This window comes from Ixodes scapularis, unplaced genomic scaffold (genome assembly GCF_016920785.2).
Source record: "Ixodes scapularis isolate PalLabHiFi unplaced genomic scaffold, ASM1692078v2 PGA_scaffold11__112_contigs__length_91849675, whole genome shotgun sequence".
Lineage (NCBI taxonomy): Eukaryota > Metazoa > Arthropoda > Arachnida > Ixodida > Ixodidae > Ixodes > Ixodes scapularis.
The window spans coordinates 61,281,331-61,425,509 of record NW_024609837.1 but is presented as its reverse complement, the minus strand read 5'-3'; the positions used below and the strand labels follow the sequence as shown (position 1 = coordinate 61,425,509).

At 46.9% G+C, this 144,179-nt stretch overlaps 2 protein-coding genes, 1 long non-coding RNA gene and 1 pseudogene across 5 annotated transcripts in view; 2 read left to right on the top strand and 2 right to left on the bottom strand.

The window, feature by feature from the left end:
• The window catches only part of LOC121048068, a 7,500-nt gene extending 917 nt beyond the window's left edge, over nucleotides 1–6,583 (top strand). Inside the window, exons 2-3 of the long non-coding RNA XR_005798781.2 lie at nucleotides 4,496–4,566; nucleotides 5,715–6,583. This is a non-coding gene — a long non-coding RNA (uncharacterized LOC121048068). The remainder of the gene's footprint in view (nucleotides 1–4,495; nucleotides 4,567–5,714) is intronic.
• Nucleotides 6,584–33,769: 27,186 nt separating this feature from the next.
• On the top strand, nucleotides 33,770–36,547 carry LOC120846783 (annotated as a pseudogene).
• Nucleotides 36,548–39,168: 2,621 nt separating this feature from the next.
• On the bottom strand, nucleotides 39,169–130,096 carry LOC120846800 (endothelial lipase). 3 transcript variants are annotated; one of them, XM_040218678.1, is made up of 6 exons: nucleotides 130,052–130,096; nucleotides 95,329–95,397; nucleotides 94,787–95,268; nucleotides 82,997–83,243; nucleotides 42,749–42,925; nucleotides 39,169–39,471 (listed from the first exon to the last, which is right to left on the bottom strand). In XM_040218678.1, exons 2-6 carry the CDS (start codon nucleotides 95,363–95,365, stop codon nucleotides 39,251–39,253), a joined length of 1,164 nt encoding a protein of 387 aa, XP_040074612.1. In that variant the 5' UTR covers nucleotides 95,366–95,397; nucleotides 130,052–130,096; the 3' UTR covers nucleotides 39,169–39,250. The 3 variants fall into 3 exon arrangements, with proteins under 3 accessions (XP_040074612.1, XP_040074611.1, XP_040074613.1); XM_040218677.1 differs by having other exon boundaries at nucleotides 94,787–95,397; XM_040218679.1 differs by lacking the exons at nucleotides 39,169–39,471; nucleotides 42,749–42,925 and adding an exon at nucleotides 82,133–82,241.
• Nucleotides 130,097–137,078: 6,982 nt separating this feature from the next.
• On the bottom strand, nucleotides 137,079–138,227 carry LOC120846782. The gene has a single exon (XM_040218658.2). The coding sequence runs from the start codon at nucleotides 138,084–138,086 to the stop codon at nucleotides 137,115–137,117; it is 972 nt and encodes a 323-aa protein (XP_040074592.2). The 5' UTR covers nucleotides 138,087–138,227; the 3' UTR covers nucleotides 137,079–137,114.
• Nucleotides 138,228–144,179: the final 5,952 nt, after the last annotated feature.

The window sequence follows — 144,179 nt, the reverse complement described above, 5'->3', positions numbered from 1 at the left end:
TACATCACCGCCACCAGCATTCCTTATGCATGCCACCATTTTTAAATTACCGTTTTGAGGCTAAACATATTGCAAAGGCGCAAAACACTTTTTTTTTTCTTTTCTGGACTTCTACCTAGTAATGCAAAACTATCAATAGTACTATCGATAGTCGCCAGAAATCTGACTATCGAAAGTAAAAAAACTATCGATAGTAGACTATCGATAGTGGACTATCGAAAAACTATCGATAGTACTACCAATAGTCGACTATCGATGGTACTGTCGACGACTTACTATCAATAGTTTTGCGACACTAGTAGTTTGCGTCGCTCCCTCTTTTTATCGCTTTATTTATTTATTTATTTATTTATTTATTTTCAAATGGGACACCCACTAGCCCAGGCACTTACCATCCCAACTTTCGTTCAGCTTTCAGTGATGCGGAAGACGGGAGTTTGGGCGTTTGGGCGAGGACAGGAGAAGGGGAGGCGAGCGGTAGGGCGAGGGTAAGACGGGCCGGGGAGGATGAAGCGGACGGAACGCTGGAGAAGAGATGGGGAAATCTCCTTCTCTCTTTAGCGTTCCGTCTGCTTCTCCTCCCTGGCCCGTCTAACCCTCGCCCTACCTTCTTGAGTTGTAACGGACTATAGTGATGCAAAACTGTTGATAGTCGACTATCGGAAAACTATCGTTAATCGTCTATCGGAAAACTATCGATAGTCGACTATCATAAACCTATCGATGTTACTGTCGACGATTTACTATCAATAGCTTTGCGACACCAGTAGTATGCGTCGCTCCCTCTTCTCTTTTTATTGCTTTATTTATTTTTATTTTTTTTCAAGTGGGACACCAACTAGCCCAGGCACTTACCATCCCAGCTTTCGTTCAGCTTTCAGTGATGAGAAAGACGTGAGTTTGGGGGTTTGGGCGAGGGCAGGAGAAGTGGAGGCGAGCGGTAGAGGGGCCGGGGAGGAGGAAGCAGACGGAACGCTGGAGAAGAGATGGGGAAACCTCCCTCTCTCTTTGGCGTTCCGTCTGCTTTCCCCTCCCCAGCCCATCTTACCCTCGCCCTACCTTCTTGAGTTGTAACGGACTATAGTGGTGAAAAACTGTCGATAGTATTGTTAGTCGCCAATATAGTAAAAAAACTATCGATAGTATGATCGATAGTCGACTATTGGAAAACTATCTATCGATGGTCGACTATCAATAGTTCTCAGACACTCGATAGTTTTGGAAACACTATCGATAGTCAATTTATCGATAGTTTTGCATCACTACTTCTACCGCCTCCTTGTGTTAAAAATAGAAACCGAAACCAATTTTTCACTGTAACTTGTCTTTGGCACAGAGAGCGGCACAGCATGAGGGTGGACAAGTGTGACTTGTCATTGGTGATATTTGTGCAAACTCTATCGACGAGCACAGCTCGGACCTGGGGGTTAAATGGTTAAAGTACACCGATGTAATTTAGCACACAGGTGGAATAAAAATGAGACGTTGCCTGTCCCTTTTTTTCTATCTCCTAATTTTTTTTTTCTTTTTTGAATACAGTCCCAGGTTTCAACCACCAGCTCGCCTGCACTTTAACCATTTCTTTTCAATAACATGGGCCATTTTTAGTTATATTATTGAGCAGAGCTCACCTTAGTAAAAAAAAAAAGAAGAAAAAAAAATTACATTTTAGGCCACTGTCTATCTTGGCAAAGGGAAGCAGATAATACATAAACCAAGTTTACTTGCATCCTGTTCCGTTCGTTTTTCAGTCGTAATAAACGCCACGGTGGCCCAAAATGCCGTTGATGATATGGCGCAAAAAAAGGAGCGGGAATTTACCCATAAAAAGTGTTGTTTCCTTAAAGGGGCACTGAAGCGATCTTTGGAAACGGCCGTTTTTGATCTTACATTGTTTAAAAGGTGTTCAATTCCTCATACACAAAGTCCCATATTACAAAACTGCCTATTCATCTCAGGACAATAGAAAAACATGTGGGCTCTTTTTTCTTGCAGACTACATTGTGTGGCCCAACGATGGCCCAATGATAGCCCAAGAATACGCGCAGATTCCAAATGATTTCATTCTAACTCGTTTCGAAGAGAGTCTGATGGGTACACATTCAGATAAGACTCCTCTTGTTCAGTGTGGGCGAAGTCATTGCTTGCAGCTCGCCGGCAAGCGCCCTTTGTCGACCACTTCACTCGGAAGAAAATTCTTCTCAAAAAGGGCGTGTCGCAATCTTTGAACATCCTTTTGACGAGTAAATAAGCTACGCATGATTGCGATTTCGGGTTTGTTGAGATGCTTAGAGCGTCTAGATTGAATTGTCGCCACAAAAGGACAATCTCAGAATCGACTTCAGTGCCCCTATAATTGAGGGGGCTCGTACTTCTAAATAATTAATGCGCCATCTAGATCACTTCTGTTGTAAATCGTAGCACGATAGGTCAAGATAGCAATTTATGCAGTTCCTTCAAAGGGTTATTCCGCATTCATACTCGTGCTGCAGTTTTACACATCAAGAGACTTGTATGACTGAATCATGCCAGCCGTAAACTAGCTCGTTGAAATCGCCACATAAAAGGTGACATGAGCCATCGACTTTAGTGGCACCAACTTTCTGTTGGAGCACCAATTAGGATTGTCGAAAGCAACGCAGTCTGCTTGTACAACGCCGTCAACGCAGTTTGTCTGTACCGCTGACGTTCAAGGTCTGGTAGCTGGCCCAAATTGTCAAGCATCACATACGAGGTTCATTGGCACCAAATGTCACAACAAAAGTTCACGCACGTTATGCAGCCTCACCAACAAGCGTACACCACATACTGCAACGGCAAAAACACAGAGCTCGGCCGCTTCTGCCCACATACCCTCTGCGTATGTGTGGGTAAAGCGCCGTGTTGGTAAACTGCACGTTGGTGTATACACTCCACCAATTTGTAATTTATGTGCTGAAGATTTCTACAGAACTTAAGGGGGGGACACTGGCTAGAGATTGAACTTCTGAACTATTCAAGTGATCAGAATGAAATTCGCAGAGGAGATTCAACATCAGGTGTAGGTGTACTGTGCAAACGTTCAGCTCTCTAGGACAAATTTACATACCTGCATGAGGTGATGTGTCATTCTTCATTAAGAAATCTATGATATGTAGGGTTGTTCGTTTTCGGGTTTTGTATTTTTTAAAATTCGTTGTGGTGACAATCGGGTGCTAATTTTCAAGCTGATAATCGGGGAGAAATCGGGTTTTTTGGGGACACATTTCGAAATTCTGGTTTTTTCGGGTTAAATTTACAAATGTAATCAAATTTTTTTTTTTTTTTTTGTGGAGAGTTTTACAAGCTTTTTAACGCCAACGCGTTAAAATTAGGGGTCTGTTTCAAGCTTGTAATCGGGGGGACATTAAGGTTTTCCAGCTCCGATTGCCGTCGGTCGCTTCAATGGAAGCATTGCCCATGGAATCCTCCTTTCCCTCAGGTGTCAACAAAACCTCGACCGTTGTGAGGCGGAACACAAGGATTCCTACTTGAAAATGCTCACTTTTTTCATTAAAACGGCTTCACGCATGAAGGCCGACTGTCCCTGCCACCATTTCCGCACCGCCGCTGTCCCCACTCCTCGGGTGCTCTGTTCGTACGTGAGAGGGCGAGCGGCAGGCTGCAGTTGCAAATAAATGAACCCACAATTACGTTTCTGCAGAGAAGAAATGGGGGTCACAAAAAATCATTTACGTAGAGGCGGAGAGGCGCATTCACGCACTCTATCGAAGCAGGCACATTTGAAATTAAAGAACTAAAACAAGAACATCTGGAGCAGACTTAATTTTTAGAAACAATCTAAGGGTACATGTTACTTGGAAAGTTTAAGAATGTTAATTTGTCACAAGACACTTTTTGTTCCAAAAAATGCTAAACAGGCCTGCTCGATTGATTGGCTGCGAAATTTGGGAGCTGTGCCTTAAGAAATAATTTTCTTTGTTTCTAAAAAGTATTAGTCTTCTCCTAATGTTATTGTTTTAGTTATTTAATTTCAACGATGCCTGCTGCAATAGTGCGCATGAATGCAACTGTCCACCGTTATGTAAGTACAATTTTTTATGCGTCCAGATTTTTTTTTCTGGTGAAAAATATGCACTTTTATTTATACCGAACATTAGGCAAGCAGATCTAAAAATGTCAGTTGACTTTAAAATGTTGACAGCCACCTTTTCGTCAGTCCTATCTGAAATCATCCAAAATTGCCCCAAACTGCACCAAAATATCCCCAGAATTTTTTTTTAATTTCTTTTTTCTATATAGCAGTTTCTGCAGCGACACATGCTCTGCTAATTTTCACAGATCCAATATTTTTTTTTTTGTCCCCATAGGTTGTTTTAAAATGTAGAGTTTTCTGCTCTTAAGCTGCTCCAAAATGTACATGTTCTGCTCCTGAGCAGCTCCAAAAAATGTTACAGAATTTGTTTTAACTGTCCCACCCAGTCTTGGCCAGTAGCTATACTCCGTTTACCTTCAGGTGGACCGCAGCGGACGCTACGAGCCAGCACAACCGATTCTCCCGCTGAGAGAGTGTTGGGTGACCTTCGGGTGTGGTACGGCAATGCGCAATGTCACGTGACACTCTGGCCGGGCGCGATCAGCTGGGATGGCTTCTTGCGTCAGCCGCGGTCCATCTTATTGCGAAATAGAGTAAAGTTACTATTAATGCATTACCGGACAGTTGTTACTTTTCCCAATAGCTTTGAACTGTAGCGCGTTACTCTTTATTAGCGGTAATTTGTAACTGTAACACTTACTTTTCTATTTGGTAACTGTAACTTTTAAAGCAATGAATGTTCTTTAAAGGCGAGTTCCATGTTCTTCAAATCCGAAAGGGGGGGTTTGCTGTTCACTTATTTTTCTCACAAATTTTATGTTATTCATTGTCTATTTTTGCTGTTGGTCGGAATGCGTGTAGGGTTTCTCAGGGCTTTATGTCGAAGGAGTGACTGCATATCTATGGCGTTTCTAGAAGACCCATTTAGTGCTAAATAGCACATGTAGAAACACTTTCTAAACGAGGAAGCAGCATTGCAAAGTTAGTGTTCAAGGGAACACAACATAAAGATGTCAAAACAGGTCCTTTGCCGTAAAACCAGTGTTTTTCTTGTTCAAAGAAAATCTCGATTTCTTCTTTATTTAACCGATTTTGAGAAACACTTTTTAAGGGTTACTTCTCAGTGTTTATCGTCGTACTGAAAACATGGAACTCTACCTATAGTACATTGCTTTGAAAGAACCTTTTCACCCACTCAAGGGTATTGCTGTTTTGGTGCCTGCCACCTGAGCCTTTTTTCTTCCTTAACATTCATCATAAGTTAATTCTCCTAACTCTCAAAGAGGTAAGCACCTTCAATCAGTCGAAAATACCAAAGTATGACAGTTGAGCAGCAGGTAAAGAGTGATGAACATTGCTCAGTTTTCAGGGGCAAAATCTAAACATTTTTATTAGGTTTTCATTTGGCTGCCTTTGCAACTAAAAGCTTTTCAACCTTACCGTGATCTTGTGTTAAACAATGAAGCTATTTGTGCTGGACTGGACCCAGTGAAGTATACGTGATTGAATAGAGCTGGAACCGTTGGAACGGTAAGGTCAAAGTTCTGCGTAATTCACCTCACTGGCCATTGTAAGAAAATGTAGCACCCGCTGGTAGATTCTGTGACCTTTTACTTCAGCAATTATTGATTACGTGCAGATACCTGGACCTCGAGACTGGTGACCTTAAAGATGTCAGCAAGGATACACGGTGATTTCTTCACCACGGGGCTGTGCAATTTACTGGCATGGATCTAGTGTCTCACCTCGGAGATCTCCATGGCGTGTGAAAAGTGCCAAGGCTGGTGGGGCAAGAAGTTTATTGGAAGGCTTTGTCATGCCACGGTGATGAACATTCATGACAGGCCCTTCTGCCGAACCAGCTACGCAATAGAGGCAAGCCTGCTATGCCACTGGGACATGGATGCAGTGCACTAGTCTACGTGTGGCACTGTGGACTCCTGGGGACCAGGCCAGGAGATGGACGTGCAATATTTATATTCCGCGTATATTTAGTCAACCAATTTTACTGTTGACATTGACTGTTGACAAGTGGGACATTCTGTTCGTGTGGCAAAAGATATGCCGGGTGTGTGGTGGGGTCCCACAAAAAATAGCTATGTTCTGTCTGGAGCAATGTTCATAGAGACATGGCAAGTTGTGTCAGTGATGGTCGCAGTTTGGGACATGTTTTGGGTGGCTGCGTGATGGGGTGCTGTGATCGTTGCTGGACAACTGTTTCATTGAGTCACTGTGGCAGTGTTTTCACTAGCTTGGGAGGCAGCATGGTAATGCATAAACACAGTGACAGATTTTACTTCGAACTAAAAATGGTGTACAAGAATAAAACAACTTGCTGCCTCATCGAGGCATGTCTTCAAATGTGAACTAATATGTTGTCTTTTCAGTACCACCTTTTCCATTTTGTTTCATTGAAACCTCGCAGTGAGAGTGACTGAGATAATACAGTCATGTCTTGGCATTATGAATGCCTCCGAGTTTTCTATAATGAATCAAGATCAGAGACAATTCTTGGTTATGAAGTGCAAAAGAAAACAAAAAAACACCCGTTTGTTTAGCCCAAAAAATTGGGATGAAAGTTTGAATTAACACTTTTGAGCCTCTTTGTGTCCAGAAGGCAGAACACGTCAGGCTGGCTTTTGCATTGCTCATCCATATGTCAGATTCTTTTAAAATTTCGTGCATCGTCGGTTTACCGACATCAATGCCAAGGTTCTGGCTCTGCACTCCCGTATATTGCAAAAGTTCTGAGGATGTCTCGCTCTTGAATTTGCAGCCCCCCCCCCCTTTTTTTTCAGCAGGGCTCGTTTCCCCAGTATCTTGTCCATCAGCAAACAAATGATGACAGCTGCCACCATCTATGAGCGACGGCGGCAACCAGCCAACTGGTTTGCCAACTGTCTGGTTGCCACCATCCTTCATAGATGGCGCAGCCTTTCCACCTTGCCGACTTGCAGCCGGCCATTACTTCATTCCCACCATAGTACAGCTTCACTGGTCTTCCTTCCTCACCAAAATGGAAAGGCGGAAAGTTTTTCTTTCTTTTTTTAGAACGCAGGCCTCGGGCGCCCGTTTCCGAATTGGTCGACGTCGCCATTACCGCGCGTTGCATTATGGGACGTTTCCCTCCATAACGTTGCGAGGGTAAAATTTTCCCGCTAAATTTACCGGGGAAATTTTCGGTTAATTGAGCCGGAAATCTAGCAAAAATTTACCGCTAATTAGGAGGGAAAAATGCTTTCCTCCACCTCCTCGAGAGCTGCGCTCGAATTCAGCATTACAGAAAATTGTAAACATTTTCTTTTTTTGTAGTAGCACAAAACGTTTTATTTACTTTTCTTTTCACAATTGCGGGATCTCCAACCGCTTCAGTCTCTCGCCTGCTGTTGTCTTGTTTGTGTTGTAACCGACTAGGGAAACATCTGGCCTTGCCTTTTCTGCAGTCAGGGCACAAAGGATAGGTAAATGTAATTCCTCACGCATGTACTTCATGACCTAAGGCAACAGACACAAAGGTGCAAGCACCTATTTGGCATAAAGTCTGCAATAACCCCACCACCTTTAAGGGCACAGGTCTCATCTCAAGACTGGCAACCAATAACCAGGCTTGGACCGCGACGGTTTGGTTTCAATTGTACCCTTTCTTGCATTACGGGACTTATTTTTGAGAATGTATAGAAAATAACAAGACAAAAACATGTATTTTCCCCGTTTGTCTCCAAAGCAGCTGTCCATAGTCCAGACTGTGGGGAGGCAGAATAGCATAGCGACCGATCCCCAAAAATTTCGTCCATATTCTGGGGTATCCACATTAACCAGACATGACTCTAAAAACATATTGTCGTAAATGTGTGCAACAATTGTTGCATTTTCCTAGCTTTGTCCACATTGCTCTGTATGTATTTGCATTCCTCTTAAATCGGAATCCCTTTTAGTCGATTTGATACATTGCTCATACTTATGAATATATTGGCAGCAATTTGAACGCTGCACTGTTAGTACCACACCCGAGCAAAGGCCTCGCCCTGCTACATTTCAACAGAATCTGAGGAATTTGTGCCAACGCTGTGCCAAAAGTCCTTTCCCAAAGGTTCTGCCCTGCTACAGTGACGGATCATCCTTGTAGACTTGTGCAAAGTTAGGAAAGCATTGATTATCATTTTGAGTGACATACTACTCACTTCTATGTTTGTATCAAACACTGGCACTGCTTCAAAGCTTTGCAATATTTTTAATTGTTTGATATATTTCTCAGGGGCTAGTTAGCTTAGTGGAGTGTACTTCTCACCGAGCACTGTGTACAAGTGCCACTCACACAGGGGACATGCATGGCTGTGAGTTGAGCTTTGCCCTCCTTCAGAGCAGGGTAGTGCGGGCAGGCAAACTACCAAAATAGTTATCTTCTTCAAATGCTTGGCTTGCAGAGGTAGCCGATGCGAGTTGAGAATGAGCTAAAAGGTTGCGAGGGAATACTTTGTAGGATGGCGGCTTCCGTGATATACAGAGCCACTCCACATACGACGGCGTAACATACAATCGTCACACCCACCATATGTGCCTTCACGCTGTAGCGTTTGCGCATTGCTGGATGCATCCAGCTTCACCGCTTTGCATTGGTACGCTTAAGAGAAGCTTCGCTGGTTTGCCTACTACCATAGCCTCCTCTATACTCGCAAAGCCTGGCAGTTCGACAACGGAGCCATAGAGTGTATGGTCACAGATTTAGAGCACGAGGATCTGGTAGCAGAGAAAATTTGTCGGGGAATCTGGTATTCAGCGCACAGTTTCTGCAGCGGCAAGGACCCGAAACATGGTTTTCAAACCGGACGAGAAAAGAAGCGGTAATGCGAGGAGTACGAGCGGACATTCCTTGTAATCTTGATAGTAAGCGATTCCATAGGCTTCGTATAATTCCCGCTCAAACTTCAGGTAAGTACCATTCGTCAGAACTGGTAATTTCATCGCTCGGGAGGTGCGGTTCGACATCTCCCCGCAGCGGGGAGATGTCGAATCAGGGCGCAGCGACCGCAGCAACGCTTGTGTTCGCTCTCGGGGTTAATAGAGGTTGAAGTCGTTTCGCATCACTGGTCAGACAGACAGGATGCCAGGGAAGGGACTGCGGTTAATCCTTGATGGAACATTTTTTGAACCCATTGAAGACTCTTCGTCCGGAACCACTACCTTCAGGGCTAAGTGCAAAGCCTGCGGGAAAGTAATTTCGGAACAAAAGAGCCTCTACTTCAAACTTAAAGCCTGATCTCAGTTGGTAACTCAAAGAAATTTTAAATAATGTACTGCATCATAAGTCTTTATATTTCATGTCCTCCCTAAAATGTATTCCTGTAATTGTATTTCCAGACTTTCTGCCCCTTTTTAAAATGTATTTCCGATAGGTATCGCGATACACTTTCACAGATATGTTTCAGTGTCAGTATTTTAGCAACTATTTTCATATATCCGCATTATCTGTATTTCCTAATACATTTTTGAATATGTCTGCCCAAACCTGCAACGCAATGCAGCTGTAAGGCGACATATTTTTACGTTTAGAAATTAGAGGAATGGAATGGAACAATTCAGCCATTCCAGGAGCGGGAATGGGCCCAGTGTCGGGTCCATATCACATGAGCGAATGACATTTTAGCGAACAGCGACAGTTGAGCGAATGGACGTTTTAGCGAATAACGGGGGCGCGCGTTAACCCGTTCGCCGCGCTGCGCTTTACGCCGCTTCGCGGCGACAGCCTGCGGCGGCTCATTAGAAAAATGTGAACCCATTTGGCCCACCCGAAAACGCCGCTTCGCGGCGTCCGACTATTCGCTAAAGTGTCATTCGGTGAAACGTGGGCGTTCGCTAAAACGTCATTCGATCAAATGAGTGCCTCCCGAATGGGGGTCACCCACTCCGCAACACTGGTACGCACCGGGAATCTAGCACCGGTATTTACGTGTCGGGACGCTTAGACGCCTGTCACCCGTCGTACCTGAGTAACTGAAAAAGAACAGTGATCATATTCAATTCGTCTGCGTCCTAATAGGCGCCTGACTCGGTAATAACGTATCAGCCTAGTAGCGATAAGCGAAATCCGAGCACTCACCAATGGCCGCACTTTCACTAGCCATATCGAGGTAAGAAATCTTCGCTATCTTCAGTTTCAATTTAACATTTTGAATAACGATGTTCCTCGCACACGATGCAGAAGCTGTCTCGAGCTCCGAGGCCTGTACGCGTGGAACGCCCAACCATTCGGCATCTTGTGACTGTGGTTCCATACCACGGCGTAGATTTTAGTTTATAACGCCGACACACATGTATGTGTTGCATGCTTACTGCATTCGCGGGACACCGGTCTACTTACCCATCTCTCAGTGTTATAGGCGCGACGACGAAGATCACAACAGGGAAAGGCATCACCAAAACTTAGAACGCAAGAATAAAAGCCACGCGGAACCGTTACAACATGGCGCCGGGATATTTGTAAACATACTCTCGTTACCGTGCGCTGGCTCCCCGCTTCAAAACAAAAATGTGTTTAGCATATTTCAAATCATTTTCGCCACGAAAATAGCTTGATCACTTAAATGTATATATTCACATTTTTCTTTAAATGAAATTGAGAGCTTAATGACTTCGCAATGAAGCACACACTTTCTCGCACAACAGCAAAGCTTTGCTTCACCGAAAAACACCGCTGTCTTGCAGGGAAAGGTGCTTGCCGGCATTTGCACCGGTAAAATGTCCTGTCCAAACGCCCCTTACGAAATTGCAGTACATATGCACTGTTAAGGTACTGGCTGTGGGGATGACTTGTCTGTGGCCAGGAAAGCACGCAGGGTCAGTAGAAAATGATTATTATGGGATAAACATAATGGACACAAGGATGAAGCACAGGACAACAGATGACCTGCAAGTGTAGTTTATTTTATGAAAAGGAAGCATTTTAATTTTATTGCATAAACACAAACACGCATGCCAACCAGGCAGCTGGCAATCACAGGGATAGAGCCTTACAATGTGGCAGTGCTAAACTCCAATGTATGCATTTTTTTCTCGCTTTGTTTTGTAACGGAGGCTCTCTTCTATCATCATTACTTTTACTCTTACCAACTAGCCCAATCTACCACCCTACTTCAGCTCATTTTGGGGGGCTAGTCATACTTGAACAAACTGCAATGGCAAGATGAATGCTAGCGAGTCCATTTCATTGCCACAAAATTGACGGTGTTGTCTCATATGGTAACAACAATGCACGCTCATATATGGACTGCGTGAGACCATCAAAGTGTGGGCGGTGACTCTACTTGATATCTGGGGACTGAACACAACTGCCTCAGGCTACTCTTAGAGAGAACCATAGCGGTGGTCAAGGAACCAATACAGCAACACCAGCCGCGATTACCTATGATATATAGGTCTTCCATTCCCTTTGTAACAATATAGAAGATACCAGATTTTGGGTCAGTACTTGTATTTCAGCATCGAAATACACATAAGAATATATTCCTGGTCTCACAATACATTCAAGGGAATAATGTATCCCGTTACATTTTCAACTGGGCATGCCATGTCATCGTCCCAACTACCGAAATAGTTATCTTCTCCAAATGCTTTATCAGCTTGCACAAGCAGCTCATACCAGTTGAGAACAACAAGCTAAAAGGTCGTGAAGAGATACTTCGTAAAATGGCAGGATGGCGGCTTCTGTGAAACTACAAAGCCAGTTTCCTTTAGGCACTATAACATAGGATTATCATGTCAATCAAGTATGCCTCGACGGTGTAGTGCTCGAGCTCGGTCGGGGACGCAAAGCTTCCATTTCCACTGGCACGCTCGCGCAAAGCTTCGCCCGACATGCTTGCATGAAGCTTTACACTTTACACGACAGCGCTATGGTAAAGCATCTTAATTTTCTTGGGGGGGGGGGGGGGGGGGGGGAGGGGGCTTAAGGTTTCGCGTACCTATTTTCTAACTTCGAAAATATTCAAAATTACTGAATAATCCTATTCGAATCAAAGTATGAATGGAATATAGAATTATTCGCTTCAATATTTAAAAGTTACGAATATATGCACAACCATAGTCTTCAGCATTATTTACAATTTACAATGAAGCTGGCATCATGTCTACATTTCACGGGATCTTCCAGATCTTTTGTTCAAATCGTGATTATAAACTTTTCGACCTCGACCCAACGGAGACTATCCGTCTGCACACTCCGCGAGGACAATTCGCTGAGGCGGTCATTGGCCATCATTGATTGAAGTGTTTGCTATGTCAATTTGGGTCTACTGAGAGATTGTTTACCCCTGCAGTTTGCAACCATAAAAAAATAAAAATCTAGAATGGGTACATGAACACCTAGAAATGAGCCTTGAAGCTTTTCTCAGACTACAGTTTTGGAAGGTTTCTTACGGAAGCCTTCCTTTTTGGCAAATAAAAGAAACTGTTCTAGTTCATTGGGGAAATCATCCGACAGACCAGATTCATCCATGTTTTGTTAATGTTTTCAATGAATCAATAAACAGCAAACAAAAAATAAAGCTATTTCTTTTTGCTCGAGATGAGTGGAGACTGTTGCGAAGGGGCCACTAAGGCTTTGTTACCTTGCAGATTCGGATCTGATCAGAACATTTTGTCTCTGTCCATAAGGACCCTCAGGGCATAATTAATTGATTACGGAACCTCTTAACGGCTTATAATAAGCTGAGCTTGTCATGAGTTAACTGCCCTTTTGTGGTTTATGACGAGTGCACCTCATCACATACTGCTTTGTGCCTTTTGCATGGTTCGCAACAAGGTCAGTGAATAGGACAACAGCGTCAATTCTTTTTATGATAAAATAATAAATAAAAGAAACTGTTTCCTATAAGGTGTGCTTCAAAAATGTAAAGCATTATAAGGTTAATCAACAGGTGATGCTATTTTCTGTTTTATAAGACATGGAGCAACGTGCTGCAATTAGAAAAACCCGTGATGGCGAGTCCGATAAGACTGAAGATAATATTGCTGTAACACAGCTTTCTTCTAACATTGCCACGCACGTCGGTGAGCGAGCGCGTACATGGTCGAATAGTTACCGTGCTTGATTGTTGCACGGAAAATTTGGGTTTGATTTCAAGTAGCAAAATGTTCTTCCATTTATTCTTTCTACTTGGCGTTCTCACAAATTCGACAACTTTTTTTCTTGTGTGATTGAGTTATGAATGTTCTATGCGCCGATATTTCTTGGCTGAATGTTCCAGAAATTTACGCGGCTACAAAAGGGACTCCGCATGGCGAGCGGAGTTAGTCTCTTCCCAGCGCTTCATCCTGCTGTTTCGCCGACACCGACCCCTGCGACGCTAGCCTTTCTCTATTTTGTTTTGGGCATAAGTTCGCCCCATTAAATGTTTACTTTCTTCAGTTATTAACCGCCTCATCATTTGTCATTCGTGACAATATAGCCATGCAAGCAAACATGAAAGCCACAACAGAAAGACGCAATAGGGGTCGAGGCACCCTCCCGTAGATCCGTTGCTCTACAGTGCGGTCTACTTTCCGTGACGTGCTGTGCCACCTCTCAACATGAGAACCAAACACAACCCTCGGCCGTCAACATCAGGCCCTGTAACTGAAAATCTTGCATACATTCTTCTGATTTTTCGCACAAACAAATCTGTGCCTTCAACTTTCACACGGTTACATCGAGCACTGCAATACAGCTGTGACAAAATATAGAGCTCGCTACACCCAGACTACAACTTTTCGCTTCATTTGACAGCAAACCCCGCTACTGTGGCAGCATACATTTTGGGATCTATTTTGTTTCAATGACAAGCATCTCATCGACAACTTTTAATGAAACGACATATTATTGATACATATTTCATTGACACTGACGTTCCATCGACAATTGTTACGCTAACCGTGCGGTGTTGTGATGTTTCGTTGTGAGTGTCACTGGGGCACGCGTTAACTCACCCGGCCCGCCCATCCACATTGTTTCGCAGCAACAGTCTGTGGCGGCTCGCTACAGAAATATTAACACACCTGGCCCACTCACTCAAGCTGTTTCGCGGCAACATTCTGCGAGGAGTCACCACAGAAAAAAAAAGCTTATCTCAGCTGGTGATGTAACAAACTGTCAATGAAACGTCGTTCGATGAACTGATTGCCCCCCATACTTCGGTGTCAGGATTTCTCCTTCAAGTAAAACATATTCCAACATACTTTGACACCTATTTTTTAGTCATATGTACTTTAGTTGTTTTGCAATGCTCCTTTTATAAATGTATTTTAGTATCAGTACTTTAGCCGTCACTGCTGTGTACTCCAGTATTTGTCATTTCAAATGCTTTTTAGGTTATATCTGCAAAACCCTGTCACTCAATAAACAGCATTCCAGAGGTATCATGAATACCTGGCTACCAAAAACATGGAAGATAACATCTCGTCCCAAGGGGCATGTCACATGTAACTCAAAAGGACAGTGCACCAGGAGTGCAAGTTCCATGTACTTACGTCAACATTCACGATGGTAACGCCGAGGACAACCAACTTCCGTACTAGGAGGCTGTTCAAAGACAGCCTCTCGCCCTCCTTTGCATGCCCTAAGGGCCCACCCCGAGGCACCAACTTCAAGACGACCACATGGCTTGTCAGGCCTTTCAGGGTGGTCACAAGCTCCTGGAAAGTGGAAAGGACATTGACTTATGCATAGGACAAAGCAAAACTATGCTATTGCTAATGAAGTTAATTGCAGTACACAAAATGGTGCACTTAGCTGTGACAAAATTTGAAGCACGTGGACCAGAGGAGAGCAAAGTAGGGGTTGTGGGGCCCTGGGAGGTCCCGGGGCCTCACAGAGGTCCTGCATAAAAAAAGGGTACATGCGCAAGACTAGCACTGAAATGACCACCCTCAAAACAAGCGGCCGGTAAAGTCAAGCTTGAATACAATGAGACCAGAATCTGCCTATTATTAAGTATGTTTGTTTCAAGTTGGGCGTGAGGAAGGGAGAAACGTTTCAAGGTGGTGCTCGATCACTTTTGAGTGGCAGGCCCAAAACTTTGGCACACATCTCCCGAATATGTGAAGATAGCAAGGCCACTCCAGGCAAATGATAAGGCCACTCATCTGTAATCACAAACTCTCATCAAATGAAAAGAGCCTACCAACTTACTTTGAGCATTAGGACATAACTGTTAATTAGAAAAACCTTCTTTCATTGGTTAGAATGTTACTCTGATGCCCCAAATTTAAGATAAGCCTACCGTAAAATCCCGAGAGATAGCCCACCTAACATGAAGAACAAATCGGGTGAAAATACGGAGTGGGCTAACTTTCAACGTGCAATCAAGAAAAGTTTAAAAATTTGATCGTTTAAGGTCGTGTCCCTTCCGGCAACGAAGCAAAGATATCTGTACTTCCCAGTCAGCAATGTCCGCGTATATCCTACCATAGCTAACTAGCAGCATTTACGCCAAGGCCATCACTGATCCCAGTACTACGATTAACAGGCCTGGGCTATCTTTCGGTGTTTAAAAATATAGCAAACCAAGCCAACAATAGGGTTGGGCTATCTTTCAGGGGTGGGGCATCTCTCGCGATCTTACGGTATATTGTGGAGCAAGAACTAGTGCTGCGAAACTATCTATAGTATCGATAGTTGCCAGAAATCTCATTATCGATAGTAAAAAAAAACTATCGATAGCAATATCGATAGTCGACTATAGAAAAACTATTGATAGTACTATAGATAGTCGACTACTGAAAAGCTATGGATACTACTATCGATAGTCGACTATCGGAAAATTATTGTTAATCGACTATCAGAAAACTATCGTAGTCGACTACTGAAAAGCTATGGATAGTACTATCGGTAGTCGACCATCGGAAAATTATTGTTAATCGACTATCAGAAAACTATCGTAAACCTATCAATAGTACTGTCAACGGTTTACTATCAATAGTTTTGCGACACTAGTGGTTTACGTTGCTCCCTCTTCTCTTTTTCGCGCTTTATTTTTTCAGATGGGACACCAACTATCCCAAGCACTTACCATCCCAACTTTGGTTCAGCATTCAGTGATGACGAAGACGGGAGTTTGGGCGAAGAGAGGAGGAAGGGAGGCGAGCAGCGGTGCGGCAACTGTGTTCACTCCGCATGCGAATACTACAAACGCACGCGAAACTTTGCGTCGCACACACAGACTGTGGAGCATACGGCGCCAGCCTCGGCAGCATTAGCTGCTGCCTTCTGTAAGAGTCATCGCCCTTTCTACTGCGGAACAAACAGGAAAAGAAAAACAAAAGTCTCCCACTGTTGCAAACCTAAACTATAGGTACGGTGTGTATTTTCCGGTTTTAACCGAAAAACACCAATAAACATCCGTCGGTGACCAAAATATAAGATCGGTTAAAACCGAAAAACACCGGTGGTTGGATATTTTCGCCCTGGTTAAAACCGAAAAACACCGGTCGTGGCATGATTCCGACCTAGCAAAACCCTTTCCCCGTAGATGTTCGTCAAACGTGTTATCGTGGATCCTGCATCCTTCCAGTGTTTATACATGGCTCGCACGTGGCGTCAGTCCGCCCCCCTTTCTGGGGGTCAAAAGCGTCTAGTGAACGCAGTGAAAGCTAAGCTGTCACAGGCCTTTCCCCTATTGTGTCTCTCACGGCCCCCTTTTGTGGAAAAACTATCCCAGTGGAGGGTAGGCTCTCACGTGCCCTTTCCCCATTGTGTCTGGCCAAGTGATGTCGGTTCAAGCCATGTACTCAGAGATTGCTGTGGTTCCTGGAAGACACTGCCAACGTCCGTGTCGTACAGGAGCGTGCGCTTTCATAATTGCGGGTTGTGAACCGCAAGGAACGTGCTGCCAGGACGGATGCAAGCCTCTCGAAGTATGCTTGCACCTACTATAACAACCAAGTGTGAGAAATAGATGCTTCCTAAAGAAGTGTATGAAATACGTGAATAAAATTGTAACTCTGTCTGTGATCAATCACATTTTTTCCACCGATAATCACAGATTTTAGCCTCGTCGTGAGACGTTCCACCGAAATACACCGGTGTTTTGAAAATAAATAAACACCGAAAAACATCCGCTGATTTTTCTCAGAAATAGACACCGGAAAGTACACCCTAACTATAGGTAGCCCGCTGAATCTGGCTGAACCTCGAAGACAAGCAGGCAAAGTTTTGTACCGCTGCTAGTGGTGCAAAACTATCGATAGCATTGATAGTCGCCAGAAACCTGACTATCGATAGTACTATCGATAGTCGACTATTGAAAAACTATCAATAGTCGGACTATCAATAGTTCTGCGACACTATCGATAGTTTTGGAAAAACTATCAATAGTATCGATAGTCAATTTATCAATAGTTTTGCATCACTACCAAGAACACAGCTCCAAAATACTACTAATACAGTCTTTTCAACCTCACTTCCACACTGCCCTGAAAATCTTTAAAGATTGGATTGGAACTGTCCTGATGTTACTTTGCTAAAAATATACCAAAGACTGTGCATGAGATGCTTTTGCACTCCTGAAACCAATGCAGCAACACAAAATCAAGTATAGGAGTGCTCTAGTCCTGTGAAAAGACTTTTATTTCATTTATATACGAAGGACAATAAAAAATTCAAACAAAATAATGTTAGGAGCACACACAGCAAAAATAAGCATCAACCCTAACAGCCCACATGGTCCTCCAGATATCCTCAGGATGTCATAACATCTGATGGATGTCCTTTGGACATCCATAGGACATCTATGCTGCTAGTGAGGTTTTACATATCAAGGAAAGCTGGAAGTATGATTTAAAATCTATTTGGGTCTTCGTTTATAAAAATAATGTCAGGGAAGGAAATCCCCTTGAACACTAAAAAATGTAGAGGAGATAATTTAGAGATGTGAGTTCTGGAAGTGGTAGGGAAGAGCCTGCACAAATTGTCCCTGTCCCTGCGTGAGGAAATATAAGAAGCAGGTCGCCCATATAAAGGGTGACCCAAGTCACCAGGCTCGATCTAAAATGGACCGTAAAAATCGACGCCTACACATAGCAATCTAAACTTTTCATGAAAGGTGTATTTCACAGGTCGGTTTTTTCTTGCAAAATTACAAAGCGTGGCTCTCTTTTTGTAAAAAAAATAGGGCCAAGAAACTTTCCAGGGTTTACGGCAGGCGGCATCGCAGACGACCAAGTCGAGTAGTGGGGTGCGTTTGGCATTTGTATTATAGACGGCGCTACCTCCTTATCACGATGGCTCATAACCACCGTGGTTACGAGCCATCGTAAATGTAAATGTTTGATTAAAAAATAAATATAGACAATAAAAGCAAAACATAAAGTAAAAAAAAAAAGTGTCTGCATAGCAACGGGGCTTTCGCTGCCAATGGATTACGTCAGCATGTCATCTGCTTTCTTTCACTGGACTACACCTTTGGATGCTGCAACCCGACGCCATCCATATACGAACGCCAAACACACCCCACTACTCGACCTGATCGTCTGCGTCGCTGCCTGCCATAGACTCTGGCAAGTTTCTTAGCCATATTTTTTACAGAAAAAGAGTTACCCATTGTAATTTTACAAGAAAAAACCGACCTGTGAAATACACCTTTGACGAAAAGTTTAGGTTGCTACGTGCAGGCGTCAATTTTTACGGTCCATTTTAGATTGAGCCTGGTGACTTGGGTCACCCTATATAAAGAGTGGACAGTCTACAGATATTACAGTGGTGTGGGAAGGCTAACCTGCTTTTAGCGTTGAAATATTTGCACGAGTATAGCTATGTAAAAATGAACAAGCGGCTTTGTTTTGTACACCTTCTAACTTATCTATTAAATATGACTGCATTGAAGAAAAATGGTATGTAAACAATTGTTGTACTCACCACTCTGCAGAGTACATTCAGTACTCTGTGCTGCACATACCGTATATGCCTGAAAGTTGCCATACCTACTGCCATATAAGTATTGAAATCTGGTCTACTTAAATTTCTCCAGTGACTGGATCTTAGGCATTGTTCTACAAGCTTAGTGATGTGAGGAGTCCAAACAAAAGGTGAATTCTGAAGCAAAAAAAAAAACGAGTATGAGGAGTTTTCAAACATGTGTCTGTACCTTTTTCTTATTTATTGTTATGAAAGTGAGCTGAAGATCCCTGCTGTGCTATCCAGCACGCTTATGCAAGCGGTGCAATTAGAATGTCGAGCAGCTTAATTCACTAATTACAAAACTGTTGCATAAAAAACTACTTCGAGTTTTGTGCTATTGTCAATAGCACAAAACTCTTGTAGCTATTTAGAATCAGCATTTGTTCAGATGGTGTCGAGTATATATGATTGGTATATTCAAAAATTGTTTAGCACGCAAATTGAAAATTTTTGAAGAGCCATTTTGGAGTTGTGCTTTTGTGCAAATTGTAAAGACTGAAATTAAATTTTCAACTTCTTATCTATTTCTATTAAAAAAAAAACCTGCCATCATCCAATAGTGCCCTGAAATCACATTTTCCTGCAAAATATATTTGAATGGTAATACTACAGTACTGTAGTCGTACATTCAGTACGTATACATGGGTTGCACTGCCGTCACATCGCATACTTTTGACCACCATGTGAGAGGAGGAGAGGGAAGCTGCTTTTGTAAGAATTTTGAGTGACGGGTTAACCTTCTATAATCTTCTGGGAGGAGAATAGCGACGTCTGTGCAAATCCGACAGGCACAAAAGAGGATCCTGATAAGAGGGGAGCTCCCTTTAACCCCCTTTTCTGGTGTTCATCGGAGCGCTCTTTGAATGACGTCACGTGCAACCCATAGCAAGTACTTACATGAAGAATTTTACTTGCAAGGTCCACCCACAGCAAATCAAAGACACAGAGAAACCACTCTGACATAGCCGCTCGATTACAATACCAGCAGGCAACCACAGCGGAGCATTAATTTTTGGATGCAATTATATGGACAGAGTGCAGGAAGAGGGGACACAAAGTGAAACGCACCTCGATCCGTGAAGAAATTGCTTCCGCGGAATCCCCGCCATATAGGTCGTTGCCGCCCACGTAGACGGCGACGAAGTCCGGTGCGTGCAGGTGTAAACGTTCAACTTCGCCGGGCAGCGTCCGTGTGGACGCACCAGGAAAGCTGAACGTGCACACCTGCACGCTCGGGACGAGGCGAAGACTGTCGCGCTGCAGGTATTTCATCTGGCTGTCGCCAATAATAACGCCTCGGATAGCAGCCATGGTTAACGAAACGGTTCAAACCTGCGGTTCAAACGCGCCACCCCGGCACACCGGACACGGCTGTGATTGGATAGGCGCTCGCGCGTGAACGTGCGTGTCATACGTGCGTATCATGATATAGAATGGTCGAGAAATAAACCAGTTAACTGAGTTTGAGACGTCCCTTTCTGTGTCTGTTCCTTCCACCAAAACGTTTCCAATTTCTTTCACCACAGTCTCAGGTGTTATATGACATGGTTATCATCATCATCACGACCACGCGAACGGACTCCCTACGAGCTTTTTTTCCCTACGCTGGCCTTGTCCCCAGATCTAGGCACGGGCAAGGTCTCTGGATAGGCGCTCGCCCTGTTCACGTTCTCGGACGAACCGAGCAGGCAGAAAACGCAAGAAAACTGACCTTCAAACCTTTCCCGACTCTTTTGGTAAGGCCCCAGTTTTTGTCAAGTTTTTGTCCAGTTTCTTCCGAAGTAACACAAGAATGCACCTGCCCAATAGCCGCTTCCGCTCACAGCCCCAGACCGGAAGTGCTCCCGACGCGCCACCACCCCGCCGTGACGTAACAGAGATGAGTTCATGTATAAACAACCTTAAACCCCCCCGCCTTCTCCCCAATTCCACCCGCCACAACGCCAGGGATCCTTAAAGCCCGTTCACACGATGCATTTTTCTCGCGCATCTACTGTCGCGAAACGTAGTTTCGCGAAATGGTTGCACCGTCTGAAGGAGTCCGAAAAGGACGCGCGCATCTAAAAAAAGTTGCGCGCACACCTCGCTTCTGGAACGAGCTTTTGCTGAAACTTTGCCGAGTCCTGTCAATCACTCTGAGGGCGCCGCCAATGGCCGCTCAGAAACGCTCTCACGTGGCCTTTGAGGGGGGAGCGAGCTGTTTAAGAAGACCATTTCACTGCCGGTGTTGTAGCCGAGCCAAATCCGAAAAAAAAAACCGAAACCACGAACGATGGATACTGCCGGCGCTTCCGCAAGCACGTCAAGCACCACTGTAGGAAAAGTGAGTAGCATATCGGAAAAAAATCCAGCGATGGACGAAGACGTAATTGGTGATGATGATAATTCGCGTCTATTTTTAGTCATAATTAAGAAATAAAACCTTGAGACAAGGAAACAAAAAGGGACGTACACAGTACCGTCTCAAAACCAGCACAGCGTACAGCTCTCATTTACTTCCTGTTTTTGACGCATATCTGTTTTGGACATCAAACAAATTTATTGGCATTTAATAACATTTATTGTTTGGAATAGATATACATTGCGATGTATTCAATTTTCACAATGATCTTGGTTTGGTTTCTTAATAGGTGTAGAGCTTAGCTAATTTTAAAAACAATTAAAAACTGTTTGGGTGTTTTGTTGCGCTACCTGGCGGATGGCAGACAAACTGTTGATTTCTAGTGTTCAAAAAATTTCCGAGGGCGGCGTTGGCGTCTGTATCATCATCAATCTCCGTGTCTTTTTACCTTCACATATAAAAAATATATTGGAAGATTTACTATCGATAAATGAATGGTTTAAGTACTGGGTCAGGCTAATAAATCTAAGACAAATAATTACACAAGCGTAGCGTGATATAATGCGTTCAATAAACAATAAAGACGAAGAGGAAAATAATACACCCGAGTTCACTTTATGCCTAGAGTCACTACATGAGCTTTAAAGGGGTCATGAAACGATTTTCCTACTTCTTCCTCCTTAGCTTTAATCCTCAACTCAAATGCGAATTGTGAAATCACGTGGTCGTGACATTCCTTCAGCACCGGTACGATGACTCCTAGGTTTCACCGTGCTCCATAGAGCTTGTCATTCCCCAGTGACAATAAGTTCCGTCAGGGCACCCATTGGCCACAAACGCGAATCCAAATATTCGTCAACGGATTGATTGTTGACAAGCGCATACGTCCGAGTGACGCAGTTCTCGTGCCCAATGCGTGAGCTGGGCTCTGCTGACGTCAGTTTGGCGCCGGTGACGCGCTTTTGGAGAGCTTTCGAAGGCAAGAAGCTATAAAATAGTCCGCTATATTTTCAAATGTTCGTACCGAAAAGCTGGCTTTTGACTTTCTAGCCTCTTTCTTTTGGCCAACTAAACGATATGCGATTAGTAAAGTCCCAATTTAAAATCATTCATCCTAACCCAAAATTCGTTTCATGGTCCCTTTAAAGTATCGGCACTCAGTTCCCCAAAATTGGTTTGGGCGCCGCCATTTTGGGTCTTGCTCAGAGCAAACGCAACTGCCGATCATCATGATCCAAAAGTACGACTTCTTCAGCATTAGATGCGGTGCTAGGAAGCTGATGCAATATTGAAATGCTCTGTCGGGGGTTGTTTAAACATTTGTGAGGGACGGAAAAGCGTTTCCTGTGATTTTAGATAAAGCTCCATATAACTGGTAACCATGATTTTAAGCCACAATTTTAAGCCAAGTGGCGTTACTCGGAACCGCAGCTAATTTACGGGCACAAGCGGGAACAATGAAGAAGAGGCAGATGTCAAAAGGTAGTGGCTTGTGGAATCCACGGGGCTTACGTCATGGCCCCTCCAGGTATTACAAGCCTCTTGAACAAGAGCATGAATAGTGTCATTAAATAAGCTACGCTTCAGAGTAGCGACACTTGGCCTTATTGTGGCTTAAAATCATGGTTGCCAGTTATTTGAAGCGTTATCTGAAATCACAAGAAACGCTTTTCCGTCCTCCACTTTAAACAGTTTTCGACAAAGCAAAGCAACATTACATGAGCTTCCTAACACCGAATCTAATGCTGAGGATGTCGCACTTTTGAATCATGACGATCGGCAGTTGCGCCCGCTCTGCACAAGCAACAAAATGGCGGCGTTCACAACACTGTCGGAGAAGAGAGTGCCGATACTCTAAGCGCAGCTCATTGATTGGCTCTAGTTCCCGCGAAACTCCTTTTCCCTATACTTCGTTTCAGCTTCGGTCCAGACGCAACCGATGCTACAAGAGCGAGCATGTGGCCCAGAACAGTGCTTGCACTTCACGAGCGTGCGTGCTTGGCAGGGATGCTGAAAGCCCGGAGCTCGCGCTTGTAGCTTTGGCTGCGTCTGGACCGAAGCTGAAACGAAGTATAACTGAAACTGAAAGTAAATATGAATAATACACCATTATTATAGCTTATTTAGTTATAACAAAATACGCATAATGAAAGGAGGAAGCGGGCGGGTAGGAGAAACGCGGGTTTTATGTGCGACTGTTCTAACCGTCTCAAAAGAAAGAACGCACGAGCTTGCGCTGGTTTAAAAAAAAAAAAGCCATCAAAAGAAAAGATGCGGCACGCTGTGTTCTTTGTTGTTATGCGTCTAATTGCAAATTGTTGTGTGTATGTTTATACAGCCGGAAGTTAGTCTGCCTTAGTGGGCGTCTGGTGTCTCAGCTGTAGATGAACAATTTAGCCAGTGCGGTACAGCCGCAAACCTGGGGTCTTTAACGTGCACCACGCAGTAGTGATACACGACCGCACACCGGTACGATGCTCTTCCAGATTGAGATGGGCAGGGACGGTGTGGGTTCTGCAGCGCGAGCTTTCGCTCCAAGTGCTCCGAGCTGTTGTGCGCTAGACCATGCACTCGGCCACCGACCCCCCCCCCCCCCCACCCCCCCCCCACCCCCCCCCCCCCCCACCCCCCTTGTCGAACCACAACGTACAGTACCAGACTTGTTTTAAGTATCGTGTACCCAAAGACTTTCTTCACCCGCAACAGTATAAGGTAGAATCAATGAGGATGCTGCTTTACAACTGTACGTTGAACAGGAAAACTGCACTGTGCAGAAGTGCGGCCTATTCGTTAATATGAGGGACGGATTTCTAGCAGCATTCCCTGATTGACTACTTGGAACAAATGGCCTCGTTGACGTAAAGTGTCCCCGTTCCAAAAAATTCTTGAAGCATACTTAAACCACAAAGGAGTATGAGGCCAAAAATAAGAAAAAGGAGCCTGGTGTGAAAGGTCCAAATCACCACCATAGCTTCTACTATCAAATACAAGGGCAGTTACACAATACACAAAGAGAGTTTTGTGATTTAGTTATATTTACACTGAAGGGCATTGATATCCAACGTATTCAAAGAGATGACACCTCCTGGTCGACAACATAGAGCCTTTTATACTCAAGCTTTACATGGAAGGCCCCACTTCCACTGAAATTCCTCACGTAGACGAGTTGTTTGACCGATTAAACTGCCATTACCCTCTATCTGGGAACCTCTGGATCTTTGTTCGTAGGCCACAGTATTATGAGATCGAGGGATGTGGCTCTTCGTCCGCCGAATATTGCTTCGGCGGGTTTTCTTTCGTGTAAGATGAGACTGTCGGCGTGCTGCCGGAACAAAAACCTGGCGATTCTTCACTGAACTGCTTCTTCCGTAAGCTTCAAAAAGGCTTTTTTTCGGTTCGCACAATATCTGTTCTGCTTGCCCGTTAGTTGCAGGATGGTATGGTGCACTAATGTGATGCCTCATGCCGGTTTTGTTTCTTCAAAAACTTGTTTATTTTATTTGAAGCAAAATTTTGCGAGTTATTAGAGAAAAGTATTTTCGGTATGGCAAAAGTAGGTAAAAGAGACCGTGGAACGTCAATGACGTGTTTGGACATCGTGGCAGGCATCGTGTAAACTTCCAGCCACTTAGAGCACGCATCGCCCATGACTCCGTAGATGCGGATTCGTTTCGCCACCCACCGACTAAATAGTGGATCGTTTTCAGTTACTGTTCATGATGGCGTTGGACTCAAGGAAGACTTCGAGTCTTTCCACAAAGTTAGCCCAGGTGCCAGGACTTTTGTCGAAAGCGGTAAGTGTTCGAAACGTCGACAACGTCGGTAGCCAAGTGTTGTGCTTGACACTGGACACTTACCATTCGCTGAGAAGAAACTTGCTTGTTCGTCTGCCATGAGTCGTCCGATATCAGGTCATCACCGCAACACCAGCTCCCGACAAAACTGGTCTTCATTGTTCGCATGTCCATAGTGAGCAATCACGTCAACTTATAAATTCCCGAACGCTCATAACCTGCCGCCGCTAGACGCCGTTCATTCATAGCGTCTTCATTGCAAATAAACGTCTTCCTATTTCTTCTGATGGTTTTCCTAAGCTGTACTTACAACATTATGTGTGACGGTACTTCCGAAAATATTGCAACGGCGTTTGTTTTTCGGGAACTATAATGTAACAACCTTTACCACATCTTCCGGACCCCGTAAAACACAATATTTCGTGACGTTATTTAGTCGTCATTAAAATGGTGAGGTAAGTACCGTAAATCGCGAAGCAGTTTACTTGACGTCCGCTTCCACTGGTTGAGTCTACTAAGCGTGCATTCCTGCAGAGGAAATTTTCATTGATAGAATATTGACACGTCAATCAACATTTGATTCCTTCTTGGTAAGATTTATTGCGAAAGCCCGTTACAACCGCCGAACCGTATGTCCCTATATCAGAGAACAATTTATACCCAGCCTGACATTATCGCATACATCCGTTTGATGGGCCACGCCACTGATCTCTACTATAGGGGGCTGGATTGCGCTTAGCTGCTTTCCGAGCCTGGCGCAAGTGAAGCCACCGGAAGTTCGATGCTTGTCCCGGAAGTCGGGCGTGCGCTGGGCTTCCTAGTGCATTCAGTCGATATTTTGGATCATGCTTTTTTGTGTCTTTGATTGGGTTATAATACTCCCGTTCTGGATTAAATCCCGAGAATGAGGCATTTGAACTTGGGACATATTCACAACTTGATCAACTAGAATTTCAAAATGTTTACATTGAATGGCTTCCCATGATACTTCTCAGGTCTGCATGCGCTCTTACTGCGCAACAAGCAGGCTCTCTTGAGGGAACAAGCGAAAATTTAGCTCCCTCGACGCTTTTCGAATTACCACTCGGAAGGATTACAAAGCCTGCCAAGCGCTCACTTCCGGGACAAGCCGCTCACTTCCGGTGGCTTCATACCTGTTTGCTCAATGCGCCATCCAGCCCCCTCTAGTGGAGATCAGCGGGCCACGCTACTGGAGCTAGCTGAGCACAGTTGGCAGCGGCGCGAGCAAGGCCACGAGGGGAACGTGATGGTGCTCGAGCCATCCCACTGTGAACCAATGTTTCGGCCACCCCACTAGGGTGCCTACATGTCTGTCTCTCTCAGGGTGAAGACATCCATTGTTGCCCTGAAAATGCCAGCGCGTGACGTTCTCGCGCACTCGGTGCGTGACTTGGACGGTAAAATGGCTTCTATGCATTAGCCAAAGCTACGCGCTCGAGCTGAGTGACACCGGATTGCGCGCAGTTCAAAATGCATAAAAAAACATTTGGGCGGAAAAATGGCTGAGATGTCACCACTCAAGCAAAAGCGCGCGTGTGTATGAAGGCACTCTACACCCCACGGGCGCGTGTCGCCATCTATTGGTTGAACTAACGCCTTGTTCAAGATGGCTGCCGTGGGACCGCAGCCTTAATAATAAAGAAATCAGTGAAAGAAAAAGAAAATAAACTGCCTTACCTACTCTTTACTTTATTTTGCCCAAATATAAGCCACAGTAACATAAAAAAAAAAGATTTAAGTGTACATGCTAACAATAGGGGAAACATAGTTCTTGATTTTTCGTGATTTACTGACGTGAGCCAATCTTTCCACAATTTTAGTGAGATCTTATACCTCCTTCGGGCACCTCTGTACTGAATCTTAGCGTGACACGTTAAGAACCTGATTTATGGCAATTAGCCCAAATTGGGATCGAAGCGTTAGTGTACGCGCTGCACTCTTACGGAAAAGGTCTTGATGGTCCTCGCTAAAGGGAAGAACGCTCTTGTAACCTATGTTACTTTAGAAAGGAAGAAACTTTAGTCCTGAAAGCAGAGTAGCAACGGTTTTCCGTCGCCTGCATCTCATTATGGCAGCCCCTTATCGAGCGAATCGAGCTCAATAAGGCTTAATGAGGACGCTACGTCTATTGTACGGGGCGAGAGGAGCAGCAAAGAAAAGTGTAACACGAGCTTTCAGCGAACCGTATTTATTTCCGAAACCACCTTCCCCCCGAAGGTAAAGAAGCTTGCGTTTCGAAAGCAGTTACTCAGTCTACTCGTCGTCAGAACCGCGTCGTTAAACGGAGACAACCAACACCCAGTTACCCAGTTACTTCACGCACTTTACGTCTTACCTTTGCTATTCCTCGAGCCCCAATTCCATCGTCAACCGCACATCACGGAGGAGTGGTAAACTATTCGCGAAAGCAGAAGCCGCTCTTAAAAGAGCAATTTCGAAGCGGCGGTTACAAGGTAACCAGAAATTATCACGACGCGTGAAAGAAGATTCAATCGCTTGCCACCAGATGGCAGGGTGAAGCAGAGTAATTGCAAGTAGCTAGGCTAGGTGGCGCTAGGTAACGCCCAACTCATGTTCTATGAAATAGTTTTATTTGCTTCCGCTACCGTTGCGCTTCGGGGCCTTCAAGAACCTTTATTATACACACATGTAGACACATTACGCATACTACAAGCACCAGCTGAAGATACAATGAGTACATGCACGGCATATACAAACATCAATACAACAGCACGCTAACCCGATCACTACTTCCGAACTCTGCGTTTCCGTCTTTCATACTGGTCGTTTTGAACGTACAGAATTTCTCGGTGACCACCTAAGCAATAAAAATATTTCCAGGATGTTGATTTTTTCGTAGCAATGTCATACCTCCGAGAGTATTTTAAAAGGCTCAGGGGATCAATCTCTTAGTAAAAATTAAACGCTGATGCTGTAATTATTTGAAAGTCAATAAACTACGCCGTGGTGAGCTGGAAAACTTCTAGCTCTCATCCTAGCGCGCCACTTCGAGGGCAGTTTCTCCTGGAACCGTAGTATATTTAAACAGCAAAATAAAGGATCGCTTCTTTCTGTCAGTTTTACCTACTATTCTACCTTAATGCTAAACTTCCAAACTGTAGATATACGTATTATCCGCCATATTTCCATATTGTTCAGTCCACTCCCCAAAGCGCAATCGCTCTCGGGGAGGAGACAACCGATAGTCACGTTTGGCCACCGTACGATAGGAGCTACGGTTCAGGCCACCGTTCCAACATGGCTATTCGCAGGTCGATCGATTTCACAGTAATCCCTCAAGCGTTCTTAAACTCTTTAATGTAAAGCGGAATGTTAACCCGCGACACCAGCCCCCTCCGATCACAGTCCGACCGGAGGCATCCATGCACGACAGCTTACGTCATCTCATCTTGTTGCACCACTGATACGCGAACACACGGTCACATCGGCGATAATTCCTGACTTCTGATCACAACCGCTGGTCTTTATGACTATTGCTCGATCGCGCTTCCCCGCTTGTTCGCTGCAGCGCGTGTGAAGCCACCGGACCGCCATCTTCCTCGCAGATGATTTGCGGTTTTGATAGCGTTGCAGAGGCTGGCGGCAGCGTGCTGAAGACACGTTTTCAACTTGTTCGTCGTCATTAGCCAAAGAAGTTTTTAAAGACCCCGTGTAACCGTTGAGACTTGCCGTTGTAAACACGTGGACAATTTTACGAAAGCACAGTGCCGCAGCAAAAGGCATAACTCTTCGAAAGCAAGTTTCGCCGGTCTCGCGGCGGGATCAAAGCTTCCTTGGCACGCCGAAGTGCTGCGTCTTTGTGCCTACGGTACGCTTGGATACACTTCGTACGCTTGGATAAGCTCTTCCGAGCGGGATTCTTTCAAATCCCTGAGGAGTAGACGTGACATAATTATTAAAGTTGAGGCTTGGGCGAGTTGGTACATACTTCGGAATTAAAAACAGCGCGGAAAGACGAGGACCAGACAAAGAAGTGACACGGATGTAGCGCGCGGAACAGCGCTACATGTGTTTCACCTCTTTGTCTGGTCCTCGTCTTTCCGCGCTGTTTTTAATTCCGAGATAATTATTAAGATAGCCGACAAGGGAACTGCTATTCTATTAATGAACACCGATGATTACTTAGATGGAGACCATCGCCAATTGCGAAACACGTCATTTTATCAGGCGCTCGAGCATGATCCTACTAAAGCAAATTGCGCCATTGTTCTGAACGCACTCACCGACCTGAAGGATAAGGGCAAAATATCAACAGCAATTTTCGATTCTCTCAAACCAAAATATCCTAACCTAGGGCGTTTCTATATGCTTCCAAAAATACATAAAGCGGGGAACTCTGGCCGCCCCATTATTTCCGGCACGGGTACATTAACTGAACCTATTTCAAGTTTCATAGACCGCCTTATTGGTCGAATTCTACCAACATTTGATTCTTTTGTAAGTGACACTAACCATTTTCTCTCACAAATATCAACGGTCGTAGTTCCAATTGGCTCTTCCCTGGTTACATTAGACGTCTCTTCACTTTACACAAATATCCCCCACGAGGACTGAATTGCATCGCTGATTGATGCGTACGAGAGCGTAAGGCTCCACGACGCGGGCAATACTTGCCCGCCTTGTATTGGAACTAAACAGCTTTGAATTTAACAACTTTTTCTTGCATGTCAGCGGAAAGGCAATGGGCACAAGAATGGCTCCCAACTACGCAAACATCTTTATGAATAGACTAGAAAAAAACATTTCTTCTGGACCGACCACTGCGACCCTCTTTTTACAGACAGATGACATTTTTTGAATATGGGAACAGAAAGAGGACCAGCTTTTTGAGTTTATCGGGGATTTCAATTCGGCGCACCCAGGTAATAAATTTACGCATACGCACTCCCGAGCCGAGGTTAACTTTCTTGGCGTCACGGTCGTGGTGGTGGGAGAAATTTTAAAAACAAAACTCTACAGGGAACCTACAGAAACCTTGAAATATTTGCATTACAAGATATGCCACCCCGCCACTGTAAAACTAGTTTTTCGTGTGGTCAGGCGCACAAATTTCGACGAATATGCTCGAACGAAGGTGCCTTCAACACCAATGCAGCCCACCTTCGGAGCGCCGTCATCGAGAGCAAAATTATCCATTACCCGTCGTTGACAACGCGATCGAGAGAGCCAGCGCACTAGATCGCGATTAACTGTTAAGTGGTACGCCGCCAGACCGAAGTGAAAATCGTAAAAATAACTTAGTCTTAACGTCTTCAAACAACAGGCCTAACATCAACAACATTCTAAAAAAAAAAAAAACATTTTAATGTTATCCTTTAAAGCGAGAGGCTGAAAAATATAATTCCTTCCCCACCACGCGTAATATTCAGGCGCCCTAGAAACCTAAAAGATGATGGTGAGGGCCAGGACCACCCCGGTGGAGAACATTGGCTGCCGACCATGCTTGAGTTCGCGATGTCAGGTTGGCCCACACGTCTCCCCCACCCAGATAGCTAAAAGCACGGGATCAAACATGACCTTCGAAATTCAGGGTGATCTACACTGCTCTAAAGCCAGCGTTGCATATTTACTGGAGTGTGGGAATGTCACATCCTGTACGTGGGCCAAACAATATCTCCATTCCGGCTGAGGTTCAATAATCATAGATCTGACACAAAAAAAAAAGCCTCCCTGCCACTGTCAAAACACCTAAAACTACCCGACCAATCATTCGAGAAGTTAACTGTCACGCCTTTAGAATCTGAATTCGGTTCGCATCGCGAGCGGGAACAGAAGAATGCATTCCTAATTCGTGAGATCACAGATTGCGAAGAGAGATTAACGAGGATCCCGGGATGCTAACACACCTTCAAGTCACTGGCATCTAAAAGCCCGTTCACACTCTTGCGACCTCTTAGAACTGACTGCATTGAAACCTCTTACAACGAGTGGACGCACTGGCGCCATCTATTAGGTAGCAGTGTAAACTTGGCGGTCCGGCATATTTTCTATTTCTCTCGCTCATTATCCTTTCTTTCTTGGCTCGAAAAACATTTTCTCAACATTATAATCGAGCCTTACTTATAGGTATTACGCTCATTTGACCTTGGAAATCCCGCAAAACCTTCGCTCTTGTGAAATGCAGTTCCAGGGTCACCGCATAGATGGCGCCAGAATGCCAGTGTGTTCCCTCGTCCTAAGAAATTTAAAGAGGTTTCGACAGGTCTCGTCTCTCTCGGCCGTACTCGGTTGCAAGAGCGTGAAAGGGCCTTGAATCTAAAAGCGAACGTAAGAATTAAACTGGAGTCACATTTGTAGTTAAGAGTCGAAGAGCAATTCCCACATTTCCACATTTCCAACAAAAATTAACCAGTTCCTTCTTTTGGCGTCGTTGTTGCGTCCGTCCGCCCCCCCCCCCCCCCCCCCCCCCCCCGTTTTCCCATTGCTTGTTGCATTGCTGGTTTGTTGGTTGCTGTTTATAGCGCCTTCAAAACCTTTTTTTTTTTTTTTTATACGGGTTGCGGGGTTTCCGTTTTGCAGGGGACTTTCCCGTGTCTTTTCCGCCGCCCCGACCACGGAGTACCCCGGGGGTTAGGGCTCAGGTCGTCTTCGTCGGAGGCGACGCTGGTTTTGCCTCTTGGCTAATTGAAAGTGAGTCAACCCTCCTACTCGCCTTCATTGCTATTTTTTTTGTGTAATGTAAGTTTTTCTTGTTACTGTTTACTTTGCGGGACTACAGAAAAATCGTGCCAAGTTCCCTCAATCGTCATTCTGATAAAGAGAGGCCTCCTGTCGAAACGTCAAATAAACCTTTCCTTGTTTTTGTTCAGTCCATAGATCTTTCTTGTATATATATATATATATATATATATACCGGATGTTTTAGCGAAGATTGGCAAAATTTCTAAAAATAGTGTATTCGAAGTAAAAAGATAATTATATATATATATATATATAGGGTGTTTCAGAGAACGCAGGCCAAATCGCTCCTGCGAAAACTACTCATCGCAACGAAAAAAAAAAGGCTTGTGGCGTTTTGGTCCTGGGCCAAGGGCCCATTTAGGATAATTATTTAAATCCGGGATAATTAAGTTGTTCATTATTTTTGCGTAATTAACTTTTTCAATATTTTGTTTAAGGGCATGGTTTAAAATAGAAAATTGCTCATCATCGTCGAAAAGCACTAAATCAACAAATTGCAAAACGATAGAAGGCACTCGAAGCTTTTTACGGCTTCCTGAAAAACCGCACAAAATCGACGGGTTTCGGTTTGCTATCGGAGTGCATCGATCCCGGCGGCACCGCGCCCCGTGGAGAAATAGTGCAACAAACCTCTGCTGCGCTGTCATCGCGCGACGCAGCAGGAACACTTCCTCCAAGACAAACCAAACCTTCTTGACATCAATGATCCCTACCTGATTAGGAGCTCTGATGAAATCAGGCAATTCCTTCATGATGTCACAGATAGAGGTCTCAACGCTTTTTCCATCGATGTCAAAGATCTTTATTATGCCCTCCCTCAAGACCGTCTTCTCAGGTGCATAAAAGAAACTGTTGACTCCTTTGGTGTCATAGCCTTTCAAAACGCGTCAGGTGTCTCAGTCATGGGTCTCCTAGATTTAATAACCACCTACCTGAATTCTACTTCTGCCACCTGGGAAGGCTTAACATACCTGCAGAAAACGGGAGTATGTATTGGCTCTTGTAGAGCTCCCGTACTTAGTGACCTTTTTCTGGCATTTCATAACAGAATATTGCAGCATAACCTTGACCAGTTCAACGTAGTGCGTGTGTTTCGGTACGTGGATGATTAGCTGATTTTACTTGACAACAACAATAGAACCGTCTCTGACTTAGTGGCCAGTGTTCTGTCCACCTTCCAGGACTGCCTTCACCCGTTAAAACTCACCCATGAACTTCCTGTTGAGCGATCTATAAGATTCTTGAACCTTCGACTCTTTTTTGAAAGAAGTCACACCTGCTGGTCCTACGAACCTCGAGCAAAGAAGCCACTCTTAAACCATAGCTCCGCCCACTTTAAGCTTGTGGAAAGAGGCATTGTAAAACTCTGCCTAAAAACCTCTCTGGAAAAATCTTGCAAGCACACGGTCCTTATGAGTTTCAACACGCGAATTTCTCGGTTGGTTTCAGCGGGCTACTCCCCGTCTTTATTAACTTCCGTTGCCGAAGTCCTACTCAAGGAGGTGAAGCAGGAAGGAGCTATTACACGCAGAACTAGAGAACGCACCACAAGGCCTGTAATAGTTCCCTACATTCACAACCTATCCCACAAGCTCAAGACAATGGCCAATAAAATCAACGTAGACGTTGTTTTCTCCGCGCCGAATAGACTTTCTAGCTTGTACAAGAAGGTGAATAGGACATCTGGGGGGCTAAGCTCGGCGCGGCGAGATCGAGGCGAGTTCTCCGCCAAACTCGCCGATCGCCGCGATTGGTCGCCGCCGTGCATGACGACACGCGCCGACACTCCCTAGATCGTGACGTTAAACGGAGGGTTTTGAGGCGGTCGGAGAGTTGCATATTCGGAACTCGCGGCGAGATGCGGTGACGTCATTGTGACGTGGCAGATGCCGCCGCGGATGGAAAAACCTTGCCGGCTCCGAACTAGGCGAGCTTGGGCGAGTTGGGCGCGAGATCAGGGAGAAGCGTCCAAAATGGCAGCGATTTTGTTCGTGTTTCGCCGCCGGCGTAGGTACTTAAACCACGCCAATGCGTTTGACATGGACGACGTTGATTTTCAACGACACTATCGCCTCTCGAAAGACGTGGTAAGGTGGCCGTGCGACGAACTGCGTGACGATCCTGGCTTGAGACGGTGGAGCCGTGCACGGACCGTCGTCACCGTCGAGCAGCAAGTTCTCGTGGCGTTGCGGTTTTTCGCGACGGGAAGCTACCAGGGGTTGGTGGGGAGCGACCGAAACCTCTCCGTCCACCAGACCAAGGTGAGCTCAGCCGTCCGTGCCGTGGCCGTGGCCATCGTTCGCCGTCTGGGCCCTGCGTGGGTCGCTTTCACCGAGACCGTGGAAGAACGTGCGGCCACACAGGAAGCCTTCCTGCGACGAGGCACCCTCCCGGGCGTCGTTGGGTGCGTCGACGGGGCGTTTGTGGCCATCAAGGCTCCGTCACGGTTCGACCGAACCGTCACCAAGGCGTTGTATTGGTGTCGCAAGCTCCACTACGCGCTAAACGTCATGGTGGTAAGTTTCCATTTTTGACTCCTACCGAGTTTGTAACATGTGGTCACGTTTGTTGTAATCTGAAATCGTTATAAATCGGGGGCTTGGGGGGGGGGGGGGGGGGGGAGGGGGCGGGCTGGGGGCTGGGGGCTGGGGTTGAGGTGACTTAGATGTCCACTACTTGGGGTGCGGAGAGGGGGATGGGGGGGTCACAATGCATGTGTATATTATAGCGTCGGCTGCATTTTTTTTTTTTTTGGGGGGGGGGAGGAGGGCGGGCTGGTTGGCTCGCTGGCTAGCTGGCTGAAGCCCCATGAGCCCTCCCCCTGGCTACGCCCCTGGGTCCGAGTAGTAATTGCTGCACAGCTCTATGGACATTGTAAGAGTGTTGGGAGACGTGCTTCTATTTATAATTTATACCTGTTGATGTGCACCGAGGGTACCGGTAGAAGCATATTGCACAATACTATTGACAGATGCTTGTTTTCTTTCTCACAGTGCGCGGGATCACTGCTAGGTTGTCTTTTTCAAAATGAAAGGAACGTAACAGATGTGAACAAGCTGTGATCATCTGTTTGTCTCTCTCTTACTGTCGCACTCTTATTTGTTGCAGGTGTGCGACGATAACATGCGAATCCTGGCAGTCGACCCTACGATGCCTGGCTGCTCACATGACGCCCTTGTGTGGAGGCAGTCTTGGGTGCAGCAGCAGTGCATCGCTGGCAGGCTCATCAGGCACGGGGAGTACCTACTCGGCGAGTGTACCTAAAGTGGCAGCACATTGTCAGTTCGCATGAAAACAAAATGCAGAGTACCCAGACGTTTCTTGACTTTCACATGAACAGATTGCTGTAGAACTATACATTAGTGTTTGGATGACTGGCGTAAAGCAAGGCATCATGCAAAGGCTCACCTTCATGTCCTTGCTCGAGGCTCCGGAGCAGAGATGAGGAATTTAACAGTTCATCTTTAGTGCATTAGGGTCGAAACTGTTGAAATCAAGAAGTGTTGTCAGTTAACCACTGAATTACACTAGGCACTGCGAGAAAAGGAAAGAGAGGAGTGGGGTTGATAGGTGCTCCGTGTCCAGCCTCCAGCTGCAAACAAGCTCCTTCAAGTGTACCATTGCGTTTTATTTCAATCTCATCAAGGTGAGACTCTCGCGGGTTACAGACATGAAAAATACTCTTGGAGATAGCCTCACGGTCCTCATTCCCAGAGCTTCCACAGCATTTTCCAAAAACTCGTTTCCAAGGCGTGTCATCATCACCATAGTCGGTGTCATCTGTAAAAACCTGTTGAGACGGCAAACACCTGATATTGGTTGACAGGTCTGCGGCGTCTCTGGCATGCAAATAAGATATAGCGCTGGTTTGAACAAGTAGTACTCGTTATCAGCACTACTCGGAAGCTACAAGGTTAACGCTGAATGCACACCACCTGCTTGTGGAAACGGCTTATGGAGGGCCGGACGGGATAAATCAAATTTGGTTAAAACGCAGCATGTGGTTCCCATATCTGAGATTATACTTGCTATTTTTCATGCAGGAGACAGTGGGTACCCGTTGGAGCTATGGCTCATGACTCCCGTGCCTGGCCGGCCAGCTGTCTCCACACCTGCCGGGCGTTACAACGCTGCCCACGCCTCAATGAGGTCGGTGGTGGAGCGCTGCATTGGGCTGCTGAAGAGTCGTTTTCGATGCGTGCAAAAACACTGGGTTCTTTACCACCATCCAAGGATCGCCGGCACGATCGTGGCAGTCTGTGCAGTGCTCCACAACATCTGCCTCAGCGCAGGGGAATCGGATCCGGGATCATCGTCGTCGGAATCTGAGTCGTGCAGCGGCTCTGACGATGACAGCGAGGCAGACGAGAGCAGTGACGCAGCTTGAGAGCGCAGCATCCTGCAGTCGAGGCGCCTCTACATTGAGGGTAAGGCCATGCGGGACCAGCTTGTGCTTGGAGCTACCACAAGTCATGCGCGTCGTGTACGTCGCCGGCTTCACCGGATCCGCCATCGTGGTCGCCACCGGTGATGGTCTTATACTTTCTGAGTGTAATGCGTGCTCAGTGCTGTGGATGTTCTGCCGGAGCCTTCTCGGACCCCGTGTGTGTGTCTGTACAGTAAGGTCTGTGTTGTGCCGGAGCCTTCTCGGACTCCGTGTGTGTGCCTGTACAGTGAGGTCTCTGTTGTGCCGGAGCCTTCTCGGACTCCGTGTGTGTGCCTGTAGAGTGAGGTCTGTGTTGTGCCGGAGCCTTCTCGGACTCCGTGTGTGTGCCTGTACAGTGAGGTCCATGTTGTGCCGGAGCCTCCTCGGACTCCGTGCGTGCTTGTACAGTGAGGTCCGTGTTGTGCCGGAGCCTTCTCGAACTCCGTGTGTGTACCTGTACAGTGAGGTGTGTTTACTGCCGGAGCTTGCTCGGACTCCGTGTGTGTGCCTGTACAGTGAAGTCTGTGTTGTGCCAGAGCCTTCTCGAACTCCGTGTGTGTGCCTGTACAGTAAGGTCTGTGTTGTGTCGGAGCCTTCTCGGACTCCGTGTGTGTGCCTGTACCGTGAGGTCTGCGTTGTGCCGGAGCCTTCTCGGACTCCGTGTGTGTGCCTGTATCGTGAGGTCTGCGTTGTGCCGGATCCTACTTGGACTTAGTGTGCTTGTGTGTTTGCCTGTGGGTGAGGTGTGTTTACTGCCGGAGCTTGCTTGGACTTTGTGTTTGTGTACAGTGTTTCCACTGTCCTTTTCGCAAGATTCACAGTTATGTGGATCCTATGCAGTGTTTTGAGCTTTTTGTTTGGTGTTCTTTTGACAAGTTTCACGTGTACGGGTGTCACGTGAGAAGAAGTAGGATGTTCTTTTTTGCGAGTTTCACACGTGCGGGTGCCTCAGGAGAACAAGTAGTCACTTTGACGTCATGTTTGATGTACATTTTTGCAAGTTTCACATGTACGGGTGTCCCGTGAGGGCAAGTAGTGACCCTGATGTCGTGTTTGATGTTCTTTTTTGCAAGTTTCACACGTACGGGTGCCTCAGGAGAACAAGTAGTGACTCTGACGTCATGTTTGATGTACATTTTTGCAAGTTTCACATGTACGGGTGCTCCGTGAGGGCAAGTAGTGACCCTGATGTCGTGTTTAATGTTCTTTTTTGCAAGTTTCACACGTACGGGTGCCTCAGGAGAACAAGTAGTTGCACAAGAATTTATGCAACGTACGGACGCCTCAAGAGTCAGCTTGGGAGCAGTCCTTCTACAGGAAGATGATAGCGTACTGCACCCTGTCGCGGACGCCAGCAGACGGTTAAGCAAGGCAAAAAAGAACTATGCCACGATTGAAAGGGAATGTCTGGCACTACTCTGGGCAGTTGAAAAGTTTGCACTATATTTATATGGCAAGCATTTCCGACTGCAAACTGACCACCAGCCGCTGGAATTCTTAAATAAGGCTAAACACACCAACAGTCGGGTCATGCGATGGAGCATGAAGATGCAAGACTATAGTATTCACGTCGAATACATTAAGGCGAAGGATAATGTAGGTGCAGCCTACTCGGATGTAAATAAGGAATTTAGACTCAGGATGCCCTCGTGCCTATTTTTTTTTTCTTGCTCGATAGTGCATGGGGTAATACGGGGATCGAGTTATTGGTTTCGAAGTGCAAAGATGTTTCTTTTTTTTTTTTGAGAGGGGGGGGGGGGGAGGGCGCAATTTAATGTGAATTGACTTTTATTCACACGCATGATTTTTTTTTCGTACTTTGTACACGAGCGTGGAATGAAGCAACTATGTTACATCGTGTGTGGTCAAGTGTTCAGACTGGTGCTGCGCGTGCGAGTGCTACGAAGACGGACGCGGTCTTTGCCAAGGCTCGAGATCGCCCAGGCCAAGAGTGGGTGCTGTGCAAGTGCCGGCAGGAATTACCGTCAGCCCGAGACTTTACCAATGGACTTCAAGATTGACGGTGTAGAAGACGTTCAACGATGAACTTCTGAAAGTTGGGGGGTGGGGGGGGGTGCATTCTCACGGGTGTGGAGCTGGGAATAAAAGAAGAAAAAGAAGAGAAAAGAGGAAGAAGCGAGTAACGACGTCAGGTGCTGCAGTCCTGACCCGTCGCTTCTTGAAACCGGCTACTGAAGCCTCACAGAAACCGGCCCCACTCCGGTTCCTGAGAACCCGGCAACGCTCCGGCTCCTAAAGCCTCACCGAAACCGGCTCCGCTCGAGTTCCTGAGAGCCCAGCAACCCTACGATCCCTGAAGCCACGACGAGCCCCGCAACGCTCCTAAAGCCCCGCCACGTCAGGCGTGAGTCGAGCTTTTGTGGGGACTTGACCACGGGGAGGGACTCTGATTCAAAGCAGACTCTGGTCTGCTCTGAACGTTTTACGTCTTTCTCTATTGTTTGATAACTACCTCCTGATTTCCTTTCATCATTTTAATACGTATGTACATGCCTTTATCTCACCTGGTCTTGTCTCAATAATTTCGCGTGTCAGACCGGGCGAACGTGACAAAGACTACTGCCACCCTCATAGGCCCGCGGGCACTTTCCAAAACTCTCCTGCCTACTTGTTTTTTGTTTGTTTTGTGACGTGCGTTTCTTCCCTGCAATTTACCTAAACTCACAACTGATCCTCTTTTCCCTGTCCCTCAGCGTGTCCTCTTACCCTCTCTAGAAGAAAAGGGTAAGCAGCCTGTCGCTGCTTTTTTTATTATATGTTTTTTCCCGCAATATACAAAAGGAAAAGTGGAGCGGTTTGTAGCGCACTTGTGTGGTGCTGCGATCCAGATGCTTTCCTTCTCGGTTTACCATTTCCCCTCCCTTTTTCACAGCAACCCAACTGTTTATTGTTGTGGCTCCTAAAGCGCAGGCCTCCCCCTCCCAATACAGGAGGCTATATTGCTCTACACACCGCAATGGATGTGGTGCCACTTAAGTTCTACATGGTGTACTCCACGGAGGTCACTGCTTGCGTGATGGCCCATTCTTCCGCAGTAAGTTCGCCAACTCCGACAGTACAGCTTGCGAGAGGAAATGTAGGCGCCACTAGGACAGCATCCAGATGAGTACGTGCATTTCTCAATGGATTTGCGGTAGTAGATCTTGGCTATCTTGTGAGAGCAAGCTAAAAGAAAGAAGATGAGAGAAAACACTAAAAATGTTTGTTATTGTAACAATCATACCGGGCAATCTTGAAAACTAAACCCTGTTTTTGTTTGTTTGTTTTTTGGCCTGAAAAAATAACTAACGCATCGCAGGAGGCTGGAATTTTGTGAGAACGAGACGCTAGGTTAGACATATAAAATGTGAAAGTTTGAAACCATTACGTTTGTTAGACCAAATGACAAAAAAAAATTATGGGCCGGTGTTTGCCTAGGCCTAATACTGTTAAAACAAAACTTTGTGCACGCATATGGCATTTATATCCGTGAGTAGAAATTGCGGCAAAATGCCACCCAATTCTGTTGTATACGTGAAACGTTCTTACAGCACAAACGCGTAGCCATAGTTTGAGTTTTCATACGCCAGAAGCCCACGCTTACGGTACTCTTGATCAGATAACGACAGAGCATACCGTGTGTTTACTGGATAGTTGATCTTAAAGAATGAGGCGATACTAGCACTAATGAGGCTGATAAACCTGGCGATCTTCCAGAACCTTCCGTACTCGCGCACTCTTCTTCCTCAGTGCGCACAGGTGGTGGAACGTCTCCTCGCTTCCCCTTCTGATCACATGAACTGCCCGTTAAGCAATCAGCGTCGAGCACAGAACCAATAATGTCGAGCCCCGTGGCCACGTAGCCAGGCTTCACGCGGTGCCGAACACCTAGCCAAATAATTTTTCACGTCAAAAACACTTGGCGGCCTGAAGTAAAATATTCTTGTCTTTCTTGCTCACAAGTTCTTTTTTATTAATTGAATCCTAAATGCGACCACCATGCCACTGCTTGGTTTAACAACACTACACTTCGTTTCAGCTTCCGTCTGAGCGCAGCCAAAGCTACGTGTGACCGGAGCCAATCACACGCCGGCAATAGGTCACGCGATCTCGCCTCCACTTTTGTATCACTCCGCTGCGCCACTGGTCGTCAGCGCCGCCCACGCTCGCCGAGTATTTCGTCTGCTACGGGTGTATCAACGGTATCGTCTGCTACAAATTGAGAAAAGTGCCCTTTCAAGTTCTGAAATTTAGTCACAAAGGTGTCAGTGTGTAGGCTGGCCGCTGGCGTCTGTGTCCGAGCTTTCCACCATTTCGGCATAGTTTCGACATGTAAGTACACATTGCAAGGTGCCCGATGACCATCCGTTGATGTTTCATTGCATTTTCTGGATATACCAGGGCTTTAGACGCGGTCCTTTCCACCAGCTTCTCGGCGTTCAATGTGATAGGCAGGTAAAGGGGAGCCCTGATTTCGCAGAGAATCAGTGAATTGTAGTGGGCCGGACGCTTTTCTTGTTTACAACGCATTCGCGGTACGACGCGACCGGAGTCTCCTGCCCAATTTGAAAGTAGGCATTCATCACGACCTCTCGCGCCTGGCGCCCAAACGTGCCTTTCCGAAAGGACGTTTTGAAGCGGCTCGGTGAGTAAAGCAGCGAAGCACATGATTCGACCATTACGGGAACGAAATCACACAGAAAAACCGAGCGCTGCAGCCGTGTTGCCAGCGGATGTACGTGTTTTCACCAAACCACATGCATTTACATATATTAATAAAAACATAAACTTCATATATTTAATTCCTCTAGTTGCAAATCATTCTTAGCAGTACACATCTGGAATATTGTGCAATGTTTACGCACAAAACAGTTATATAAAAAAATACTTTGGCGGACTATTTTGTGGTGCGTGGGAATGCTCTTCTCGAAGTTGCGAACCGTCCCTCAGCCTTTGGCTGCGCTCGGAAGGAAGCTGAAACGAAGTATAAGAGCATGAGAATGTGTGTGTGTGTGTGTGTGTTTTTTTTTTGTTTTTTTTTTCGTTCAGAGGAGGTGCCAGGTCCGGCCTTTTGAACAGGTGCAAACTAGCTTAAGAAAAGGAAAGTTTATTTTAAAATATTCCTTCCAGTTTTTACACACACTGACAAAGGACAACTTTGTTATACACACTTAACGAGGGCAAATTTGGGGAAGTATACCTCGAAGTCGGGAGTTGTGTATTTTCCTCGGGAAGAACAAACCAAAAATGAAAGACGCTTACAATTCCCTGTAATGCCGAATTAGAGCGCAGCTCTTGAGGAGGACGAGGGGAGAGTACGGAGGAGAGGGTCACATGTGACGTCACGAGGGTAAAAGTTTTCCGCTAGTAGTTCATTCGTGGTATTTATAGTACTAGTACTTCAATCATAATATTTTTAGAGCGCAGCTCTTAGGCGGCCGTTTCCGGCTTGAGCGGCGACGCCGTCAGCGGTACTGCCGGCGCAACTGCGCGTTGCATTATGGTACGTTTCCCATAATGACGTCCCACGTGGTGTCATGTGTGACGTCCCGAAGGCAAAACTTTCCTGCCAAATTTAGCGTGAAAATTTTCCCGCTCAATTCAGACGAAAACTTTCCCGTCAAATTTAGCAGTAAAGTTTACTCTTGTGAATTAAGTAGGACCGGATCCAACGCTATGATCGAATAAGAAACAATTAAACAGCGCCAAACATTCGTTGTAACAAACATCGCCTTCTTTGTCCGGTTGCTTTCACCAGTGACGCCGATTACTCACAAAAAGAAAAAAAGCACCGGATCAAGCCGCATTCACAGAGCGTGATTGTAGTAGCCGCTGATAGGGCAAACCAATAAAGACAACGAGCGCCATGACGATCCACTTTCGCCACCGTCTGATTGGTTCTATCCGATTGCGGCGTTGACTGCGATCGGACTTTACGTAAAATGGAGTAAAGGGATGTCGAGACTCTGCCGAGGCTATGGTATACCCTGGTCAGACATCTTTTTTTTTTTTAAGCTTCTAGGGTGAGGTAGAACAAAGTTTGCCTAAGGTCCGATAGTTATTTGCACGCGCGAAACCTTCAACCATGCTGACGCCACATGGCGAGCTCGGGAATATGTTTTACTGTTTCACGTGAGTAAACGAACTAAAGCATTATAAGCGTATTTTTCTACCCTTATATCCTGTAAATATTGATAATCATTTTGATAAAATATAAAATAAACTGCTTCATAATATTCCTCCATAATTCGAAAGTTCTGTCGAAATGCCGGGCAGCACCGTTCGTAGGTTGAACTTTGGCAAGCTTAGGCTAAATGGCGCAAGTTACCGCCCGCTATAAAGGGTACAGACGTTAATGTCCACCCATTTATTCATCCTAAAAGTTTCATAAAAGTATACATGTTCGCCGAACAAGGTTGAACCCTGTGTTAAAACTTTCTGGATGCTCCTAGTTGATACGCACCGGCGGAAAAGCACCGCGGTTGGTCACCTCCTCTATTGGGATAGAAGTCGACATGGCCCATTGGCTCGCGCATTCCCAATTCATAAACGCCGTTGCTGGTGTGAATGACGTCCACAAAGTCAGCGTCGTCCCTGTCCAGACGCTCGTCTTCAAAACCTTCGTTGTCTGGATCTAGGCCTGGACGGAATTGAGAAAGAAGATACAAGTGTATACTTCACACTAAATACAGTGTGTCTAGATTACAGAGTGCTTCCAACTGCTCTTGTGTTTTTTGGAAAGGTATACACCTTTCGAAAAAACACTCGACCCGAGGGGCAACAAACCGTTTTCGAGCCCAGTCACTGAGTTTGAGGCTAGACTGTCACCGGCGTCCCTCCTAACCCTAACCGAGTGGACTGTGATTTCAATAGGCGCAGCCTGCGTAGGCGCAGTTTCAAACGGTGCTGGCGGCTAAATTCTCGTCTTTGCCCGCTTTATTTTGTGTTTCATGGTACATGTATTTTCCCGAGGACATTGAAAAAGCATTGTGCCACATTTAAAAAAAAGTTAGAAAAAACGGTAGGCTATTTTTGTTGGGTACGCGTGTGACAGAACGAATGCGACTGGAATGTGTAGTTCTAGTTATTTGTGTTTTTTTGTTTTTTCTTAAGATAAGTTTTGACGGCGCCGCGGGATTCGCCGCATGTGAAACGACAAAGCGCTTTGCTGACAAAAATAAATTGGAACAGAAGAGGGCCGAAAGGCGTGCATTTTTTACGCTCACAAATAACGTGTTCACCGATGGACAGGCCACGGACATACAATTGAGGAAGTGTTAACATTCGAACAATATATCGTACGTACCACACGATGCAGCGCTATCCGAAAAGAATTTATTTGAGAAAGATCTCAAATAACACAATCACAGTCGACGATCTTGACGATCGGACAGAATCCGAGATGACTTCGTTTTGGGGCACGTGTTGGGGAGAGCTTCCTTTTTTCACAACCGCACGAAGGAAAAGGAACGAACGCGACTGACCCGTTTCTCACCCCAACCTGGACAACTATTTTTGGAGATGACTCAGGATTCTAAGCGGATTATTATTGGGAGGGGGGAGAACAATGTTCGCAAAATCGCGTCGAGGGTCGTTCGACGTCCTTCACCTCCTTCGTTTCCCGTGAATGTCGAACAGCTTTATTTCTCACACTGGAAGATAACACAAGAAGGGTACGTATTTAGTTCGACGTGAGCGCGTTAGTGAAGTTAAATAAAAACAGAAGCAATAAACATAGGGACGGACCGAAAGAAGTGCTGTTCTGTCCGTCCCTATGTTTATTCTTTCTGTTTTTATTTAAAGGGCATCTCCGCCGTAATTTTGATGGTCACCGATTTCTATAAAATTTTCACCATGTATTTGGATGCCCTTCTTAAGCATGTGTACAAAATATCTCGGAAAAATATTAATTTGTTTAGAAGAAAATGAATTTTGAAATTTATATGTACACACCCAAATCACTTGCTGCAGCCCTACTGGCAACACTGAGCAAGAGCGGCACACGGAGGCTGCCATGATGGCGCTGACGTTGCCGTGACATCACATGTTGGTCAGGGTGCTTGTTTTGTAGCTAGTTGGTGCTAGCGACTGTCTGCTTTTTGCTTATGTTATCGGTTTATACAGTTATGTAAGAGCGCGTAATGGCGACTGGAGGAAATTGGTGTTGTGTGTGGAAGCGTCGCTTGAAAACACGGTCTACTAAAACCGTGTATTGTCAGACTCCAAGATATAACAAAAAGTGCCTCCAATTAAAAGGCATAACGTCGATCAGTTTTTCTTGGCGTGCTAGCAACAAAAGCTGCCTTACCATTCCGCTTCGGAAGCGGCATCTGGGTCCACATGGCGGCGGATCACGAATGCAGCCGCCGCTGGCGGTTTTCTCGGAGGCGATGCCGGCGGATCGTATGAGAACGGGTTATCGTCATCGTCCCCAACATCTAGCAGCATATCCTCATCGTTGCTCGATTCAGACGAGCCTGATGAGTCCATTTTTATCCGCGGCACGAACACAAAACAGTGACCTGCTGCCAGGCTGGCCAGGTTCAAACTGCACACGTGCGAGTGTTTATACCATATGTGACGTCACGTCAAAATGGCGGACCAGTCGAGTGGCAAGTTAGTTTCGGTATCGGTTTCAGCGTATTTTAACGATTATAAATTATGTAAACAGTTTTTTCATGATTTAACCGCTGCTATAGGCTAAATTTTTAGTACCCTTTCCGAAAATATGTTTTGATAAAAACGCTCAAATTGACGGCGGAGCTGCCCTTTAAGGGTACGCAGCACGCATAAAAAAATTAAGTGTAAACTTTCAAGAGGGGCGAGAAAACGTCGAATGCAAAACCGCAAAAATGTAGGTAGAGAACCGCGCTGAGCGGGTCTTCACAGTGCAAGAGAGTGGCAGAAAATTTCTAGCTGATAGAGGGCGCGAGAGTTGCACCAGCCGCATCAGCATCAGCAACATGGCGGCGGCCTAGGAGCGTCCGCATTTCCAATACGAGCTGCAAGGAGGTGCGGAAAGCGTTGATCGTCTGCAAATGCCTCCGCCTTTCCACCTGCTTTCCTCCTCGCCGCGCGAAAACGCAGCGCATGCGCGCTTGTGAGCGGCCTCTGCGGGAGGCGTCTGCCATTAAATCTCAAACGCTCCCGAATGTCCGAGATGACCCCTCTTTGCAATCTAGACTCTCTCCCTAAATCGAGAAAAACTAGTGCCATCCAATGCACTGGCGTTCGGCAACAAAGGCTCCGCCCGTTAAGGTATTTAATTCCGGCAAATCTACAGAACCAGCGCGGAGGCCAACAAAGACAGCACTATTCAGTGCTGTTGGTGTCTGCGCGGCTGAAAAGTTAAAACAATTACCTCCAAACCTAAAATAAAGAGATCAGAATGATCAGAAGCATGTATGGAAGCAAATATTTTTAAAATATCCTCGAGATACATTATGTTAACTAAATTTAGAATATCTATATTTATACGCCTCGCAAGTGGGCTCATTTTTGTCTTCTGCGCATAAGAAAGGAAGTAGCGGTGACGTCAGAACGCCGAGTCCTGATTGGCTGATCGCGACCCCCTATCTCAGCGTCGTCTCCTCCTTTGCAACGTCGTCTGCTCGCAACATCGTCTGCGACTGTCTTACCTTTCCTGCGACTTTCGGAAGTGCAGGTCTTTACGAGCGAGCTCGACTTCGCCTTTCAGAGAGGGCAGACGGAATAACTCGAGCGGTACGTTGTTTTTGTCTAACAACAAGCAGACGCGCATCAAGGAGGGAAGTCAAAGGACTCTCTGGCGAGGTGTCCCGAGGCGCCGAGGTTTGTTTACGAAGAACCGAGAGTGAGAGCGTGTTTGTGTCCGCAAGTTCCCTCCCAAATACTTTTTCCCTCCTTTCGTGTGCGGCGAGACCCCTCATTCTTTGAAGGCGTCGGCGGGTTGGCGCAGTTGACGTCGTCTGCTTTACGTCTGCTAGTCAAAGCGATGGCTGCTTTATCTTTCCTGCGTCTGTGGGAGATTCACCGCTTTTTCACCGGCGAGAGTCACCGTTGCCTCGGGAAACAAGGAGATAACAAAAGGAAAAAATTGACCCCTTAATCTAAAATTGAGGTCAGCGATCAAAGTATAATACGGGAAGGGTTCACATGGGTCGCGCGGGCATATTTCATTCAGCATGACAGCCGGTCGTGGGCAGACGGTCGCCGAGTCGCGGAGTGCCTGCTAGGCCTAACTGCGCAGCTCGCTTGGTCGCGTTCGGTGGTATCGTGGCTGTTGGAGCTTTTCCCGGGTGTTTGTGGATCCAGCGTTCTTGTTCGTCGTGGTCTGTTTCAAGTACTTTTTACTTTTTTCATGCTGCTTGAAGTCGGGACGCGTGAAAAGCGCACGTAGAAAAATAAACGTCCGTGGGTCGTCGCGACCGCGATGCTGTCGGCCATGCTGATTTGATCGTAAGTGCGTAAGACAGCTTCGGAGCTGTCGTAGGATTTCGTCGTAACCTGCGCAAAACTTACGAAAATTTTGTTTCGTGAATACGAATTTGTTCTCAAGTTCTGTCTTACGCACATTTTTGGCGTAAGATCGTTTCGTGAATCTGGCTTCTGCACTTCCGAAAGTCGCAGGAAAGGTGAGACTGACGCAGACGACGTTGCAGAGGAGCAGACGACGCTCAGATAGGGGGTCGCGATCAGCCAATCAGGGCTCGGCGTTCTGACGTCACCGCTACCCCCTGCGGAAGAAGCAGACGAACTTGCCCTCCGCATTGAATTCGTTAGGTATCGTTAACCGGACGATATTTGTACCCAAGAGCGCACCTATTTCAAAGTTATGTACATGAACTACTGCTTTGCGATTGGATGGAACAGCGCGGATGAACAGTCACACTCACATGCACACAAGAAGCAAACAGACTCGCAGCGCTGACTTACAGCTCCGTCTGTTTTCTTCTTGTGTGCATGTGAGTGTGACAGTTCATCCGCGCTGTTCCATCCCAGCATGAATTACCAACTTGCCCAAGCATCCACTGTTGAAAAACTAACAATGAACACCACGGACATGAGACATTTAGTCTGGGACTAAAAGAAGACGAGAGGATGGGGAATCGCGAGCGCGAGCGAACGAGCAGTCGGATAAACCGTTTAACACAAGCCGGTTGTGCTGTTATTCTTTCTCGACCTCAATGTCCTCAACGAGTACCTAGCAAAAGAGCGCCTCAGAGCGCAAAAGTTATTTGGTGCCGAAACCCGGGACTTGGACTTGAGGAATCAACCTGAAAATGGATCGGCTCAAGACCAAGCGTAAAGTCCGACGCAGTCAGAATACGAAGATTATCAACGAGATAACGACCATGCTCCAGTCCGTCGCCGTTGATGCCTCTTCTCTTGAGAACCTGAGAGACAGACTGGTAACGAGCAACGAGGAACTCCGTAAAGTCAACGAGGAGATCGAACCACACATCAGCGATATTTACCTGGAGACAGACTACATCACTGTCGCAGAATATGAAGACGGAGTTGCTAGGACCCTCAGCGAACTGCGTAACAAGATCGCGCGGTTGCAGGCAACGCCAACCACATCCGCTACGGGAGCCGACGGCGACAGGGGCCACCCATCCCAAGCTACGGGAGTGCAGCTCCCCAAACTGCAACTTCTACACTATCAAGGGGAGCTCACGCAGTGGCAACCCTTCTGGGAGCAGTTCGACGCCTCAATACCTCGGAACACCAAGCTCTCTGATGGAGAAAAATTCCAGTACCTGCGGTCGCTTCAGAATGGGCCTGCCGCCAGTGCCGTTTCCGGGCTGCAGGCTACGGCAGCGTGCTACAGAGATGCAATAGAGATACTTACTGAAGGCTTTGGCGACAAGCAAAACATTCAGCGGGAATATCTGGAACGGCTTCGAAACCTTCCAATGGTAAAGTCAGTGTGTGATGTTTAAGGACTGCGCAATGTCTACGATCACGTCCAGACAAACATTCACGGTTTGCGCTCCTTGGATGTTTCAAGCGCGACGTACGCCACAATGATGGTGGACATACTCCTGTCCAGTCTTCCAATGGACATCGTTGTGGATTACCATCGACACAAAAGATACGGAACACCACTTGTAGTTTCCGCCGGCAGAGAGGAGGGGGCTAGCACGTCAGGCGATGGAGCAGTCAACGTCGCGGCATCGACAACGGATGCCGGTGAGGAGCTGGCGAAACTTTTGCGGTTTCTTAGCGTGGAAATAGAGAGCAGAGAACGATCAGCACCGCTCGAGAAAAGACCAGCAAGCGTGCCGAGGATAGCTCCTAAGCCGATACAAACTGTTTATCCACCATCAACGTTCGCGTTGCAAACCAGCGGGACAGACAACTACTGCTTTTCTTGCAACCAGCAGAGTCACAGTACAGGCGCCTGTACTGCTGACATCGCACTTGATGAAAAGAAAGGAAGATTGGCGCAAGACATGAGATGTTTTCGCTGCACCAAGCGAGGGCATCGGTCCAAAGACTGCCGCAGCCAAGCGAAATGTTCTGGATGCAGGGGACGACATGTCTCGTCAATGTGCAATCCTGTTTGGCAGACAAGACCAGTTCCGGAAGAGACCGCCAATATACTCACCACCAGTAATACGACGCCTCACCGAGCTTCGAGCGTTCTACTGCAAACTTTCAGGAGCTGGGCCGTGAGTGATGAGAGCTGCGCATATATCCGCGGTATTATCGATGGTGGAAGCCAGAAGACGTTCATCAAAGAAGACTTGGCAAGGAAACTTAACTTGAAAATTATAGGCCAACGAAGCATGCAGCTTAACACCTTTCCCAAAAGCGGCTCGGACGTGATAAAACAGAACTTCACACTGGTCAGACTACGACTTCGAGGCCAGTATGCGATGACGGAGTATGTTTTAGAAGCAGTTGTCGTCATATTCATCTGCCAAGATCTCATCGAAACACCCGTCGAACACTCGTTCCTTAAAGCGATCACGGGGTCCATCGCTGACGAGTTGATGTTTCTCTCCGTCCAAGCAGAGGAAGGCATAAGCCTGCTCATTGGCGCTGACCAAATGTGGAGATTGTTAACTGGCGAAACACGCCGCTCATCATCCATCCCCGGCCTGGTGGCCATTTCAACTAGCCTAGGATGGACCTTTCAGGGTCCAACAGGTACCGTGAGAGTCTTGTCGAATACTACCGCGAACTTGATGGTATGCGTGTTAGGAGTGGCATTGACCGCCGAAGACGACGGGGCAGCGTTAAGAAACTTCTGGGAGCTGGAGGCCATTGGAATCATGGATGAACCGACCAGTACGAAAGAGCAAGATAGTACGGTACTCGAACAATTCACAGAGAAAATAAGTTGGAAGAATGGCCGCTACGAAGTCGCTCTACCATGGAAGGAGACAGCAACAACACTTGGAAATAATTACATCACTGCCAGGTCTAGACTCCGCAGCCTGATCCAACGTCTCAAGCACGATGGCTCCATCGCACTATATGACAAAGCGATACGCAATTACTTTGAGGACGGACACGCGGAAGAGGTGAACGAAAAGTCCTTATGTGATAGACGCGTTTATTATATGCCTCATCGAGCGGTGATTCGGGCCAACTCGGAATCGACAAGAATTCGAGTGGTGTTCGACGCTTCATCACACGCGTCAAACACCGGATCTCTCAACGACCATCTGGAGAAAGGGCCTACCATTAACACAGAACTCTTGCCGGTGCTGCTCCGATTTCGTGTGCAAAAGGTGGCTCTCACAGCTGACATCCAAAAGGCCTTATTGCAGATAGAAATCGCAGAGTGTGACAGAGATGCTCTCCGGTTTCTTTGGTTTGAGAAGACACCCAGACCAGGCGAGCCGCTGAACGATATCAAAGAGTGGCGCATGACGCGAGTTCCTTTTGGAACTACTGCCAGTCTATCCCTACTTGGAACGACAATTCGTTATCACTTAAAGAACGTGAGTGATTCGAACAAAGACATCGCGGCTCTTTTGCTGGACTCATTTTACGTGGACGACCTACTGATTGGAGCCGCAGGCACCGAAGAAGCCCGAAGAACAGACATTGCTCAGAGGGGCCGGCATGGAGCTTCGCAAATGGAATACCAATTCCAGCCAACTGCAGAACCTATTCAATCAAAAGGAGGGGAACGTCAATAATTGACCTCACATCCCGTCAGTCAAGTCCCACGAAGTCACAAAGGTACTGGGACTGGTGTGGGACAAAACCACAAATTCCTTCACGTTCTCTAGTGACCATCTCTTGGAGATTCTCTCGACAAACATGACTACAAAACGCTTCGTCCTCAAAGCCTCTGTTAGGATCTTCGATCCCCTAGGGTTCCTCTCACCTTATGTTATACGAGTAAAGATTTTGTTCCAACGTATATGGCAACATGGTCTGGGATGGGATGAAGAACTACCAGAAGCACTACGGCAAGAGTTGACAACGTGGTGCGCCGAGTTAAAGGACTTGCCACGTATCATGGCTCCGAGACACTTACAGAATGCGGATGGTGAGAGCAAGCTGGAGCTTCACGCCTTCACAGACGCCAGCCCTCAGGCTTATGGTGCCTGTGCATATCTTCGCGCCGTGGACAGAAAAGAAAATGTCAGCGTCACTCTGGTGTTTGCCAAGTCCAGAGTTGCCCCGCTTAAGACGCTGACCCTCCCACGACTAGAACTGATGGGAGCCCTCTTGGGAGCACGAATGGCTAAATATCTGTGTACTGTTTTGTTTGGTGTCGTAGTTCCACTATGGTACTGGACAGATTCTATGATAACCCTCGGTTGGATTAAAGGATCAGCAACTGCATGGAAACCTTTCGTCGGTAACCGAGTGACAGAAATACAAGCACTAAGCGATCCCTCTAATTTGCACCACTGCCCGGGCAGCGCGAACCCAGCAGACGCCCTAACTAGAGGGAAGACGGCAATGCAGCTAAGTGCGTATCAGTTATGGTGGTCTGGGCCTGAGTGGCTTTCCCAAGAAGAAGGAAACTGGCCAATTGGCAGTACCTCAGAAGATGAAAATCTCAACGGAATTGATGGGGAGAGACGACAACAGGTCGAAATACTGCTGACCACTGTGAGTGCACCAACCGCACTCTTGACATTGGAGAATTTCAGCAGCTATACCAAGATGCTGCGTGTCACAGCGTGGATAAAACGATTTGTTCAAGGTTGTCGTCGACAGAACAAGTCACCTGAGCTGCCCCTAACGGCAGATGATATTAGAGATGCAGAAGCTTTCTGGATCAAGAATGTTCAACGAGAATGCTTCGGCAGAAAGATCCAGGAGCTGGTTCAAGGCGGAAGTATCTCAAAAGGATCGAGAATAACCGATCTGCAGCCCTTTCTTGACGACACAGGAACCTTGCGTATTCGAGGCAGACTACACCAAGCCACAGCCCCGGAGGAGGTGAGACATCCTACTCTTCTGTTAGGAGATCACCCTTTTACCAAGTTGCTTGTCACGAATGCTCACCTCAGAGTATTACATGGAGGCTTGCAGCCCACTCTGACAGAAATTCGTGACAGATTTTGGCTCTTAAGTTCACGACGAGCCGTGAAGAAGATCATCGCGGAATGTCGCATCTGTCGAAGATTCCAAGCAAAACCGGCCACAGCCCCCGTAGCTCCGCTACCACGGGAGAGAGTGGAAGAGAGTCAACCTTTTCAAGTCGTGGGCCATTGTTGGTCAACGCAGCAGGGCTGTGCATTAAGGCCTACGTTGCCTTATTCACTTGCGCGACCACTCGGGCACTACACCTCGAGCTGGTATCCACCGCGGCCACGGCGCCATTTCTTTTGGCCCTGCGACGCTTCGTGTCACGAAGAGGTCTCCCAAGCACCATTTATAGCGACAATGCGCTGACATTCAAGAGAGCAGCAAAGGACCTGCCGGCTCTGTGGGAGGCTATTCGCAGTGCGGAATCTCAAGACTTCTGCAGTGTTAACCGAATCACGTGGAAGTTCATTGTAGAACGGGCAGCCTGGTGGGGAGGCTGGTGGGAAAGGATGATGAGGTCCGTGAAAACGTGACTCCGGAAAATTCTTGGACGGCAGAGCTTGTCGTTTGAAGAACTAACGACGGTACTAACTGACATCGAGGCAGCGCTGAACTCTCGGCCGCTCACCTACCTTCATGCCGATAATAGTGAACCAGCGGTCTTGACCCCCGCTCACCTACTCATAGGAAGGCGATTGATAACTCTTCCAGAGGCGAGGCCAACCCACTCGTCATCGAGAGATTCACTAACACGCCGGTGGAAATATAGGCAGAGGCTCATGAACAACTTCTGGGTACGTTAGAAGAAAGAATACCTACTAGAGCTTCGTTCGGCCCACCTTGCACCACCGCTCAGCAGCCGTGCACCGAACGTTGGTGATGTAGTACTGTTGCATGACCGTATCACTCCAAGACATCTTTGAACCTTGGTACGTGTCGTTGAAGTTTTTCCAGGAAGAGATGGAACTGTTAGGGCGTGTGCTGTTAAGCTGCCTCTGGTTGTGTAATCCGACGGCCAGTGCAGCTGCTCTACCCATTGGAAACTTTGTAAATCTTATTCCCAGTTTCCTCACTTCGTGAGCGGGGGGAGGATGTTGAAAAACTAACAATGAACACCACGGACATGAGACATTTAGTCTGGGACTAAAAGAAGACGAGAGGATGGGGAATCGCGAGCGCGAGCGAACGAGCAGTCGGATAAACCGTTTAACACAAGCCGGTTGTGCTGTTATTCTTTCTCGACCTCAATGTCCTCAACGAGTACCTAGTGAAAGAGCGCCTCAAAGCGCAACATCCACATTATCTGCTTCACGAGAATATATGCGAAGACTAAAAACATCCCTCCGGAAGCAAAAACAAAAATTATGAAACTTCGCATTAAAGCGCACCAGCCTGTCAAAGTATCTATGCTCTCCAGGACAATCGAAGAGCCATCTTAAACAAAACCTGAACCTGAAAACGCGTTAAGTTGTTGTCTCATACTAAACAGCTTTCGAGGAAACATCGACGTCAGTCGTATCAACAACTTTTGGCATGTTAAAACTATACTATGCGTAACTGATGGTTCGCAAAAGAAATGAAATAATACTCGGCAAAAGAAAGCATTGCATGAAGAAAATGTAGTATGTCAGTAAAAAGACTCGGGGGAAACCGGCAATTTCTCAGTAAGTTAACAGTCAAGAAAGCCAATGTAGCGTTGATAATACAATCAAAAAGAATTTTTCCAATGTTGATAACGACACGAAACTAGCAGGTTGCTTTAACAGTTATTTCATCAAGGGCACAAAAAAAACTGAAAAAGAAAACACATTAAAACGGTAGATTGAAACGGCCCTAACCTGAGCTAGTTGGTTCACTGCTTACGATGGTCCAGCTGAACAAAGATTACACCGCACAGAAAAATCACACCATTCATACTGATGGTGGGTATGGTTTGTTTTTTGTGTGTGGTGTAGTCTCTTCAGCAGATTCATCGAAAGAAATAGGTTGAAAAAATGATGTTCTCAAGTGTTGCTGCGAAATTTTGTCATAATTCTGACTAACAGAAAAAAACGACCTAGTAGGCATAATACATTCAATATTTTTTAGATAATTAAAAGAACCCGTATGTATACTGTACCTTTAAAAAACCAAATATTATATTACCACTTAGAAAACTCCTAACGATCTAGAAGTTTGAGTAATTAGGCCCCTGTGTAAATGTGGTGGTATCAAGGAATTTGTAAGTTTTCAACCAATATATCACAAGTAATATAGCATATCATGAAAATATAGGTCCGAATAAATACGAATAGGTCCCGTGAAATCGTTTCAAAAACTAACGAAGCACTATGGTTTTCATAAAAATACAAACACAACCAGTACGGTTCTCACAAAATTGAACAAAAACAATTATACTTAAAGGGGCCGTGCAAGGACTTCTTTACTGTTTTTTTTTTATTTTTTTTTTATTTGCACCGAACCTGAGCGCACTAAGCGGGGTAACGTATTAAAACTTTTCTTTTCTAGAATTTCGCTTATTTTAAAACTTATAGGCAAATTAAAATTACAAAAACAAGCAAAAATTAACCTCCTTCATGACGTCTTTGGCCGCTTGAGCGGCCTTGAACTAGAGAAGGGGTAGTGAGCTAAGCGAGCGCTCACGGCTGCCGCACTCCGTCTCGACGGCTCGAGAGGGCGCCACTAAAGCATGTTCTGGATAGGTTGTATGAAGCGGGCAGCCAGGGTGGCTCGCATTGCAATTGCTGCGCGACTAAACATTAATTCGGCATGACACTCCATTGGCCACAAACGACAGCAAACACGGGGTAAAATCAGTTCAGAACGGGAGCCACTTCGCGCTGACATACCGCGAAACGGCCAAACAGCAAGCCAAACCTGCGCCGAAGGCCTTCGGAACGCTCGAAACCGGTCGGATCCTCGAGTCCGTAGACGACCTCAGCGCCGCCACGTACATACGGGACCTCTCGCCGCTCGTCGGTGCCCACTAAAGGCTAGCCCACATGGTGCGCTTTTCTCCGCGTCTGCGTCGCGTCTCCGCCTGCGCTTTGTCGTCACTTCCGGCACCGGGACGAAACGCAGCGTTTTTTGGCGCATTCCGGCGTATCTGGAGGAGCCAGATATTTTGCGTCCACGCGTCGCGTCTCGCGCTGCGTCCAAAAGGCAACAACCAATGAACCGCCGTGTTCACTAGTTGCAAGAAGCGTTTGAATTTTCTCCACTGTTTTCGCCACTGTAGGACTGCAGTTTTCGCCACGGACCTCGCGACAAAGGCGATAATAATAATAATAATACTTTTTATTAGCACATATTGCGATACCCACTCGGCAGCGTGCGAGGCTAGGCAAAAGGGTTGAGACCCTTACGCAGGTGGGCCTCCTAGCCCGCCGCCAAGTAGGGAAAGGGATACGGGAAAGGAAAATAAATAAAAACACTCAAAACAGAAAGATACACACACAAAAACGGGTAGCAGCCCTGTGCCATTCCAAGGCAGAAAGCACGCGCGCACGCGCGCACGCGCACACACACACACCCGCGCGCGCGGAGTTTAGAAAATTTGCACGCTCGCGGCTTTAAATAAAAACGGCTTTAAGGCCCCGCCAACGCTAGCAGCAGGGCGAGCATGGGTAGTTACGTCCTTCCCCCCGCGGATATCAGTTTATCATACCTTTTACACAAGTCCAGGGAATCCTCTCTGCTCCGCGGGAGAGGCTGACGCTGCTTCAGCGGAACAGAGAGGACCTAGCGAAGTACAAAAGCGTCCTGCATGCACTCTGGCAGGCCAAATGTAAAGAATACAAGGACACCGAGAGACAAAGGTACAAAATTAATACTACCGGCAACAACCGCAGCAACGTAACCTCTGTAGCGGCCAGCGGCCAGCTGTAAATGTTTTGGCGGTGGATGAGGCGTACGCACTAAAAAGGATGAAAATTAGTGAAATTGATTTCATGATTACTTACAGCGCGACTGGGACAAGGACAGAGCTTCATTGCGATTGCTGTAATAAAAATGAGTGCTTACTATTACTAAAATTAAATATTACGGCATGTATCCATCATTTACCGCGCGATTTCTATTTAATATTTGCTTTTGGTTCTTAAGCGCGTCTGGCTACGTTGGGCAGACGCTTCGGAAACGCAGAAGCGAAGCGCTGCACGATAGCGCTGCGTGTGGTCTGACCGGGCGCACGCGTCCTGCTTAGCGCGCGCGCCAAGCCGAGACGCGCGTCTAGACGCACTGAAAAACGCGCCATGTGCGCTAGCTAGCCTTAACCCTTTCTAGTATGCGCCGCCTTTTTGACCGCTTGGTGGCGGGTATGTCGACGGGTCATTTCTGGTTTCCGGACTTTATAAACTGCATTTGTTACTTTTTTGATCTAAAATACTGAACAAAAACTACTTTCATAGATAATTGAAACGGTTAGTGCCGCTCACATTTTGTATTTCGACTAAAAATAAGTTTTTAGCGGCTCTGGCCAGTAGTAAGCCCAGAAACAAAGACGTCACATATCGCGCGCTTTCGGCCCCGTGGATCGCCGCCGTAGGTGGAGGAGGGTTCCGCGTCGTCCGGTTAAAATATGACACACTGATATTTAGTTACTCTCTCCGTACCCGCTGGCTTGCCCGAACCCCAAGAGATGTCGAAACCGCAAAAAAAGGTAGACGCTTAAAGGGGCCATGAAACGAATTATGGGCTGGGATAAATGATTTTAAATTGGGACTTTACTAGTCTGATATCGTTTTGTTGGCCAAAAGAAAGAGGCTAGAAAGTCAACCGCCAGCTTTTCGGTACGAACATTTGAAAATATAGCGGACTATTCTGTACCTTCTTTCTTTCGAAAGCTCTCCGCCTTTTCACTATGATACATCCGCGGTTCCCAAAGCGCGTCAGCGGTGCCAGCCTGACGTCAGCCGAGCCCAGCTCACGCGTTGGACATGAGAATTGCGTCACTCGGACGTATGCGCTCGTCAACAATAAATCCGTCGGCGAATATTTGGATTCGCATTCGTGGCCAGTGAGTGCCCTGACGGAACTTATCGTCACGGAGGATGACAAGTTCTATGGTGTGCCTAAAAAGCACGGTGGAAGCTAGGAGTCATCGCACCGGTACCGAGGAATGTCACGACCACGTGATTTCACAATTCGCTTTTGAGTGGAGGATTAAAGCTAAGGAGGAAGAAGTGGGAAAACCGTTTCATGACCCCTTTAAAAATGATGGCAGGCCTTAAGACGGCTTACGTGTAAGAATGCGAAGGCATTCGCTACACGCAGTGCACTCCTACAAGCAGCGCGCCATATCTTCCTTTTTCACACTGCGCTCCGGCGTTGACTTGAGGCTCCTCCACTGCGCAGACGTGGCGCCCCGTCTCGGCTCCTCGGCTTCCGTGACCATGCGTCTGCCTTGCTCTGCTTTTTTTGTGTTTTATTTTTTTCTTAGGCGCGTCCGCTTTGACTTTGAGAGGCGCCGGCGACTTCCGTGACGACGCATTTGATATGAAGCGTCGCAGCTAATCAGAATTTGTCCCTCAATTCGTTGCATGGGCTTCGCTCCATGGGGCAGGGGAATATAGGGGCTGCCAGTTTACGTGCCGCTTTTGCGCGAATAGAAGCGCCGATAACTCCGGTTCCCTGCCAGAGACAGGTAATGCTTTCGCTTAAAACGCTTCTTGGGTTGCATTCGCCGAGCCCTTGTTACCAAATTGCTGTCGCATTATCCTTCCACCTATCAAAAATATTCGACATCTTGATTATTAATTACCTCTAGATGAACTTAACAGGGGGATTAGGAGACCATTTATAACGTTTTTTTTTATTTATTTATGCTTCATAATGAGCATAGAGTCGGTGAAAACAGAAAATAGCTCGCGTTAGTAGGATAAATAATGTGCAGTATGAAAGCACTTTGGACACAGTGCTGTGTAACCTTTACAGAACTTCTGTTGCCCTTAAATAGGATTCCGTGTTTTTTTCGGGGTTTATTTTTTCTTGGAATCGGTAGTTTTCGGTGTCCATTTTCAATGCCAAGCCATATCTTGTGGTTTGTACAGGCTAATTTCATAAAATAACTTCTTATATTAAAACAATTTTGACGGCAGCCCCCTCCCCCCCCCCCCCCTTTTTTTTTTTTCGTGCCCTCCTTTCATCCAGCGTCCATGAAACTTACGCTCGTGATCAAAATACTCGAGAAACGTCATCTCGGTACCAACAAAAGAAACAACCAAAAAAACGTGTTTACAAAAAAAAAAAAAAAAGACTTAAGGAGGGTTATTACAGGCTGTGTTTCGGTTGACAAAAAAAAAAAGAAAAAACTGTAGTTTTCTAAACCCGGGGATTTTCCTATCGAACAGCAGCTCCCGTTCAAAGTTGTTTTCTAGGTTTCTCCAATTCCAAGAAAACCACTTCGGTGGTTGTTTAACGGGGTCTAGCGTACTTTGGCCGTAAATGCGGGGCGGTATACCCATAAACTGTAAAACCTTCCAATCTGCAGACAATACAGCTCTAATACTGCCATATGAGAAACGTGGAAACGCAACTCACATACCTCAAAAATAATTGGATATGCCGTGAGATAGGCTCTTGGACAATGCCCTTAGAGTAACACTAAACACCACACAACTAATGTGCTTCCGTAATCCTCACGAACGTGTTTAACGACACGCATTCATTTAATCGGCGTAAAGGTAGAGCCCATGACTGTACATCATTACCAAATAAACAATTGGTCAAGCACCTAGCTATATTTTTTCACAAACAGATTTTACGGAACAAACAAATGGAAAGCGTTAAGAAACTTGGTGTTACCTTCCACGTTTAAACGGTGCTTGTGAGTTTAATGCTACAAGAACGGTTTATGTGGACCTAGACTTCGTTTTAACTTAACTCCAGACGCAGCCGAGGATACGATATATTGGGAACAATCAGACAGCATAGAAAGCGCGTGTCACTGGGGCTTTTCTGTTTATATGATTGCGCCAGTAAGGATGGAACACGCGAAAAAACATGACGAACACTATGATAACGAGTTTGTGTCGTTTTTATTTATTTTTCTTATCAACTCGTAGCGTTGACTTTGTCCGTATTTAAAATGAAACAAGGTATAGTTGAGTCGAGCTTGCAATAACGTGTTACCGTGTATGGTCATTGCGCAGTATATAAGAAGCTAGGCATACACAGGCTCCTCAATCAACTTAACCGTGCGTATGCGGGCAGTATGACAATTTAGGGAGCAATGCTAATATTATTTGATTGTGTGTGCTGAGATATCCTAAAATGCATAAATATTTTATATTCAAGTGGCATTACAACGATGAAAGCTTAAGAATTGAGGTAGAAAAGGGAACTCGAGTGCACAGAAAAACATGAACTACCGAAAATTTATACTTATTACGTTATATAGTGTATATAAATAGAAATTATACATATTGTATATTATTATTATATTATTATTATACATAGTGTCACAAAATATTGTTTTAAATACATATCCCGTAACGTCTTTTCTTTCGATGGCGTAATGCGCTGCTTGCTTCTTCTTATGATTATGCTTTTAATTGTGTATGTTTCGGAGTACTTTAACTGTTTCGAAATATGTTGCGTAAGTACTTTGCATAAGTGCTTGTTTTTAGGACATAGAAACTGAGGTTCAGATTACTGGTGAACATTATATTTTTAGCTTTTTTTTTTTTTTGTGGTGAGATTGTTTTAAGGTTTGCCTAGCTGTGGTATGCACAAAAACGGCGAAAGATAATTTTATGTCATAGCCGCACTGCTATACCAATACCTTTAATAATTTGCTGTACAACTTCTTACCATAGAATGTTAGCTTACTCAGTGTTGATTATTATACTTTATATTTAGTGGAGTGCTTTACCATCCTATTGCAATTTGAAACTGCAAATTTCATTTACTCCTCATTCACCGGAATTAACTCTGGCTTGCTGCAAGTCTTTGATCCTGTTTTATTTTTGTTTCTGGATTATATTCACGACTTCTCAATACAAAACTCGCATTCAGTAAGCTTAATGGCCGATGAATGATATAGTTTTACTGAATTACAGACCATTAGTTTTTTTTTTTAATAAACCTATCTGATTTACACGCTAGTTGCACTTGATGTGATGCAACAAAAAGAAAGTTGTATGCAAAAAAAGTGCGTTTCTTGTGGGAATGTAATTTACCTCAACTTTCGCCTTTGAACCCGCATTTGGAAACGCTTCCTTGTGCAAATAATTTAATGAGTGTATATGCAACCTTCCTATAGTAGCAATCTCACACTGAGCATGCTGTTAGCAAAAATAATTGTATGCTTGGATACTTTTCTTAATCCCCCTCAATATTGCAGTAGAAGCGTTTTGATACACTAAAACTGGAATACACAAGTTCAGTCTGGGATCCTGGCGTGTACATCTCTACTGAAGCGGTAGAAGACATTTGAAATCGTTCTTCATTTTTTCCACTTGCAGACTAAGATTTCCATAGTACTTAAAGAGTCACGTACATGAACTCCAATCTCTCACTATACTCTAGTATTGTCACGCACGTAACTGCTATTATATATATATATATATATATATACTATATACATATATATATAGTACAATAATTCGCCTCACCCATACTATTAAAAAGCTGAGAATACCGTTCATAATGAAAACTATTTTAACTTATTTTCATCCCCAAAACGCCTTGTGAGCAGAACCGTGTTCGCCCACAAGTTACCATCTTTATAAGCTTTCTTATATCACCAGACGGTAGCATGGAAACCAAGCCTGCAAACGACGGCTTCACCGTCGTTTCCAATCTATTGTCCGGGGATTGTGCGAGTTTAAAAGTTTAAATGTTATGGGGCGCGAACTATATACAAGTGCGGATTGTACAAAAATATGTGTTTTACAGACCGTTTGTTTTTGAATGACGTGATGGTTTTGTGAAGTACAGATAATGGTAAACATCATATCTGTATTCTACAGTCTTCTTCTTGAGTTGTTAAGGGAGGCATATCCAACATGTTTTGTGTATGAGATATTTTTATACCCATCTGGTGCGTACTGTATAAGGCGAACTTTTTTTTATTTAAGTAACATTTGACTTTGTATAATATTATACCCCGAGTGTGGACATATGTCAGAAAATATGGTAGAAACTACTATTGAGTTCATAAGAATGCAGCAGCCAGCCCTTTCTCAATATATGTGCTTTCTGAATTCTGGACTTCGGTACAAAATACGATACAACTCTATTGCAGTTTCTGAACCTTCCACCGATTAATGTCTACATAAGCCAATAGGCTTGGGCGGGGGACGCGCAATATGCGTTACGGAGAGAACAAAATAAATAGAAAATGAAAAACAAAGTTTAAATGTTCATCAATATCTCACATTCTAAAGAAGGAACTCATCTTCAGACATGTTTCCTATCGTTTCCAGTATTCGCTGCGACCAAAACATGAAAGCAAATGTGACGTATGTTACAGGTTTATATGTACAGAAGTATACACAAAATGACGGAGCAAACGCGGCCCGCAGCCGAGATCGGCCTGCCAGCATTCCAACTGTCCCGTGCCCGCTGCACGCTGTCCCACGAGGCGGCCGCCCGGTACGTGGCGCCAGCTGCTGCCACAACACCCTTCCCCTACAAGTCCGTGGTTATGGCGAATAGCGCTGCGGCGCCTTTCGGACTCTCGTAGATTTTCGGAGTGCTGGAGACTGTTGAGCTACTGGAACCTCTGGGCGACAGTTGCCTGCTGGGCTGACGGACAGCCCTGGTTTTTCTGTGATGCCGGACCGGAAGTCGCTCGCCAGCTCCACCTGCCCACCTGGAGCTGCCCCATCTGCCTCCTCTAGTTGCTGCCCGATGGACTGCGGCAGATGTTCTCCCGATTCGTCATCCATTAGTCCAGCCTCCGTGACCCGATGCCGCAGGTGGTCTTCATGACGGTTCCAAACTGAGCCATCTGTCAGTTGAACCTCGGCCGACGATGTGCTGGTGGTCGCCTTAGCAATCGCAGGTACCCAACGAGGTCCCGGCCTGAAATTCCTGGCCCAAACAGCATCTCCTGGCCGGGGTACCGGCTCTGCTCGTGCTGACCGGTCACTGTATAGTTTTTGCTGCAACTGTCGGAACTGCACTTTGCCCCGAAGATCCGGCCGCAATAAGTCCAGTGCTGTCTTCAAGCGCCGACCCATGAGCAGCTCTGCTGGGGTGCGTCCGGTAAGACCATGTGGTGTTGTCCGGTACGTGAACAGCACTCTTGCGATCTGACACTCGAAATCCCCAGGCGCGGACTTATTGAGTTTTTCTTTCACAGTCTGTACCACCCTTTCTGCGGCGCCGTTCGAGGCTGGATGGTATGGAGGGATAAGTATTGGCCTGACCCCGTTACGGTCCAGAAACAACTTGTACTGTGCGCTTGTGAATGCGGGACCATTATCACTCACTATCACATCTGGCAACCCATGACTTGCGAAGATGGACCTCAGGCATTTCACGGTAGCCTCTGCCGACGGTGACGGCACGCGGACTACTTCCACCCACTTGGAGAACGCGTCCACCAACACCAAGAAGTAGACACCTTGAAAAGGTCCCCCGAAATCCACATGGAGACGTGACCACGGACGCTCCGGGACGGGTCACGGTGTCTGCTGCACTGCCCGTGGAGCCTTCCGGTGCACTTGGCAAACCGCACATCTGCCCACTCTGGCCGTGATGTCATCATTGATGCCCGGCCACCAAACGTGGCTTCGTCCCACCAGCTTCATCTTCTCCACCCCCGGGTGACTCTCGTGTAACAGATCCAACACTGCCGCTCGCAGCGAAGCAGGAACCACCACACGGTTCCCCTGTAGCACGCAGCCGTCCATCACCGAGAATTCCTCCATGCGGTTTACAAATGGCCGCCACTCAGCTCCGGATTGTGGAAGGCGGCCAGTCCACAACGCCGTACGTAGCGACGCCAGCACTGGGTCTCGGCAAAGTCGCCGCCACCACTACTGCGGCCGACAGAACCTTTGGGTATGTCCCCTCGAGCATGAATACATCTAGGACTCTTGACTCCTCCAACATTTTGGCTGGTAGTGGCAGTCGACTCAGGGCATCTGCATTACACAAACTGACACCTGGCCTGTAAGACAGCTTGTAATTGTAGCCACTCAGTGTCAACGCCCACCAAAGTATCCGCGGTGAACTCTGGAGCGGAATGCGGCAGTCCGGTTCAATCAGACCTAACAATGGCTTGTGGTCTGTAAATACTTCAAATAACCTTCCCCAGACGTATTGGTGGAATTTCATCACCCCGAACATCACTGCCAGAGCCTCCTTGTCCAACTGGCTATAGTTCTTCTCTGCTGCTGTTAACCTCCTTGAAGCAAACGCCACAGGTCGCTCTGCACCATTTGGCATTCGATGTGCCAACACTGCTCCAACGCCGTACGGCGACGGATCGCAACATAGTAGCAACGGCAACTTGGGATCGTAATAAATGAGCAAATCAGCAGACGTCAGCAACTTCTTACTGGTTCCAAATGCTGCCGCTTGCTCACGACCCCACTTCCAAGATGTTCCTTTCTTGAGTAACTGGTTCGGCGGATGCAGCACAGATGACAAGTTCGGCAAAAAACTTCGGTAGAAGTTAAGAAGACCCAAGTAACTTTGTAGTTCACGTACATTCGTTGGCTGGGGTGCTTGGACAATGGCCTCGACCTTCTGGGGTGCCGGATGCAGGCCATCCTTGTCGATGACGTAGCCCAGGTACTCGACGCTCGACGCCCCGAAGGTGCACTTTTGCCGCTTTAGCTTCAATCCTGCAGTGCTTAGACGCCGCAACACCTCTTCTAGGTTCCGGCGATGTTCTTCCTCCGTCACGCCCGTCACTAGAATGTCATCAAAATAGACGACCACCTTGTGACAACCTTGCAACAGGTTTTCCATCTCCCGTTGAAACACTGCAGGCGCCGAAGCCACACCAAACTGAAGCCGGTTATAGTGGAAAAGTCCTTGCTGGGTGTTAATAGTTACATACTTCTTTGATGCTTCATCCAACTCTACTTGTTGGTAGGCGTCCCGGAGATCTAATTTTGAGAACTTCATGCCTCCCGCCAACTTGGTCCAGATATCTTCCACCCGCGGCACTGGGTACGTTTCAATGTCTGCCGCCTGGTTCACGGTAATCTTGAAGTCCCCACACAGCCGGATCTTTCCATCCTTCTTCAGAACTGGAACCAGCGGTGCTGCCCACTCTGATGTGCGCACCGGACTCAGGATATCTTCACGCTGCAACCGCTGGAGCTCTTGCGCCACCAAATCCTGAAGTGCGAACGGCACCTCTCTTGGCCTAAAAAACCTTGGTCTGGCGTTTTCCGGCACTCTTATCTTTGCCTTGACATCACGAAGGGTACCACGTCCCTCCGCAAACAGTTCTGGGAATCTGCCGACCCAATCCTCCGCACTGTCGACGCGGTGGACGTCTAGCAGACTGTCGAGCGGCATGCCAAAAGCTCTCGCCCAATTCCTCCCAAGAAGAGCCCGGGACCCTCCTCTGACCACGAACAAAGGCAGCTCAGCGTGCCTTCCTGCGAACTCGGCAGCCACCATGGCCTTCCCGGCAACCACCGCCTGTTGTCCGAAATACCCTCGCAACTTGACGTCGGACGGTTGAAGAGTCACTGTCAGGAAACACCGTTTGAACTCCACCTCATCCATGACCGAGCAGACGGCCCCCGTGTCAACTTCCATACGCACCGTCTGACCCTCAACCGTTACCATAGCACATATCGGCGGTACTCGTGGCTCCAGAACGTTCACGACTTCGGTTTGCGCAACTGCAGCAGCATCCTCCGCCGACCCGTGCTCCAGTAACCACAAGCTGTCGACGTCTGTCCCTCCAGCTTCGTCGTCGAACGCTGTCTCCACCGCCATCACGGTTCGTCGAGCGTTGTTTCCCGCCCGGTCGCCGCCATGCTGTCTGCCAGAGACCGTTGTGTCCTCCGAATTCGTTGATTTCTGCTTGGACGGGCACTTCCTAGCCGCATGTCCTTTCTTCTGGCAAGAAAAGCACTCTAACCTTCGGAATCTGCACGCAGACTCATGGTGCCGACCACCACACCGATGACAGTCGTCGGCCGCCTTCCTGGCACTCGATACTCGATGCAGAGGCGTCCCTGCCGCCTGGCCAGTCATCAGTTCCGCTCCCTTGGCCGCTGCCTCCATGCTCGAAACAATCTGTACGGCTCGGTCCAGTGTCAATTCGGGCTCCTCCAAAAGGCGTTTTCTCATGAGGTCGTTCCAAATGCCGTGGACGAGTCTGTCTCTTAGATTGTTGTCCAGCTCCCGCCCGAACTCACATGGATCCGCCAGCTTACGTAGCTCGACGACGAAATCCTTAATTGCTTCACCTTCGTTTTGCGTTCGGCAATAGAAGTGGTAGCGTTGGACAATCACGGACGGTCTTGGTGCATAATAATCCGTGAGCAGCTGTAAACTTTCGCTGAGTGGAACTTCCCTTGGGCGTCTGGGTGCCGCCAACCTCCGGAGAAGGGAATAGGTCGGTCTTCCGCACGAACTCAGGAATACTGCACGGTGTTTGTCCGCCGTAACGCTGTGAGCGATGAAGTGTTGCTGCAAAACTTCAACGTACTCTTGCCACGCGTCCCCACCCTCTCCATTAAATGCTTCCAACTTCGGCATGGCGCCGGCGCGGTACAGAACAAGACTGTTCACTCACGTTTCTCCTCGTCGCCAGTTGTTACAGGTTTATATGTACAGAACTATACACACAAAATGACGGAGCAAACGCGGCCCGCAGCCGAGATCGGCCTGCCAGCATTCCAACTGTCCCGTGCCCGCTGCACGCTGACCCACGAGGCGGCCGCCCGGTACGTGGCGCCAGCTGCTGCCACAACAACGTATTAATGTGATAGCATTAACTAACCCATGGAGCGGAGCCGGTGGCGTCTCTAACCGCAAGAAAACGCGAAATAAATGCCTTTTCTCCCATTGGCTGAGCAAAACAACTCTGAGATAGCCATTAGCAGCCCCTTCACGAGAGCGTGCGCTCGACCGCTGCCCTCCTGTCACGTGTTACCGGAAGGGGGAGGTGGTGGCTGCGGCAGCACCTCCAAGACTATGAAGGCCTCAGCGCTTGCGAGTCGGGATTCAAAAGTGGCGGACGTTAGGGGCCATGGCTAGTACACCTTACCATGGCCTCGGCGGCAGACGGCGGCGGCCGGCGACGATGCCATCGGCGAGTCCCGGGCGCCCAGCGGTTGCCTAGCGACGGTGGCGGTGGTGGCGCGTGGAGCGCCGCCAACCCGCTGACTGCGCATGCGTGGCTGTTCAAATCGGAGGAGCCGTCGGAGCTGTTGGCTTTGTTCCTTTTTTTTCACCACCCGTCGCCTGCACCGTCTACCCTGCCTTGTTTTAAAACGTACGCGTGTGAGTATGTTCGGCGGATCGGCATGCCAAACAAATGTTGCGCTACGGGATGTCGCGGCAAGTACTAAAATACCGAAAAGGTCCATGTGTTTAAGTTTCCCCAAGACGGTGACCTGCGACAAGTGTGGATAAGAGCCATCTCGCGGGAGGATCTTCTTGTGACTAAACACAACAGGGTAAGAACTCCCCCTTGTTTCCATTCGCCCTGTCTCTTGTACAGTTCCAGTCGCTTCCCAAGCCTCCTCAGCTTAAGTCCAATGACTTAAAATCGCTTGGTATCATGTCGGGCGTCATTCAAAAACGGCTTAATGTGCTCAAAGCCCGTTCGTAGTAAGTGGTTACGTTCGACAGCTTACGTCAGACTCGAGATGCTACCGGTAGTTCGACAGTTTGCTCACACAGAGCCCGTCTAATTTCTCTCGCGGACTGATATGACGTCGAGTGCTGTGCCAGGTGGCCAGGTTAACGGCTTCTACATTCAACAGTTTATTCTATTACTACGACTGGACAACCGCGAATCTTTCTCAATTTTGCTGATGTTGTAAATCATATAAAAAAGGAGGTGAGTAAAAAAGGCCCATCCACCCGCGAAAAAACAAGTTGACACGCGTGTTCGTGCACGAATATATTATCGGGACATCTGTACTTCGTGTGACACGTGGGAAGTAAATAAAAAGTATTCACAAATTGCTGTCACTTATACGAAGGCGAATTTGTGTTTCAGGTGTGCGAGCGTCACTTCGCGGAGGCTGATATCCTTCGAGAGACACCACACGTAGATGATGCTACAGGGTCCCAGGTAACCGTTCCATTGAAGCATCACCGCCTACGCCCTGGGGCAGTGCCGAGCAGGTTTTCGAACTGCCCCCGGCTACTTCTCTACAGATCACTCACAAGCAAGATAAGCCCCAGGGGCTTGAAGAATACGCTCGACTTAAAATGATGCTGAACCGAAATCTCGATTCCACAAAACACGCGGCAAAATAGTGCAACGGGATGCTACAAGCACCAAAACATCACTCATACAGCAATATCTCGAACGGATGACCGTATCTTTTTTTTTTTTAAAGGAGGCGCATTTGACTGATATGTTTACGTCTTATTTGTTTCGAGAAGGAGAGGGAACCGCCTCGCGTCTTCTACGCCTCGCCGCCTTGAGGGGGCGAAGCGTGGAGAGGAGGAAACAAGATATCTTCACGTCATACGCCTCGTCGGCCTGGTTCAATCTGGACCTCTTTTTTCTAAAAATACGGCCTTCCATTCGAGATATCGCGTTACAAGTAATGTTGTAGCGATGGTAGTGTCCCCCTACATCTTCTACATTGTTTCTTTTTTTTTCATTCAAATTTGGGTTCACCATATTTTCAAGAGCCGTGGAAACCGCTGTGGCCGACTCCATGGAGACATTTGCCAGCGACCAAGAAGAAGACAAAATTCTTAGCCCAAAGGATCTGGCCGACCACTTAAGAAGCAAGCAGTGTGCACTCTGGCAAGCTATTGCAAGCAACGGTAGGCTCATTTTGGTGCATATTGTTGAAAGTCCAGCACCATGGATCAAATACACGATATTTGTAAACGCTGACCTCAGCCTTACTCTTCACGTGCTGAAAACGGCGACAAGAGTGAGATCAAACCTGTGTACTCCATCAGACGTCAAGAGCAAGAGGGCTGTGATGGACCTCCTGGATGGCATCGAAAAATGAGATGGTGCCGTAAGCAGCAAAAACAATAACGAAAACAAGGACGAGGACATTTTCCAGACAATTCGCGAGCTGCTGAGCATGTTGTCCATGACACCAGAGGAGGACAAGGTGTATGCCATCCAGTTACTCCAGTTACAAATCACCCTACAGCTCCCACCACTGATCGCAGCGACAAGTCATGCTCCCGCACCCTGTGCGGTGTTGGGACCGAGCGGTTGTCCGCGGACTCTGGGTACGGCAGGGAGCCGAGCCAGGGCAGGAACTCATGTAGAGGCCGGACTCGAGAAGGACCAGGGAGCAGGAGGGTGTCTCGTAAAGGTAACTCTTTATATATACATATGAACAGGTTACATCATTTGACAGGAGAGCGCTTGAGAGCGCTCGAGAACACCCGCTAGCAGCGGCCTCCTGCTCATTTTATAAGGTCACCTTTCCCCGCATCCCTAGTAGGGAATCCCCAGAGTTACGGCCTTCACCAAGACTGTGGGGCCAATGTCCCTAACATTCGGGTATGCCCTTCCCCTCTCTCTCACACTGCCACACGCGACACACACACAGAAGGGCCAGACATCCTTGGCCGCGGTGTCGCCGGTCAATGTCGGCGGACAATGGTGCCATCTAGAGTGCCTTCGTGTGCGATTGAAGCGCACATGAAGGCTCCCTAGTGCCATCGAAGTCGAGGAAGGCGAAAGACATTGATAATTCCAGGTGTCCTGGCTTCCATGTGTTAGGGGATAATCGCATGGGCGATCTAAGCTGGGAAAATTGAGTAAAGCCCCCTCCCTTGTCGGGGACGTCCCAAGGCTGTCGGGTCGCCGTGCGTCGAGGTCAGGCAGGAGAAGCAAGGAGAGGGGCCGGACGGCAAAGACGACCAGATAACAGTGGCGTGGGTCAACCCGATGATCCTTTGGAGAAGGTCACATCGTCCCCGTGTACCAAGCTGTGTTGGCGATTCCAAGGCGCCTCTCGCTCTGTCTCCGGGCGCAGCTGACCGTAGCCACCTGGCGACGATGCTCCAGGGCGTTCACCCTTGCCGGTCGGTATGGAACGGCAAGGTCGTCTCCCGTGGCCTTTCGCAACAGCTCCTCCGCCGCCAGGAAGAGTGTCTTGAGGGGGAGCAGTCCCCACTGGTCCCCTGAGAGATGCGGTCCCATGGCTGGGCCGGCGATTGAAGTCCAGGCTGGTGTCCACTCTGGGAAGTGGCAGTAACAAAACCCACAACACCGAACCAGACTCCACGCAGCTGAGCGCCCAGCCTCCATACCTTCAATCCGCCAGACCACTCTTAAATGTACAAAAGCAAAACAAAACAAAAAAATTGTTCTTAATAATACTTGCGCAAAACCCTTTACCTCAAAATATTCACTTTTCCCGACCGGTCGCGTAAGCCAGAAAGAAAACTTTGCCCTCACCCGTTTATAAATCAGGTTTCACACCACCGCTCACCAGTGCTCACTTTAACCGTCAAAAACTTCGGCTAAGGCCATCAGCATTACCATTGAGTTTTCCTTTCTTGTACTTTACCTCGAAGTTATACTGCTGAAGGGCTAAGCTCCATCGAAGAAGGCGGCCGTTCTTGTGTGACATGTTTTGGAGCTATGTTAAGGGACAGTGGTCCGTCTCAGTGACAAACTTAGTACCCGCGAGGTAACATGCTGGCTTTTGAACGGCCCAGACGAGGCAGGGACATTCCTTCTCAGAGGCAGTGTAGACCTCTTCACGGGCAGTGAGTTTTCAGCTAATGAAAAGTACAGCTCTATCCTTCCCCTGATCATCGGCCTGACTCAAAACTGCACCGATTCCGGGATCGCTGGCGTCACATTGCACCACAAACGTTCTGGCATAGTCTGGTGAGCTTAACACCGGTCCTGTGGTGAGAGCTTCCTTCAGTGAGTTGAACGCGCGTTCTTTTGCGTTATTCCACGTCACTATTTGCGACTCGGTTTTTCGCAGGGCGTCAGTAAGCGGGCGTGCCACGTGAGAGTAGTCTTTAATATAATGCTGGTAATAGCCGGCAAGTCCCAAAAAAGCGCGTATGTCTGTTTTAGTTTTGGGTCGTCGGTGTTCCGCGATAGCAGCAACCTTAACCTCCGAAGGACGACGACTACCCTGCCCGATCACATGTCCCAGATAGCTGACTTCAGCTCTCCCAAGCTGGCACTTTTCTGGTCTAATGCTAAGCCCCGCCTGGCGAAGCCGGTCCAGGACGGCACGCAAATGTCCCATATGCGCCTCTCAAGAGTCAGAAAAGATGGCCACATCGTCTTAGTATGAGAGTGCGAAATCACGAAGATCCCCGAGAACACGGTCCATGAGGCTAGAAAAACAAAACGCGGCGTTTTTTAAGCCGAAGCTCAACATAACCGGCCGGAAAGTACCCATCGGGGAAATAAACGCGGCGTACCGGCTAGCCCGTTCAGAGAGGGGGACCTGCCAGTAGCCTCGTACGAGGTCCAAAGTCGAGATAAATTTAACCGCACTTATCACTTCTATCCTTTCCTCGATATTTGGGATTGGATATGTTTGGTCTCGTGTGATGGCATTTAGTTTTTGATAATCGATACAGGGCCTGGGGTCCTTCCCCGGAGCCTCAACGAGGATCAGTGGCGAGGTGAAGTCACTTTCCCCGGGCTCAATCACTCCGAGTTCCAGCATGCGCTTAATTTCGGTTTCCATGATATCTTTTTGCCTCAGAGACTCTCGATAGGGTCTAGAACGAACCGGTTGATTCTCCGTCAGCTCGATATCATGAACCAGAAGGGTCGTTTTTCCCGGCCTATTCGAGGAGTCTGTCCGGAATTCTTCGATCAACAGCGTCCGATCGGCGATCTTAGATGACCCCAGCTTCTCATGGTTGATCATTTTACGACAGAGTTCTTCCACCGTGAAACCTCCGTCACCCGCCAAAAGCGGGATTTCGAACGGCGTCTCCTCGGGCGCGTTCAAAGTCAAGCTTACGATGGCTTCCCGCTCTCTGTAGGGCTTCATGAGGTTGCTGTGGAAGACTCGCGTTTTTCGCCGCTTCCCCTCTAATTCAACCACGTAGTTTGTCTTCGAGAGCTTTTGGATAACCCGCGCCGGACCTTCCCACTGAACGTCAAGCTTGTTCTTTCTGGAAGGTACGAGAATCATAACCCTGTCGTTCACCTGGAATGTACGCAACTTGGCGGACCGGTCATAGTAGGCTTTTGCCTTCTGTTGCGCCCTTTTCGTGTTCTCCTCAACGATCCCCTTCGCGTCATTTAGTCGCGTCAACAATTCTAACACGTACTCGACGACAGTTAAATTCTCCGCGTGGCCCTCCCATGACTCCCGAAGCATGCGTAACGGAGTTCTTAATGTCCTCCCGTATACCAGCTCTGCTGGACTAAATTTAGTCGACTCATGAGTGGCCGTTCGGAGCGCAAACATTGCCGCTGGAAGACAAACCTAACAGTCCCTACTATGATCTACGCCGAGAGCCCGCAGGACACGTTTGAGAACCAAGTGAAGTCTCTCCACACTGTTAGACTGCGGGTGATAGACCGAACTGTGAACTAACGTTATCCCGCACTTTTCGAAGAACGTGGTGGTCAACGCGCTCGTGAAGACGCTGCCCTGGTCACTTTGGATTTCCGCCGGAAATCCCACTCTCGAAAAAATCGATAGAAGGGCGTCCACCACGTTCGTTGAACTAAGCTCCTTTAGTGGAACGGCTTCAGGAAACTTAGTGGCCGGGCACAAGGCCGTCAAAATGTATCGATACCCCGACTGTGTTTGAGGAAGTGGTCCGACGATGTCAATCACGAGCCGGCGAAATGGTTCCGTGATGACAGGGACCAACGTCATTGGCGCCTTGAGCCTATCGGTGGATTTTCCGACACGCTGACATGCATCGCATGTCCTCACAAAGGTCTCAACGTCCTTCCAGCACCCCGGCCAGTAGTACTCCTGTGTCAGCAGCGCCTTGGTTTTCTTGATTCCAAGGTTTTCTTGATTCCTTGAGACCAAGAGCTGTCATGGGCGAGGTGAAGCAAGTCAGCCCGATACCCTCGAGGAACGACCAGTTGGTCAAACGCCTTCCCCTTTCGGTCTCTGTACCGCCGGTACAGCACCCCCGATCTCGTTTGAAAAGAAACGTCTTTTCGTGCTATGCCCTCCCTCGCACTGTCGTGAAACTCTCTAAGGGACGGATCCCCCTCCTGCTCCGCGATGAGCGTTTGTCTGTCTACCTTTGCCAGAGACCGAAAGCTGGTGGACACCGGCGAGAGGAGTATGCCGTCCCCTTCCTCGCGATCGGCAGACCGCTCTCCCGTTTCGATCTCAGGTTCTCTGGCCTGACACCGCGCGCTGTCAGGCTCACCGGAAGCATCCAGCGTTTCCCTAGATTTAGCAGGCGAGCAAACCTCCTCCTCAGAGTTATACTCGAGTTGTCCCGCTAATGCTCGTGCCCTTGAGCGCGTCAGGGCCAACACGGTTTCGTTACAAAAACTCAAGCCCTGCTGGCTTAGCAACTGTTCTGACTTATTCGAAAACAAGTATGGGTACGGTAAAGGAGGTTACTAGAGACCGCCGCTTCAGTCTCGAGGACTCCAAATGGTCCTGAGATCATGATTTTAGCAATGGGCAAGCACACGCTTTGCTCCTCTACTGCTTGTCGAATCCAAGCGCAGTCTCCAGTGTAGTTCCCTGACGGCACGTACGAGGGATGTACGACATCCATTGTCGCGGCCGAATCCCGAAGTACTCTGCACTTCTGACCATTGACGACCATCTCCCGCATGTACGGCTCTAACAACTTCTCGTTGTCCTCATTTTCTGTGGCGTAATGGAACGCCACTTGCTTAGTGCAGCTGGCCGCGAAATGTCCAGGCTGCCCACAACTGTAACAAACTCCCTGCTTCCTTTTCTCGAAGACTTTGGGTTTTTCACCATTTGTATTTCGCCCTGCGGCTACCCCGTCTCTTTCTTTGGGCTTCTCGAAGACGCCTTCCCTAGCTGACCCTTTTGAGAAACCCCCTTTCGCACCGTTTTGCTGTGACGAGAAAGCGTTCCTGTTTCGGTTCTCCCCTTTCGGCCTGTCTGATGGGTCCCGCTATTGACCCCTTCTCATCGCGTACTTTTCTGCGAGCTCTGCGGCCTTTAGGAGGTCTACCTCGGTCAGTCTGTCCTGAGCCCAGAACTTGGCAGGCTCCGAAATCTCCGTAAACAGCTCTTCGGTGGCAACACACTCGAGCACCTTGTCGTAGTCGCCATGTGCGCCGGCGCTTTTCAGCCACTCTACCAAATCTGCCTTTAAGTTATACGCAAACTCTGGCCATGACTGGGTAGGCTTCCTCGTGGCATTACGGAAGCGTTGGCGAAAGGCCACTGTGGACAGGCGGTATTTCTTAAGAAGAGCGGCCTTAACTTTTACATAGTCGTCCGCCTCCTCCTTGCTCAACCGAGCTATCACATCTGCTGCCTCGCAAGGGAGAAGTGTTAACAACTTTGGGACCATGTTTCGCGCTGGAAGTTCATCTTCTCGCATGTTCTCTCGACATTTACCAGAAACAACCCGATGTCTTACCCCAGCTTATAAGGCTGAATAAGGTCCTTCATCTTCAACTTCTCCGCCGGTTCCGCGATCACTCCCGTCGCATTGGAAGACGCGCTTTCTAGTCTCTTCATTTCAAGCTCAACGTTGCGCAGCGCTATCTCATCGGCCCGCTTTTTACTCTCGATAGCCTCAATGTCGGCCCGCTCTTTGCGGTCGCGCTCCTCTTGTTCTCTTTTGCGGCTCTCTGCCTCTATTTATCTTATCCACTCTACAGCCTCTGTGATCTCGTCATCACTGGCGTCTGTGGCCTGAATGAGCTTTATGATGTGTGGTTTTCTTTTTGCTTGGCCCAAGTCGATCCCTAAAGGGGTACAGACATGTACTAGCTCTGGCACACGAAACGCGTTTAGATCCATGACCTACTCGATGTAACGGCACTTACCTGACAAAACTCACGTCAAAACGGAATCTTTTCTGTTCTGACGAAAACTTTCCCACAACGCCTCACAACAAAACTAAGAGCTGTAGGGTCTGGCGAATCAAAGGAAGAAAGCCGGGCACTCACCCGCATCGAGAGTCATGGTCCAGCGCAGTTGGCCCCCTCCGCTGCCATCCAGTTGTTGGGACCGAGCGGTTATCCGGGGACTCTGGGTTCGGCAGGGAGCCGATCCAGGGCAGGAACTCATGTAGATGCCGGACTCGGGAAGGACCAGGGAGCAGGAGGGTGTCTCGTAAAGGTAACTCTTTATATACACATATGAACAGGTTACATCATTTGACGGGAGAGCGCTTGAGAGCGCTCGAGAACACCCGCTAGCAGAGGCCTGCTGCTCATTTTATAAGGTCACCTTTCCCCACATCCCTAGAAGGGAATAACCAGGGTTAAGGCCTTCACCAAGACTGTGGGGCCAGTGTCCCTAACATTCAAGGTATGCCCTTCCCCTCTCTCTTACACTGCCACACGCGACACACACACAGAAGGGCCAGACATCCTTGGCCGCGGTGTCGCCGGTCAATGTCGGCGGACAATGGTGCCATCGAAGTTGACAAAGGCGGAAGTCATTGATAATTGCAGGCGTCCTGGCTTCCGTGTGTTTGGGGATAATCCCATGGGCGGTCTAAGCTGGGGAAATTGAGTAAAGCCCCCTCCCTTGTCGGGGACGTCCCAAGGCTGTCGGATCGCCGTGCGTCGAGGTCAGGCAGGAGAAGCAAGGATCATTGGGCCAACCCGATGATCCTTCGGAGAAGGTCACGTCGTCCCCGTGTACCAAACTGTGTTTGCGATTTCAAGGCGCCTCTCGCTCTGTCTCCGGGCGCAGCTGACCGTAGCCACCTGGCGACGATGCTCCAGGGCGTTCACCCGTGCCGGTTGGTATGGAACGGCAAGGTCGTCTCCTGGGGCCTTTCGCTACAGCGGGAGCATGACTAGTGACATGTGCTTTGTGACATTTTTTTAGCCAAGTGCGATAAGGCCTTTTCGGAAAAACTGCCTGACGAGCGCGTTTGTAAAGTGTTTCATGCCCCCCTACAGCAGCATGACTTGTGACATATTGATTTGTGACATTTTTTTAGCCAAGTGCGATAGGGCCATTTTGGAAAAACTAAATGACGAGCGCATTTGTAAAGTGTTTCGTTACGTGGATGACTTTTTGGTTTTGTTTATTAGGTTGGGGGGCATATGTGAGGCAGATGTCGTGAGGTCTCTTTTAGAAGTTTTCGAACATCATTCGGAGGGGCTCACTTTCACTCACGAACTTCAGGATGGGGCTTACCTACAGTTTTTGGATTTGAGATTAGAATTCATTGCTAAACACGTTTGCTGGTCTTATCACCCACGCTCAAAGAAGGGTCTTCTTCCGCATGATTCATCGCACTCTAAGCTGGTCAAGAGAAGCTTTGCCTCGTCTTGCCTACAAACTGCACTCGAGAAGTCATGTCATCATGTTATTAACGATAGTTTTTCCCGGCAGGTTGAGAGACCTGACAGTGTCAGGTTTCCCAACTTCGGTTTTATTGAGCGTTGCGGAGGGTTTGTTAAAGAAGCTCAAGGCGAAACCCCGTCCCGGAGGGAAAGGCCAAATAAGAGACCGCTCGTAATACCGTATCTCCATAAAATTTCACAGAACTTGAAAAACGTTGCCTTGAGGTACGATGTGCCATTGGTGTTTTCCGCTCCGTGTAAGCTGGCGCAACTATGCGCGAGAGTTGCCGATAAGAAGGACAAAGGCCCCGCTTGCTCGGTGATGCATGAGAATCAATATGTTGTTCGCAAGGTGGGCGTTGTTTACCCGATTCCACTAAGGTGTGGGAAAGCCTACGTCGGTCAGACGGGCCGATGTGTTAATCACAGACTGCGGGAGCATGACTTTCCCTTGCGATCGGTGGTGGGAGCTGTAGGGGGGTATCTGCCATTGCATTGTCATGGATGTGGGTGGGAACCTATCTTCAGTAAGACGGATATCATTGGCAATGGAAGGGACAGAGTGAATAGAGAAATTTCAGTGGCGCGTGCAATTATCAAAGCAGACGCGAACTGCGTAAGCCAAACGTCACTGGGCTTGAGTAGTAAAGGTGTTTTTTGGGACAAGTGGTGAATGTATCATGTGACGTGGGCGAAGTTGCTGTTTTCTTTGTTTTGTCTCCATGTGATTAAATTTCAGCTGAGAGCGCTTGTCCTGCTTGCACTTCCTTTAGTCCCCGTTTACTGTGCGCTGTTTGCCTTTTCGTCGTGTAATTTTGGCAAGTATTCTTTATAAATAATTTATCTTGTGGGGATAATTCAGTCTCGGGTAAGTTACTTTTAAAAAGTATTTTGTTATAGTTAGTTACTTTCAGAAAAAAAGTAGCGAAGTTACCTTTACAGTTATCGCAACAAAAGAGTAACTCGTTACAGTTACAGTTACTTTTAAAAAGTAACGACGTTACTTTTCAGTTACTTTTCTATAACACAAAAAATTAGGAAAAACTAGAAAACGCCCCTCACCAAGTTTTATTGCATAAAATTAAAAAGTACGCTTTTTACTTCATATTGTAACTTAGCAGAAGTTGCTTCTCGAAATTAGTGTTTGAAAATTTCCACGCCAGAGTAGTGGTGCAAATATAAATACGAAACATGCGCAGTGCGGAGTACTGGCGCTAATCAATATACGAAACATGCGCAGTGCCCTCCGCGTGTATCGCTGTTTCGCGGTTGAATCACCCGAATATTAAAGCGTTTTCACAGAAAAAAGAAAAACCGCAACATGGATAGTGCTTCAAGACACTAAGATGTAAGTGTTCAGTCACAAAGTACAAGCGCGTGCGCGAAGATAACTAGAATTTTTTCATAATACCTACACGTGGCTATATTCGGATCGTGACTCGTGAGAAACAACGTATTCACAGGTTTGTGCAAGGCCAATTTGACACTCGAAATGTCGGAATAGACGGTTTGAAAAGTGCAAAGTATATCTAAACTGTACTCGCTCAGTGAAATATTATTCATAAAACACTGGAAAGTAACGACAAAAGTAACGTCGTTACTTTCATCGTTACCTTAAAAAAGTAATAGAACTACAGTTACAAGTTACATTTTCAAAAAAAGTAACTCGTTACAGTTACAAGTTACCAAAAAAAGTAACGAAATTACTATAGCGCGTTACTAATAACGCGTTACTAACCAAGACTGGGATAATTACATCATTCACAATTACGTGCTTCAAACCAAACTCTATCTAGCTTGAGAACCTTATACACACTTCCTGCTCTTACATTTAACATCAATGATTTTATGCAACAATAATTTGCTAGTTTAAAAAAATCTGCTTCCTAACCCAAATGGTGTGCACAGTCGGCATTTAAGGAAATGAAGAAACCTGCATCATCAATAATAACTCATTGCTATGACGGTAAGCCACCGCGCGCTGCCTTCTCTTCCGCGCCGGCGGCCGCGTCGGCGGCCGCAACCTCGCGAAACGTTGCCGTCCACGCCAGTACACCGCAGACGAACTAATGGCGCGTTCGCACTGGAAGTGGATCCGCAAACGCGAAGCGGATTCGCGCGTTCTCAACCGCAAAGCAGCTGGGGAATCGAGTGGTTCGAGCGCGTTTTAGCCAACCGCCTCAGGACCGATTTGTCCCAACCGCTTTCACGAACCGCGAAGCGGCAACCAATCGCAACGCGACGCTGACGTGACGTCGGTGGCTTTCGACACAAGATGGCCTCTGTCGCTGGTGAGGTGTCCAAGGCGCTGTAGTCCTAGCGTTACAACAGACAAACCAACGGAGAAACGTGATGTTCAGGTCCGTCACTGGAATCCGCCGCGAAAATAATTGACTGGTAATCTTAACGGGCCTCGCACCGGCGATGTGGTTCGGTAAGGGTTTGTTTATTATTCCGGGTGCCACAGCCCGGAGCTCGCTGCCTTGTTAATTTCTACCCGTACAACGTCGGAACCCGCCCCTGATCGACCGAAATGTCAGTTTTCGTACTTACTAAGACAGTCGCGTGAACTATTGAAAGCTTCCGACAGCGTGCATGACCATCACAAAGGCCGATAAAGAGGTCGCGAGTCAGATCGCGTAGCCAAGGCACTACCGCGGAGCTGGCAGTGTACCTGCGCTAGCTCGACCTGTAACGTTTACTACTAACAAATGAAAAAAAAAGGATCGAGGTACACCTAAGCATTTCTTATGAGTTGTGGATGCGAAAGCATTCACGCCGCTCTTTGCTCCCTTATTTAATTTGCGGCGCACAACGCGCTGTCCCTGGGCGTGGAACGGGGCAGCCGCTGCCTCGCGGACACGCCGCGCCATCGGGTGAGCGATCGTTCAAACATTCGTGTGCCTTGCGGCACGAGGAAGGAACAGACAGCAACGTAGTCCCCAGCAGAACCAACCCCTTGGTTTATTATATGCGCTATATATATATATATATATATATATATATATATATATATAGGTGGTATCCATGGAGCCTGCAGGTTTAATTTTGCCAGGGAGCGCCACCGTCGATCCGCCATCTTCGAGGTCGCGGTTTGACTGGCTTGGGTACGCGGTCGTCCGTCGGTATGTCTGCTAATATCGTTGAAGAAGCTTCGTTGAACAGAAGAGTGAAAAAAGTTTATCTTGGGAGCCGGCCGTTTTAATTTCCTTGTTGCCGCTGAGTAGCTTGTGTAAAGGCTGAACCGCATGTAAGCAATTTAGCGAGCGACGAGACGACACAAGCGACGGCGACCCCCTTCGCTGTCGCTCCGTCACTCGCGCGACGAGACAAACCACATAAAAGCGACGGCAGCAAGCGACCAAGGCGATGAGCTACGATTTCTAGAAATCCAAAAACCGAGCGACGCGACGAGTGACCGTGAGAAATCTCCGTCGCTCGTCGCCGACTCCCGTCGCTGTCGCCGTCGCTCGTCTCGTCGCTCGCTAAATCGCATAGGTGCGGTTCACCCTTCACTGTCGCTCGTCGCGTAGCTCGGGTTTTGGATTTCTAGAAAACTTAGCGCTCATAGCCTTGGTCGTTTGCTCCCGTCGCCTTCATGCGGTTTGACCCGTCGCGCGAGCGACCGAGCGACAGCGAAGCGGGTCGCCGTCGCTTGTATTGTCGCTCGCCAAATCGCTTGCATGCGGTTTTTAAATCGTTTAGGCTAATCAAAAATGCGGCGCATTTTTCATTAGCTGCGCACTCAGTGAGCCGCACGGTATGTTTCTGCGCAGGAACGAACACCGAAGGCAGAGGCGACGGAGCAACACGGTTAAAGGCCCGACCACACTAGCGTGTACGGCACCGCCGGGCGGCGCCGCCGGGCGGTACCGCCGTCCGGCGTCCCAACGCGAGGAGTCCACATTGGCCTCCGTTTTGCAGGCGTCACGTGACAGCACTGGTTCCCGCGATCGCGCCTCCCGTCGGATTTCCCGCTCAGCGTCTGCTCTTCGTTAGATTCTTCCGTTCCGCACTCGCTGTCTATACGGTAAGAGTTCATGATCAGCGTGAATGTGATTATCCTAGCCTGCTCGTTGATCTTGCGACGTCGCCGCGCTCTGAAGGGAAGGAGGCGCAGGTTTTGGGTCCGGCCGGGTTGGTTCTACCGAAACACCGAAGGACAGGAGAGGTCTGGCGCGCCGCCGGGGCTTTGCTGCCCCGGCGGCGCGCCAGAGACGAAGGCTACTTTCGAAAGTGTCACCAAATCAACACGACATCCGTCACAACAGAGACGACATGCAACAAGTGCCACGGAGAAACTCACTTGTAATTCTGAATTGGTTAGTTTCAAGGAACCGCTCCGTTGGGGAAGGCATCGGGGGGAAATAGGGGGAGCAGACGACACCAAAAACGTCCTTCGCTTCGAGAGGCGCCGAGGACCGGCTTGAGCGTTGCCATGGCATCGCGACGTCACTATCTGCGCCACCTCCCATTGGCTCCTCTCTTCTGCGGCGTGCGGCGTCAAGCTCTGAACCGCGCACGGAGCGGTTGGGTCAGAGCCGTTTATACTGAGAGAGTTTGGCCTTCTTAAGGAGATTTTGGCAGTCTGACAACCACAGCAGCGTAGTCTGACAACCGGGGGATGACTACTTCCGTCCGCCATATTGTGGATCTGCCTCATAGGAACTCTACGCGATTTCACAGGAATGAACAAGACAAAGAAGTAACGCCATATTGTGTTATCGCGAAATCCGCTGGTTCTAGCGGCCAACAAGCTCCGCCCATCGGCCCAACGGCTCTGGGTTGGGTGTGCGGCGCCGCACGTCGTGACGTTGAAGCCGAAAACTGGTTTCCGCCGGCAACCGGCAGCGACGACCGTCGCGCCGCAGGCCTCCGAAACGCCAATGTGGTCGCGCCTCGCCACGGCCGTAGTGCAGAAAATCCGCTGGAGAAAAAACTATAAAGAAACTAACAAAACAAAGAGTAATCGCACCGAGCTACAAAAAGCACGAAAGTAGAAAAATCATAGTCCTTTCATAAGAGCTGCCGCCGTGGGCACGGCGCGCGACACGCAGCGCTGCATGGAGCCGCTGGAGCAACGCGACCGCGGCAGACAAATTCGATAGCGACAAAAACGAACTAAAACACACACAAAAAATATTTCTACGGCGTTTCAAAAGCACTAACGTATAAGAATGACCCCTAGTTTCGCCCTAAAAGACCCTCTAATGTTGTAAAATACTGCTAAACCACGCTGAAAGGTATACGCGTTGACCCAGACGACTGCAGACGCCTACGTGGGATAGAAAGAGACCTCGAAGATGGCGACCGTGGTGGCCGGTGCCAGCACACCTAGCGAGTGACGTCAAGTGAATGTCACCTATTTTCACACGCCGTAGAACCGGTAAGAGGCGAGCGAACGCGGTGATCAGTGATAACAGTGTGATAACACCGTCAGGATGACACCACACAAACTGACGCGCAGCGGCCAATGGGTGCCTCGTTGACGCGCGCCAGCCAGTGGGACTGAAGTGTAAAAGGTGCCGTTGGCTAGCTTTGCACGTGGTTTCATTAAGGTGCCGTTTTGCAAGGTTTCAAAGCTGATGACGTCGGCTCGCTCCATCAGACCCCCCCCCCCCCCCCCCCCAGTTAATGCTTTCACATTAAAAAGGGAAGATACTCAAGGAATAAAGTGTGCGTACCAGACGATGCAGGGGTAATCCATAGGGCGTTTATTTGAACTTAATTTCAAACAAACAGTAGACCCCATCGACGTGAGAGTCACGTGAGTAGAGTCCGTTACCAATAAAGCCACGATCGGCTAGCACCAAACACATTACCCGCACCACGGTTTGCCACACCGCTCATAACTTCGAAAATGATAAGAGCGAACGAGGAGGGAAAACTGGCCCTCTATCCCGAAAACAACGTCAGCTATTCATGCGGGAAGGGTCCACTTAAAAAAAAAAAGGTCGGGGGCATTCTGTTCTGAGTCACCAAGGCGCGCCTAGCTGGGCTTTGCTTGTGAGCGAAGTTGAAAGAATCACATGCGAGTTTCACGGGTCCATTCCTCTTATTTCATTGCCTGAACTCGTGGTGCGTGCAAACATCCGGAAAGAAAAATCCAGAAATAGCAAAATTTTGGCTTTGGATCGTGGAATAAAGTGGATTTGGGATTGCAAAAACAGGGTTGCGAAACGCAAGTCTCAAAAGATCACGCGTGATCGCCGAAAAACCGCCAACCGCCTCTCGGTGTCTGAACGGGGTCGCTCACTAATCGCAATCGCAACCGCTTCGCGAACGCGGATCTGCTCCCAGTGTGAATGCACCTTAAGGGAGCGGAAGAACGACATCCATGCTTTCGTATTCACAACTCATAAGAAGTGCTTAGGTGTCCTCGGAACTCTTTTTTTTCTTCTCCTTCTAAAGGTTTGGTGGAACAACATCAGTTGGTATGAACACTGAATTAATCTGCTTTGATTTGATACTGTAAGGAATAGGGACGCTGCCAATCATTTGTATTATAAAAACTGTGTTGGTTTTTTATAGCAGTTTTTAATGGTACTGCATGGGACGCAGAACAGATAAAACCATTTCGGATTGTCTCAAGCAGTGTTGCGTTAACCCCGAAAAGTAGCGAAATACGTTACCCCTTAGACGCGAACAAAAGAAACAAGTTACGGACATACGTTACCTCAAAATAGAGGAAGCCGGTTACAGTTGCCGGTTACATAAATAAGAAAAGAACGGGGCCAGTAACCGTTACCGATAAAAAGTAACGCACGTTAGTTTGAGCTACTTTATTTTATAAAATGAAACGGTTTACTGTTTTGACGTTACAGGTATGCATAAGCACCATATGTTTGTTGCATTTCAAAAGCAGCGAAGAGCGTGCCTTCAGAGTTTCGTTGGTCTGCAACAAGAATTAATATGACTTCAGAACTAGAAAAAAAAAGGTGGTTAATTTTTTAAGCTTTGTGAAGAGGATACAAACGAGAAACGTAACTCCGCTACCCGAAATAAGTAACGTAAGTACGTTGTCTGTTACTGTCTTAAAAACGTAATAAATATTTAACTGCTTTACCAAAAACAAAAAAATTAACACCTCAAGGGCAACTCCGTTACTTGTGACGAATTACTGCCAACACCGGCTTTCAGCCGCCCGATAGTGGTGATGATTACAAGAATGAAGATGATAAATAATATGCCGATGATGACGCTGGTGTCTATGTAAGAAATTCCCAAAGCCCCGAGTAAGGACTGATTACGGAACTGAAAAATTCTTCTATTATATTCGGGATATCCCCAAAAGACACATTTCGATTTGTCAACTGGTCCATAAAACCTCTTCCGTGTTTCTTTTTCAAATAAATGTTAAGGGCTTATTTAATCAGCTGTACTCTAGCGCAGTAACCTTGTACTGTGTGGTGTGAAAACTGGTCTCTTTTTTTTTTTCGAATTTGTAGGCCTGCTTTTTGAGTGCACTACCGGTGGTTGGTACCTGGTCATGTTATTTGGATTGCCTTTTTGTCACACCCTGCTCGACAAACGTGCCAAAAAAATATGAATTAATCAAACAATCAATCAATCAATCAAGTAGTTCTCCGTAAGAATATTATTTGTTTTGATGTGACAAATGTGATAAAAAAAAAAGAAGAAATGGCTCACCTGTAATCCTGCCAATCTTTTGACCGTTCATAATCAACTTGAGACCCAGTGCGAAGTATCCTGCGACCTGGGCCCCCAGGCCGTGACCGATGTAATGCACTTTGGACACTTGGAGAGCACCGGCCTCGACCAGAATCTTCACAAGCCATGCCATGCCGAAGGCCATCGGGCTTGAATAATTCCTCGCCACGGAATAGGTATCCTCTGCTTTTTCGGACCAGTCCACCACAATGACAGTGGCATTTTCCTACGCGGGAAATAAAATATAAAATGTGAGTGTACTGTATCGACCCCGAGGCTACGCTGGCGCCAGCGCACGAGCACGTGAGGCCCTAGACCGTGACCAGGTTTTTGCGTGCCATGCAAGGGCATTCGAACACCTACCGCCCCCAGCCAGAGCTGTCTTTCTCGAGCTTAACTTTTATAGTAATAGCATATGGCGCAATAGCGCTTAAGCCTACGATGTGTTCGTCTCTCTCGGTACATAACAGTAGGGCGCAGATACAAGGTGTTCTTAACAGGTGTTGGTGTGTAATAAAATGCATGTAATTGAGCTAATATGGATAGAAGTTTTAGAGCGCAGCTCTTAGGGGCCCGTTTCCAGCCTGAGCGGCGTCGGCGTCGCCGTCGGCGTAACCGCGCCCCTCCCTCTCCTCCTCCCCTCCTCCTCCTCCCCCTCCTTGTCCTCCTCCTCCCCTCATTGTGTAGTATGGTCCGGGCGGGTCACGTGACTTCGGGGGGAGGGGGTCACATGACCCGTTTCCAGCCTGTGCGGCGTCGGCGTTGGCGTCGGCGTCGCCCCTCCCCCTCCTCCTCCTCCGCCCTCCCCTCCTCCTCCTCCCCTCATTGTCTAGTATGGTCCGGGGGGTCACGTGACCTCGAGGGGAGGGGTAAAGGAGGGAGGGGGAGCAGGAGGGGAGGAGGACTAGCAGGCATGATCACGAGGGAGGAGGAGGAATATACCCTCCACTCCTCCTCAAGAGCTGCGCTCCAATTCGGCGTTACAGGAAGTTGTAAACGGCTTTCACTTTTTTTACAAAAATGTGTTTAGGGGGTGCATTTCTCATGCTCGAATTTTGCGAATGTAAATTTTTAATAAGAAATGAAAAAAAAAAAAAAAGAAGAACCAGCTTTGTATGCTTGGAAGGAAAGCTGAACCGAACTGTCAGGGGGCGCTGCCACTCAAATACAGCACCACATGGTACACAAACGTGAGAACTTATATGAGAACCTCAAACAAATCCAGCAGACCCGAGCCTGCCTTGTGACATCTGTGTAGCAGCGTTGACCAAACGGTTTGCTCCTGTTTTCATCCCGCGCATAAAAGCATATAATATTTCTTTTTGCTTTCTTCTCTCTTTTTTCTCCTCGCAAAGTTGGAGTTTGATAAATGCACCACCTCACGACACATTTGTCGAAAGTTTCAGTGTACTCCGCTCATCTTATTACACAATTTTGTTCACGCCCCAACGGCGCTCGAGAACACCCTGTACTACTTACTGGCGTTAGCTGTCGACAAAACTGTTTAACATCAGCATGCCGTAATCTTGGGCCTAGAGTCCGCCGACTATACGTGTTTAAAATGATTAAATTTAGAACAGTCCAGACTACACTTTAAGGTATCTGGAGCCTCAACAATGGGTTCCTACAAAAATATTTATTGTTTTTTACACAGCAAAAATGTATTACGCATCGCCGAGCGGTCATTCTGCATTCAAATGTAGCGCTAGGGGTTCGAACCAGCGAACCAGATGTCAAAGTTTCGGAGCTAATCATTACCGCATTCAAAAGTTATAGGTGGTTTTCTGAAAATGTCAATGTGGAAATGGGTCCCACATTTGCCCGTTTTCAAAAACTGGCGCCATTCAGCTTCATATATTCGAAAACTCCGTCGACAACAATGTTCCCGTTGAAAGTTTCAGAAAATCACTTTCGACCTTTTTTATTAAATAACGCTTAGATCTGAAACTTTGGCATTTGTTTCGGGTCGTTAGTTTGTACATTTGGGCGGCGATGCGTAGTTCACTTTTGTGGTGAAAAACAAAAACAAAAAAACTCGATATCGAACTCGATACTCGAACAAAAAAACCCGGGGAAGTCAGCAGGGGCTGAACATATCTTTCGACCCTGAAAAAGAGTCTCCGCTGTTTCATTTTGCACACCGTTTCGCCGAGCTCGGAGCCACGACGCAAATAATAGTTTTTGTTTAGATCTAACCATACGTTCATGCTTGTCATTCTTCCCTCCGCAGGCTACTGCAATTGGCGGTACCAAGCGCTTTCTGAAGAAAGTAAACGTTCGAGATTTATTACAGTTTAGCTATTGGGGAGGAATAGTGACCGTGACGTCCCAAGCGGATAACTTTAGAACTACACGGATGAGGACAACAAATACAATTACTCAGCGCTTGGCCGACATAACCGAACGCGGCGTCAGCGTTCGGCTGGAGTTTGTGTTCTCCGGTGAGGGGGAGGAGGGGCTCTTTTGTTACCACTCCGGCCTACATGAACAATGCAGCATGCAGGGTGCCCAGCTCAGCACAAAAGCCCAAGTGGGTCAAACTCGCATCCTCTGACGACTGCTTTCAGGATAGATCCAACACTTAACGTCACTTCGTTGATTGTCAGTATTTTTTACATTACAATGTGCCCCGCGTTCTATTGTAGAAGATGACATGGACATGCCCATAAGGCCTGTCGGCATGTGCGCAGGCCTTGTGTTGAGTAAACACCGAGGCGTGGGGACAACAAACGGGTCAGAGCGCACCCTATAGTTCGATCTCTTGCCCAACACGGACGCGAGCTATAGAAGAAAATTTCCTTTTTCAAGATAGCTCAATATGACTAGACCTGGTAGCTTTGTGAATGACAGTACAGGTTTGATGCTCCGTAGTGCCTAACTCCCTGGTACCGTTGAAAAACCTCAGATAATGAAAAGCTCAGAATACGATGACAGACACCAAAAGGGGCTATGTATCTGCGGTGCATCTTTGCAGACGACTTTGGAATGCGACCGATTTTCAAAGTTTATTTTATGAAGGCCATATTTCGCTGATTTAATTGACACAAACGTCATTTCCTAACAAAGGAATTGGTCATAGCAGAACACGCCCACCTTGCTCTGTCCTTAACCAAGTGCTGTTCTCTCCTTTCCGACGTCTCAGCGGCACTACAAACATGCTGAGCCCTTCTGCTCAGCGATGTTTTCTTCTGTCTTCGCTTTTTTTTTTTTTTTTTGCCAGCCATCGTGAAGCCGATTGGAGTAGTTCCAGCCACCGGACGTCATCTGACATACATCTATGAATGGATGGTTGCTATTGGTTACACCCTATAAATCAAGCGGTGATTTGCGCCACCTAGCCTAGAAAGATTTAAACCCCCCTTCCCATTTAAATTTTGCTATAATTTCCGTTTCTCGCTGAATCATCTGCCCATTAATTTTTTTGTGATATTATCGTGCCTCTCTAGACCACATGCAACAATCTTGTAACCTCTGTTTTGTGAATATAATCTTCTGTTTTTCCGTTCTTTTACCTATCATCATCAAAACCCAGCTCTTCCGCCACTCCTGCAACCCTTTCAGGGAGGTCAAAACAAAGTCCCGTGCACTCCCATACAAAAATGGTCTATGGTCGTCTATGGAAAATTCTATGGCAGCTAGGCTATCATCCCCTATGGCTTTCTATGGTCGGCCATAGAAATCCATAAATACAGCTAGAGCCGGTTATAGAAAAATCTAGGGTCCTGTGTCTAAAAACTGGGAACCAATAAATTTTCTTTACCCGCTTATAGATAATTCTATGGCCACGAGTCTAAAGACAGGGGATTATTAAATTGTCTTTACCCGCCTATAGAAAATTTTATGGCCCTGAGTCTAAAAACAGGGAGGCAATAAATCTTCATTACCCGCCTATAAAAACTTTTATGGCGCCGAGTCTAAAAACTGGGAACCAATCTTTTTTTTTTTTTTTTTTACCCGTCCATTGAAGTTTTTATGGCAACGAGTCTGAAAATTCCTCCTCCTTGCTAGTGGCGCCAGCGGCGGTCTGCTAAACGATCTACTAAAATTCTCAACACGGGCTTTTGAATTTTCTGACTTGGGCAACTTGATGTTTTCGAGTGGTCGAATTATATCACCGAAGACTAGCTGTCTCATTTTAGTCGTCTGCTGTGATACCAAAGTCATTATATTTATCACTCTCGGTATTTCCTTTTTATAGGAAAAACGCTCCAAGTTAGAAAATTAAAGCAATACTAAATTTATGTAATACCGGTGACAAAGGAGGACCCAAATTATGTCCTCTGGTGTTGCAACGAGTCTTGAAAACCAGTAATATTGTTTGCTTAAAAAATCCATCGAAATACTTGTGCAACAATTAAAATTAACTATTACCCCACCAAAACTGAAAATAGATTACACTGCAATCAAGCAATAACTTGGTTGCAATGTTCACCACCAGTGTACTGCATTTCAACACTTCATTGTCAACACGATTCATCAAGCTTATTAAAAATATAATTCATAAATTTTAGTTAATTAGCCTAATGATCTACATTTCCGTTACTCAGAGTGCTGAATTAACAGATGGGGGCTAATCCAGGAGATAGTACAAATAATGTATTAAGTACGGTAATATTTGCTCCACCTCTCCGTGTTTTTGCGACAAATGATGGATCACCGGCAAAGTCGGATTCAAAAATTAGACTGCCATATATACAGCTAGTGCGAACATAGGATATGCAGAAAGGGGCGGGGGTGCGGTGCCGCTGCGTTATTGCTGTTTTGTGGGGTAGTGTTCTGCTTGTGTTCGATGTATTCTGTGTATTCAGAGACGTACGCCATGTAGCGTTTACAAGTCGGGAGAACTTGAAGTAAAATTTTTTTTAGAGTTTGCTGGCTAAAGAGAGCCATAGGGTAAGCCATAGAGAATTCTTTAGCCAACCTTTAGAAAAGCTAAAGAGCGCTATGGTTGAACAGCGATAGGGTCATAAACAAAACTAAAGAGGCCCATAAAGGCGACCATAAAAGATGCTAAAGGAAGCCATAGAAAATTCTTTAGCTAATTGGACCAACTAGCTAAAGTCGACCATACAAAGAATTTTCTATAGTCAACCATAGGAGATTTTTGTATGGGAGCTTGTAAACTATATTGTCACGCGCGTCCCCGAGCGAGCGCTTACGTGGCCGAATGGTTACCGTGCTTGGCTGTCGCGTGGAGGAACCAGGTTCGATCCCAGGAAACGGAGTGTTCTTCTATTTATCATCTCTACTTCGTGTTCTCGTGAGTTCTAGAACCTTCTCGTCTAATCAAGTTACGAATGTTTTACGCGCCATTCTATGCCGAGTGTTTCAGAAACCCATGCGGGTACAAAAAGTTCTCCGCGCGGCGAGCCGGAGTGAGTCTGGCCCCAGCGCTTAATCCTGCTGTTTCGCCAACATCGACGCCTGCGATGAGAACCTTTTTCTATTTTGTTTTGGGCACAAGTTCACCCCACTAAGACGTTTAGTTTCCCCAGTTATTCGCCCCCTCATCTTTTGTCATTAGTGAAATCTTTGATGGAGGTGCTGGGTAACGCATGCCCCGCAGCTAACCCTCTGAGGGCCCGCAGTGCAAGCCCGACACGAAGCCCACGAAGACCCAACGAAGACATTAACTAGACTCGGTAAAGTCGCCGCACCCAAGGCCTACACCGGAAATTTTGTCTTTCGCCAACCAAGACCAAGCAGACAACGAGACCGACGATGGAAAACCAGTTGTCGCAAACATCGGCCGCCGCCGTCGTGTACCTGCCCGTCTCACCTCGAACTCTGACGCCTTTCCACGGGGAGGTTCACGAGGATAACGAGGATGGCCTGCAACGCTTCGAACTTGCAGCCCGCCACAACGAATGGATGACTGGGCAGCGCCTCCACAACTTTTACTTCTCGGTTAAAGGCACTGTGTAAGGCACTGGTTAAAAACCACGAAGCCTCCTTTCCTACATGTGAGTCCTGCACCGCCGAAATGTAGCGCACATTCATCAACCACCACCGTCGGTGGCGAGCAGAGGACCCCCTTCAAACAAGGGTGCAGTGCCCCAACAAAATCCTGACCAGCTTTGTTGAAGATGTCGTGCGTCTAAGTGCCCGAGCCGATCCGGAGGACGCCGAGGAGAAGAAACTTCGCGTCCTCATGCAAAACCTGAAAGGTGAATTTTCGGAGGCCTGGTTCGCAATCCCCCGACGACCGTCGACGCTTTTGTGAGTGAGGCCACCAACATCGAGCGCGCACTGTCAGCCCAAGCGAGCCATTACCACCGACTCGCCATGGTGCCTGCTCCTCCAACTGTCACACCTTCCCGACTGGACCTGAACACCGCCGGTGTCGACAGCCTTCGGAAAAGCGTCTGTGATATCGCCCGGGAAGAGCTACGCAAGATGCTACCCGGTGCTGAACGCCTGTCCTCTTCTCACTCGCCGATGTCGTCCGAGAGAAGGTTCACAGAGCTTTCCAGCCTAAGGCTCCCGTCACAGTAGCAGCACCAAAGGAGCGCGCACTAAGCTACGCGGCAACGGCCCGACAAACACTACCAGTCCCACGTCCGTACATGGCGCCTCACTGACATGAACTTCTAGCGCCACAGTATTCCCGACGCCAGGAAGAATGGGCGCATGTCCGTTCAGAACAAGCTGCGCCAAGAAAGACTGAAGTGTGGAGGACGGCCGATCGACGCCCATTGTGCTACTACTGCGGGCAAGCCGACCACATCTACCGCCGTTGTCCCTACCAGGAAATAGGGCTGTGCGGCTTCCACACGAATGACCCAAACCCACGCTACGGTAAGCGACCGCGGGAGACTCAAGAGTACCTCCGACGACCTAGGTCTCGCCTGCCTGCACCTCGCCGCGGGTCCCTGTTGCCGTCCCCACAACGTCAAGCTTCGCCGGTGCACCGACCCCGTTGTGAGAGCCTGTCGCCCCTGTCGCGCCGGGAAAACTAAGCGCGAAAACCTCTTGAGATGGAGTTGCCATAGGCCGGCGACTTAAAGTGCCTCCAAAGACGCCGGAGGCCTCCCACTCGGCCGACGATGTGCATCGGAACGACGCTTCTGCAAAGGTGCCCAACGGCCTCAACGTGACCATCGACGGCCACGACGCGTCGGCACTTGTGGACACAAGAGCAGACTACTCCATTTTGAGTGGGAGGCTTTCACGCCGTTTTCGGAAAGTGACAACGCCGTGACAAGGCCCTCACACCCGAACTGCTGGTAAGCACCTCATGACACCAGTCGGGATATGTACTGCTCACGTCGAGATCCGTGCACGGTGAGACGAGCCTTGTGAAGTTCGTCGTTCTGAACGATTGTGCGAATGATACTATCCTCGGAATGGACTTTCTTTGAGAGTAGGCACCGTCATTGACCTCGGAGCAAACCGGCTGACACTACGAAAACCTGTTCCACCACCGGAGGAACCCAAATCGACGACATCCGTTGTCCGAGTCCTCGCAAACTACGTGAACTTACCACCGCGGTCGAGTGTTTGCGTACACGTTGCGATCAATGAAACTTTCTGCGGTGAAGTACTGCACGAGGGAAGCCTCCAGTTGCTTCTAGAAAGAGGAACTGGTGTCGAGCAAAGGAGCAACAAAACTTCAAGACGGGCGCGCCATGGTCCTGGTTACAAATTTCCGACAATAGCCGCAGCACCTTACGAAAGGTATCGCTTTTGGCCACATCGATGAACTCGAGAACTCAGCCGCTATCACTGCACTTTCTGAAGTGCAGTGATTGCGGCTTCACTTCACCACAGCACGAGAGAACGCCGCCCTCGGAAATTGACTGCGACCCGAAGCTTCCAGCTACTGAGCGAGGACGGCTCCTTGACCTGCTGAGCGAATTTCGCGAGTGTTTTGATACAGCATCAAGATGGAGACAAACAACGGTAGCGAAGCGCCGCATCATTACTGACGACGACGCGCTCGCTGTACACCAGTCACCGAAACGAGTCTCCTTAAAGGAAAGTGATTCAAGACCAAGTCCAGGAAATGCTTGACGACGACATCATTGAACCCTCAAGAAGTCCATGGGCGTCCCCATCATCCTTCTAAAAAAAGACGGAACCCTGAAGTTCTGCGTGAAATCGTCGACTGAACGCTGTGACTAAACAGGACGTCTATTAACTCCCCCGCATCGACGATATGTTAGACCGACCGCGCCATTCCCGATATATTTCGTTGACGGACCTGAAGAGTGGCTGCTGTAAGATTGAAGTCGACGAACTTAACCCCGGGAAAACTGTCTTCGTCACTCCCGACAGACTGTACAAGTTCAAAGTGATGCCCTTCGGACTTTGTACAGCACCAGCCACTTTCCAGCGTGTCGTGGACACCGTGCTCGCAGGTCTAAAATGGCAGAGCTGCATTGTCTACCTGGACGATGTCGTGCTATTTTCACGGATTTCGGTGAATTTCTTAGACGACTTTGAGCAGTGCTTCAAGCCATCAAGACCATCGGCCTGTCACTCAAGCCAGCAAAGTGTCCGTTCGCCTATGGTGAACTAAAGTTCCTTGGCCACGTCGTGAACAACAAAGATGTTCTTCCTGACCCCGAGAAGACCAGTGCCGTCCGACAAGAAGGCCGTGAGAAGACTTCTCGAACTCTGTGTCTGCTACAGGAGGTTTGTTCGCGACTTCGACAAGCTGTCCGCACTGCTGAAGAACCTCACGAAGGACGCCGCATAGTTCGAGTGGACAGAAAAACACCAGCGGTCATTCGACGAGCTCAAACGAAGACTCCAAACGCCCACGAATCTTGACGATTTCGACCATTCCGCTGAGACAAAGATTAGCTATGCAGACAGAAAAGTAAAAAAATGGAGGAATGGGCAGCAAATATGCAAATACTGGGTGAGCTCCAAGACGGGTTCCGAAGAAATAGAAGACTAAAATATAACTTATTCGTCGCCACACAATGAATTGAAATTGCAATGAAGGACCAAACTCCTTTATGGTTAGCTTTTTTGAGACATCAGGGGAGCGTACGATACAAGTGAGCCAGGAAAAACTCTGGGGTCAGCCGAAAGAGTTTAACTTAGATGCAAATTTCATTAGGTTTCTTCAGCAGGTGTACACGAACAATACGGCAGTTATAACGTGGAAGCAACAACTACAAAACCCACACCAATAAAAAAAGGGCTCAGCAGGGCCGTGCACTGTCACTTCTGCTCTTCATGATATGTCTCAGTGAAATGAAAAAGAAATTAGAGCAGAGAAATTTTGGTTTTGATGAGAGTTGTATCGAAGTAGGAAGAAATGTAGTACCGGTAATACCAGGACTGATGTATGCGGACGACATAGTTCTCATGGCAGATAACCAGGAAACGTCAAATGCACTAGCTGGAATACGTCGAGAAGAAGAGGACACCTTGGACATGACCTTTAGTAGTGACAGATCTGGAGTAATGGTGTTGAACGACAAGAAGAGGAAACCCCTGAGAGTACAAGGCATTATTAACAACCCTGTAGAAAAATACAAATGTGTGGGAGTCTGGCTCATTCAGGGAAGAAATTATCTAGAGGAACACGAGGATAAAATAAGTAGAAAAAGGAAAATAAATTTACCTATTATGAATCCCAAGGCGCTATGAAACTATAATATTTATGAAGGGGTCAGAGCATGTGAAAATGACTGATGGTACCAGGACTTACTTTTGACAATGTGGTACAGTGCATAAAATCAGAGGTCCAATCAGGATTAAAAGTTTGACAAAGAATCGTAAGCAGGTTGGCACTGGGAGCACATGGAAAGACAACAAATAAGAGAGTATAGGGGGACATGGGCTGGTCGTCTTTTGACAGCAGAGAGGCAATTAGTAAGCTGAAATTTGAACAAAAGCTGACCGAAATGTACGATACGCGGTGGGCACGGATGGTATTAAAGTATACATGAAAAGTTAAAACACGAAATAAACAAACCAGACCCGAAAGCTTACGTTTAAATATCAACACACAAGTGATTGGTCTGAGCAGACTATTTCAGTGGAGAAGGGAGTAAAAAGGGCAGAAACAAAATGTGGGAGGTAAGAAAGTAGGAAAAATCAGCTTAACAATGTACAAGACAAAAAGAAAAACGGACATAAGGAAGGAAAATGTTTCAGATTTGACTGGAAAGTTTTTTACTGTTTCAAGCAAGAAGGGGAGTTTTGAGGACGAGGATGTAAAGGGTAAATTTCAGGAGACAGACGCATTATATGCTGCCTGCCATAATGAGAGAGAGAAGCTAGATCACTTGGTTTTGAAGTGCACGGGGCCTTGCCCTGCCCTCCCTGAAGAGGTAACGAATTTCGCCGGGGCCCTGGGTTTCGCTGGCGACGACTGAAGGGCGGAAGATAAAAGGATTACAGTCGCAAAGAGGCGATTAGAAGATTGGTGGAAATTGTCCACGGAAACTTGAATGATGCACAACTAACAGTCAAAGAGACTTGTCGGGTACAGCCCAACAAGTCCCTGAGACTTGGGGTGACCCGAACCTCATTTGTATTTTTATCTGCAACAAAGTTATCACTAATATTATTATTAACGAGCAACACTCGCGACAGGCGGGACAAAGCAAAATTGTAACTCCCTCCCGCGTGGCTCCGGCCGAAAATCTCAACACTGTCCCCCAGTGTCCCACTGGAGGACAGTGTTGAGATTGCTGGGCTAACGCCGAAAAGGTTTTACAAAAAGAAAATTGGCAGCTCCTTCGCCGGACGGAAGCGGCGGGAGGATGAGGTTTTATAGTTTCTTGCCCGATCCACCGGAAGTCATCTTGGTGACATTCCACACTGCCTGGTTATTGTTAGGTGGATAATATTGGCTTAGAAGGGCGGGAGGAATCATGTTAGTCTTTTTAGACTTAGTCTAAGCGCGCAAGCTACCTCCCGCTACAAGGATAGAGCCAATAACATCCATCCATTTAGAGTGTCGTGCTGTCAGAAATCCCATTCCTGGTGGTTGGCCGTAGAAATGCTGGAGAAAAGCTCGAGCGAACGCGAGTGTCGCTGTCGTCGTGGCGTGCCAACCTCTGGCTTCTGACGCCTCCGTGAACTGTAACACTAAAGAGCGACCTGCAGCAGAACAGGCGTCTGCCACATCAACCAAAGCTATTGGGACGCCGCCAGGATCGCGACCGACGTCAGGATGACACTTCTATGACGTCATCAGGCGGAAATCGGTAGACCGCTTTTTTGGGCGCGGTAAACGCACTAGTCGGAGACCCGTTCCAGGCACTATACTTGCGGTAAGCAGCGTTTCGCCATGTTGTCTACGCTCTTTCCATTATTTGTTTATCCAGATGCTTAGTTACTGGCGTTGTTTCTGGTGTTCGCATGAGGCACAAGGATGGCGAGTGTCTCTGCCGATTACAGAACTCAGTAAGCACGACTAGAGACGTATTTGGGGCCACAAAAAGCAATGCCTATTCTGTTTTAGTTATTAATTTGGGGTGGCCTTGACGCCATCGATAGCGGTCATTTCTGCTACCGAAAAGTCAACTTCTCCATCCGTTGCTCGTCTGACGTTTAAATAAAGACTGGTATGTACACAGACCGAATTCCAGTCGGTGCTTTTTTGTATTCTCGACAACTCACACAAACGCAATCAATTATACCACAAAAAAAAAGAATAAACAAAAATTAAACGCGCTATTTGAAAAACATTGCCTCGGCGCAGAGAAAGGCGTACGACAGAAGTTCATCAGCCGGCGTGCGTCATGTAAAACCGCTTTATACATTTTTAGAATTCTACGCGAAAAGTTGGTTCTAACTTACCACCCGTAGGAGCTCGTTCTTAATTTGTGCCAGTTCCTCATCCTTGACCAATCTCGAAGAAGACGGAGAGTTTGAAATATTTGACAAGGATGTCGACGAGCCAAGCCATCCGTGGACGAGGAGGTAAAGCTTCTGGTCGGGATTCAAGAGAGCCGAAATTGAGGGAATATCATCCAGGTATCTTGCGATGATAGCGGGAAAATAGTACCCAGAAGTTCCGTTACGTTCCCGATTTGTGTAGACTTCATATGAAGCACCCATATCCCCCCAGCTCCTTTTTGTCCTGTTTAGCCTGTCCTTCAAACGTATTGCTTCAGAACTTAGGTCCAGGTCCTGATTACTGTGTTTGGAAGTTAGATAACCTCCTCTTGACCGGGATGAACTAGTGTCATCTTCGATGTTCACCGGAGGCGTGACTACAATTCCAGAGCTTTCAGGGCTGTCCTGATTAGACGAGTGTCCTTGGTCGAAAAGGAAGACACCTGAAAGATGGGTAGATAGTGAATTATGGGCATCAGATGTGAGCTGAGCAAGATGCTTACCAGAGACTGCCAGAATCAGTGGAACAAAGTTGCGCATGGTTCTTCGATTGCCGAGCTCTTTCAGAAACACTGTAAGTAGAAATAAATAAAATGTATGTAGCGAAGAGCAACTAATTTAATTTAAGAAGTATAAAACTGCCGTAAATTACATTGACTAGTAACCAAAACAAAATTGCAACAATAATAATAATAATAATAATAATAATAATTTTATTGGCAGTCTTAAGATACAAATCACCGGTAACGGGTCCGTCAAAGCCTGTAATGGCTTGTGGGACGTTGCCCGGCAACGGCGTAAAAGAAAACAACACAAGAAGTCGAAATATAAACATACATCGCAACAACAAAACACTACAACACACATCAAATGCACAAAACAAAAACGCAAACATTTCTACTACAACGCAGCAGAAAAAAGCCAACACAATAAAATAAGCTAACACAGTAGCGGTATCTAACATTTTGTACGCAAACATGTTTTTAACTGTCGTTTTGAGTTTATATTACGGAGTGGTACTGTCAATTTGTTAAATATATCAGGAACATAAAATGAGCTCTCTCTTTTTCCATATTTAGTGTACACTCTGGGGATCGCAAAATGCTCACTGTCCCTCAATGAACGCGGAGTGGTACGTGAAATATTAAAAGGACTATTCCAGTAATGCTTCTCTATGACACATCTGTCGAAGAGTGTTGAAAAACGAGGGAGATGTAAGAAAGGGAAGAGATTGTCAGATGGGATGTTGTTACCGTATGCTATAGCGTTCAGAATTCACTCTATAATACAGTCAAATTTGTTTTGCCAACCCAATGAACAGTTAGCATGCAGTTTAATACCATAGCGCAGCACACCATAAGCCAGAGCATTTGCTATCATTTTTCGTACTTTGAAAGGCAAAAACATTTTTGTTGAATAAAGCAAACATGAAACACTACGCAGTTTTTTAGCAATATGGCAAAGGTGGGAATTCCAGGAGAGATCACTATCAAACAGTACTCCCAAATATGTGGTTGTACCAACATGGTTTGTGGGTTTACATATACAATCAACAAAGCTCGATGAGTTTAGAAGAAAGGAGTATACTACTACTACTACTACTAATAATAATAATAATAATAATAATTCCATATCTGTTCCCTGGCACTGTACAAATACGGGCTTGTCCAAGCCAATGGAGGCTTGTGGGACAAGACCTAGCAATTCGGACAGCGAAAGCTCTCAAAAATAGAAAAAGCAAAACAAAGAACACTTTGTAAAACGAAACAGTACAGAGTGAACACGAAATGAATTCATCAACACTTTTTTTTTTCAATTTTCTTTTTGCAGTACACTCAAAAAAACAATCGGGTATTTTATTGAAGCCAGATGGCACATAATGAGAACGAAATATTTTACTGTAGTGAGTTACACAACGGGGGATGACAAAGCGGGACGTGTGACGGAGATTCCTGTTGAGAGCGAAGGGGCGTTTAAAATCATTATTCCAAAAGTGGCGTAACACCACTCTTTCCACAAACAGAAAATAGAAATTGGGCATTCGGAAACATTCGAAGATATTCATATCAGTTCAAAAGTCAAAGTGAAACCCCACTGTAGAGTTGCTGAAGTGGTGAATAATAATTAGAAAGGCGGCAGAGACTGGAGCCAAGCATTGGCGACCATCACTGTTCTCCACCTTTTATTTCGTCTTCTTCTTTGTCCCCAATCTATCAACAAAGTCCAACCACTACATCACTCCCCCCAAAGGAGCGAAATAACTTTCGGTAGAAATAAACTCTGGTTAGTTACAGACATAGTCTCTGAGTCTGTCTGATGGGCGTCTAGTACGAACTGGTCGTCCCGCACCTGAGGGACCCGGTTTTTCAGCGGGCAGCTGCTTTCTTTCTCCCCCCAACACGTCAAGGGGTTCATCAGGTTCAAGAGCTTGGTAGTTTTGAGGCGTCTTATCAGCGTCAGTTTCGTATGGATTGGTGGTGAACCATGTGGCATCTGTGTCATCAGTTTCTTCACTTCTTGGTTTTGTGCAAGCAGGAACAGGTTTGAAGAGGCTAGAGTTTTAGTGATTGTTGTTTGACCCCTTCGTGCAGCGATTCGTGCTTCGTTAACCTCGGTGGTCGTGTATGGCTTGAGGTCATACGGAGGAATCAGTTTATTTGTCTGGTTTTGCTTGCAGATAACAAAATCTCCTACCTTGAGGTTGTGAGTTCTTGCGTGTCTGTGCTCGTCTGCGTAGACCTTCTGTTTTTTTGCGATTCGTAAGATCTGTGTGCTGCCACATCTGCTGTTCAGCGTTGTTATACGTTGAATCCGGAAGCATGTAGCCCATGGGTCGCCCGAAGAGTAATTTAAATGGTGTTTGTTCTGTTGTCGAGTGAGGGGTTGCTCTATATGTCATTAAGAACTTACTCAACTCGGTAGTCCAGTTGTTTTTGAGTGTCGTCGCTTGTATGAATCTCTTGAGCGTGCGCATAAAGTGCTCGACTTCACCATTTGCTTCTGGCCAGCCCGGTGCAATGCGATGATGGCGGAATCCTAATGACTGAGCGAAAGTTTTGAAATCGTGGCTCTGGAATGGAGGTCCATTTCCGTCTTGATAATTTTCGGGATTCCAAATATACTAACGATCTTCATAAGGTTGTTAATTACTGTTGGGGCCGCGAGTGATGATATTATCTTCACAATAGGATATCGCGAAGCATCATCTACTAGGACCATTAAGTATTTTCCGCTAGGGAACGGTCCTCCACAATCAAGTGAGACGGTTTTCCAAGCCTGGTTGGTTTTTGCTGGAATGGTGACGGGTTCAGCTTGTCGATGCTTGATAGTGGTCTAGCACGCCATGCAGTTCTTTAGAGTTGCTTGCACCTTGTTGTCTAGAAGTGAAAACCAAATTTTTTGCTTTATAAGAGCTTTCGTTTTGGTTGTCCCCTGGTGGCTAGCATGTGAAAGGGATATTGCTTGTGTGTTGGAAAGCAGCAGTTAAGACGAGGCAATTGCCTTTCAGCAGTAGGCCGCTGTTTGTCAGAGAGAGCTCGTGTTGTATTGATGCAAAATCTCTCAGCGATGGGTTGCTCCAGTTGGCAGGATTCTTGAGGGCAGGAATTGCTTGCTGTAGATGTGGATGGACAGCGGTGGCAGAAACCACTTCCGCACAAGTCATGGCTTTTGGAACAAGGTGTTTGGCAATGAAGTTGACATATGCATCGGTGGTGCAAGCCACATTAGCGTCAGCGGGGCAGTTCGGCAAAGGGTGGCGAAAAGGTAGTCTGAATGATTACTAGTTCCAAGTGTGTTTTCCACTCTGAAATTATAGGGTGATTTCAGATAAGATCGACCAAAGGATGGCTAGTCGACATTTTCAAATCAACTGATATTTTTATATGTTATTGTCTAGTGTCTGGTATGAACGAATCCAAACTTAGTTTTGACTAGAAAAAATACTTGGGGACAGGAAAAATCGTAAGGCATGAGGTGGTGGACAGTTGCATTAACGCGCACTGATGGAGGGGGCCCGTTTGAGAGTGAATTACTAAAGCGATAACATTAGGAGAACTCTAATACGTTTTAGGCGCAAACTATGGGTATAGCTTGCTTGTAATATAAAGTAATCATATTTATTTAAAATTTATTTATTTTCTAAAAATTGACAAACATGCCTGTTCGAACGACAAATGGCAAACTTTGGAGGTCTGTATCTCATGAAATAATTTAATCATTATGATATAATTTGCAGATATTATTCTACTAATATATAGCTAATATTTAAAAAATAACTAAGGTATCTGTGTGATACAATAGTTAGGATATATTTAGTCAAACATGGAAAAAAAATCAAACAAAAAAAAATTCCGATGCGAATAAAAAAAAAACACCACCCTCGATTTTTTTTTAAATTTAGGTAACCTGTTATACTCTATTTCGGCATTCATTTCCATTAAAAACATGTTGCATCATTTTATTGAGAAAGAAGATACAACTCCCCAAAGTAGGGTTCTTTTTCGATGCCTACACTTAGTAGTGTTTTATACAAGAACTGACTCTGAGTTCCAGTTTCATGAAACCAACACACATCTTTTATATATTTTTATTCAGATGAGGCCAATGATCACTAAAGAAATAGTTCACACACTTAAATTAAGGAGAAACTACTGTGTACAAAGAGGTATCATATTACGGACTAGTGATCCGAGAAAAAGTCATGCAGCCATCGGCCACTAGCAACTTTGTTTACTTCGTTCTCCTGCGACACTATATGCTATTCCCTCTTCCGCTCTACCTTCATCTCTCTCTCTCTCTCTCTCTCTCATATATATCCCTGATATATATCCAGAACAAAAACATGTTCAAGCATTCCCTTTCTGCGTGGTAGTGTTCTGTGGCTAGCAAAAATCATTTCCTCGCTAAGCTCACGATTAGTGCAAAATAGTTGCCGGAAACCGCAGACGACACTCGTCGCTAGTTCTGGCAAAACGGCCGATACAATCTTTTTTTCGCATTTCCCCGCTCGCTGTCAAGGACAAGGGGGTTCGCTTCAACCAGCAAAACATGGCCGCCGACGCCTGTTTACTGAGCAGTCATGCCTGTCGCCATCTCACTCGCTGGCGTCACGGGCGATAATATCAGGCACAAAGGGGCACACCAACCAGCAGCATTATCCCCAAATACTCGAGCCTCGCGTAAATACATAGACTGTAAACGCTGTCGCCATGTTATCGTAGTAAGACCGCCCCCCCCCCCCCCCCCCCCCCCAACGGGGGACTGCAGCACGCGACGGCGTACTAACACAACGGCGACGATATCGACATCGCGGGCTCCGAATTTTCCCATAGTTCTACTCCAAGGGCATTTCTCGAAACGCTTGATATTGTGTACGCCCGCCTGGAAGGATTTCAGGCGCGTAGTTAAAATAAGGCGGTTCTCCGCGGCAAAAGAAAGCAATTTCACAAAAGCTTAAAAGCGGCGGCGACGCGTGTGCGGTGAACGCTTGTAGTTTTGGTGTATACAGGGTGTGTGTGTTCTCGTTGTTGACACCAGCCGGCGATAAGGCACTGCAGGCGGTAGCTCAGTACAGCAAGGGCTAATCCGAGTGACCATCAACGTAACCCCACCGCCAACCCCTCGCGAACCGGTCGCCGACATGGCTCAGGCTGTATCATGAACCACGTGGTAAAAGCTCGGGTGCTTTCATATCAGCGCGTGGAGGGACGACAGTGCGATTCCGGAAAGTCCTTTTCGAAGGCCGCTGACCACAATTTTTTGTCTGGAGACTTTCCCTCTTTCTTCCTTTGACCTGGATCAAGCTTTGCCGACAGCCTCAGTTGTGACCTCTCTTTTCAAATGTACGTTTGCAGTGAGTGAGCTCCTCAGCCTCGGACTTGTCACTTCTGCACACAGTAGTTCTTTCACTTGGCGATTATATGCCATCAGTTGGAGTTTAATTTCTATTATTTATGTATACATTATGCAGACGTCCTGGAGCTCCGAACGAGTGTTTTGTGCAGATTACTTTTGCAAACACAAAAAGACTATACCAAAGCAGCGGAATTTTCGAAGTGTTGGCGAGTTGGACCTAAACTCGTTGAAGCAAATTCTTCCGCCTGACTCTTCCACCAAAGTGAGTGCGACGGACTACCTGTGCTACCATTGCTTCATGCACATCACTAAGGAGATCTCGATGCGAAGCTCAGAGCAGTGCCCTGACATATTTGTGCCAGCTGAAGAAGCAATTGAAGATCTAAATCGCAGCATACTACCTACAGATGTGTCGCCGCTGAGACAACCAAGCGTCGTAAGAAGTCGGGACAGGCCTGCCTATGTCAAGAGAAAGCAGACAGAACTGGAGCAGGTTGCTGTCAAGAATATACGCTCAAGGCTACGTATTGCGTACGACAGGGACGCACCATCGGGGTCGTCCGAACCAACATGCTCCACATGCAATGAGTGGGTGGACAACTTTCGGCAGGCCTTTGAAACCGCCACCTCTCTCCGGGAACGTTGTCAACTGCTTACACTCCTGCCGTCAACACTGACGAAGAATGAGGTTCAAAAGATGATTCCACAGGCCTCGATGTACCTCATCAATAAATCCCGAAAACTCAAGGAAAAGCATGGCGTGTGGTATGAGCCGGATCCTTACACGAGGTGCAAGGTGAGCCCTGAGAACCTGTCTGCTGCCCTAGAGTACTTCACGAAAGACGAGCTACAATGTTCGCGCCAAAGTCCCAACCAGAAGGACGTCATCTCTGTCATGCTCAACGGAGAGAAAACGTTCGTGCCAAAGCGCTTCATGACACGCTCAATACGAGAGGCCTTCCGTGTATACAAAGACAAGCATCCCGATTCCGGCGTTGGGCTAACGAAATTTTATTCGTTGCGCCCTAGATGGGTCCAATGTATTCCACACCAGGAAGTGTGCGTTTGTGTGCGCTGCGCCAATTATTATCTTTGTATTGCCGCTCTAGAGAACGTTACAGGCTCAACATTCAACACTGGTGAAATGAACTCGGCATTTCTGTGCGACCCAAGAACAGAACTGTGCCTTCAAGAAGACTGTGATCACTGCCCAAAAGGCCAGTTTCTTACACTCCAGGTACTTGATATCCCGGAGGATGAAGAGATTGTGCTTGCAACATGAGAGTCCGGCGACCTTGTGAAAAAAACTTTGGAACCTGAGACTTTCCTAAAAGTCATCCAAGTGACGGTTGGAAGTTGGGTACTTCACAACCATATCCGGCAAACGCAAGGTAAAGCGATCTACGATGAAAAACAGTGCATGCAACGCGGGAGCATTGTCTTTCATTTTGACTTTGCTGAAAACTGGACCATCGTGCTTCCTGACGAAGTGCAAGCATATCACTGGAAAAAAAAACAAGTTTCGATATTTACATGTGTAGTGACGACAAGAAAATCTACAAACAGCTTTGCCATCATCAGTGAGGACCTGTGTCACGACGCCGCTCACGCTTGCTTGGCTCTAGAAAAAGTGAAGGAGCGGGTTGAAGACAACGTTGCGGTATACTCGTACGTGACGCACGTAAGTGACGGCGCCGCCAGTCATTTCAAGAATCCCTACCAGCTTCACCAATTTGCAAAGGACGATTGCCCACAAGCCCAGTGGTTATTTTCTGCATCTGGACATGGGAAAAATGCATGTGACGGAGTTGGCGGACGCGTGAAGCACCAGGCCACGCTGAACAACCTGAGAGAACGTTCAGTAAGCGCAATTCAGACGGCCAGGACAATGGTGAGCATTCTATCAAAGAAACTGAAAGGCGTGCATCTTGTATATCTGGACGAAAATGAGGTTGTTCGGTATCGTGAACACAAAAAAGAAGAGTGGCTGACGGTGCGCGCCTTCCCTGGCATTCAGTCTTGGCACGCGTGGCGGCTCAGCAAGTCATCAACAGAAGGGACCTGTGACGTATATGTAGCACGGACAGTCGGATCTACTTGGAAGCAACTTTATTAAGCGAGGAAAACCTTAGCGTAAAGTGCCGAATTTGATTTCCCAAGGACTGCTCATTTTGAATGCAGGGACATCTTATTTATCACATTTTTCTTCACGGGGTATTTAACCTACTGTTTTTGTTGGTGGTTACTAATAATTTTTATCTGATCACTATAAAAAAAATCCCAAAATGTTATCCTCGAGCAGGATAAAATATATCGGCTTGCCACGATTCATTCATACACCGAGAGCATCGAAGCTGCTCCAGTTAGGCACTATGGCATCCGCAACCTGAAATTGTTTGTAATCGTAAATACACAGCCAACCTAAATATCTTACTATTATATCTTTGTTTTTGTGTGTGGAAGTAAAGTTATTTATTTTACTCTAGATGTAAAATATACCGGAAGGTACAACTTCACACTGCATCATCTTTTCTCAAATCATTAGCCTCTAATATGATACCACTTTGTACGCTTATGTAAAATGCTGTATATAGTTTCTCCTCCCTTTTACTGTGTGACCGATCGCTCTTTTTATCAATGACCTCATCTGAATAAATTTATATAAAAGATATGTGCAAGTTTCATGAAACTGGAACTCAGAGTCACTTCTTGTATAGGACACTGCTAAGTGTAGGCTTTGAAAAAGGACCCTACTTTGGGGAGTTGTTTCTTCTTTCACAGTGCAATGATGCAACATGTTTTTAATAGAAATGAATGCAAAAATAGAGTATAACAGGGTACCCAAATTTTAAAAAAAATCGAAATTGTTTTTTTTTTTATTCGCATTGGAATTTTTCTTTGTTCAATTTTTTCCCATGTTTGCCTAAATATATTGTAACTATTGTGTTACTCAGATACCTTATTTATTTTTTCAATAATAGCCGTATATTAGTAAAATAATGTCTGCAAGTTATGTAATAATGATTAAATTATTTCATGAGATACAGATTTCCAAAATTTGCCATTTGTCGTTCGAGCAGGCATGTTTAGCAATTTTTAGAAAACTAAATAAATTTTTAATAAATATTATTACTTTATATTACAAGCAAGTTTTACCCATAGTTTGTTTGTAAAACGTTTTAAAATTCTCCTAATTTTATTGTTTTAATTATTCACTTACAAACTTGCCCCCTCCATCAGTGCGCGTTATTGCAACTGTCCACCTCTCCCTGCCTTACGATTTTTCTTGTCTCCAATTTTTTTTTCTGGTCAAAACTAAGTGTGGATTCGTTTATACCAGACACTAGACAATGTCATATAAAAATATCACTTGATTTAAAAATGTCGACCAGCCACCCTTTGGTCGATCTTATCTGAAATCACCCTATACTGCTGTATCCTTAACGCGAGACGCTCAATTCGTGCAGAAGGAGAAGCTCGTGGATTGGTGAGAATAGACACAAGTGGTTTGTTGCCTCTGCGAAGGAGTAACACGTTGCCATAAAGGTAGAGATGAAAATGTTCTGTTCCCCACACTACGGCGACTGGCAAAGCGACGATCTCAGTACTTCCGCCTTCTTTCTGAGCTAGGATGGCGCCGAGGCCAATAGGAGACGCGTCGACCGTGAGGATGATTTCTTTTGTGCCTTCAAAAAAAAATGAAAGCCGTTTACAACTCCCTGTAACACCGAATTGGAGCGCAGCTCTTTAGGAGGAGGAGGGAAGGGTACTGAGGGTTACCTGTTCTCGGGGCGGGGGGGTCATGTGACCTTGGGGGGTCACGTGACCCCCCAGAAAAATGTTTCCGCTAGATTTGGCGGGGAAATTTTTCCGCTAGATTTAGCGGGGAAATTTTACCGCTAGGTTTAACGGGAAAATTTTTCCGCTAGACTTAGCGGGCAATTTTTTCCGCTAAATCTAGCGGGGAAATTTTTCCGCTAGATTTAGCGCGGAATTTTTTCCCCTACATTTAGCGGGGAAATTTTTCCGCTAGATTTAGCGGGTTAATTTTTCCGCTAGATTTAGCGGGGCATTTTTCCCGCTAGATTTAGCGGAGAAATTTTTCCGCTAAATTTAGCGGAGAAATTTTTCCGCTAGATTTAGCGGGGAAATTTTTCCGCTAAATCTAGCGGGGAAATTTTTCCGCTAGATTTAGTGGGGAAATTTTTCCGCTAGATTTAGCGGGGAAATTTTTCCGCTAGATTTAGCGGGGAAATTTTTCCGCTAGATTTAGCGGGGAATATTTTCCGCTAGGTTTAGCGGGAAAAGTTTTCCGCTAGATTTAGCGGGGATATTTTTCCGCTAGATTTAGCGGGAAATATTTTCCGCTAGGTTTAGCGGGAAAAGTTTTCCGCTAGATTAAGCGGGGAATTTTTCCCGCTCGATTTTTCCGCTCGATTTAGCGCAGAAATTTTTCCGCTAGATTTACCGGGGAAATTTTTCCGCAAGATTTAGCGGGGAAATTTACCCATAATGCACCGCGCGGTTACGGCGACGGCGACGGCGACGTCGACGCCGCTCAAGCGGGAAACGGGCCCCTAAGATCTGCGCTCTAAAAGCGAAGTTAGGAACTCCAGATATGTTTTCTTTCAGGGCCTCGAAGGCAGTTTGCTCTGTTGGGCCTCATTCCCATTTAGCATTCTTTTTGGTGAGAAGACGAATTGGGTGTCTGAGATTAGCAAGGTTAGGTAGGAAGCGCCCACTGGAGTTGACATTGCCAAGGAGGCTTCTCACTTCATGTGCGTTGGTAGAAACCAGACATTTTTTTTAAATGCTTCAATTTTTATAGGGTCAGCCGTGATGTCGGAAGCAGAGAAGATGTGCCCAAAGAAGCAGAGCTCATTTGGCGCGTAGAGGCATTTTATTGGGTTAACCGTAAGGCCAGGCTTCCTCAATCTCTGGAGTGTGGACTCTAGAGCATGGTCGTGTTCTTCTTTCGTCTTGCCAAGTACGAGTATGATTACTATTGATGTTAAACACATGAGATATTCCATTTCGAACTTGCCTAATGGTTTCGTGTAATATTTCAGCTGCTGCGTTGATTCCGAACATGAGCCGTTTGTAGCGGTAAAGTGTGTTGTGAGTCGCGAAAGTAGTAACTACTTTAGAGTCATTGTGAAGCTCTAGCTGATGGTATCCGTCTTTTAAATCCAGTTTTGTGAAAAGTTTGGCCCCATTCAACGCTGCTATGATGCCATGAAGGGTGGGGCAAACGTGTCGCTCTAGAACAGGGGTGGCCAGGCTGGCCTGGCCTAAGAGCCGCACACAAAACCACGGAACTTCTAAGAGCCGCGGGGGGGGGGGGGGGGGGGGAGGGGGGGGAAACGTAACTTTTGTTCAGAGTCTGACTGTACGTATGGGGGCACAAGACTGTACGACTGTACGTATGGGAGTACAAGGCTGCCAAAGTGCAAGCTGCAGTGTGCTTTATTCTGAAATCCTTTCTTTTTTTTTTTCCTGGGGAAACGGGGAAAGGGGCGAAAGGGGGGGGGGGGGGGGGGTTGTCCCCTTACGAGGGACCCGCGAGTCGCACTTGGACCACCAAAGAGCCGCATGCGGCTCGCGAGCCGCGGTTTGGCCACCCCTGCTCTAGAAGGACTGCGCGGTTTGCACATCTCATATTAATGCATAATCGAATGTTCCCTGGATTTTGTAATTTAGGCACAATAATGACTGGAGATATCCATGGAGTGGGTCCTAATGCTTCTTCAATAATGTCAAGGGCCAGAAGCTGATTGATATTCTCTCCTATTTTGCTTCGCAGAGCAAACGGTATGCGTTTGTGTGGTTGGACCACCGGAAGGGCGTTTTCGTCAATATGAAGGTGCACTTGGAAATTCTTGAGTTTTCCAACGCCGTCACACAAATCAGGAAAATCAATAAGTGGTGTCTCAGTCGGACTTGGAGACATATCCGTGTTAGCGCACATTTTGACGACATGTGTTATTTTGATGAGATTTAGTCTGCTGGCAGCCGCGAAGCTTAGCAGTGATTTCATGGCACCTTCCATTACAAACAGGTCTTCCGTTGTGTGGTTGTCTTTGTGAGATAACGTGACACTGACTTGTCCAGTAATGGGTAAGGGGGTGTTAGACCCGCACGAGTAGATTCGAACTTCTGCCTGTTGAAGCTTAGCGATTGTACTAAGCTTTGTTAGAGTATGGGTTCCGATGACTGATACTGAGGCACCTGTGTCAATTAGAAAGTTTACAGGGGTGTTGTTGACATTTAAAAAAAAACTTGCGGGAGTCCTCGTTCAGATATGCGTGAGACAGTTCCCACGGCGTATACGCTCTCGTCGGGGTCACAGTCATGCGAGATCTGAAATATCGGTTTGTGTGCTGGTTTGCAGACCTTACTGTAGTGGCCCCTCATGCCACATGTTTTGCAGCAGGGGGATTTGGCAGGGCAATTTGCTTGCCCTCCCTCATGGGGCCAGTCACCACCGCAGTGGAAGCACTGGAACGAGGAGGGGTACGTATGTCGTTGCGAGCTACGTCCCCGCTCTAGACGTGTAGAAAAGTGGGGACATCGTTGTTCATTTCTTGGCCGAAAGTTCCCCGAGGCGTTGCGATATTGCTTAGGGACATCCTGAATTGTTACGCTATTCGATTCTTTCATGGTTGTTGTTGCTCGATTAACATCTTCAAGAACCCGGGCGTGCTTTAAAAGAAGCCGAAGACGGACGCAGAATTGGCCTATGAAATCGCTCTCTAGTTGTCTTGCCTGAGGAAATTGAAAAATTTCAAGCGTCGCGTTCGTGCGTGGGTTGAAGTAGGCGTTAAGCTTGTCTTTGAGAACTTGTTAGGGATTACTGCTCGCGGGTGGTGTGGATGATGAGCTGGATGTTGACGCTTGGCTTGGTGTTGAGCCAATCTGTAGGTCCGGGAGGGTCTCGGAGATGTCGTAGACCCGTTCCCAGCATAGTGGAGCAGAAGAGATCGCTTTCGAGCGTTGTCTTTCACATCGGAGGCAGTGAGGAAGTTTTCAAAGCGTGCTAACTATTTTTGCCATTCCAAGCCGATGTTGCTTTCGTCAATGGTGTCCAAATCAAAGGAGGGCAAAGGAGTTGAAATCAGAGTCAGGATTGGTGACTAGACGAGGCTTAGCTGCGAAGCCGTCAATGTTTGGCGCAGCAGCGGTTTGCTGAGGATTTCGAAGGTGATTACTTGCCAGAGTTGTAGCTGGAGACAATCGGCAACACCCTCGTCGCCAATGTAGAGTTGTTGAAGTGGTGAATAATGATCAGAAAGGCGGCAGAAACTGGAACCAAGGAATGGCGACCATCACTGTTCTCTACCTTTATTTCCTCTTGTTTGTCCCCAATCTATCAACAGAGTTCCACCACTACACCCGCTAATAATAATAATAATAATAATAATTTAATATTGATAATTTGTATTCAGGAATGCTGTATCAGAGCTGTGTCATGACTCTTGGAAACTTTGTATCATCCTCCAATGTACTTATCATTCTTATCACCACCCTTTCTGTTTTGCACCCGAAGCATCGGCTGCCTATATTATCACGTCCCTGACAATAAACGTGGTTCACAACCCAGCATGTCTCCGTTCGGACGCGTCGTAGCAGTGGCGACGAGAACGAATCAACGCGGGTAGTGGCGTATTGCCACCCTGGGTAAAGCATGGCGTATCAAGTGCCGCAGTTCGACGAGGGGAAAGACAAGTGGGCCTCGTACACCATCCGGATTGAATCGTACTTCGAAGGAAACGAAAGAGCCCTGCTGGTGTCCGCCCTTGGGTCAAGAACAATTGAAGTACTGAGTGGCCGATGTGCTCCAAGGAAGGTGAGCGAATTAACCTATAAAGAGGTCGTGACAATTCTAGAAGATTTCTACGCGCCACCACCAAACGAAATAGCAGAAAGTTTCAAGTTTTATCACCGGACCCAGAAAGAGGGAGAGTCGGCGCAAGAGTTTATCGTGCAACTCCGACGCATAGCTGACAAATGTAATTTTGGAAATATGCTAGACCGGATGATTCGAGACAGAATTGTGTGCGGCATTCGAGATACGGATGTTCAGAAGCTGCTGCTGGCACAGCCGAAGCTGACATTGCAAGAAACTGAAAGAATCGTGCGAGCCGCTGAAGCAGCCACGCAAGGCGCGCAAGAAATTAAGCAACCGGAGCTGGCAGAGGAACCAGCCCCAGCCTTGAACGCGCTCACCGAAAAAAATGCGAAGATTCAACTTCAGGAAAACAGATAAAGGTTCTCGCGTGCAGGCTAACTTGTGCGGAAGATGCGGGAACGCCGCGCACGGAACAGAAACATGCCGGTTCATGAACATGAAGTGCTTCCAGTGTGGAAAGAAAGGTCATGCAGCCCGAATGTGTCGCACGGAAACCAAGAAACAAGCCAAAGCTTGTGCGATACACGGAAACGAAGCCAGCAGCGATGAGAGCGACATGTCACTGCGGCCGTTGACCTTGAAGTCGTATCTCTCAACAGACGAACAGTTGGTTGCACCTGTGCGCAGGAAATTTTGTTGGGGTGGCGCCGACATCGTCATGGAGGTGGATACAGGTTCGCCGGTCTGCGTAATCTCAAGGGACGTATATGACAGGCACTGCCATGGCTGGCCGAAGATGGAACGTTCGAGACTGAAGTTGTCATGCTACCTGGGGAAGCTGCCGGTGGCTGGTAAGCTTACGCTTGCCGTCAAGTATTGTGACCAAGAGGTGACGGCGACACTGACAATCCTAGACTGCGCAGGTCCAAGTTTATGTGGACGCGACTTAATACAAAAGTTGAACTGTCTTGGAACACCTGTTTTGAAGTTAACGGCGGCAACCGAAACCGCGCAGGACGCCGAGCTGAAAGAACTACTGTCAGAATACGAGGAGTTGTTCAGTGACGGACTGGGTTTGCTCAAAGGCCCGCCAGCGCATCTATATGTGAAAGAAGGAACTGCACCCAAGTTTTTCAAGGCCAGGCCTCTGCCATACGCCATGCGTGACAAAGTGTCTAATGAACTGGACAGACTTGTCAAAAACGGTGTTATCTCTGCGGTTCCTCACGCGGACTGGGCAACACCAATTGTCCCTGTCCTAAAAAAGGATGGGACCATAAGAATTTGCGGCGATTTTAAGCTGACCGTGAACTCAGCCTGCTGCACCGAGCAATATCCACTCCCCGTAAGCGACGACCTGTTCGCGGCACTCAATGGGGGCGACAGGTACAGTACGTTGGACCTTCGAGATGCGTACAATCAAGTGCCACTCGATGACGAATCCAAGAAGTTAACCGTCATCAACACGCACCGTGGTCTCTTCTGTTTCAACCGGCTGCCATTCGGTATTTCTTCCGCACCCGCTATCTTCCAGCGCAAGATGGAGAGCCTGCTGCGAGGAATACACGGCGTACAAGCGTATCTTGATGACGTCATTGTCTCGGAGAGAAGAAAGGAAGACAGGAGCGTGCTCAAGCAGGTGCTGCAGCGTTTCAAGGAGAACGGAGTCAAGCTGCACAGAGGGAAGTGTAACTTCTGGCAGGACGAAGTCTGCTATCTCGGGCACCGCATCAACAAGGACGGCCTACACCCTACGGAAAAGAACCTGGCGGTTATAATGGAAGCAAGGAGCCCGAAGAACTTAAGTGAACTCCGCTCTTTCATAGGACTTTTGACCTACTACAGCAAGTTTCTGCCCAACATGGCTACCCTCTTGGCGCCACTGTACAACCTTCTAGCGAAGAATCAACGCTGGAAATGGGACCAAGCAGAGGAGCATGCTTTCAGAAAGGCCAAGCGGGTGTTATGTACGGCAGATGTTCTGACGCATTTTGACCCGTCCAAAGTTTTACGTCTCGAGTGTGACGCATCGCCTTATGGGGTAGGGGCTGTGTTGTCCCATAGTTTCGGACACGTGGACAGACCAATAGGATTCAGGTCCCGGACGCTATCAAAGGCGGAAAGAAATTATTCGCAACTTGAGCGTGAAGCATTAGCCCTAGTGTTTGGGGTAACCAAATTTAGAGATTATCTGTTGGGGCGGGACTTCACGCTCGTTACCGACCACAAACCCTTGGTAGGGTTGCTGAGGGAGGACAGACCTACACCTGTCATGGCGGCGGCCGGAATTCAGCGCTGGGCGTTACTGCTAGGGGCATATCAGTACAAGATAGAATACAAGCCGGGCCCCCAGAACCAGAACGCTGATGCACTGAGTCGTTTACCTATAAATGTTCCTGACAAGGAGACGGACGAGCTGCCAGAATATGTGCTTTCAGTTAACCAAATCGATGATACTATTCTGTCGGCACAACGATTGCTGTCACTAACCTCGGAGGACCCGCTACTGTCCAGGGTGAAAGACTATGTGCTGCACGGACGGGCAAAGCACCTAGAGGATGACGACCCACAAATGCAACCCTTCTTTCACAGGAAGTTGGAACTCACCGTAGCCCAGGGTTTGCTCTACTGGGGGCACCGGGTCGTCGTGCCACAGACAGCACCAGGAGCGATGCTAAAAATGCTGCACGAGACCCATCAAGGAGCATCGGCGATGAAGGCGGTCGCGCGGACACTTCTTTGGTGGCCAGGGCTCGATGGTGAGATTGAACATCTTTCCCGGAGTTGCAGTGCGTGTATCCAGGCACGGCCGATGCCGCCATCATATGTTCCGGTGAAGTGGCCGGAGACGGGAGAAAAGTGGTCGCGATTACACCTGGATTTCGCGGGACCGGTGTCGGACGCCATGATATTAATTGCAGTGGACTCTCACTCAAAGTGGATAGAGGCGGTGGCCATGAAGAATTCGACTGCCGATTCTACAATAACAGCTGTGCGCGAAATGTTCAGCCATTTTGGGATACCGAAGACTATCGTGACAGACAACGGGACTCAATTTACGGCAGAATCGTTCTCTCGATTCCTCGCGGGAAATAACGTAGAACATCTACGCACTGCTTCATACCACCCTCAGTCCAACGGGCTAGCAGAAAGAGCAGTCAGGATGATTAAGGATGGTCTAAAAAAGGTCACGCATGGTAACCTTGCTACGCGTTTGGCTAAAATATTATTCGCGTACCGCCGAACTTCTTTCGCTGACGGTTCTTCGCCATCACAACGACTGCTAGGCTACCAGATCAGATCTCGTCTAGACGCCTGCCTGCCATATCCTGGTGCTTCATTGGTGCCTTTGCAGGAACCCCGTAGCAAGCTGTGGCCCGGAGATCCAGTTTGGGCCCGGAACTTCGGAGAAGGAGAAAGGTGGTTGCCAGGGACGGTAACTACAACGACCGGAGCAAGAATGGTCTCAGCAGTGGACACACCGTCGGGAGAAGTCCGACGTCACATTGACCAGATCCGTTTTCGAGAGCCGCTGGCACTCAAAGTACCAGGGACAGCGGCAAAGACAACGCAAGGCGCTCGACAAGATGCAGTACAAGATACAACACCTGCAGAACCAACCATCAGCACCACCCAGCCGCCAGAGTTGCGAAGGTCAACCAGAGAAAGGAAGCCTGTAGATCGCTATAGCCCCTAGGGGGAAGGAATGCTGTATCAGAGCTGTGTCATGACTCTTGGAAACTTTGTATCATCCTCCAATGTACTTATCATTCTTATCACCACCCTTTCTGTTTTGCACCCGAAGCATCGGCTGCCTATATTATCACGTCCCTGACAATAAACGTGGTTCACAACCCAGCATGTCTCCGTTCGGACACGTCGTAGCAAGGAACATTCATAAAATCAAACAGGAGTGCGGTTGCAATCAAAGCCAAAAGTCGTTGTTTGACGCCACCCGAAAAAAAAAAAGAGAAACAGGTGGAATGTCCAAAGACACAATTAGTAACAAATTAGCCCAAATAAAACAGGGGACGGGAAAGAAAAGGATGATAAAGAAGTTAGGAGTGCACAAGACAATATGACGAATATATACACAAATACATACTTACTAAATATAGACATAATTGTGAACCGACCAAGAACAAAGTCAGTACAACATTTAGCAAAACTAAAGCAATTTGGACGGCAAAAAAACGTCAATCAAGCAGTTCGAAGTGCACAAAAAAAACAGGAATAATATGTACGCAAATACCTGTGCACTAAATATAAACATAGTTATGTAATCTCTCCTCCAGAAAGATAAAGTTTCATACTTTTCTTCAGCTGGTTCAATGAATTCGCCTGCAGAATTTCAGAGTGCAAATTGTTAAAATTCTCGGGCACATAATATTCGCGCGTAATCCTACCGTATCGAGTACGGACAGAAGGAATTTTAAATGTTTCTTGAAAACGAAGGGAATGAGTAGGTAGGTTTTCTCTTTTGAAATCATCAGACCCGAAGTACCGTTGGACAACAGTTCGAGTAAACAGACTTCTGAGACATGAGAATTGCAGAAAGTTAAACAGGTCACTGTCATCAGGTTTTTGCAAGCCATAAGATACACTTTTCAAATATTTTTCAAAATGCTATCTATTTTACTATGCCATTGGGCAGAACAGTTTCTAAACACTGTAATCCCATACGTTAATACGCTATATGCAATCGTGAGGACGATTATTTTACGTACTGAAAAAGGCATAAGCGATCTGGTATTATATAAGAGGCAACATACACTCCTTAGCTTTGCACAAAGAAACATGAACTGAACATTCCAAGTTAGGCCGCAGTCAAATAAAATTCCAAGGTACTTGACAGATTCAACATATTCCAATGAAACAGACTTGCATGGTATACATTTTGAGTGATGTAAAACAAAAGGGAAATCCAGACGCACGTATTTAATGGGATTATGGAAACAGGTAAGTTTAGTCTTATTTACGTTAACTTCCATAAGGTTTCGCTCAAACCTTATGGACCTTATATAATAATAATAATAATAATAATAAATTTGTATTCAGGAACATTCATTAATTCTTACAGGAGTGCGAGGGCAATCAAAGCCAACAATGGCTTGTGTGACGCCGCACAAAAAAAAACACAAAAAACAGAGGTGGAATGTCCAAGAACACAGTCAGTAAAAAATTCGCAAAAGTAAAAAAATGTGGACGTGAAAAAACAAGAATAAAGCAGTTAGGAGTGCACCACACATGAATAATATGTACACAAATACCTACGCACTAAATATAGACATTGTTATGTAATCTCTCCTCCAGAAAGCTAAATTTTCTTACTTTTCTTCGGCTGGCTCAAAGAATTAGCCTGCAGAATTTCAGAGTGCAAATTGCTAAACGTCTCAAGCACATAATATTCGCCCGTATTCCTACCATATCCAGTATGGACAAAAGGGATTTTAAATGTTTCTTAAAAACGAAGGGAATAAGTAGGTACGTTTTCTCTCTTGAAATCATCAGACCAGAAGTAACGTTGCACAACAGTTCGAGTAAACATACTTCTGAGACATGGAAATTGCAGGAAGTTAAACAGGTCACTGTCATCAGGTATTTGCAAGCCATAAGATACACTTTTCAAATATTTTTTTTAATTGCTATCTATTTTGCCATGCCACTGGGCAGAACAGTTTCCAAACACTGTAATCCCATACCTTAACGCGCTATATGCAAGTGGGTGGGCGATTATTTTACGTACCGAAAACGGCATAAGCGATTTGGTGTTATATAAAAGACAACTTACACTCCTTAGCTTTGCACAAAGTGACACGAATTGAGCATTCCAAGTTAGGCCGCAGTCAAATAAAATTCCAAGGTTCTTGACAGATTCAACATATTCCAATGAAACACACTTGCATGGTACACATTTTGAGTGATGTAAACTAAACAGTAAATCCAGACGCACGTATTTAAGGGGATTGTGGAAACAGAGAAGTTTAGTCTTATTTACGTTAACGTCCATAAGGTTTCGCTGAAACCAGTCCATGAGTGTAGTCGCAGCAAACTGTAGTGAGCAGGCGGCATTTTCGAAATTAAGATGTTGAGTGACTATTACGGTATCGTCCGCATATTGATAAAGCTTGGCTTCAGAGAGAGATGTTGAAATATCATTAACGAACAGATTAAATTGAAGTGGAGACAAAATTGAGCCCTGGGGTACCCCTGCTCTTAACATTGTTCGCGGACTGCGGGACTCAACCGCAATTACAAGCTGTGAGCGGTTCAAAAGGTAATTGGACAGAAAAGAAAAAAACGGGCCACAAAAGCCGTAGCTATACAGCTTTCTGAATAGCTACGGCTATACATCATTGATAATAATAATATTAATAATGTGTATTGCGTGTTCAAGAACAGCTAGTAGCCTTTTTGTTGAAACACGAGGAAAACATTGAGACAAAGAATAGAGAATAATAATATTAAGAATAAGATATAGTTTATTGCTACCGCAAAGACAAATTTAAGTATTGCGGATGCATCAAAGCCAATAGGCGGCTTGTGCGACGCCATCCTCCAATAAAAAAACGATATGTAGCTGTATAGCTACGGAAAATACAAAAAAAAGAGAGATGTAAACACAATTTCATGAAGTTAGTGACTCTAGTTATAAAGTACATATTTTACACGCCAAAATATTATGCACACACTAAAACAGAAATCAAGAGAAATGTCAAAGCAAAATGAAATACCACCAAACTGAAAAATATGCTAAAAAATATACAGGAGTCTTCTGTTAAAATGTCCTACAAACAGCAGAATGCCTATTAATGTTCCAGAAAGACAGGCGGTTTAGGGTGACACACATTACAAAGCAAAAGGCGTTTACAGTATAAACAAACAGGATAGAGACCGAAACCAATAGTTCCCTATTAAAACTAAATAAATCTAAGGATCTTTTTTAACTTTGCCCAACGATGTTTGGTTTAGAAGTTCAGGTGGTAAGTGAGAAAAAAATATATGGTACATAAAAGGCACGCGAACTTTTGAGATAACGAGTGCGAGAAAGGGGTATGTTGAAAGGGTGCGTATGTCGAAGATCACGTGAGGGTAGGCTTGAGACTTTAAAATCAGAATTCCAAAAGTGCCGCAATACCACTGAATGAGCATAGAGGGTTTGGAAGTTGGGTAGCTGGAAAGAATCAAAAAGATTAGCTCTCTCAGGTATTTTAAATTTTTAAGAAACACCTTCTTAGGATAGCTTTCAGGATCGAAATAATAATAATAATAATAATATAATTTTCATTCCATTTTCATTTCATTTAGATACCTTCATAACACTATAAGGTAACGGGTGTGTCGAAGCCAGTAGAGGCTTGAAGGACAGAACCCAGCAAATGGAATGTAGCAGAGAGCACAGAAGAAGTCCGTAGAGCACACATTTAAAACATTTATCGCACTATACGAGAAATAATATAATAATAATAAACCTGCAAATAAAAACTGCAAATAAAATTATGTGCATCGCAACAATGCTGCCTTAAGCAGTATACGACGAAAGCTCCAGCTTATGCCCGAAGAAGGCCAATTCACCGAAAATATCTACATTTTGTGACGCTAAATCGTTAAGTAATATTTACATGCGAATTATTGGTCACACCTTTTCTTGGAGAGACCGAGCTTGTACGTGAAAATTAACACAGCGCATTAATTCAGTGTCAAAGATTCCATGGATTATTTTATGTAGAAGGAACAACTCACGAAAGAGTGTGCGAGTTTATAAGCATTGAAGACGTAGATTTTTGCATGTATTCGTAGTCATAATAACATCTATTAAAATACCTATCATTAATAATTCGAATAAATCATTTTAGCACGAATTCCATACACGGCGCATCAGTAGCCCAGAAATATTTCCAAATCACACTGCCAAACTCAAGCCTTTTGCGTGCCCAGACAAAAAATAAACGAACAATGCATAAGAGATTATAGTCGGTTACTAATCAGGAAGGTAGCGGCGAATGCCCCTCAAAGGAATCTTGTATTCCTCGGCCACCAATCGCGTCCCGTTGTTTCTGTAATGTCACAACCTGCGCAAACCAATCTTGTTCATGCAAACGAATATTTTCAGCATGGCTGCCGGGCAGATTCTCTACGACTCCAGTATCTTGCAGCAATTATTCTGTTTTTAACGCGGTTTTTCACTTACCCGAGCGTAAGTTGCTAAGTCCTAACCGCGTCCTCTTTTATTCGCAATAGGCTCTTCGCGACAGCGTGAGAATCCAGCGATAGCATTGCCATCGAAAAGTTCAATACGGAAGTGAAGCCTGGCATCCTACATACGTCGAACGCCGTCTGCTTAGTCTGCCTCAGGTTGCGCCACAACATCGTGACGGCATCGGCTTTTCTTCGCAGTGGTTTCCGTGGAGAGACGTTAAAATGCTGCGGTCACCAAACTCTAGTGTAGTGGGCTGTGCAGGATGGGCATACGTAAACCGCGAACACAGTAAGTGTCTTCACCCGATTTCGACGTTATCTTTGCTGGCATTAATAAATACTCTGTCTACTGAAACGACGCCTTCGAAGCAGTGTATGTATTGATCTGTGAAACCTGGCGTCCTTGTCAAGTTTCCGCGTCGCAATCAGCTCCACGGTAATCTATGACTGCGATAGTACCCTCGGGTGCACCCTCGTTCGCAATAATGAGCTGTTACATACATGTGGCATACAAATGATAAAGCCAGTGGTGCGTATAGTTACAAACATTTAATTGATATTGTTTTGGACATGAAGCTGATGTCTTCTTTTGGAAAAAATATGAGAGAATTTGAGGGAAGCATATTTGGTTCTCTCAAAAGCTTCCGAACATTCTGCTTGCTCTCAGAGGCCCTTTCAGTTTATGTTTATGCTTCGAAAACCGGGTACGTGACGCGTGTACCCCCACTCGCGTCGCGTCGCTTTGCGGCCTAAGGTATTACCGGCAAACACGCACCAACTTTTCAAATTTACTTTAGAAGGAAAATTTTGTCCACACTGTTCGATCGCAGCATTGGTTTAATAATTTGTAACAGCTGAAAAGTATGTCAATAAAAATTGATTGCAAGGGCAGCTTCCCAGTTAATGAATTGTGGCTTTCTTATATGCGAAATATTTATTTAAATTAAAAATTCAAAACATACCGAATACCCAGATGTCCTGATCTTGGTCCGAATCCAAGCGGCATAATGGTTTGTCTTTACAACAGTAAAATATTAACGATGTTTCTGTCAAGCAATGGCTCAAGCCGCCTAATTACATTTTTGACGTATGTTTATCTCTGCATTACACCAGGCCGTAGCCGCGATTGAGCTCTTCAGAGTCCGCCATCATCTTTCTGGCCTATACCTTGGCAAAGACAGACTCGTGTAGAAAACATATCGAACATCTTGGAGGCAACTTCACAGTCCTCACCGTCAGAGCTTCCATGGAACCATCGGAAAAAAGTGTTCCTGTCGTTTCATCGACATATGTTTCGTAAACTTTTTCTCGACTCTCGTCTCATCGACACTGATTGTTTCATCGATACTAAGACACCGTGCTGTGAAGTTTCATCGACACGCAAATTGCACGCTGTAGGAACATTTTTTTGCGCGTTTATCACTGGTTCACATGTTAAACTATCCGACTCACCCAGTTCACGACGCTTTGCGGCGACATTCAGCAGCAGTTCATTACAAAAATGTGAACCCACCCGGCCCACCCGCACATGCCGCTTCGGAGCAGCGTGTAAGGGTGGTACCGCCACTGTGCATGTACCCGTACCCTCGCTCACCAACAAACCAACGTACCCCTAAGCAAAAAAATGTTGTCGACGAAACATAGCAAGATATATCGATGAAACAGTATGTTGATAAAACGTTGCAGTGTTGATGAAACGAACTGTCGGGGAAATGTCATTTGATGGAATGAGTGGCACGACACAAAAGTCCTTTTTCCGAGCAGCGTTACTTAAACACCACCGTAACTGGCATCATTTTTAAATAGCCATTGCCAGACAAAACGCACTCGAAACAAAAAAAAAGTAATGAATTTCACGTCCTCTGCTGTTAAAAGTCACGACCTGGAATTCGATAAGGAGCAGCTGGTTCGTCCCTATCAGGTAAATATGAAATGGTTCTGGACTGGACAACATGGACTCGTTATCGGTGCTATTGGTGCAAAATTATGACGAGTACAGCGGGCTCGGGCCTGAGAGTCAAGGGTTAACGTGGGTCTCCCTAAGCCGAGGGGTATGGCGAGTGCACACCGACAGTGGGAAGCGACCAGCTGCCTACCTGATATCGTTGCAAGCCTTACGACCTCAGTCTTCAAAAGGCTCTGTGTGATTCGTCATACCGGATAACCTCTCAGCAGCCCATTAGACGGATCCTACAATTCCGCTCCAACAGTACATCTCCAGGCCTTCCAGGAGGCGACCCGCTTGATCCGAGAGCAAAAATGGACCGCAAATCGTGACATGCACCTATTTAACTTTTGGGCCAGCTGACGAGGCCACTCCAGCAGCACCAACGGAAAAGGGGATTACGCCTGTTACAGACTATAGCATCACAAAACCCAGAAATACCTTCATCCATTCTAAAACAGTTTCAGAAGCCACCCAAGCACTCAAAAACGACCTTTCAGTACTTCACAACGCTGTCCTCGGCAACAAGTCTGGCTGCAATCTGTGCATTGTAGTTCTTATCGGCTCTAAAAAGGTTCGATTTAATTCTCTACATTGCACTAGACCGGGGGCTCAAAACCATGGTCTCTATGGAAGACCACTTCACTTCCATCACAGCTTTCCCTCAAGACTAACGATATCAACTTGCGTCGAGCTGAACTAGGCCCAGTTACCGGCATTGGCACTCCCAGATCTCCATCCTCTCACCAACCCTTCATCAATGTTGTAGCAGACGTTTCCTTACGTCAAGCAATCAGTGCTGTTTTTACGATATATTTCAAGCGAGTACAATGGCACCTCAAAAATTTAGAAAATCTATGCCACAACCCTTCAGACCGCACCTCGGCGCACAGGGCAGCCTGCTCCTCATACACCACGAGGTGTTAGCCAACTCGCCGAAGTGCGAGTTGGCTAACACCTCGTGGTGTATGAGGAGCAGGCTGCCCTGTGCGCCGTCGACTTCAAAGGAGGTTTCTACGTCGCTATTATGCTTCAAAACGGAGCACTAGCACTGGGATTTTACTCTCCACTGTGCTAACACAAGTTATTGTTATTCCCAGGGTGGCCTCGGTCGTGTGAATGGCCACAGACGTCCCTTTACGCTTCGAAACAAATCACTGGCATTGAGAGTTAGCTGCCCACAGTGCCGACACACGTTATCGTTAGGCTCAGGGTGGCCTTGGTCATGTGAATGCCAACCGACGTCCAGTTTCTGCTTCGAAACAGATCACTGGCAGTCAGAGGTAGCTGCCCACAGTGCCGACACACGTTATTGTTATTCTCAGAGTGGGCCTCGGTCGTGTGAATGGCCACCGAAGTCCAGTTTATGCTTCAAGAGAGATCACTGGCAGTGAGAGTTAGCTGCTCACAGTGCTGACACACGTTATTGTTATTCTCAGAGTGGCCTTGTTCGTGTAAATGGCCACCGATGTCCAGTTTATGCTTACAAACAGGTCACTGGCAGCGAGAGTTAGCTGTCCACAGTGCTGACAACACACGTTATTGTTATTCTCAGAGTGGCCTCGGTCGTGTGAATGGCCACCGGCGTCCAGTTTATGATCTCAAACATATAACTGGCAGTAACAGTTAGCTACCCACAGTGCTGGCACACCTTATTGTTATTATCAGAGGGGCGTGGGTCGTGTGAATGACCACAGGCGTCCCTTTTAGACTTCGAAACAGAGCACTGGTACTGCGATTTTGCTCTCCGCTGTGCTAACACACGGTTTTGTTATACCCAGAAGCCTCAGTCGTGTGAATGGCCACAGACGTCCCATTTATGCTTTAAAGCAGAGCTCTGGCAGTGATCTGTTTTGTCGTTTTTCTTAAACAAAAAAAAGAGCTTCTTTGCAATCAAAATTCAATTTGTTGCGTAGCGAAGATGTTTAGCAGCAGGAAGGCCAATATGGCTTCTGATGTCTTTGCCGTAGATGGGATGCAAACGTTTGTTTTCACGAAGTTTAACTTTATGCTGGTGATTCATGGCACAGTGCAATGTATAGACCAGCTTAGGCATGATCGCAACAAAAATAGAAAAAGTTTGTCTGGTGGCTGCCATGTCGAAAAGCCAGGAACAACGCTATACGGCAACAAGCAGAGAAGCATGACAACATGAGACACGGAAGGTCAGTGGTGGACAGGAACGACAATCCGATTTTACAGCATACGAGAGGTCCTTAAAAGGACCGTTGTGTGTACCGAGATGTTTCACGCTGTCTCCTTAATGTTGGCGTTAAGCTTCGTCAAAAGCCCCGACACCAGAAAGGTCACTCTCGAATCGGGTGTCCTTTCCATCCAGGTGAATGATTATGGGCTCGATGTGCACACTTGTGGCACCGCCTCGTCGGAGCGTTGGCTCAATGTCAACAACGTGCCTCACAGCATTAATCCAGTTGTCAGTGGTGACCTTCCCAACTTCTTCGTTGAGAAGTGTCCCCACGTTGACGATCTTAAGCGTCCTGTTTTGGGCAGAAACGACGTTCTTGATCTGGGCCCATATCAGTTCAATAGGATTAACCTCGCAGTGATACGGTGGGAGCCTGACCACAGTGCAGCCAGCTGTCTCGGCAGCAGTGCCCAGACGATACTTTAGGAACTGTGGCTTCACCAAGGCCACAATGTTGAGGAGCTGCTTCTTCAGCATCTTGGGGATCCATGAAATTTTTTAGACGTCAGCCACTGTCGGATGTCGTCCTTGCGGGACCTCGTGGTCGGCACTGCTTCCTACCCTGTGAATGGTAAGAAACGTTGTCCATGACGATAACGCTTCCGGTCAGCACATTGCTCAGGACACCGTCGACCCACTTTTCGAAGCGGGCGCCATCCATTTCCTCGTGGTAATCGCCGGTCTTTTGGCCACGGAACACGTCCAGGCAGCCGTCAACGAAGCCTTCATCGCTGTCGATGGGGGTGAAAATAAGACGCTAGCCCTTCCCTGATAGCAACTTGAGGCCATCCGAAAGACCACGCATGAAGGCGTCGTGAGACGAGGCCACGGTCTTGTCTACCCACACCCTTGAGACGGTGTGTCCTGCCACCATCCACGTCTCGTACAGGTAGCTCGGCTGCCAGGCGACGATGTCCTCTCGTTCAATCAGCCGCGAATTTCGTTTACTCTTGTCATGCTCGAATCCGATGTCGTGGAGAAGGCGACGCCGATTCCAAGCCTTCAACAAAGGAACGTCAGTGCTCGTGTAGAATTCGGCCGTTATCTTCTTGACCGTGAGGACCTCGTTCCGTCGAAAGAAACGGTGGACGCACGATCTCAGCGCGCACAACGTGAAGTCACCATACCTGACTTTGCGCCGCCTCTTGCCTTCACTTGCTGGGCGCTTCCGAGATTGCTTCACAACTTGTCCCTCATTTCTTTTGCCTGCTTCCTGATCTCGAGAAGGGTGCGTACACCAACGCCAAGCAGTTTGCTGACTTCGATCTACGACTCCTCCACAGGGAGGTTGGGCTGGCCGGGCTTCGCGGGCGGTGCGTGTCGCACCTGAACGTACACGTTCATTATCAGCTGCCGTGCAACTCGGTTGAGGACATCACCGCTCTGATGCTTCCTGTAAAGGCGCCTTGGCGTAGACGACGAGGCTGCATCAGACTCTCTTGACAAAGAAGAATGGGAGAAATTGCAATTCCGCTGTCTCTTGGGATTCATAACGGAAAATAAAGGACGTCTTCGAATTTGTTAAAACCCAAGTCGCAGAGATTTCAAAACCCGAAACGCAGGATTTCTTTTTTTTTTTTTTTTTGGGGGGGGGGGGGGGGGGTTCTTTGCTTCCCATGTTTAATAAACGCAGCGAATGCACGGAATTTACCCATTTCGTGTAGGAAGGTTATCAAGCTAAAGCTAACAACCATATATGCATTACTTATGAAACTTAAAATTTATATTTATTTGTCCAGCAAAGGTCGCTTTCTTTTCGCCTCTTACTGTAAAACCCTTAATGTTCGCGAGCCCTCAATTTTCGCGAATTTCACGAATCGAAGAATTCGCGAAATTTAAGGGCGCGCGAAAATTTTGGTCCTTAAGATTTTCAATGCAGGCGTCTGGAATTCGCGAAATTTAGTGGTCGCGATTATGTTATCTGTGACCGATTCGCGAAAACTAGGGGCCGCGAAAATAAAGGGTTTTACAGTATTTCATATAATTGCACTACTGCTCCAACTCAGGTCTGAAATCAACAGACTTTTTTCATCTCTTTAGTAACGAACAAGTTTTGTTGCCACTAAAGCCTTCTTTTTACTTCAACCTTCCGGAGCGAGTAATGTAGAGGCCTAAATACATAATTCGCCTCGGCTAGGTGGTGCAAGCTGTCGCCCGCTACAAGGTCCGTCTCTAGCTAATATCTATCCATTGGAGTAGAAGGGCGTTTTCAGCGAACTGTTTTTTCGACTGCGGAGGGGTTTGAAGCGGGCGCACCACGCTTGTGGGGAGGAGCTTCCACTACCTTCTTGGCTTGTAACTGACCATAGTAATGTCACAATACAAGCGTGATAGCAAGTACAGCATTCTTACTGAAGAGGCGACTGCCTGCGTGACATGAGAGGAAAAAGAAAATCTGGTGTCCAAATAAATCCCAAGGTCGCGAACAACAGTGGCTCGTGTAATAGTTGAGGTCTGAAGTACCTACGCATAATATCAAATTTCGCGTTTTCGTGACATTGTCAGTATAGTTTTGTTTTTTTCTGGATTGAGTAACAAGATATTTGCAGAACACTTTCTTGAAACATATCATCCTGCAAAAGAACGCAGTCATCGGATGATCGTATATTGGTAAATATCTTGATATCATCAGAGAACATTAACAGATGTTAAAATTGTATGCACAATTGGAGGTCGTTTATAAAAATAAGGAACAGGAGGGGCCCGAGGTCGGATCCTTAGGGTACCCCAGATGTTGTAATAAAAATATCGGGGTAGCTGATCGATATTTTTACACAACTCTGACGACCAGTTAAATACGTCTTATACCCTAGTTACATGGGCGCCTTCAACGTGTAACCTACTATAGATAAGGTTAGGTTAGGTTAGGTTAGGTTAGGTTACGTTAGGTTAGGTTACGTTAGGTTAGGTTACGTTTCGTTAGGTTACGTTAGGTTAGGTTAGGTTAGGTTAGGTTAGGTTAGGTTAGGTTAGGTTGACTCAATTGCGATCGGCCGCAGTTACACGGCGGCGCCAACTGTCATCGAGCCGCTAGTGACAGTTGAGTTCAACTGAGCTCCCCTATTTCAGTTCAACTGAACGAACTTCCCCAATGGAGGTAAAATGGCGCCTGTCCGCAAGACCGCTGCCGCCGATCATCTTTTGCGAGGCACTTACTGTTTCAGAATACAGAGGGAGGCGTCTAGAAAGAATCGTAGAATATCCATGAAGGAATAGGTTTAGGCGTCCGAGCAGCCGGTAACACGATCGCGGCTATCCGGCAAGCGGAAAAGCAGCCAAACGAGCGAAGATGGCGGAGGGACCAGCATTAAAAATGGACAATAGTAATGGGTGCACCCATCGTAGTGGGCGGAAGCTTGCACTACCTAGCCTAAAATATGCGCAACCTAGCCCTGAATCTGCTTTGGTACACAAACGCCGCGACATAGCAACAAGGTATAAAACATAATGTACAATATACTTATAATAAATAAAAAGATGTGTCTCCGAGTAAATTACTTTAACAATCAGGCTGATCACGTGGCAGAAGAACTAGTTTCGTTTTAGCTTCAACTGGGTCCCAGAGAACCGTGTAGCACCAGCTCAGTTCAGTTCAGTTCGATCACAGTTGGGGCCGATAACTGTGATTTAACTGTGATAGCGCAAACAGAGATAACCTATGAAGTAGAAGATTATGATTCAATTTATCGAAAGCATTACTGATGTCAAAGCAAATATTATTTATTTGTCCTCTGATATGGGAACTGGGTAATCAAAAAATGAACAAAAATAGGGTTCCACTGAACGACCTATAAAAACGAATGTTCAACATTACATTTCTTGTTGAAATAATAGAAAACACGCGAGTAAATAATCATTTCAAAGACGTTCGAAAAAGCACATGAGATCTTTGAGATGAATATTTACTCGCGTGTTTAGTATTACTTTCAATAGGAAACAGTGACAACAAACAACAATGACCAATGCGATGTAAGATAACACAAAGCAGCGCTAATTTAACTGAGCGTTTTCAATCATGGAGGTTCGAAGCTCCTGGAGGCGACATGATGCCACCAGAGTTGAAGCCGGGAGAGACTTCCGGTTTGAAGGGACACACCTCCAACGATGACCAGAAATGAATGAAGCAGAAAGACGCCTTTGGACGGAAAAGACAGCTGATTCACCGACAACGACCGTTTTGGTCACCCCTGGGGCATTCCTAACCACCGTGACCTCTACATCCGGCTTCAGTTGAGAGTTGCTCGTTTGGCTGACTTGAGCCGGAACGTCGTCTCCCCTTTTGTCTACCTCCATGTCTTTGATGCACTCGAAGAAGAATAACAAAGTTGTTGGGCTATACGGTGTGGAAGAGCGTCTGGTCCTTGAGCATCTCTTGCGTTTGTCTCCCCCCGACCTCAAGCAATGATGACGCGGGCAGGGCTTTCTCGTCATTTCTCGTTCTTTACATGCTCTGTATATTGTTTTTTGATAGGCTTTCCCCTCGTTGCATTTCGATGCGCGAAAGACGCAATTTAGAACACTTGCTCGCCGTATAGCCACTCCCAGGGCGTGACTTAATATGTAAGCGTTTCTTGGTTCGCTATTCGTTGCTCGTTGTTCTTATTTGCCATTGCCGCAGCTCATTGGCTGAAGAGCGACTATATGATACTCGGAACTCCAGAGTAAATTTTTCTTAAACTGTCATCAACTACAGTTTGTGCATGTAGGGCAAAATACTGCAGACAGGACAATGACAACCAAGTGAGACAGGAAAGGCGACAGTTTTCAAACAGCTTTCAACTGTACATGCCCTTTCTCGAATATAGGTATAATCTCTAACAGCTCAGGAAAGGAAGAATCAAGCTTGTCGCTTCGTGATTCGATGGTTGACTTTCTAACGCCGGAATCGCATTGGCTGCGAAGATGATTGTAAATGCCTGGAACTTCCCACGTCATGCGTTCCATCAGCCGCCAGTCACTTTAGTTGAAACTTAAGTGGTTGTCCTTTCTTGCTTCCATGATCTTGTCCCATTTCCGCTATCTTATTTGTACCAATAAGAAATGTAAGTACGCCAGTTGATATATACTACTCGTGCATATGTCAATAGTCAATAGGATTAATATTAATATATGATACGTACATTTACACTCGGTGATATCACACTCACCGAAGCTCGGAAATAATTCACAATATTGAAGGAAGATAAACAACTCCACATTCATAGATATCTTTATCTCCGAGGTGAAGATGCATTCTGATTTATACAGTTGTCAAGTTTATAAAGAGCCAGTTTGTGTTATGCGAAATTTCACTGACGTCTGGCAACACTGTGCGCGCGGCCTTCATTTACAATCCTGGTTATGTAAAGAATCTCCGGTGTTCTGGGGGGGGGGGGGGGGGGGGGGGTTGAAAAGGGGTGGGGCAGTTGTTAATGCGACGCTTCAGCGTCGTCACTTTTCAAGTTTGTGACACTCAATGGGAACGGTAGGTTTCGCTGTGAAGCCTCTCAATTCCGAGGACACTTAATTCTTTGTTTGCCGCCAAGGCGCCATGGGGAGTCGAAAAACTTTAATACTTGTGTTCTCCTTTTTTGTTTTTCTTTTTTTTTCGTTTAGGGGTTATTATGTCAGTATTGGACCAGATCGTGTGCACACGCCTTAGTTTTGAATAAAGCGTACCATTAAGCATGCGAAGCTCAGGATTATAAAGCTTTTGGGCTCTTATTGGTGAAGGCTTTAAGCGGTGAAAATCTCCGCGCTCTCGTGATGCTGACTGTGCTTCGGTATACCCTTGTCGGCGTTGCGAAGTGCGCAGATCGGTTGTAGCTAGTTCCTGCTTCAGAAGATTCCGGCGCCTTACAATGGTAAAAGACGGGTATACCCAGCCCTGGCTCATACGTCATTTCGCTGGCGGTCTTGTAAAACACTGCCTGCTATTGCTTTCGTAATAAACCAGATTTTGATCTTGACTAAGGCAAAGGAACTGAGAGGTCCCAAAATGATGTTGACATCCTTAGTGTTGATCCCCTCTGCGACCGAATCATGCCGTTGGTTTATTGCAGTAGCCGCGATCAAACGCTATTTTCTGCGCTTGGACTTGGCAAGAAATGGCAGACGACTGTCGCTCTCCAGCTGAACCGTCCACGGAAATTTCAGCAGTTAAGAGTTGGGATTCCGCGGCGACAGCATCATCTGTGTTCGCTAGTCCCTTTTGCGAGGACGTCAGCGCCAACCGTCGGAATCGCGACCTTCAACAGCATGATCCACCGACCCGTGTGACTTCATTTCTTGCCACTTCGGGACCCTTCTGATATTAGGGCAGGAGAGGGCGCTAAATACACCAGTTTATGGTGCGTTCTAGGCACCATAAAATGAGCTTTAAGAAAACAGATAGCGAACTCTTTGTACAAGAGTTTAGGAGCATTTCTGCCTCGTTGTCTGCTTGTCTTATTGCAATGAGTCAATAAGGTTCTATGTCTCCCTCATCTTATAATTCTGCCACACACGTATCTTCAAATCAAGTTTTTGGTATACAATTTGAACCTTCACATGATCACAATATTTTCGCTCCCCGCTAAGAGGCGTGTCGTTGTCCGCCTGTCCTGTAAATTCCCTCCACTGAGATTCATTGTTGATTTACGCTGGGCTATATTCCTTTTTACACGTATATGCATTTATTTACATCTGGCAAAATATCATTGTTGCATTTACGCAGATAAACGCATAGTAAGTCCGCAGATGGTTTAGAATCTTTAGATAATCCTGATAGCTAAGTTCATGACACCTATTTATCAATTCAGAATCTCATCCCCGGTGAATGTTTCTGGGCACGAGCACGTGGCACGGAATCAAAAAGACTCATCTATTGATTTGTATCATATGAAATTAAATAAATATATCCTCGCATTTCACCTAAAATAGAACCAGCACATTTCAGTTTTGTAAAAACAATTGGAATCGACAAAACATATCTAATTGGGATCGAACCGTGCGCGGACATCAGGATGTTTCTTCGCATTTTCGCCAATTTTTAACACGGTATGTGTTGTATCACCCGAATACTAGGACAATACTGTTACAAAAGAGCCACCATGTAAAATCGTCCCAACAATCTCCCTGCGAAATTTAATGATGCAATTAACATCACGTAACTACGTCGCGGGACCTCGCCACGTGAGATCAATTTCCGCGCTTCGGTCATCAGGCAAAACAACATAACGGAACCAGGTTATGAAACCTCAAATCACGTGACGCATGTTTCTGCGAGTTGATGGTTTGAACTCAAGACATTCTGTGGCCCTCTGGTCCTTGTCAGCATGATCAGGCCTCCGTAATAGACAATTCTCGAAAGTGCGCACCATTTAGCAGCTGCTTGCGCCAATGATCCGAAAATGCCAATATTTGAGCACGTGCTCTGAGCAGGGATGGGCAGTATTTCAAATACAAGTGTTTGAAATACGTATTTCAAATACTTTTTTGTATTTTTCATTTGTATTTAATTACAAATTGGGTAATGTATTTGACGTGTGTATTTAAATATTAAAACGTGGTTCTTTGAAACACAATTGTAATTAAATACAATTTTGTGGGCGAAAATACATCCCTCAAATTTATTGTCACTGTCCAGAGCAGGAAGAAAACTACGTTCTGCACCGAATGCAGTGTCTCTCAATCAAGCACAAGCGTTTAGTGACTTTGTGATTACGGTGCTAGTCCAGGGCAAGGATAGTGACGAAATCGACGTTCACAGGCAGACTGGCAAAATAAGGGCCTGTGACAACCTGTGATGCTTTCCAGCCTGATTTCCACCCATATTTTTGCCTGGAACATTCTAAATGCGCGGGTCGTTCAGATTTTCGTAACTGGTGCGAGTTGCAACGAAATAAAATTCTCTAGCTAGTGCTGCGCGTCTTGGTCGTCTCGGTTCTTCGTTGGTCTATACAAAAATGTAATGGACAAAAAAAAGCTGCTTGAAGCTCTGTACTTTTTTCACCTATTACGTCCAAGCTGATTCATTTTTTATTATATTTCTATTACGTTACTAGAGCCTCGCACACTAACTCCCGAGTGTGCGATGCAAAATTAAAATGAGATACCAAGAAACCCGTTGCAGGTACCCTGAAGTCGCTGACGCAAATTTTGAGGAATGTATTTGGAAAAGTATTTGGAGGAGACCAAATGGATTTGGTTGTATTTGTATCTTGTACTTAAATGCTTTTTTGGAAATGTAATTAGATTTGTAATTAAATACATTTTTGACGAAGTATTTTGTATTTGTATTTCGATACATATTTGCATGTATTTTGCCCATCCCTGGCTCTGAGCACGCACTGGACGCGAGGACTGTGTCAGCGTTTGGCCTGTAGTCGAATCCAACCACACATTATGCCAAGAAATGGCGGCCACCATGGTTGCTTGATCTGGTTATCAAAAGGAACTAATGTTACCAAGCAAAAACTGTATGCTCATAGAGAAATTAAAAAAAGAATGGAGAAAATTCATCCTCCCGCTCCATCCACGCACACATAAACTCACAAAAATCGCGTTAACTAATGAGAAAAAACATTTGATAGCAAATAACCACATAGATATGTCTGCAATTACTAAATATTAAGGTAGGCTAGTTGGCAAAGCGTTGTTAACATGAATAGCTCGGAGGACACACAAGGACATAGCCACGCGGACGGAATTACACTTCGTTTTATCATATGTAAGAACGGAGTCAAAGGCACGGACGAGTATATTAAAAGCGCAAGTTAATGGGCCTTCCTTGTGCGTGAATGGCCAAGTTATAATAGAACACGCGCAGAAACACCACGAAAACTATGACGTTGCGATTTTAACGCTGTTTCATTGATTCCATGGGATCGTTAGGTTGGGTGTGTAAGGTGTAACGAAGTAAAAAGCTACAGTTACATCACATTTAAAAAAAAATTTATTAGAAACATGGAGGATAAGTTCGGGGAGGGAAGGAGAGCAGAAAAGTTGCAAGAAGCAAAAGTATGCGAGGAAGGTGGTGTGGAAACATCCTAATCTAAATTCTAAGCGACGGAGAAATATAATAACGGACAAAACGTACGACTTTCATCCTTCATATTATCTGCCGGTGCCTCAGGAACTAGATTGTGACATAAGACCTGTTCTGCGTTTATCAGCTGAAAAACTTGTTGCTATGTGAAAAGTGCTACTCACATTCGGCAGTTTCAGAAGGCTGTTTGTGAAGACTGGCAGCTACAATTCGGTGCGTTGCGCATTTATGGCCCCCCTGCAAGCAACCTAAATGCATAGTTTCGTTTTGTTATCTTTGTTTCCACAATTTCTTTTCACGCTCACATTTGCAAACCTCAGACGAGAGTTCAAGTTACCGCAGTCCAGTTCACCTTACGATAAACCGCAGCGGATGCTACGTATCACACTAGCCAATCTGGCGCTTTGGCCGCACCACGTGACTAAGCGCCCCGACCGTGGCGGCGTCCCTCCGGAAGGTCACGTGATGCGCACGCTGCACGGGATTGGCTCCGATGGCTTGTAGTGTCCTCTCGGGTCCATCGAACGGTGAAACAAATTGTACGTAATTGAGCTCGACTTCTAGGTTGCCTCTCGCGGCTTCAAAGATAGCAGATAGTTAGGCAATCGGGGGAGAAGGAAGACGTCTACTCGAGAAGGTCCGTCGACTTGATTCAGCAGTTACTGGATTCGGACTGCGTCTTAATTTTACGCTGCTGCCTGGAGTTCCTAGAACTGGATGTTGCATCTTTATTCTTTATTCTTCATTTCTTGTTTTTTATTCAGAGAACTCCTGCGGCGCCTAGAAGGCATTATTGCAAAGGGTGAATAATAACGAAAAGAACGTCTCAGCATTTGCAGCACAAACTATACATTCCTGTAATGCTTCCCAGTCCTTGATCGCGTCCTCACAAAAAAACGAATTTTCGCAGAGCTCCGTCCTAGTACAGTATTCGCGTATCTTGTGCACACGATCATTACGTTTGGAAAAATAATTTGGTATGAAGAGGTATGCTGAGCTATTACTACCAGTAGCTTCATAATCAATGTTGTACAAAAATTTCGACCGTAAATATTTTCGCCGAAGGTCCAATGACGACCATCCTAGTGATTGTTTCATGTTAGTTACTAGAGAAAAACGGTCGTACTGGCCCAGGGCGAAGCGTGCGGCACGATTTTGTATTATTTTCCGAGCCATCAATGCGATATTTTCTGGAAGGGTCCCACACAGGACATACGTAATCTAGAAGTTTCCTTACATAGTCAAGATACGCTAGTTCTTTTATTTTTTGTGTAGCGTTTTTTAGCTTTCTTTGGACAAAGCTAAGTGCGCGACCCGCCCTCATAATGACATCATCAATCTGCGAATCCCACGTGCAGTCGAATGACAAAATGATTCCGAGGTATTTTACTCTATTCTCATTCGTTACTAGGTCATTGCTTAAATAATGCTGTTTCTCAACTTTTTTTTTTACGTGTGAAGCTATCATAAACACATTTCTTTACGTTAAGTTGCATCCCCAATTCATCGCACCAATGTTTTATTCGATCTAGGTCAGCCTGCAGTTGTCCGGAACCCTCCCCGTTTTTTATACGCGTACACACACCGCAATCATCTGCAAATAATCTCAGCTGGGAAGTTACATTGACATGAATATCGTTGATAGAGATTAAGAATAACAATGGCCCCAGAACCGACCCCTGTGGTACACCAGACGTAACTTCAACAAAATGAGACGCCTCGCCGTTTCAAATTACACATTGCTGACGCGAAGACAAGTATGACTGAATCAATTTTAGTGTGGTAATATCTATTTTCAAACAATTCAATCTGTGAAGTAAGAAAACACAATCAGTTTGTTCACCTTTACCTACGGACATGACAAGATCATGATGGAGCTCGGTTAGTTGCGTGATACAAGAATAACCTCTCCTAAACCCGTGTTGAGAATCTATGAAAAATTCATGGTAACTAAGATGCTGCATTACCTGGCAATACAAAATATGCTCAAGTAGTTTGCAACAAATTGATGTTAAAAAAATTGGCCTGTAATTTGTAACATCTTTTTGGGGTCTCTCCTTGTGTATTAATATTGTATTACATGAGCTGCTTTCCAATCATTCGGTAATGACCCCTTAAGCAAAAACTGATTGAACATTGTAAAAAGATATGGGGCAATGGCGTCAGCACAGCGCTTCAGAACCCTAGGCGAAATTTGATCAGGGCCAATCGCTTTAGTTTCGTCTAAGCTTTTTAGTAGCTTTAGTACTTCCTCGACACTAACCTCAACTGGAGGCATATCATCGTATCTGTTTTTAAGCGTTACTGGCATTATATTGTTCGCAGGCGAAAAAAAAACGATTGAAAATATTCATTAAAAATGCAAGCTTTTTGACGGGCATCTGTATACTTAGTTCGTTATATACTAATAAGTCAGGTATTCCCATCTGGTCATTTCCACAACGTTTCATAAACTCTCCTAAACCCGGTACTATTGCAGTTACACTTTGCTGTAGTTTTACAGTGTTCTGGAGTGCGTGCAAGCCGTTATGTAAGATATCTTCAGTACTGTGCAGTCATGTTTCCTTAATACGGACGGCGTTAATATGGACACACCAATTTTACACAAGGTTTCATGGTCGAATTCTGGAAACGCATGCCTCGTTATTATGGGAAACTCACACTATGGACAATTTCCAGGGGAATAGGAATATGATCATATTAACGGGACATTGCTGTAATTACTTCAGTTGCACTTCTCGGCAGCTTTGCTTTGTTTTGTCGAGCCCGCAGTTATTTCTCGCAGGTCATTTATCAGGTACTTATTCAGGTTGACCTGATCCCCAAAAAGGTTGGCACAATTTTTAATGGAAATCACTTATTCTTTATCTTTATTTGATGCCTTTGCCAGGCACTTGTTTTTACCCCTAAAAAGCACTCATTTTGCGCGCATATAAAAGATTGCCTATTTAAAAAAACAAAAACACTCGAACTACAAGACGGCTGTGATATTGAAGTGTACAAAAGTAAGCACCTCATTTATTCAACGCTTCTGTCAAAAAATTTTGGATATCAGAATTATGTTCTCAACCTCAAAATTAGACGAGACAACCAAAACACAATGCAATATATTTTCATTACATTTTGCACAGTTTACAGGCTAAGGGCCATATTGTCACAGGTGGTGACCAATAAACAAGAAATGAACAGGAAGAAATAAACGTTTAATGCGGCGAACGTTTGCCAAAATAAAAGGGTAGAAAAGATAATAACAGAGCGTCGCGGGCGTCGAAGTCGGCGTAGCAGCAGAGTCGAACGCTGGGGCGAAACTGACTCCGGCTTGCCACGCGGAGCCGCTTTTGTACACGCGTTGGCTTCTGGAGCATTCGACGTAGAAGGTTCGACGCGTAGAACATTCTAAACTCGTATCAGCTAGACGGTTCTCGAATTCACCAGAACATCTCATTACAGTGTCAACAAAAATGCGTAGCCGCGGCCAGGAATCGAACTTTGGCCCTTCGCGTGGGAGGCAAGCGCGATAACCGTTAGGCTACGGCCGCTTTTTTTTTTTTTTTTTTTTGTAAAATGTGTTTATTTACATATTAAAAGCATTACAGAGGGCCACCTTGGCCAAAGAGCACTCGCACAAAATGAGACGTTATTACATATGCATAACCCGGTACATTCACATAGAGGTTTGAACATTATACAATGTCTAGTGCTTAAATGTTCCTCTTTTTACCATATAGTTTCTTAAAGCGACTTGCATCGCTGGCCATGACTCAAAACCCGGCATTTCAGTGTGTTCCAGGAGGCTACTGGTGTATGCAAAGTTGTCAACAAAGTGGTGCCAAGCAGGTTTGCCCTTTTCTAACACCAGCGTGTGGTCCGTTCGAGATCTCCAGATGGCGTGCAACCCGAGCAGCAATAGCACTTCTGTGCATTTTTTATTTTCACCCATCTCCACTTGAAGATATTTCAAGTTCTCCCAGTTCAACTGTGCACTGATGTTAAAAGCATTTCGAAGTTCAGACCAGAATATTTCCGCATTAGTACAGAGCAGAAAAACGTGTTGCAAAGTCTCCGGGAAAGGACACAGTGCACAATAAGTCGACCATGCTACAAAGAACCCTTTTCTCTCAAGCCATGTTTTAACAGGCAGCACTTCTACATGAAATTTTACGAAGAAGTCTTTGATGCTTGTTTTTACAGGGAATTTACGCAATCTTTTGAATACACTCGATCCTTCTGAATTTCCCGGTGGGGGGCGGTACATTGGAGGTGGAATGACTAAGTCAACAGTATCCCAATACAGCCTTTTTCTGTTCACTTGGATTAGGTAGTCCCAGGAAAACCTGGCGTGGAAGAAGTGGATCGCATCATTAATTTCTTTATAAAATCTGAGTACTGGTGCTTTCATTGAGGCTTCTTCCGTACTTACTATCCAGGAGGGCAAGTACCGTCCCCCTAGACGTTTTAGCGCTCGTGTTGACACCGGATTAATCTGGTCCCGGAAAAACAGAAAGCGTTGAACTTTTATTTTTAACTCTAGGTTCACAAGCCCCAAACCGCCTTTGAACAGGCTCAGAAACAAATTGGTTCTACGCATTCGTTCAAATAAAGATTGCCAGATGAACGTGGCACAAAGTCTGTGGAATTTATGGATCTCTCCTTGCCGGGATGGTATAATTTGTGCCGCGTACCATACACTCGAGAAAAAGACAGAATTACAGACAAACGTTCTGTTAAAAAGAGAGAGATGTCTTCCATACCATTCGTTCATTTTGCCGTTAACCTTGTTTAAATGGATACCTTCATGGCCAGTGCTCAAGGATTCCGTCGCCAGTCGAATACCGAGGTAATTATCGAGTGAGCAAGACCACTTTATTCCCATATATTCCTCTGGTTTGAACGTCCACGGGCCAAGCCAGGATCCGGTCGATTTAGAGGTGTTCATGGCTGCTCCTGATAGTTTGCAGAAGTCCTTTATATGATTCAAAGCCAGTTCCAGCTCTAGCTTCGACGAACAGATCAAAGCGACGTCGTCTGCGTAGGCTAATATTTTGGTCGGCTCGGAACCTAGATTAACACCACAAATATTGACATCGGTCATGATTGATCTACACAGAGGTTCCAAATATAGAGCAAATAACAAAGGCGACATCGGGCATCCCTGCCGAACTGACGATTTGACCTCTATCGGGGCAGTTTGTTGTCCGTTCACTAACAGCCGGGTTGTGATATCTTTGTAGCAAATTTTTATGTACTTCGTTAGCCTTTCTCCTAGGCGGCATCGCTCAAGAAGCGCAAAAAGAAAGGAGTGTGACACTCTGTCAAACGCTTTGCTGAGGTCTACTTGCAGTACTCCAATTGGGTACTGTTCCGCCTCCGCTGTCTCACATATGATTCTCATTGTGTGCGCGTTTGTAGTGATGGATCTGCCTTTAAATCCGTAGGGCTGGTGCTCTCCTACGATGCCGCTTAATCCCACCTCCAGACGTTTGGTAAGAATTTTCGCCAGAATTTTGTAGTCTGTGGTCAGTAGACTGATTGGTCTTAGGTTGTCTACAGTAGTGACACTGGAGGCAGTGTTTTTCTTCGGGATAAGCACAGTCAATGCTTGTCGCATCGACGGTGGCAGCAAATTGCGTTTTAAAATGTCTTGATAGACGGCCCGAAGCAGCGGGACTAGCAGATTCGTGAACTTTTTATAAAACAGTGATCCTAGGCCGTCAATTCCGGGTGACTTCCTGACTTTAAGAGTTTTAATCGCCTCTTCAATTTCTTTTTCCGTAATTTCACTGTTTATTCTTTCCGAGATCTCTGAAGGAATTTCAGGCATAACTTCCAAGAATTCCTCGAGACAGGTTCCACTTCCATATTTTTGCCCTCCCAGTAGTTTTGTGAACGTGGCGACCAATTCTTTTTCTATTCGCTCTTTCTCCGACACAATCTCATCTCCAGTTCGTAGCGATGTTATTTGGTTGCGGCGTACGTGCAAACGTTCTTTAGTTTTGAAGATTTTAACCGGTCTTTCTTCGAGCTGTAGCGCTTGCAGCCTACATCGCACCATCGCTCCCTGGTACTCCTCCTTTAGAAGCGAGAGCAGCTTCGATTTGCATTCGCGAATGTCTTCCGCGAATACTCCTGGAGTATGGTTTTCTTCACGAACTAAGATTCGCAGAGTATTTTCTAGGGAGCGTTTCTCTGCTCGCGCTCGTGCAGCCTTTTCTTGGCTGAACCGGAAAGTAATTAACTTTACTTCTTCTTTGAGCAATTCCCAGCTGACGGCATCTACCGCGCCTACTTCGCTTGTATTCCGGATGACGTCCTTAATTTGCTTAATTAAAGTTTCATCCTCTAAAAGGCTTTCATTCATTTTCCAGGAGCTCCAGCTCGAGGCTCTTTTTTCCTTACGCTTTGCTCTTCCTAAACAGACCGAAACGACTGCGTGGTCGGAGAAGGCCACAGGGGTAACCGAGTATGCGTCAGCAGTCGCCACGCATTCACTTGAAGCGTACACTCGATCGAGACGGGCGTGACAAGTGCCCTGCCAATGGGTATATACTAGACCCGGTGCTGCCACCACCTCTGTCACATCTTGAAGATCGAAATCCCGCAGTAGTTTATTCAACTCTACGACACTGGAGTCCGATTTTAGCCCGTTGGAGCAATCTCGTGCCTTTAAAACACAATTGAAATCTCCCGCCAGTATCGTCTTTGCAGGCGTATCTAAGTATTCCCGTAGATTGATAAAAAACGATTTGCGGTCGGCTGGCGCATTTGGTGCGTGCACACAAACAAGCTTAAAGATATCACCGTGAAACAGCATATCTACTGCACAGATCCTTCCACTCTTATCACTTTCCCACTCGGGAAGTAGCGTGAAAGCTTTATCTTTTCGAATGAGAAGAGCCGCTCCCCCGCTGTGCGTGACAGCGTTAGAATGGAAAAGACTGAAGTGTCTCTCAAAAAACAAAGCCATTTCTTGTACCTGTAAGTCGGAGGCGAGCTTCGTCTCCTGTAAGAACACAATATCGGCATCCCTTTTCAGTAGTTCGTTGAGTACCCATTGTTTTCTCTTCCGCACAATTAGGCTGATGCAGTTTAGGGTTAATACATTAAACCGTTTTTTCATTTGTTAGCTAAGAAAGGTAGGAAACCTAAAACCCTATACTGACGCGCTCTAACTAGCAAGGAGAAGCACTCACTACGAGCCGCGGTAGAAGGTTCGTGCCAGGTTCCGTGCTAAGAGTCCGTCTCGAGGCGGTTGTCCAGAGCCGCACGGAGCGTGGGCGGCTTGCGCCGTCCGCGACACGGCGTGACCAGTTTCGAACGCTGTTGGGTCGGCATACCGTCCTCTGCCCCAGGGCTTCGGTCTTGCTCGTGCGGTCGCTTGGTTGGTGTAGCGGCTCCCGCTACCATGGCTTCGTCCCGCATTTCGCTGTCAGAGAACCCACCATCTGGCTCTGGTATCTTGGCTGTAAGTTGCGACTCTTTCTCCGGCGTTGTAACAGGCGCTTCCATGCCACCTTGTTGTGGTTCCCCAGAGGGAGCGTCCGAGGGGAGCTCGACCTGTGGAGAAGGTTCCCTGGTTCCAGACGTCGGCATTTCGGCAATCCTCGGGGCCGCAGGAAGCGTCCTTACGGTGGCGTTCGCACTGGCAGCTAGCTCGGCTTCCGCTTCGTCCATAATAAGGTCGGTGTTCTCGTCCGGAAGTGGTCCAGCCGTTGCCACTGCGTAAGATTTGACGCAGTTTTCCCTTGTGTGGCCGTAGCGGTGGCAATCGTCACAACGGGGGACGCGGCAGTCCTTTCGGATGTGGCCGGTCTTCTTACACCGGAGGCAGAGCGGGGCTCGTCCGGGCACTAGGACGAGTGCAGAGCCGCCGAAGAAACGCAGTTGATGCGGGACGCTTTCTTTACTGACGCCTTCCTTGAGAGTGATCCGAACAAGCCTTGTTGTTGACTGGACTCCTTGAAAACCTTGGGCTCTACACGTCTCACGGGTTACTTCGTGTACTTTGCCATATGGCTCCAGTGCTGGTCGAACTGTGTCGTCGGGGACGTGATAAGGTACCCAGTGAAGTTTCAGACAGGTTTCCGAGTTCTTCGGGTCTATGAGGATACATCGCTTGCCTTTGACAGTCAGTTCCTTGGCGGCGAGCAGCCGGTTCCTCGTTGACGCAGAGTGGAAGGTGACGAGCCACACGTGGTTCATTTGATAGGCGCCAAAAGACGCCACGTCGCCGAGGATTTGCAGTCGTTGCAGTTCTTCTCGAAAGTCCTCAATTCGGTACGGACGGCCGGTTACGTCGCAGTGTAGAAAAACAGAATTCACAGTGGCTGCTTCAGAAGGCAGAGAAGGCAGAAGTATCTTATATACATCAGCAGACGAGATACCGCGGCCGGCAACGGCCGTTATCATCGCTCCGTCGGAGCTTGCCATCTTATCGACCGATCGCTGCGAGCGCCGGCAACAGAATGATTGACCGTTAGGCTACGGCCGCGCTGCCTACTTGGCGCGCGGCATTACTCCCCCTTTAAAAAAGTGCATCGCCCCGATGCAACACAAAACAAAACAAAGCACATAAAAAAACACATAAGATCCACAGTCCTATCGAGCGTAGTACGGCTTCAGGCGCACGACGTGGAGGACTTCAGGTCGTGGTGGGCGGCGTGATGATGTTCTTGTTCCGTCGGGCATCACCTCGTAGTTCAGCTCGCCGAGGCGACGAAGTACCTTGTATGGTCCAAAGTACCGTTTCAGCAGTTTCTCACTGAGGCCGCGGCGACGGATGGGCGTCCACACCCACACCCTGTCTCCGGGATGGAAGTGAACGTCCCTGCGACGAAGGTTGTAGCGGCCCGCGTCGACGCGTTGCTGGTCTTGAATCATGAGTCGGGCGAGCTGGCGGACTTCTTCGGCGCGTTGAGCAACCACCTGGGCGTCGTCGCTCTGATTGTCAGATGGCTCATGGGGCAGCATTGCGTCCAGCATGGTCGTTACCTTCCGACCATGTACCAGCTGGAAAGGGGTGAATCCAGTGGTCTCCTGAACCGCCGTATTGTAGGCGAACGTGACGTAGGGCAACACCTCGTCCCACGTCTTGTGTTCTACGTCGACGTACATAGAGATCATATCGGCGATTGTCTTGTTGAGTCGCTCGGTCAGCCCGTTGGTCTGTGGGTGGTATGCAGTGGTTCGACGATGGCCGGTGCCACTGATACGAAGGATCTCTTGCGTCAGCTGGGCCATGAACGAAGATCCACGGTCTGTGATGAGGACTTCAGGGGCGCCGTGCCGGAGGACAATAGACTCGATGAAAAACTTGGCGACTTCAACAGCCGTGCCTGCTGGAAGGGCTTTCGTCTCGACGTACCGTGTGAGATAATCGGTGGCGACGATAATCCAGCGGTTTCCCGACGTTGACGGCGGGAAAGGGCCTAGTAAATCCATTCCGATCTGCTGGAACGGCATAGACGGGGGAGAAATCGGATGCAGAACTCCTGACGGCTTCGTCGGCGGTTTCCTGCGTCGCTGACACTCGTGGCATGATCGAATGTATAGGTGAACGGTCTTCGGTAGCCTCGGCCAGTAGTACTTTTCTCGAATCCTGGCGAGCGTCCTGCTGTAGCCAAGGTGTCCAGCCGTTGGGTCGTCATGGCATCCTTGGAATATTTCATCTCGAAGGCTGGCAGGAACAACCAACAGCCATGCTGTGTTGTTGTTGACGAAGTTCTCCTTGTACAGCACCCCTTGCCGCATGGAGAATGTATCCAGGATTCTTGAGAAAGCACAGGGAACCGAACTCGCTTGTCCCTCTAAGTGCTCGATGAGCGCTCGCAGTTCAGGGTCGTCTCGTTGGAGTGCTGCCATGTCGCTGACGTCCAAAGCGCCGAGGAAACACTCATCGTCGTCGTCTTCGATACAGGCAGGTCCGGCCTCGACAGGAGCTCTTGACAGGCAGTCGGCGTCATTGTGCTTCCGGCTGGACTTGTACACAACGGTCATGTCGAATTCCTGCAGTCGTGGGCTCCACCGGGCGAGGCGTCCGGAGGGGCCTTTAAGATTCGCGAGCCAGCAGAGCGAGTGGTGGTCCGTGACCACGCGAAAAGGACCTCCATACAGATATGGGCGAAACTTTGTTATTGCCCAGACGACAGCAAGGCATTCCTTTTCAGTTGTTGAGTAGTTTCTCTCCGCCTTAAACAGCATCCGACTCGCGTATGCGATGACTCGCTCTGCCCCGTCCTGCCTTTGAACTAGCACCGCGCCAAGTCCGGTGTTACTGGCGTCCGTGTGGATCTCTGTATCAGCGAACTGGTCGAAATGGCCAAGAATCGGGGGCGTCTGGAGCCTTCGTTTCAGCTCATCGAATGACCGCTGGTGTTCGTCTGTCCATTCGAACTTTACGGCGTCCTTCGTGAGGTGCGTCAGCGGTGCGGACAGCTTGGCGAAGTCCCGAACAAATCGTCTGTAGTAGGCACAAAGACCGAGGAATCTTCTCACGGCCTTCTTGTCAGACGGCGGCGTAAATGCAGCTACGGCGCGGGTCTTCTCGGAGTCCGGGAGAACACCTTTGTTACTCACGACGTGGCCAAGGAACTTAAGTTCACCATAGGCGAATCGACAATTCGTCGGCTTGAGTGACAGGCCGGCGGTCTTGATGGCTTGAAGCACGGCTCGAAGTCGTTTCAGGTGCTCGTTGAAATCTCGTGAAAATACCACGACGTCGTCGAGGTAGACGAGGCAGCTCTGCCATTTCAGACCTGCCAGCACGGTGTCCATGACACGCTGGAAGGTGGCTGGCGCTGTACAAAGCCCGAAAGGCATCACTTTGAATTCGTACAATCCGTCGGGAGTGACGAAGGCAGTTTTCTCCCGGTCGCGTTCATCGACTTCAATCTGCCAGTAGCCACTCTTCAGATCCATCGACGAAAAATATCGGGAGTGGTGCAGTCGGTCTAACGTATCGTCGATGCGGGGGAGTGGATAGACGTCCTTCTTCGTCACAGCGTTCAGTCGACGATAGTCCACGCAGAACCGCAGGGTTCCGTCCTTCTTTTTTACAAGGACGACTGGGGACGCCCATGGACTTCTTGAGGGTTTAATGATGTCGTCGTCGAGCATTTCTTGGACTTGGCCCTGAATCACCTTCCTTTCCTTTAAGGAGACTCGATACGGCGACTGATGGACAGGGAGCGCGTCGTCGTCGGTAATAACGCGATGTTTCGCCATTGGTGTTTGGCGAACTTTCGACGACGTGGCAAAACAGTCGCTGTATTCGGCGAGGAGATCAACCAGTTGCCGGCGCTTAGGAGCTGGGAGCTCGGGGTTGATGTCGATAGGCGGCGGCGGCGTGGTATTCTGTTGTGACGACGAGGTTTCTTCGGAGACTGCGGTGACCACGGCTGGCGCCTGAAACTCCTCAATGTGGCCCACACTGGTACCCTTCGTAAGGTGCTGCGGCTCCTCTCGGAAGTTTGTCACAAGAACAGTTGTACGTCCTTCTTGGAGATCCATTACGCCTCGTGCGACGCCAATTCCTTTCTCAAGGAGCAGTTGGACGCTGCCTTCCAGAAGAGCTTCACCGTGCATGGCTGAGTCGGTTATAACGGTGACGAAAACACTCGACCGCGGTGGTAAGTTCACATAGTCGGCGATAACTCGGATCGCAGTTGACGTCGTGTTGGTCTCCACCGGCGGTAAAACAGGCTTTCGCAGCGTCAGCTGGTTTGCCCCGAGGTCGATGACGGCGCCATACTCGCAGAGAAAGTCCATTCCGAGGATAACGTCCCTCGAACAGTCTTGCAGAACGACGAACTTCACAGGGCACGTCTCAACGCCTCGCCAGGCAACCCCCCTCCCCCCCCCCCCCCCCCCCCCCCGGGGTTCTTCGTCAGCTCGAAGAAAAAACGTAAGCAATCGACGCGAGAAACAAAAGATTAAAACAGCGGTGGGTGGACGTGCCTGCTGGGCGCTTTCAAAGTGGGGTTTATCTCCTTCAAGGTCACGGTACGTCTTCCCGACAGGGACGGCGCCAGGAGTTTCGAAGTGGAGATACAGTGGGGAGGCGCACCAAATATCAGGGTCCTCGACTGCAGGCAGACTTCCAAACAAGGCCAGCACGTCGAGCACGGGGGGAAAATACCTTCAACATATCCAGTCCCCTTTCTCTCTCTTTCTCTCTCTCTTTGTCTCCCTCTCTCTCTTTGGGGGTTGTCTGCGAAAACTTTGTGCCCTGAAAGCTCCCAAACGCAGACGTCAAGCAGCCTTCCTCGAGGGTAGCGGATTATCCTTCCTCTCTAGCAGCCGCCTTTTCATTACTTTTCGTTTGATGGTTTGTGGTTGGGCTTGTCTTTTGGCATGTCTTTTTTGGCTTGCTTTGAGATGCTGTCGCCCACGGGCTAACTAAAGGTATCTTATTGGCACGGTGTGCTCATTGCCAAGGGAAGTGCGGAGGGGACGTACCGGGAGGAGACGTTCCAGGGGGGGGGGGGGGAGGGATGCAGCTTGTACAACCAGTCAACTGAGAGAGGAAGCAAATGCTCTGGGTACAGTGTAGTCTGGGTCTGAGCTTCTCCTGAAGACGCTCCGGACTTCCCCACGACCTTGGCTTAAACATAAGCCCGCTTTCGTCCTCGCCTCCATCCCTCACTGGGGATCAGCGCCGCAGCGCGGAATACAGAAAGAAGCCGACGAGCGCCAGAAGGGGGAGATGTTTCCTCTAATGGGCTTCATACTGCGTGCGGTACGACTTCTCGTGGCGGGAAGCTAATAAAAGAAAGATAAACGGTACGAGCACTTTAAAGGCTGTAGGCTGCTTACACGGGGTCCTCAAGCCGACGCCGTAGGCATTTATTTGTATACAATGCCGTTTCAACTTAGGGTGGCGGGACATATTTTAGGAAAGGCGCCCGCTACCCCTTGTCTTCCCTTGGTGCCGTCTTTTCCAGTTAAACGCGGCTTCTGTGGATTGACGGCAGAGCTTTCGCGCGGCTTTGCAGGGGCGAAAATTTGTGTGTCAAACGGACTTGGGGAAAACGAGCCCTTTCAAAGATGCGGCTATACATAAATTAAATAGACAGTGCCTGTGCCCGTTCGAGTGAACACCGACTCCCAAACATCCATGCTGCAGTCGTGATCGGCCTTTAGCCCAGTTGAGATTCGCCGACCTTACAACCGCTCTGCCCTATCATATCTCTGCACCTGTCCTCTCGACCCTGACGAATGAGCTAACTACCTAGAAACAAGTAAGTGTTTCTTTGATACAGAAAATATCCAGGCGAAGTGCAATCGAATATAATTTGGAAGGATCCATTGCTGGTTTAAGGTCTTGTCTAAGTTCAAAAGTTATATTTGCCGAACTGCAACATGCTTTCAAAAATATTCAACAATTATTCGCTTTCGTTCTTTCGAGTTGCGTCCAGAACACGTGAAAACACAAGTTTGAATTGGCAATGCCGCATGTGCTGCGCTCTGGACATTCCAAATATACGGCGAACAACCGACGAACTTGCATGGCAGCGTTCGTTTCGCTCGCTGCGTCAACAGTGTTTTGACGCCGCGAGCAGCGTCGAAGCCGCCGGGCCATTTTTGTCGCTTGTTTGCAACGTACTCGCTCCACTGATTTAAGCCGCTCTTCCCGTTGCCGCAGCAGTTGAGCACTAGCTCCAACCAGAATGTCTGTCAAGGCAATGTCTTTAAGCTGCCCTAAATCGACTGCTCACGTAGTGTCGGTCTGAAACACAAGTTCCAAAAAGCATAGTGTCACCACAATTTTCGAGATACTTACCTCTAGCGTGGTCACCCGAAAGGTTTTAATTCAGAGAGTTCATCCCCGACAGGTAAACCGATACAAAAGCTCTCAAGATCTATATTATGTTATCAGAGTTTAGTAAAAACGATAACTCCACAAAAAATATACACTCCCCCCTCCCTCCCCCCCCCCCCCCGCCCTTTTACACCGAGGAACCGCCCCCCCTAAAATGGAGGTCTGGATCCGCCCCTGGATGAGGTGCCCTCCGGCGGTTCGTATTTGTGGTTCATCCCACGGCGTGGTGACTTTTCGAAGGCGGCGGGAGAGTCTCCCACTCCAGACCGAGTAGTCTGCTCCGGTGTCCACGAGTGCTGATGCGTCGTGGCCGTCAATGACGACGTTTAGGTTATTGGACACCGCTGCAGGGGCGTCGTTTCGGTCTCTGGTAGCGTTCGAGTGGGGGCCCTCCGACGTTCTTGGGGGATCTTGGCGTCGGTCGTCTTCGGCAACTCCACCTCCAGGGGTTGCCGCGCCTAGTTTCCCCGGCGTGG

Excerpts from the sequence above, each read along its gene's own strand:
- LOC120846800 (XM_040218677.1), bottom strand. The coding sequence starts at position 95,365 with ATGCGCAACTTTGTTCCACTGATTCTGGCAGTCTCTGGTAAGCATCTT. Across the intron at positions 42,926-82,996 it reads AAAGATTGGCAGGATTACAG|GCCTAGATCCAGACAACGAA; the intron begins GTGAGCCATTTC and ends AATTCCGTCCAG. Across the intron at positions 39,472-42,748 it reads ACCGCGGTGCTTTTCCGCCG|CTTGCTCTCACAAGATAGCC; the intron begins GTGCGTATCAAC and ends TCTTTCTTTTAG.
- LOC120846782 (XM_040218658.2), bottom strand. The coding sequence starts at position 138,086 with ATGAACCACGTGTGGCTCGTCACCTTCCACTCTGCGTCAACGAGGAAC.